Source organism: Gavia stellata, chromosome 16 (assembly GCF_030936135.1).
Source record: "Gavia stellata isolate bGavSte3 chromosome 16, bGavSte3.hap2, whole genome shotgun sequence".
In the NCBI taxonomy this organism is placed as follows: domain Eukaryota; kingdom Metazoa; phylum Chordata; class Aves; order Gaviiformes; family Gaviidae; genus Gavia; species Gavia stellata.
Genome location: NC_082609.1, coordinates 3,812,713 through 3,954,936, shown reverse-complemented (window position 1 = coordinate 3,954,936; position 142,224 = coordinate 3,812,713). Strand labels below are relative to the sequence as shown.

The 142,224-nt window shown below is 48.7% G+C and overlaps 5 protein-coding genes across 6 annotated transcripts; 1 reads left to right on the top strand and 4 right to left on the bottom strand.

Moving 5' to 3' along the window:
- The first annotated feature begins 42,701 nt into the window (after positions 1–42,701).
- On the top strand, positions 42,702–49,205 carry PITX1 (paired like homeodomain 1). Its single transcript, XM_059825436.1, has 3 exons — positions 42,702–42,864; positions 45,772–45,977; positions 48,666–49,205. The coding sequence occupies exons 1-3, from the start codon at positions 42,702–42,704 to the stop codon at positions 49,203–49,205; spliced, it is 909 nt and encodes a 302-aa protein (XP_059681419.1).
- Positions 49,206–60,767: 11,562 nt separating this feature from the next.
- On the bottom strand, positions 60,768–85,643 carry CATSPER3 (cation channel sperm associated 3). Its single transcript, XM_059825573.1, is given in 8 exon segments — positions 60,768–60,900; positions 78,027–78,217; positions 78,982–79,104; positions 79,769–79,909; positions 80,285–80,467; positions 83,844–84,083; positions 84,828–84,972; positions 85,594–85,643. Coding segments are annotated over 8 exon segments (1,206 nt in total).
- A 3,303-nt stretch (positions 85,644–88,946) lies between these two features.
- On the bottom strand, positions 88,947–114,069 carry PCBD2 (pterin-4 alpha-carbinolamine dehydratase 2). Its single transcript, XM_059825357.1, has 4 exons — positions 114,035–114,069; positions 111,192–111,323; positions 92,387–92,467; positions 88,947–90,936 (listed from the first exon to the last, which is right to left on the bottom strand). Exons 1-4 carry the CDS (start codon positions 114,035–114,037, stop codon positions 90,841–90,843), a joined length of 312 nt encoding a protein of 103 aa, XP_059681340.1. The 5' UTR covers positions 114,038–114,069; the 3' UTR covers positions 88,947–90,840.
- Positions 114,070–114,588: 519 nt separating this feature from the next.
- Positions 114,589–118,763, bottom strand: TXNDC15 (thioredoxin domain containing 15). The gene is made up of 5 exons (XM_059825398.1): positions 118,712–118,763; positions 118,153–118,592; positions 117,400–117,563; positions 117,060–117,190; positions 114,589–116,185 (listed from the first exon to the last, which is right to left on the bottom strand). Exons 1-5 carry the CDS (start codon positions 118,761–118,763, stop codon positions 115,989–115,991), a joined length of 984 nt encoding a protein of 327 aa, XP_059681381.1. The 3' UTR covers positions 114,589–115,988.
- A 4,951-nt stretch (positions 118,764–123,714) lies between these two features.
- C16H5orf24 (chromosome 16 C5orf24 homolog) lies at positions 123,715–136,964 on the bottom strand. Of its 2 annotated transcripts, XM_059825280.1 has the most exons (3): positions 136,915–136,964; positions 127,928–128,357; positions 123,715–126,083 (listed from the first exon to the last, which is right to left on the bottom strand). In XM_059825280.1, exons 2-3 carry the CDS (start codon positions 128,352–128,354, stop codon positions 126,043–126,045), a joined length of 468 nt encoding a protein of 155 aa, XP_059681263.1. In that variant the 5' UTR covers positions 128,355–128,357; positions 136,915–136,964; the 3' UTR covers positions 123,715–126,042. The 2 variants fall into 2 exon arrangements, with proteins under 2 accessions (XP_059681263.1, XP_059681262.1); XM_059825279.1 differs by lacking the exon at positions 123,715–126,083 and having other exon boundaries at positions 127,589–128,357.
- Between the last annotated feature and the right edge of the window lie 5,260 nt (positions 136,965–142,224).

The window sequence follows — 142,224 nt, the reverse complement described above, 5'->3', positions numbered from 1 at the left end:
TCTCTTTTCCCCAGAAAAAAAAGGTTTTATTTGGCCCTATATGCTCTCGTCAAAGTCAGTGACCACGAGAGTTACCCATTACCTGACAAATTAGTTGGCTGGAAAGCAGTCCTAAGCCCCAGCCTGTCTCCTTACTCTGCACCAGAATGGAGGGGCTTCTCTCGTCCCATCAGCAATCAGCAGGTTCAATATGATACCACACAGTATTTTGTAAAAGAAAAAAAAATCACACTATATAAAGTTATTTTTGCTTTGGAACTTTTATTGGCCTGTAAAATATTTTTACATTTATTACACTTTTAATGAGAACTCCTAGAATCAAGGCTGGTGTAAATAATGAAAACAACACTAGTAAATGTCCCCATAAACCTCGCACCAACCCTTTGATGCTAATTTGCAGGCCTGGCGTTCCTTCCCTCCTCCCCACCACCTTCTGCAGCTGGGGCAATGGCCCGACTCAAAATGCGAGATATCTAACAGGAAAGGCATCCCGCAGGTTTGCTGCTCCCCGCCCCGGTGCTGCCATGGCTCTGGGCGAGAAGAACAGCCCAGGCTCAACGGGGACCAACGCTGCCATCTCGGCATCCCTCGGCCACATCAGCCGCAGCATCGCTCCATCCCAGGTGGCTCCGGAGACGCGGACCGCTGGTCCCTGGGGTGGTGGACACAGGGCTCTCAGCATTCTGGAAAGTCGCGTGTCGCTTGCTGAGTCATTTAACTAAGATCCTTAGACAAGTCAGAATCTTGGAAGCAATTCCCAGAACCTTGGCAGCAGCCGAGTGCCTTTACAAATCCCAATACTTCTGGCTTCGGTGAACTTCACCCCACAGGGTGAAATCTCCCAGTGCCTAAGCACAACACAGGTGGGGATGCGGTGGGATTGGTCCCCAATTCCCACCCTCCCTCAGACACCCCGGGTTCTTTATGCAGGTGGGACCTGGAGACACCACCACAACCCTTCAAAGATCCATTTTTGTAGCATCATCCAAACTCAGAGTTAGTGCACATGCAAAAGGCGATCATTCTGCACCACCTTCCATCTCAGATTGCAGGCATTCCTCAAAAACACCTGTAAATTAGCTGAGTACCACCATGCTCCAAGATCATGATGACACAGAACGAGAGCATGGTCAAATTATGGACTGAGCCCAGAAAACACCTTGAATTACCAGGATACAGGACTGGACCCTGAACTGATTTCAAGTCCTGTGCTCAAACCCCCAGACCGTATTATCTCCTTTATTCTCTCCTGGAAGCCTGACCACAACATTGCTGTATTTTGGTTTAATTCCAATAGCAAAAAGTGCAAGAAGCGTCTCAAACCCTGCTGATGAAACACAGATCAGCGTTACATGGCAGCACACGATACACAGCGTGTTGTTGCACTCGGGGCAGGAGCGTGGGCTGCATCGCTGCAGAGAGCTTTTTATGATTTGTTTCTTGCCTTCTGCATTTTCCAGCTGGGCTTGACGTTGTGCTGTGGACCTTCCCTTCGGCACCTCCAAACCAGTACACGTGGATTAATTTTGCCAAGTAGACTAAATTGCCGCACGGATTAAATTTTGCCACATGGACTAAATATTGGCACATGGACTAATGGCTTCAAAAAATCTCTGTCCCCTTTCCCACTGTGGGGCATCCTTCCTGAAGCCATGAAGAAATCCAGGGCTGCCTCAGCTTATTTCTTCAGCCCTGACTCCCAGGCTGCCCCTGTGCACAGATGGTTGGAAATGGCTGGCTACAGGCAACTGTGACTCAAATTCCAGTTGCTACAAGAACTATCATTTCTGTGCGCTATCAGTTACAAATAGCGCGTTGGTTTTTCCTTTGCTATTTAATCCTCTCGATTCCAGGGCCAGATCCCATAAAAATTCCTTCCAGTATCTACATCACAGAAACTCACCCAAACCTTAACAAATCACTTTCTGCAGGGCTTACCAGCCCTGCCTGCTGCGGAAGGCTGCACTCACTCCAGGTTGGGTCAGTATATTTTGCCTTCCCGACTTTCCTATGACATTTCAATTGAACTTGTCTCTCCTCAATTCCCGTCCCAAAATACTGCGTGCCAGTACAATGCTCTTTTCATGAAAATCAATGCATCTCACCGGAGTCAGCTGGATTTCACTAGGAAGTGAAGATAAGGAGCTCTGGATCAACCTAATTTCATATTTCAGTTTTTCTTTGGATAGCCTCCTAGGCAGGAATGATCCCTTCAACAATCAGGTCTCTTAGCTGGAACTAATGACTATTCGTTCATGAACTTTGCAAAATGTCTTGCAATAAAGGAAATAGTGTAAAAAGCTATGATAATGCATCATGATATGTCATATTATGCTACGTTAATGACATAGATCTGAAAAAAAACAAACACAAAGAGGAGTTTCAAGTATGCAACTGTTGAATATGGTATTTTACACCCTCCGTGAGGTGAAGAAAAAGGAGAAATACCATCACTGTCCATGAGGATGACCCAGGACATAAGATGAGTGATGTGCAGCACTGTCATATTCCCCACATGCAAACTAGCGATGCCAGTGTGCTCCCAGGAGCTCTGCCCTCACAAAACATTTCACTGAGGTTCTTCATCATATAGACCTCAAACCTGACGCTGCCACCCTCACAACAGAGTACAGAAACCTCCTCCTACCAAGCTAAAAATCCTTGCTTTTTTTTTTTTTAATGCAAAAATGCCCTTCAGTATCATTTTCCCAAACTTCGATCATCAGGAAAGCAGCGTTCCCACAAACCAAGACATTAGGCATTGCAAAATGCAAACGGGTTTCACGTTGCCTGGCCCGAACCCAGCCGGAGCGGGCCAACGGCGAGGAGAGAGCCTTTCCCTCGCCAGATGTGTCCAATAAGGGGCAATGTAAAACTCAGCCTTGGTGGGATCCGGCTTTACCCTTAAGCAGTGGCAACGTTAACCATCGCGCTTGACTTCGACGATGGGAATGCCGCTGCTCTTGCCACATAAATCAAACCCGTCTGAGAGATCAAAAACTTCAGCAGAACCAGATGGCTGCATATGGGGCAGATAATGCAAGTGTTAACTGTGCATGCAGTCCTTCTGCCTCTCTTCCAGGAGTGGAGACAGGGGAAAGACCATTTCTTCCTGCAGCTTGCCCCATCTTGTGCTGTCTGTAGCAATGGGAAGGCTGCCACAGGGAAAAAATTGCATGCGGCAATAAGCTAGGTAAGGGCTTGCGGAGCGAGCATGGAGGGATGCTCATTGCACGCTCAGGACCTGTGAATATCTGCACAAACAGCCCAGAGATATCCTCTCCTTGCACGTTTCCAGCAGGAAAAATACTCAAGGAAAGCATTGGCACTGGATCCCGCAGCACCCCTCTTCCCATGGTGCTTTTAAGAAGTCTCTGGCTAATCATCCCAGTTATGTGAGACTGGGCAAAACTGGTATCTTCAAGGACTTTCAGATTGCTATTTCCCAGGGTTGGTGCTGGTCTCCTATAGTCTGGGTGTCTGTCCCACTCATGTCTAAGCCAAGAGCTGTGACATTGTGGGATGTGGAAAACTAATTAATATAAAAGCAATAAATAACAGCAAGACAGTCAGGTAACCTGAGCATGCGAACCAGCAGGTAACTTGTGGATGGCAAATTGACTGTATGATGTTTCCTCCACCTAGCAAGGGCCTTGGCATGCCAGTGGTACCCAATGGTACCAAGGAAGATGTCATCAGCTCAAGAGACCTGTCTGTGCTCTGTGCCCAGCACGCCTGGTGCTGTGCCACCCCTGTCCCCGCACAGTGTGGGTTGGGTGGGTGCTCACCGGGGCTCATGCACCCTGAAAAAAACACGTTTGAGAGTATGACACCAGGACACGTAGATATGTTCCTCCCTTCCTCCCTTCCTCCCTTCCCTGGATGTGTCTTGCTTTTGCTTCTGATCCATAGAAAGGAACAAGTGAGGGCTTGCTGCTGATGCGGTGATGGATCGCTTCGGGCAGAAGCTGCTGCGAGGGATGAGTGACAGCCTCCCAGGACAGAGAGCTGATGGCACATAGCCCAACTTGCCAAGCTCCACTGCTGAAGAGGTGGAGCCACAGTGCGCGGCATGGATCACTTACAGGCACTTTGATTTCAGCCGTCTCAGGCCACAGGAAGAGTATTTTCTGGGAAATGCATGATCTATGGAGAGCTTCTCCACCTACACTTCTCTCAGAGCAACCATCAGCAGGGACAGGAGTGCATCGCACAGCGTGACCGTGTAAGAGGGAGGCAATGCGCCAGCTGCCATAAGCAATGGTTGCTCTCTCAAAGGTGGGTTGCAGGAGCTCACGATCCTTTGTCATCGCTTTAAAGCACTGTTTGTGATTAATTCACTGCGTACCAAACACTGCCCAGCCTTTTTTTTCAAATAAATATGAGCATCATCTTTAAGAAACGGGTGAGTATCGCAAAGAGCGTGGGGATGGCATTGATTTACTAACAGTTGAAATTCCAATTCAGATTGATTTCCATTAAACATGCCAAAGGGGTTTTTTTTTTTTACTGTTTTTTTCCTGAAAAAATATCTCCTCCATGCCATGCGAGCTCTAAGAAATTCACCACTGAAACCAAGAACAAAGAATAACTATGCTTCAAAGTTATTTACTTCACGTTTCATTGCAGAGCTATTTAACTTGTTATACACAGGAAATTGCTTCAAACATTATTTCTTTTGTACCATTTTCTTCAGAAGACTGTTGAAGTCACATTAGCAAAGCAAAAAACACTGTCAGAATGAGGGATCTTCTCTAACTCTTAGGTGATACTACAAAGAAGCTAGAATAAATTGACCCATATTCTTTCCCTCGCCCCATGTGTAGACAAAGAAGCTGTACAGGGGCCCCGGCATCCAGACCGCCCAGCCTGTGTGCTGGCCTTCCTGGAAGAACATCTCACTTATTTGCCCCCTTTCTATCCTCCAACCACAGCAAAACAAAAACAGGATTTCAACCCAAAGCACTCTGCGGTCCTGGAGAGCTGGAGCCTGCGCAGAAAAAAAAAAAAAAGAAATTTAAAAAAAGAATTTTTTTAAGCACAGCCTGAAACTGCCACTTCCAGATGTCTTTGGTCTTGGTGAGTCATTCCCACGTTGCAAAGCCAAGTGTGACAAGCTGCAAAGTTTGGGACAGGGCCTGGGGTGGTGAAAACCGACAGCAGTTTCACTAAATGCAGTTGGGTACCAAGACTGAGGGATGAATTTTTGCCAGAGGAATGTCACCTCACCTACAAGGTGAGGCCATTCCTGTCCTCACCGCCAACCCAAGAGACCCAGGGAATGGCACCTGGAGTGGGGCAGCACCACCACCCTCCCTCGCTTCCCAGCAGAGCTGCACAGGAGGGAGGCTGGTCCTTGGGGCCACCCCAGCCTGGTTCTGGGCACTGATGGCTTTTTTCTGTCTGGGGAAGAGCAGTTTTGTTCTCGTTCTTGATTTTGGAGCAAGGAGCACATGCAATTTCCCACCCGTCACCAAAGGCAAGCCTGGAACATGGAACAGCCATGGTTTAACAGCTCTGGAAAATGCTCATTTAGAGGGAGAAGAAGAAGGTTTCTGGTATGGAAACCCTTCCCTATTTCTTACCTCACTATTCAACAAAGATTTCTGATTCATGCTTAATGCAACTCTGCTGGCACTCCCCAAAGCCATATTATCTTCAGGTCACACTCCTTAGTGCACTGTTGCAGCCTGAAAACCCGAAGCCCTGCCCCAGCAGCTTTTCTTCTCAGTTGCTTTGCAAACATTTGCCGTATATCATTCATAATGCTTATAACGAATGTGTGTGCTCCTTTCTTAAACCGCTGCCAAAGTCATCTGCAGGGGAACTCCAGGCAGGCAGGTACAGGAATACGTAGCTTCCTGCTTGCATGGAGTTTCCTCCGTGACTTTTCTCTACGAAGTCTCATCCATCGCATCTTGTCTTGAATTTTCAGGAACGCATTTTGCTCTGAGTCACGTGGCACGTCCATATGGTACAAATATACCCAGTGGAAAACAATAACACATCTTAATTACCATTGCCATCACTTCAGAAGAACACAGCCAACTTTATGGTACGATCCCATTACAACATTAAACACAGATAGCTCCTGTACAGCAGGAAAGGAAGAGAAAATGGGTAGAAACCAAGTCGTTTAATTGAAAATGCATTATCTGATTGAAAAAATATGTTTCTGCAGCAGCTCTTTGCACACAGGTTAAGTTAATGAAAAGAAGGTTCCCAGCGTACATGTGTGACTCTTTAGGCGACAGTAATCAAGCCGGGGTGCATTTCCTGGGGATTGGGAGCCAGCTGAGAGGAGCTGACGTGCCTCGGGTCATTAAGCGTAGCCAGCCAGTTATCGACTGCACCAGTGTCGTTACTGCTAATATCCCTGGGCAGAAAAAAACCTTGTCAAGCTCAAAGGGGGAGAGTCCCGGTGATTTTGCCCCTTACGTACCGTTTATGGAGCTCATGGGATGACAGGAACCTGCACGCAAACCCGGGTGACAGAGCAAACCATCTCAGTGATTCCAAACATGTCACGTAGTGACAACACAATTTGCAGAGCTGAGTGTTTCACCAAAATAAGCGGTTTGCCAAACTGAGGAATCCCTGGACATCATTTTTTTCCCCTGCGGCCACTGGAAAAGGGTGTTCGCTTTCACTGTCCCACGGCCAAAATGATGTGGTTTGTTCATCCCTCAGTTTGTTCCCTTAAAGAAGTCCTGTAAGAGCCTTCAGAAATGGCTTAGGAGAGGCAACGATTGCTAATTTAACTATGCTTTTTTAGTAAATACCAGAGTAAATAGACATAAATGTGCAGTGTTTAAATAGCAACAGCCCTAAGGCATAAGTAAATCATCTTTATCCTCTTTTAACTAAATGGTTTCTGAGGGGTAGGGAGGGTTTTGCACATAAATATGCATCTTAACAAATATTCAGCAGAACCCTTTGAATTTATGTCCTGCTTATGCAAAGAGAAAAAGGAGTCTTCCAATTCCCAAGGCTTTCAGAGACAAGAGGAAGGGCGAGCAGTGAGGCTGCACGGTAGGAAAACTGCACTTCACGCAGAAAATAAATGTGTTTGCTGGTCCCAGAGTGGCTCCCGCTGAGAGCAGGGAACCTGCCAGGGGTGAACCATAGCGGGAAGCCTCCTCGCCACGGCGTGCACCTCTGCGAGGCTGCTGCTGCCGCCAGTGAACTGTGCCCAATCTGCAGATGGTATCAGCACGTGTACTCCTCGGCTATCAGTGTGAAATCTAACGTGATTCACAGCCCAAACATCACTCCTCCGGCTATAATTAAGCAGAATTCTTCTTGCTTGTTTGCAATCTGATTTTAGGAAGGGGAATGGTGAGACTGGAGTTGGACTCTCAAAGCGGCTTTGATGGGAGCATTTTCACACCATGTAATCACATCCAGAAACTGCAGGAGCAGTTTCTTAAACATGCAAGGCCATTTACACCAGGCCTTATTCTTCTTTTTCCATGTTTGCATTTATCTTTAACGAAGTAAAATGATGATTCACAAATAAAATTATGATGACTCTTATTTAAGCAACCCATTTCATCCTGCAATCTCCCCGAGCTTTTTCCTCACTCCCACCACTCCCAGCCCAAACTCCCTATGCATGAAGAGGTGCAGGCACCTATTTCCATGCAGAGGGGTGCTGGTGCCGCCCCGCGACCTGGCCCCAGTTTTGGGCATCTCTAATGGAAGGATCTCTGCACATCTGCAGAAGGTTTTCACCAGCTCTTTTACACACAGAATCACACACAGAATCACTAAGGTTGGAAAGGACCTGTAAGATCACCAAGTCCAACCACCACCCCAACCCCACCATGACCACTAAACCATGTCCCGCAGTGCCACGTCCACACGGTCCTTGAACACCTCCAGGGATGGTGACTCCACCACCTCCCTGGGCAGCCTCTGCCAGTGCTTCACTGCTCTCTCCATAAAGAATTTTTCCTCATATCCAGCCTGAACCTCCCCTGGCACAACTTGAGGCCATTTCCTCTTGTCCTGTCACTTGTCACTTGGGAGAAGAGACCAACACCCACCTCCCCACAACCCCCTTTCAGGCAGTTGTAGAGAGCGATGAGGTCTCCCCTCACCTCCTCTTCTCCAGACGGAACAACCCCAGCTCCCTCAGCCGCTCCTCATCAGACTTGTGCTCCAGACCCCTCACCAGCTTGATAGCCCCAGCACTTGCCTGGGGAAGCTTCTTGGGGAGATGGTGAGGTTTTGGAGGAAGAAGTTCTTGGGGATTTTAGGAAGAGGACCCAGGTCCTCTAACACCGAGCCTTATTTCTGTCCTTCGGAGAAGTAGTTGCCACAGCTCTGTGGTTTCTCAGAAGGTGCACCATGGCTCACTTCTGCCAAAGGAAGTCCATTTCTTAAGGCTCTCTCTCCTCATGGTGGACGGAGACCTCTCCAGAGAGCCAACACACTGTTGCAGGATGCTCTGTCAGTCTGCAGCTGGAGGAGGACTGTCAGGGACTGAGCGTGATGAGCTGGAAGCTCACCTTTGCATGCATCCCGAGTCTAAGGAGACCGGTTTCTCTCGACTTAAATTAACAAGCAGTACTAATGGCTAGGGCTCAGGGCAGGGGCTTGTTAAACAGACGCTGAGCCCCCAATGAACTGTGGTGCAGTGTGAGGTCCTCAACTGCACACGGTGCCAAGAATAAATGAATGAAGAGTACGTCTCAACAGAAAGAGTGAAGCGATCTGAAGCCCCATCAAGTCTAAAACTCTTCACAAATGTGAAGGGCAGCCAGAGGTTTAAAAACGTGGGCGCAAGCAAAAAGAACGAGAGGTGGAAGGGCGCTTTGGCTCGGGCAGTCCCTGGCTCTGGAGCAGCGGGTGTTTACCAGGGCTGCAGGATGCAGCCTCTAACTTTGCACCTCGAAATCTGAGCGCAGCCCAGTGGCCCCTCGAAACTCCTGGCGTGAATTATCTGTCCTGTAGGAAAGCCTGCTGATAAATCAGTCACTGAAACCCATTTTCTTTCTGGAGTTCAGTAATTGTTACAGTTTCTCACTGTGCCCATGAGGGCTGGGTTTCTCATTAGCATCTCGGTGAGCCAAAAGATGTGTAAACAGGTGTAGCTACAGAATTTCCTACTGGGTACACATCTGAGGAGGCTCCAGAGCATAAATTACTCTTTCCAAAGTCAGTTTTAAATCATGCTCACTAACAGCCATCTCCTGCCCTTGATCATTGCTCCTAGGATGGCAATAGGAGTTTCACATATGGTTTGAGTGAAGCATGAGGCCTTCAATCGCTCCACATCCACCTGTTTCAGATTGTGTCATAGGTATGCGCTTAAGCATTTCATTAACATTTCCCTTTTCTAACGTTAACCCGAGCCGCGCTAACTCTATGCATGCGGCTAGAAGTTTGCAGCAGAAATGCAACGTGCATACAAACCTGTTGCATTTCGGAGGCGGCGGGGTGTGAAGCCTGTGGGTGAAATGTTTCTGCTGAGAACTGGACGTTTGGTCCCGTTCAGGTGAAACGGGAACTCTGTGGATGCGTGACCTGGGCAGCTTTGAAGATACAGCCCTAAATGTACAGCTTTTGGGTATCACAGCATTCCCCCGTGAAACACACGCTCAGCTGAAGGATCTCAGCTGCATTCAATCTTAATTTCTCCAAGGGCATATCCGCGTTACCGTCTCTTCCTCGTCAGAGCAGAGCTGCACTCCGCCTCCTTTATTCTGTAAGGTGGGAGGATCCTTGCTATTTTGCAATAGCTTTAGGAAAACCCATACAGTATCTGCGACTGAAAGAGCCACCCATCGCTACGCCTTTGTTTTACAAGCAGCAATGTGATCCAGCAGCACAGCTCCGGAGCCCGACTGGGAGCCGAACAGGTTTTAGCATGTTTTTTCATCTCATTCTTTCTGTCTCCTTTCAGTTGGAAGCTCAACTGTCAAGATTAAACCATCCACCTGTGTGGCATACTCCAGCGTGGCTGAACTTGATGGATCTGCACAGTTGGATTCTGCAGCAAAGATCATAGATCTAAGACATACACATTGAGAATAGTCTACTAATCTTTCCTCCCTCCACTACCCCCCACCAAAAAAACCCGAACATGTGTTTTTCCTTACGGTGCTTTCTTTTTAAGGTATCTCCTGTCAGCAATGTCATGATGGGAATTCTCAGTGGAAGTCTTTGCAAAACTGTATTTCTGTCATTACCTCGTGGCTTACGCACAGTGTGTCACAGCAGTTGAGGACAGAAATGTGTAAAAAATTACTTGCAAGGAAAAAAAAAAGAGAAAAGTCAGCTATGCAAGACAGGGGGTGTTCCAGGCCTGAAACTTCAGCACATCTTGGAGAGAGTGAACTCCTGTGCAGAAAAAGGAAAGGAAACGTAAGAATGGTGCAGGGTAAAGTGGGCACAAGCACCAGGTTGTTCTGCAGGGAAGCCTGGAGGTAAATGCATCTGCACAGAGGTTTTGGTGCTGATGTGTTTTAGAGCAAGACAAACATCTGCACACCACTGCCCTCCTTCCACAGGAAAACGTGAGAGAAATGACACAAACTACCCAAGGACGTTAAACCCTTCCTGAGGAAACCTTGACATTCAGTCTTCTCAGATGTGGGCTTGGAGTAAAGTGTATTTCTCAGCCATTTCCTACACGAGGTGTTTTTTCCCTGCTGTTTTCCAGTGTTGCTACCATACCACCTGCTATTTTATTTTCGTTGCAAAATCTGATGCATTCAAGTCTACCTTCAAACTTATGTTACAATGCTCCGTGGCATCCAGTTATGTATCCGATCTTCTTTCCATTCCTTAAACCAGGCTGTTGCCCCTTTATCTTTTATTCTTACCTCATCTGTTGAACAAATGTCACAGCCACAGTTATTAGAAATATTTGAACGTGACAGCTGCAAATACTCAAAGGCAACTATACGTGCACAGAACTATAATTAGGTGGAGCATTTAATTTTGTTTTTAAATCACTGAGATCCAGTATTGGAATCTCTGCAGGCACAGACAATCAATACAGACAGTGTGACTTAACAAGCTTTACGGTCATTTATTTTCCATGTATGTAAGGATAACTAATACACCCTGCCTACAATGACATATATTGTGTTGCACGAGAAGGGATTTTGCCTCACTAAAGCTCAGAGCATGATACATCCACTCATGCCAACTTTAGCAGCGATACCACACTGACTGCAGCAGTCAAAAACTACCCCTTAGTGAGCAGGGACCACAGGCTTGGGCTGAAAAAAAATTAGCGCATAACAATTACTCAGTGATTGCTGCAGGGTGCATTAAAAACATCGGCTGGAATCTCTGATGTTGCTTGAAGTAGGTATCTCTCATCACTTCTATCTTATGGAGGGAGGGCCAAGACACAGAAGACACCCAATTTGCTCAAGGCCAGTATCAGACATGGGGTTAGAGTCTACAAGCCCCAGCCTCGCATCTCATTATTCAAAGCAGTTAGGTTTTCCTCGGTATTTGCATAGGAAAAAATTCTAATTTGTTGCGCCTCCTGCAGTTTGCTTCTCTGATCAGATGCAACCTTCTCCAGAGCTTCAGACCACCAACCCACCACCATGCCCAATAAATCTGGGGAATGTTTTATATTCCCTTCTCCCGCTCTGCTCAGAGTAGAACCTATCCCAATAGCCCATCCTCAAACCATCCAGATCAAACATACCAGGAGTCCCCAGTTTCCTCTCCCAATTCAGCAGGTTCTTCTCTTTGCTGTTTTCCGAGGAATCCTTCTGGAGCTGGGACGTCACGAGTAAATATCTGGTCATCTCTGCTTCTACATTCCTGACTGATGTAGCTGCATGCATTGCGTAATGTTACTTTGGGTTTCTAATTGTGAGATTAATTAGTTTATTTGAAAAGAATACATTTGGAGTAATAAAAGAAAGAAGACGAAGAAGCAGCAGCCTATAAAATCATTATACCCTAGTAGTTTTATTGATATGGATTAGGAGAAATAGCTGGAAGACAGAGAAAGAATCATATTTAGCTCAGGTAATAAAATTATATGAGCTGCCATTTTCATAATGTTAAACAAGACCTGAGGGAAGCTTAACTTAAAAGATTACACAGGTGGATTCTTTTCCTTTGGAGAACATGAAAGATTATTGTAAATGTCTTTTTATGCAGCCCGCCTTTTCAAACACAGTCACAAGAAATTAGCCAAACGCTGATTTTTCACAAAGTGGCCTGACTCACACAGGAGTGTGGGGAAAGAACCCTTATTGCTGCCTCCGCTCGAAACAGGGCACGGGGATGCTATTTTTGCTCATCGTAAGTTTGAGCGCTGTGTTTTACCAGCTCCTTTCCGCGTGCTGCCGTCCTGCTTCCCGTTGCTTAGGCACCACAGAGCCTGGCATTCCCAGCTGCGGGAATCACGTGCCAATGGACAGAGTCAGGGGATAAATATGCAACATTTTATAGGGACATTAAGATATATCACGTGCCTACTGATCTGGGAACATCACCTGGGTTTTGCAAGCAGCCAGGTAATACCTGCAGGCAGGGGTCTGTCTTCTCCCAAAACCAGGAGCACCTACGAGCAAGGTGCAAACGAGGAGAAGGAGCAAGCAGTCCTCCATGTCCTCCCAACATGCTGCTGTTGCTGGTGACCGGTGGTTTTAATTCATTTAACAAAGCCAGGACAAAACCTTGGGTAAAAAGCACCTAAGCTTGGTTGAAGTGAGTGGTTTGCCCCCCCCAAAGACTTTGCTGCCGCGTAACCCACTTGTTTTGGGCCGTGTTGTGTTAAAAAGCTCCAGTTAAGCCCTTGGTTTAGGTATCCTAGTCCTTGATTTAGCAGAAGTTCAACTGTATACCAAGCTTGGAAAGCTGGCAAGTCTCACCTAATTGGAGAGATGAAGCTTACAATTAAAAAACCAAGGTGGAGAAAACAGCAACTTTTCTATTCCCCAAATGGTCAGTGCCCTGGGCTTGGGAATTTGTTTTGGTTTTTACCTTGATGTTCACTAGCTGAAAGCACGAAGATCCAAAGCCTATGATGAGAGCAATAACCATTCCAAGACGTTTATAAATGACCCTCTTAACTGTTTATGAGACATTATCTGAGGTAAAGCAGAGTAGGAGAAATAAACTTGAAGTAGGAAGAGCTGGCTCGCCTCCCAGATGGAGCATGATAAAGCACCAGTGTCAGTGTTTCTTCTCAGTTTTATGGCAGCCTTTAACTGCTTGGTGTTTAGGATTTTTTATCAGAAAACGGAAAGGAGAAGGAATGGATCCAAAGCAAAGAGGTTTTCACAAACAATATTCTCCAAATGACTTTATGTGAGCAGATACTGTGTTATCTGGTTATCAAGATAACACCATTTATTTTTTTACTTGCCACAACAGCCTGCTACTCAGATTCCCAGTCCTGGTATGTACGAGGAATTCCTGAGCACAGCAATAAATTTTCAAAGGGATCTGGGTGACCCTACTGCTTCTTTCCTATTAGAAGATTTCCTGAACAAAGTTAATCTCTGGCCAGATTTATCTCATTAAATAGATTTCTATTGTCTCTCTTAAACAGTGTGTTAGGTTTTGGTTCCCATATTTAGCAAAGCTCTCTGAATTTTGTTCGTCTCCCATGAAATATTAATGAATGGCCCCTCGTGGAACCATGGGAATGGGATACATTTGTTACACAGAAAGCTCTCCTGGAAGTTGAAATTACGTAAAAACTACCTTGTTTCTTACTTTTCCTTAATTCAAAGCATAAATCATCTTAAACCACAATTTTTCACCACCCCTTCAAATCATTTTCAACACTACTTTGAGAAAAAAGGGTAAACCTCAGTTGTTCCAATTTGTTCAAATTCTAAAATGCAAGATACAAATCAAAGAGTGTCCAAGCTGGACCTGGAGGAAAGGTAAACAGAAATGGAGAGCTCTCAGCAGAGATTTCTGCTTTTAACCACCTGCTTTAGGCATCTCCTCAGCTAGGCTGTGCCTAAAATGTGCAACAAGGCTCCAAAAAAAAGTGATATCAATGAATTGTTGTCATTCAGTTCTGAAAGCATCAACTAATTTGATATTAAAACAGAAGACAGTAAGCCATCGTATTTATAAAGCCGGTGGTTGGACCTTGACTGGTTTCTATCGCTTGATGATTCTGGCTTACTCCTTGGTTATGACTTAGCAAAGCCACCAGATTTACCCAACACCATTCTCCACAGAAGAGGCAATCAGTCAGGTCTAGGAGAAAGAAAAAATAAGTGAATACTCCTTATTGAGCAATAGCTCTTCATCCAGAGCAACCTATAAGGAAAATTTGCTCGTTGGATTGGACATATTTATATTGGATGAGAAGCTTCACTTTTCTCTATTCCAGTTTTCAAAATATTATGAAAACTTTCTTGAAATGGTTGTCAAATTCACAGAGTGAACAGAGTTTTGGTAAACTAAAATCTCTAGATCCATTTAAATAACGTTTTTCTCATGCTTTTGCAAGAAGTTGGAAATATGTCAAACGAAATTAATTAAAGAAATCTGGCAAACAGGGAAATTTTTTTTTTTAATATTTCAGAAATAGAAGATTTCAGATCATTCTTTGCACAAACAGAAGGTTTGACTTTCCCAGCCCACCAGCGCTCTCGGCACCTCCTCTGTCACATGCCGTGAAACGCCAGCAAGACCAAGGCATGGGTGCTGGGAGGAGCAGAGCTGGGGGAGGCACTGGAAATCCTCCGCGTCTTCTCGGACTGAAGCTGAAATTGGTTCATGAAGACAGAGCCAAAGAGCCAAGGAAGCTCCATGTCTCAGCACCCACGGAGCCAATTTTTGGTTGGATCCAGCATTGCAGGCTTCTGCCAAGTCCCGTGTAAATTTATCATCAGTTCTCTTGAAACCGATTTTCCTCTTATCCCTAGTTGATTGATTCCGTTTAACTCCCTCAGATCGAGCTACTGTCCACAGGCAAAAGGGGAAACCATTTCTCTTTGAGAATTAACTTGAGGATAAAGCACTTCGTGGGCCGTTACAACAAATTATGAGTTACGAGAATAAAAGACCCGGCCGTTCCCATGTCATTAACGCTCTCAGTTGCTTCGCTGCATGAGGCAGTGCCATGGCTGATGCTCGTCTTACTTTCCCACGGGTAAACTACATCCCTCGGAGCGGCATCGCTCCTGATTTTCACCGGGACAGCTGAGCTCAAGCTGCGACCGACGGCAACTTGTCTGCTGTGTTTCTGCGGGGCTGCCCAACGTGAGCTGTGTGTTTTGTAGCACGTGCTCCTGGCAAGCATCGGGTCAACCACACCAGCCGCCGTGGTGGCCGGGCACAGGCAGCCCGCCCGGTGATGCCGGAGGGACCGGGCTGTCCCGGGACCGCACAGCCATGCGGGAGCACTGGGAGTCCGTGTCAGCGATGGGCAGGCAGAGCTACTGCTCCAGCCAGGCACCAGATGCTGGAAATCCTGGATAAATATGTAAAATCCCCTAATTCCACTGGTATAAAATTTCCAGGCAGAAAAAGAGGACGTGTCCAGGGAAACCATGCAACAGCCTGAACTTCAAGCTTTCAGTTCCAGGGATTTCAGAAAGCCCTGCATCAAAATTTCCACTAACACTGTTTAAAAATATACCCTCCCCAGCCAGCAGGAACCCAAATGGAGAGCTAAGCATTACTCCAGTCCACGGCAAGCAAAAAAAGTCATAGCCAGGCCCTGAAGGACCAGAATGGTTTTGGGTATCAAGGAGAGAAAAGTGATCCCATCTCTGCGGTGGTGGGATTTCCCTGCAGAGCCGCCATCCTGCAGGACTTTGCGTCTTTCTCCCGCGCACAACCTCACTGGCACACCGCACATTTTAACTCACTTCAATTCCTCTCACATCGAACCAGAGCTGCTCTAAGTCATATTACAGCACTACCCTGGTTTATGCTTGCAGTGTGTTTGACCCCATTTTTCTTTTCTGTTTTCACCTTGTAATTGGGTTTTTCTCCAGGTAAGAATAAGGTTCGTGGAAATGTTTATGTACATTACCTCTTCAAACGAATAGAAATGACTAGAAATGCTCATTTCTATCACACTTTTTAGCTGCCTCAGCAAGGGAATAAGTTGCTCTTCCAAGATCAGCCATCCAGTAAGAAGTTAAGAACCAAATTTCTCTAAGAATTTAAATTGCAATTCTGCTGCCCTCATTATTTACTGGTAGAATAAAACATAGCATCCAAGTGCAAAGCAGGCAATAAATCCTTATACTTAGCACAATCCCCTGCCAAGTAAACCCCCAAGATCTACACCGCGTTTGAGTACAGCCTAACGGCTGCAAACATTATTCTAAGCATCTTAGCACGTCTCCACTGAAAAATGATGTACTTTGTTTGAGATCTGTGGTTTTGCTCCATGCAAGCTGATGCCTTTACAAAATATGTCACACCGCCCAAAGCCTGTCACTCGGGTACCAAAAGTGCGATGGCCCTGTTAATGCGGCACTGAGCCCAGGATAACTCATTTGGAGCAACCACAGATTGTCTGTCTCTGCTGCCTTTGAGTCGCTGTTAGCTTGTGTAGGTCTTGCTTGAAGCTATCTGCACCACAACCCTTTGCACAGACAAGACATCTTTCCCAATATGGCAAAGTTACCTTGGTAAAAAGGAAAAAAGATTTTTAAATCTCTTTCACAACATGGTGCAACTATACAGTTTTTGATCAAAGTCATCCAGCACAAGCAGAGGCAAGGATTTTTGGACATGGAAGTGTTATTCCCCATTTGTCACTTAGAGCAAGGTGAAAGGAGAGCCTATGATGCAGTGTGCTGGTCACAGATTAATGCGGAGAAGAGTAACTTGTAAAATAGAAATGGGGACTTAAAAATAAAATAGCTTGACAAGGAAATGCTTGAGCTGTCTAAAAGAGATTTATTTATACTTTTTGGCAAAGATCACATTTTAATTGGGGTTATTATTCACATGAGCCTGGAACTATATAATATTATCCAATAATACAGAGAATCTGACACCAAAACATGTCACAGCACACATTATATTTGCATTTGCCAGACAAGGAATCCCATAAATTGTTATGTCTGATAATGGTCCGCAGTTCAATGGACAAGACTTTAAACAATTTGCAGGGGATTATGGATTTCGACATACAACATCCAGTCACGGTTATTCGTAATCAGATGGTCTAGTGGGAAAGGGAATTAAGTCTCCAAAGCAGAGCCTGGCCTGAGGCTTTGTTGAACTTAAGAACAGCACCTTCAAAACCTGGACCGTCCTCCATAACGAGAGACTGACAGCCTCAGCTATTCAAACCTCCCGAGGAAGATAGATCTGATCTTGACGTCTAGGAAGAGAAGGCACAAATCGTATTACAGCTTTAAAGATGCAAAATCTAGGATAGGCAATTTACTGCACACATGATGCTCTTCAGGGACAAAGGAGATTGAGATTCTGTGGCAGTTGCTGATGTTTCCTGTAAAGTTCAAAGCTCATACGGGGAGACTCTCAGGAGGAAGCAAGGGGCAACCTATTTCCTCGGGGAACGGGGACCTGAACTGGAAAAAGGATTCATTGGAGCCATTGCAGAACCAAAGAGCAGCAACAGCAACAGGGATGGAAACGCTCCTCAGGGCATGAGCCCAAATACCCAGAACTCAAAAGATTTAGTGAGCTCTGATACAATAGTTACCATCACCGTGTTCCCTACCAGGACTGCAGTACATATGGGGCACGTTGGAAAATTTTCTGGTTGTTAAAAAAAGGGAAGGTTGAGTAATCCAGCACCGGCCCCTAACGCTGCAGGGTGGGAAATGGTCCCAGCCAACATGCCCTGGGCTCTGCCACATCCCTGGAAGAGGGATGCTCAGCCTCCCTGGGGCACCTTTTTTCCAGGTCGTGCAAGATACCTGGGGAAAAATATCAGGGAAGTCCCCATTCTTTTGTGATGCTTCACTTGGTTTAACCCAGCCTGGGTCTGGTGGACCTGGTGGCTCACCGGGGCACCAAGGGGGGGGTCATAGGAGAATGGGGAGCAGCCTCACCTTGGAGAAGCACAGACCCGCTTCCTTGGCCGCCACGCCTACTTGAAGGAGTCACGAAATCATGGTTTCAGGCAGGAAGACCAGCTCTGGGGCTCATGTTTTGAGTTCAGTTGTACTGAACCTCTGCTAACAATCATAATTAAGGCTTGCAGGCCATTGCCAGGGACATGTGCAAAGAACCCAGTAAAATCCAAGTGTGTCAAGGTTTGGAATCGTGCGGATATGGAGCACTTCAGGAAAGAATGCATCTAATGGAATGAAATGGTAGAAAAGGAGAAAAAGCAGGGGTTGCTTTTGCGCAGATCTCTGCACACACTGAGAGCAATAAGCAAAATACCGATGACAAGATGGGCCTGCATGTGGAGATGTACTTGGAAACGAGGACTTTAACTACCTTAGATTATCTTTGCCTTGGTCCATTTGCCTAGGAGCAGCACAAAAAAGCAACAAAGCACATAGCCTTGAAGCTCTTGAATGTCAGCCTGGACACCAAGGTTATGCTCAGTTCTTTCCAAAATCTCCACAGGATCATTATCCTTTCCCCTTTTTTCTATGAAGAGTGCTGGAAACCACTTAAAAGAGCGTGTGCTGAATGTGTGCGATCAGACCAAAGCTTTCCAAGTGAACTGAGCGCTGGCAACACAATCCAGGTTGAGAGCAATGGGAATTGCTTTGCTCCATTTAGTAAGAGTAGAAGAGCACCACATCAGTAGTACAAACAGCCCTGCGTCCTGCTGCCAGGAATCTCTGCAGGATAAGGAAGGAAAAGAAAGAGAGGCTCGAAAGAAGCCACGCACATGCTTTGCGCCCCACGCCACGGTAATATCTGCTTCAAGCCATTTTAATCTGTCCTTCATGAATTAGAAAGGATGGTACTTACGGGCTGATCTTCTTTCTCTCCTTGGGGTCTTGTTCACTCTTTGTCTTGAAAGCAAAGGGAGCCTTTGTCTTCAGAGCGACCCCGCAAGCTCTCATGCAGCACGGAACAGTGCAAGTATTTCCACAGAAGTCAGCAGGTAGAAAGCACCGAAGAGATTGCAAGTGAAGGGTGTTTAACCACACTCCGCACTTCCAAATGCTCAACGAGCCATACTAGCCAAGCTTTATAATTTTCATAAGTCTTCTGATTTAAGCGAAGGCAAAGTTTGGCTTCCTGTTCCTCAGAGCAGATCCAAAATATAGAGTTACGCTGAGTAGCTTCAAATTCATATGGAAGGGGAGCTCCTGGTTTTGTACCGCATGATGGCAAGAGCAAAGCAAGTGCCAAACAAAAGCCAGTGACCTGCGTTTTTCTAGCAACGGTAAAGTCATCTCACTTAACTTCTGCTACTCAGATTGCACCACACACGTATTTGAATCGTCTGGTACTGTTCACTGGGACAGCACAGATTTGGGTCACAGCAGGGTTTTCAACAAAGCAATAAGAAATTAAAGTATATCCTGAGAAATAAAAAACTGTATACTTCTATCATCTGAAAATGAAATTAGTCCAGTACGAGAGACGCCTGGGAATACTCTTGTAACACCAGCAACAGCTACTGCAGAGCATTTTGAAATGGGATACGGTGACAGCCATTTTACTGATGGGCTCCCGAGGCAAAAAAGGCAAGAAGTGACAGTCCACACTCACCCTGGAGAGCAACCAAATCCGGGGGCTTTGCAGGTGTAAAACCACGGCAGAAGATTGACACATCCTCCTTACCTTACCAGAGCTCCATGGAAGTTTTCTGGAGCAAAGCTGACGCCTGTGTAATTTCTATGGCATCAGCGATGGGAATGAGACTATCTCAGTATAAAATTAGTATTAGTGATAACAATTAATATTAAGCCTCGTAGGTAAAGGACTTGAAATTCTTGTCCCTGTTCCACCTGCCAGCATGAAAAACAAAATAGTCCAAATGCATGAAATCCAGCTTTTTAGTTACTTTTGGCTAAAAGTGTGAATTTTGAACAAGGAAAACTATATCTATTAAATGTTTAATGTAGGTCGTCCAAATAGTCATGAAGCTGGTGGCACTTTGGGATTTTTTGAATACCACTGGAGATTTTTCACTAGGATTTTAAGTTTTCCTGGCAAATGACTTAAACATTCATGAAATACTTCCATTCCACTGAAATGGCACTAAGGAGGAGGAGAGCCATCCACTCGCCTGGACGAGGGACAGGGCTGACCTCAGCCCTGCCTGGACCAGGGTCGGTCCCTGAGGGAGGGTGCCCGGGAGCTTTCCAATCCGTGATGCTTCCAGCCATCACCCGTCTCCTTACGTGACGCTCCCCGTTTTGGGCATGCATTCAGCCTGGGACACAGAGCTCGTTTCCAAATTGGCTTCAATACCTTATTTCTTTATTGGTGCCATAACAGCGAGGCATTCCTTACGGTGCACTATTCTTCTTTTTGTTTTTTTAACGTTATTAATTGTCCTCAGTGACAGTTCTAAAGGGCTGGTTGGTTTTTTTCCCTCTGATAAGACAAACATGTTTGAGTCGAACAAGCCTTGACAAATGCTGGAGATAGATACACAGTGCACCGAAATAATGAAGGAGCTCTTTAATACAACACCACAATATGTATGGGCAAGTTGTTGCACTGGAGCAGTATGAGCTTGTCAGATCACAGTGAAACGGTATTTGTTAAAAGAATAGGTACAAGGAAGCACAGCAGAAAGTATTCTGCTGTACAAACATGCAGCTGAGCAAAACCTTTGGAAATCAAGGACATATGCAACATCAACCCATTTTCTGTATAAAACTGCCTGATGTCAATAAAATTGCCCACAAGAAATTGAAAACTTTTCTTGCAAAAGAGAAAAATGCAAATTAAGTCTCAAAATTAGTCAGGTCCAGATGCGTAAAACAGAGAGAATCAATAGCTGTCAATAGGTGTTGATTTATTTGACTGCAAACTATAAACCTGAAACAAGCAAACAAAAAGGGCACAGAAGGATGTTTGTTAAAATAGACAGGGTCACAGCAAATTTAGACAGAAGTGTGCAAAGTTCCACTTCCCAAACCAATGAATCACTCACAATTAACTTATGTGCATTTCTAATAATATTAATTTGCTAAAATCAGGAAAAGGACAGAGTGACAGCAGCCCTTCACACCAGGCGTGTGTTTGAGCACATGTGTACGTAACATGGGCAACCGACTTCACAAAGCATACGGCAGCGTGCCTTGCGCTGTCAGTATAACTCCCCAACCTCATAGTTATAAGGAGGTGCCAGTTTCGTGCTATTCAAAGCATATTTTGAAGGGCAAAACGCTTTCTGGCCTGACAGCCGACCTGTCACTGGCCGGTCTGCGTGGAGCTGTGCGTGTGATGCTGAGCATTTCTGCTGGGGGCTGGCTGCATTACGGGGAGGAGCGATGCTCCACGTCCAGCCTCAAGCCTCCTCTTCTGCCACCCGTACCATGCAGGACCGAGCCCGTGAAGCCGTGCCCGCCTCGTGCCCCTGGCACTGCCCTCTCCCTGAGCGGCGGTGACAGCCCGTGATGCTGCGCACAGTCCTCGGAGGGCGTTTCGGTGTGAACAGGCTTGCAGGGAGCTCCAGCCCTTGCTGGAGGCGTTAGTGGTGGAAAGCGGTGAAACGGGGCTTTCCGAGGGCACGCCTTGTCTGGGGTTCACACAGATACTTAACGCAACAAGCTCCCGTCTATGTTGCCACCACCAAAATGAGAGCTGGGTGCTACGCGGGAAGGAAGGTTGGCCACTCCATTTCACAGCGCCTTGGCAAGGGAGCTACGTATTTGTAGCCACCCGCCTCAAGAGGAGGTGCTGGCAGGAGGGGGGGGTTGCCTGGAGGGAGGCTCCTTTCCAGCACACTGACCATCCCTTAGCGGTGTACAGGTGGTGGTTTGCAGTGAGTCCTGCCAGGTTGGTTTGGTTGGACCAGAGGACTCCAATGTGGCCTGATCCTGTTGGGTTTTTGCCTCCAGGAGGAAGATCTGTGCCCCGCAGTCATCACCAACGTGATGCTGAGTGTGAACTGACCACTACCGCTCTGAGCCAGGGCTTGATCTCCCCTCCCAGCCCAGCTCCCCACTGGCTTCATGCAAGACACAACAGTCTCACCTCCAGAGACACTTGCTGGAGGGCAGAGCATCATCCGTAGGTGACACAAGATGTGACCTTCCCCTTGGGCCTCTACCTGCCCCAGCACGACGTCCCTCCTGCCACCAACAAGGTACGTCTGGATCCTCCTCATGTGCTGAAGAAGGAGGAGGGCAAAAATCCCACTGCCGAGACTTACAGTCCCGCATTGGCATGGGAGTCCTGGAGGGAAAGGGCTTGCACGGAGCCAGCTGCCCCGCTCCCACCGCGCGGGGACTCCCAGTCACCTGCTTGTTCTCGCTCTTGTTGCTGCAGGCGCCGCAGCTCAGGGGAAGATAATAGCTGCAACGCAACACAGAAATAATTAACTGCAGTGCACCGAGGGGAAAATACCATGATGACTGCAATGAGCCTCAAGAGCCTGCAGCCTGAGGCAGCTCAGCGTGTCAGGAGAAGGGAGCAGCATCCCTGCGAGAGCTGCCACTCAGCGCTCTAATTTGCAGTGGCCGGGCAGCCTTCTCCCGGCCTGCCCTCCGCCCGCTGTCGGAAAACAGCTCCGGGTGTAAATTTACACTGGGAGGAATTAGCAGCCAGCCTGCCCTGGGCTGGAAGGAGGCGTTTCGGGTTTCATGGCTGCTGCTGGGTCAGCGGAGCTGAATGCTGGGGAAGAGGGACCCCGCACCTCGTAGCATCTTCCCGTGGCTGCAGCGCCCGTGGGCGATCCGCGGGAGCGCTCCCGAAAGAGCACTGCTGGGCAGGTGCTTCTCTAATTGCAGACATCCTGGGACTCTTCTCCAGCCACCAGCTTTGACACTAGTCAAATAGCCTATGGGGTTTAACTTCTCCTCTTGGTGAGAAAAAGACTCAGGAAAACAAAAGGCATGGCAAGACGGGACCACTGCAGCTGCTCGGCAAGTCCTGCTGCTCGGGGAAGGGGGAAAGAGGTGGCTCCTGGCTCCCTTTTCCCCGGGATGAAGGAGAGGAGCTGAGAAAGGGTCTGGAAGAAGAAAGGCAAAGCAGGTTGAAAACACAATTTTGTCCAAGCCTGGCTCCATCTTAAGAAGCTGCAGGAGACGGGAAAGGAGCACCATGAGGTGTGGGAGGGTGACAGCGTGGCGAGGGAATGGGGACCGGTGTGTGTCCCGAAGGACACCGCGCAGGGACAGCCCTGCAGGGAGCTGTGCAGAGAAGGCTGCATCCCGGTCAGAGCCCTTCACAGCGGAACGGTGGCGGGGAAGGGACTGGGAAGGGGTCTGGAGGAAAGCAGATGGCCATGGTAAAGAGGCCGGGATGGAGAGTGTGGGCTGAGTTCTAAGGAGAGGTTAAAAGAGCCAAATACGTATAGCTCAGCTAGGAGACAACTAAGGGGACATGATAACAGCCTACAAGTATTTGGAGGCTGTAAACATCAAGGAGGAGGAGGAATTATTTACAGTTCTACATGGGGCATAACCAAGAGTAATGGGATGAGATTAAGAAAGGAAGGGTTTAGGCTGAATATCAAGAAATATTTCCCAACGATGAAATGTGTTAGGCTGCAGAATAATCCTTCCAGGGAAGCCATGGGAGCACAGCAGTTTAGATGGTTACGACTACCCATGACTAAACCCTCGGCTATGTGCTGCCAGGCGTAATGGATAATGTAATTTCTGTCTCTGGCCTCCAAGGTTATTTCCTTTCCATCTCTACAGGAGGAATATCTTACCAAGTAATACATGCTTCTAACATGATGCTCCTTTTGTCAGGGACAAAAGAGACACCCCGTTCCCAGCCCTACCAGGAGTGTCACTGCAGTCAGCGGATTAGGGATGTACCCTGCTCTGCGAGTCACACCTCTTGCCTTTAGGGCACAGTCACTTCTCCCAAATTCCAATCAAAACAAATACAACCTGAACTTCAAGAAAAAAAAAAAAAGAGTGGAGCTGGATAATTTTGCACTGTTTTTAAATTTGCAGTTAGACAACATGAAATGGAGAAATGTAAAAGAAACTGATCCAAATGAAGTGCTGAAAAAAAAGGGAATGGGAGCATTGCAAGCTCATAGCTAATATTCTTGTTCTTTTGCTGCCTCTTTTGTCACAAGAGGGACCTGGACTGGCCTCAGTTCAGCATCAAAGTACTGCTTCAGTCAAATCTAGGAAGCTTTTGTACCACACAAAAGCTGTACCCCTCCAGAAAACAGGATTTCCAGTCATTTTCATGGGAGAGTTTCCATCCAGCCTTGATGAGGAAGAGTCAGAGTCAGAGTCACCCAACAAAGAGGAAGGCATCTGGGAAGAGCCATCCGTCCGGGATCTGACTCACTACATTTGCATTTGTAATTGGGGGATTGGAAACGCTCAGCAGCAGCATTAGGTGGTAACAGAACTGGAACAATATCACCTTTCATAGCTCTTGCGCAAAGCGTCAGGTCCAAGCCCTCGGCGGCAGCCGTGTCAGTGGGGTGGCAGGGCTGGGACACCTGGGGGCAGGGGACGAGGGGACAGAGCAACCACACACGCGTTTCCTGAGGGCAGGCGTGCTAAACCTTCACAGTGTACCGTGTTTCTCCCGTTTATTTAGAGCAGACAGCAGGAGAGCAGCACAGGTCTGAGCTCCAGCCTTAAATGGAGATCCCCAAGTGAGGAGGATCGGTGAAGAGGCAGTCAGGGAGAAGTGGCATTTCCGAGTCTTTCGGAGCCCCAAGGCTGGGAGATGGTGGGAGGAGGAGGACTAGGGAGCTATAATAAATAAACACTTTTTAACACTGGATCCCAGGGATACTAAGCCTAAAGGTTTGCCCTGAGCAGCTACCCAGTTAATGTACAGTGGGTTACTTCCTTTGCACAAAACCTTTCACGCATCCTTATTTCCCATTTACTGTTTCACCTCGTGTTATACCTTGCAATCTTGGCTTGTAACGCAGTTTGGAGTTATTGTATGTCACGTAAGGGCTGAAGTTTAAAAAAACCAAACTGCAGCTCAGCTCAGACACACCATAGCAATGGGAGGAGTGGTTATAAATGCTGAAGTAAACCTGGGGAATGCTTTTCCCACCTGCAGTCTTTAATGCCAGCAATTTCTAGATGTGTGAGCCGTGACCAAGGACCCCAGCACACCAGGGAGGGGCCACGCAGGGACATGCTGGTATGCAAGAGCAGAAACCACAGGAGGTTTCTCACGGCGGAGTGCCGGCATGGCCACGACACGGAAAAGACGGAGCAGACGCAGTTCTGCAGGTGCTATTGATGAAGACGATGAGGCTCTTTTGAAGAAGCATATCTAACATTTCATGGCGTTTTAAAACTAACAAAGATGTAACGATGTGAAACGTAAGGGTTTGGTGCCCAGGACGGGCAGGATTGGAGCGCGGTGCCCAGCCGGTCCCCGCCACCCAGCACACACACATCCCGGCTGCTTCTCCCGCTATCAGATGTGAGTCACTGCCAGAGGCAGGATACCAGACCTGATGAACCAGAGGTCTTATCCGGTGTGGAGGATCCGAACTTCCAGTGTTTACTTAAGCATGAAGCAGAATAAACTCTGGTCCTTAAAACTAAACATCTAAATGCACTGGCTAAGCTGGAGACGTACAGTAAGCAATTATACAAACACACCTTAGTTTTTTGGCAATTTTTGCAGTTCACCCAGAAAGACGCGTCATCTTTCAAAACGCAAAAATCCCACCTCCTCAAGTCAACGGGGAAGTGTTCTGCACTTCTCCTTTGCAGGTACCAAAAGGTGAAGCGAGAAAAGCCCCAGCCAGGTACATCTTCACACAAAGATGCTCAACCACTATGAGCAACACAGAGATGAAAACAGCTCTGTGTGCAGGACGTGCAGGTGGATTATCTCTGCAGGCTGGGGGAGACAGAGGAGGATTAAAATACCTGACACCCTCGTGCGCAGTGCTCAATTTTATGACCAGGAGCCTAAGCCTACAGTTTTCCCTCATAGCCATGTGTGATCCCTTTTTAAAAAGACTCTGCTCCAGCCACACCGTTGAAATGCTGTTCAAATACGTTCTGAAAGATTTTTTTTTCATTTATATTTTTCTTTCTCTGAAAACATGGGCAGTTGCTGAATTTAATGTTCTGTAGAGTAAAACCACAAGGTTTCACTCAGTCCTCATGTATAATTGTGGTAGACACTAAAAAATCCCTCGAGAGTCCCAGCACACACAGAGCCAGACCAGATCCTCCAAGTTCCCTCCACACACAAATCCTCCTGAATAACAAATATTAATATATAGTAAATAATAATTGTAATACTTAGCACTTCCCACCCATACCATCTCACAATATTTCATTGAGCTGGATGAATGCCTTTATTCTCTTGCTTATGGGCAAATGAGGACTTCTCTTCTGCAAACACTTTCCACTCAGGTGTTTAATTTTAACCTTATACCTGGTTTTGGTGAGTACGTTGTGGTCAGCCCAGTCATTGGGAGAGCTCCATGTTAGTTTTCTTCTGTAGATGTTCCCTTTGGGACAGCAAAAATTCTAAAGGTGTTTTTAATATACACACATGGACAATTCATCTGCTTTCTAAACACCAAGTATTTGCACCCAAACTCATTCACTTCTTGTTCTTTCATTGCTATGAGCATCTTCGGTTTAGTGTAGTGGTGTTTCAGCAGGAGAGAGCTCAGCCCTTTCATGCCTTTGGACAATATGTATTTACATCTTGCTCTGTATTTGCAGTGGCCAGAAATGCCTTCCCTCTCCTGATCCTGCTGGGTTTCCAGCCTGGGATGGTACCTCCTGGGGCCCGGCCCCGCAAACCATCCAGCTTTGCCCTCTGCAAACAGAGAATAAAAACTTGCCTGTGCCCCATGGCATGGACAAGCCGGTCTCTATGAAGGGTCTACCATCATTTTGTCTGCACTGTTAAAAGAGGCGTAAAAAATGCTTCTGCCTTTTGGTGAAAGGCACTGCTGGTTTTGAAAGCAGGCGGAGGGATAATGGTGAAAATCCTCATTCTGTGTTGTTTTGTCTTCAGAGGTACGTGCCCCTGAACTTTTGCTGCTGATCATGGTAAATCAGAGATGGGCACACAAAAAGACATCTGCCGTGGGCCAGAAAGTGGCAATCCAGCTTTGAAACAGCGGCCTAAAACATAGAGAGGTCTCGGGAGAGCGGAAGTGTGGTAGTCTGGGCATCTTTGGCAGGATGATGTCCTCCGGCCCACGGGGACAGCCAGGGCAGGATGGCAGGAGGAACACCATGGGTGCACAGGGAGCTCTTCGAGGAAGCTCATGCGGTGCAAAGCTTTTGGGAATAACAAGATCCAGCAGGTCTTTACACGTGCAACTTCCAAATCCACCTTGAGCATCCTCAGCCCGGCGCCTGGCTCTGCTGTAAAATGCACGAAGGCGTATAAAACGATGTCTTGTCATGTCAGCTCTGCCAGTTGCTCTCAGGCTCCCTCTGGAAGCCGCCTCTCCTTTCTGCCTCACCGAATTCAGCAGACCTCGGGGATAGGTTTGGCAATTAAAGAGGTCGTCTAAATACAGCTTTGTACAGTAGGTCCATGAGTAATGAGGTGCGTATTGAGAAACCAGCGCAGAGTTAGTTGCATCCTCTCGTGTCCCTGGAACCGCATAGAAAGTGCAGATTTCCTCGGAAATGCCACCCCTAGTGCAACGCCAGCCCCTGTTCGACCCCAGCTTCATCCACTGGTGGTGGGACGTGCCGGTGCCGAGCGCGGCCAGGGCAGAAAGTGGGAGCAGGAGGGGAGCCCCCCGGCCCCCGCTGCCCGGGTGACAGCTCAAGGCTAACACATGGCAGCCTCTCCCTGAACGAACACACTCTCCTCGGTTTAATCCATCCCTGCAATTAGGAGGTAATAACTCTGGTGGGAAAAATGTAACAGAATATTAAGCCATCAGTTTTCATTTGTATGAGGCCCTGTGTACACTGCCAGAAAGCGCTGTCCGATATATAGCGCCTGCCAAATAATATGTATTTCCCTCATTTCCACTCACAGGCCAGCATGGTCACCTGTAAAGATTAACGCTTTTGGGACCAGCGCACAGAATGGAGATGAGTTTCAGATGGATCATCAGGCACTTGAATAGTTTTAGAACAACTTTGGAAGTCATTAATCGTAATAGATACAGCAATAATAATACAAGACGGAGAAGGTCCCACAGGGCTGGAGAGGAGGCACTCCTGGCTCTAAGAAGGTCTTGCTCCACAGCACTGTTTAACATCAGGAATGGAGAATGGCCAGGCCAAAGTCCCCTCTCCTGCCTCTCACCATGGCCCAAAGCCAATCCCTGGGGAAGAGGGAGGGATAAAGTACATACGCAGTGACAGGTCCCCAGGACACTGCACATCTCTGCCCTCAGCCACCTCTCCATGTATGAGCACAAATTTTCCCTTAAATATATTCTTGGTCCCTGTTAAGGCCAAAGCCAAATGCTTCTCAACCGAAGGAAGGCTTGAGTACCTATATCTATATTATCTCTATATGGGGTTTTTTTCTGCCAAGGCCTATGAAGCTGGTTTAAGTAGATGCCAAGGTCTAATAGATGGCACATGAAGGTCTGGTATGACGTTCAGACGGTGCATGAGCTAAGACATGGCTGTGCTGTCAAAGCACAGATGAATAATCCCAAGCACAGCAGAGTATTTGGAGTCAGATGTAACGACTACCTTGTGAGGCCATAGGAGCTGCGTTTGAAAGTGTATGTGCCATTTATCACTTTCCCCCAAAATCTGTAATGCATGGAATAAACTGCAGTAGAGATACTTGGATCGATGTCTAGACCTTAAGTAACTTTTCGCTAATGTCCAAATCCCCAAGATCCTGTCCTTTGGCAGTAAGTCCTCGGACAGATCTCTAGAAAGTCGTTAAATGTGTTGTGATTTAACTGGCAAGTAAACAGCTGACCACAAGCTGCAGAATCAAAAATCCTGCTAGTACAAAGAAGAGAAATACATCAATATTTCATTGATTGAGATCTACTCCCATGAATGTCTACATTGTGTAAGGAAACATCTCCAAATGTCATTCTTGAAGAATAACAAGCAGTTTTATTGGCATAAATGTGGCCTTTCCAGTTGTCACAAACAGGGCTATAATTATTTTTAAAGGCCTAAGAGAATTAAACTAAGTATTACCACCCTCTACAAAACTTTGTTTGTTTGTTTTTGTTTGTTGTGGGTGATCCTTGGTTTGCAGCTTGTTAGCAGCATGTCACCAGGGAATAAACACAACCACACACACACACAAAAAACCTCTTTCCCAACATCTCCTTTCAGAGCATCTTGCACGCTCTGCACGCCGCTAATTGCCGATGTACACAATCGCTGCAGCTTTTTCTGTTGTTGCATAAATGTCACCATTAGCAGTTGGGGATGCATAAATATCGCATTTGTTTATTACTTAAAGATGACAGTGATGATAAATTCAGTGATTTAAAAGGAGTGAAGGGATTTCCTTGCCACAAGTATTTTCTGTGTTTCCATCTGACCACCAAGGCAAGCAATGCACCCCTCGTTTTGTCCACAAAGAAATCAGGTCTAGCATTATCGATCCAGTGCGGCTACAGCCGCCTTTCACAAGCGTGATCAAAATGCCAATAAACTCCGCTCTTTTATAGCTTCTTCCATTTGCCTAACACTTTTTCCTGCCTTAACCTGCCCACGCCCTGGGGGAAGGTCGGGGTAGTTGCTTGCAGGCATATAAACCTCATACGACTTGCTGGAGTCCCACCAGGAGGCTGGGCAGGGCTGGCAAGAGGACTTCTCCCGGTCCTCGTATTTAATTTTCCTTGCTCCAGTGTGCTTTTTTGCTTTTTGCAATTATCTGCGTAAACTTACAGATACGTTTTCTAAGTGACAGAGCTGCTCTGCCTTTTCCTTCGCTGTAGTTCATCTTCAGCGATGCCGGGTTGTGGATGAGGTTGGGAGGGACAGGGACAGCTCTGGGCCCCCATCCCATTGCTCTTCCCATAAATCTGAGGGGGACCCCCCAGTTCATTCCTATTCCCCACTTCTTTCAGTGGGGAATAGGAGTGAAGCAGGGAGGGGACTGAAGTACTGGAAATATTACCCTGAATGGATGGTCTTGCAGGTCTGACTCACATAAACCTCCCAACGGAGAGAATGGGAGGGCTGCTGGACTTGAATATAAAGGGAAAATTGCAGTATTGACGCTCTTCCCCCCATATGGTTAGGTCTGTTTTGGGAAGGACAATATTTTCCAAACAATTTGACTTTTTTTTTTTTTTCTGAGCTCTCCTTTCCATTTGGCTCCAAAACAAATGTGCGCGCACAGAAAGAAGCTTATTCCTTTACAATTTGCCTCTTCTGGGAAGATTAGAAACGTTACAATCCAGTCATGTTCCAAACATCCCCGTTTCTCCCAAAGAAGCAGCGTGGCCTCTTGGACACTATTCCAAGGATGCACTAAGAGGGAAGGCTGCAAATAAAGGAACGGGCGAGCTTGGAGAGTCATTTCTTCGCTATATTTGGAAATACGGAGAGACTTTCTTTTAATCAATGTTTGCAATGATTAAAAGGAGCAATTGCAAAGGGTTCTTCTGTTTGTGTAGGAACAATTTGTGCCACCACCATGCAGAATACGAGCGTGGCTGTGGAAACCATCCTTTTGGAAACTGGGTTGGGTTGGAGCTGATTTGATGCTGGTTTGGTTGGCAGCAGGAGGGTCACCTGGTGATGAGGTGCCCTTCCCTCTCGACCCCCATCAACGCTGTGTACTCCTCCGGGTCTATTGGGCACGAGCCCCTCTGTGCTGTCAGCATCTGAATCCATCTGATGCCTTCTCGGGGGAGAAGCTTTATGATGGCCATCTTTTAAACTGGAAGCTGAAGCGCAGACACTGCAACTAATTAATCCATCTTTGGATTGAGCGCAAAGGAAATAACAAGACCTAGGCGCCTACAGAAAGATTTACACTCACAGCTTCTGTTTCCACCTTGTTTTAGGCACCACATCTAGAAGTTCACTCCTATGTTTCGCCTCAAAGGCACGTTTATTTTTCTAGTACCTGGAGTTTGCTGTTAGTGCCTGGCCCAGCAGTGTCTCAGTCCAACTGACCTGTGTGAGCGAAGAGCTCGGACAGGCTTCCAGCCCAGTATGCACGTTCAGCAAGGACGGTCTCCTAGACTAGGAGGGATGGGGTCTGTATATAATCTGCCCTCGCAGCCCAAAGGCCCGTGGGCCAGCCCCAGCCCCGCCACTCCTTTGCTGTTGTGGTCTTTGACCAGCTCTTTGCCTCTCCAGAGCTCTTCTGATCCCCTGCTAAAAGGGAATCACAGAATCACAGAATCATCACTAAGGTTGGAAAAGACCTGTAAGATCATCAGGTCCAACCACCACCCCAACCCTACCATGACCACTAAACCATGTCCCGCAGTGCCACGGCCACACGGTCCTTGAACCCCTCCAGGGATGGTGACTCCACCACCTCCCTGGGCAGCCTCTGCCACTGCTTCACCGCTCTCTCAGCAAAGACATTTTTCCTCATATCCAGCCTGAACCTCCCCTGGCGCAACTTGAGGCCATTTCCTCTTGTCCTGTCGCTTGTCACTTGGGAGAAGAGACCAACACCCACCTCCCCACAACCCCCTCTCAGGCAGTTGTAGAGAGCGATGAGGTCTCCCCTCACCTCCTCTTCTCCAGACGGAACAACCCCAGCTCCCTCAGCCGCTCCTCATCAGACTTGTGCTCCAGACCCCTCACCAGCTCCGTCGCCCTTCTCTGGACACGCTCCAGCACCTCAATGTCCTTCTTGTAGTGAGGGGCCCAAAACTGAAGGGACATCGCTCAGAGCTTGTTCCTCCAGAAAGAGACTCCTGGGTAGGGGGATATTTCTGCACCCATATCTGATCTTTATGGGGGAAGGATCCTGGCAGCCCCGACCTGCGCTGAACACGGGCAGGATGTTCTCAACATTTGCTGTATTCACCCGATCATAGTCGCTACTTGAAAACCTTGCACCAATTCAGCATCCTTGAGGAGTTCCCTCAGCACCCACAAGAAGACCTGGGCAAAGCCTTTCCCGGCGCCAGCCCTCAGCCCAGCCCGGTGCCGAGCGAGCTGTGCCCCCGTGCTGGGGACATCAGGGCCATCTGCGAGACTGGTGGGACACGGGGGCATCTCCCCCGCTCCTCAGGCAGGCAGACAGCCTGGGAAGCTCCCCTCCATCCTCAGCATGTAAACATCTGCTGGAGGAAGACTTTTCTCCTAATAACACATCATTAAACATTGATTTAAAGACAATCATCTTCCCTCTCTTTAATTTCACAGCACCTTTAAAACAGCTGTTGGGCTGCAGCGGGGACGATCAGCCGAACAGGAAACGCATTGTTAGCTCCTAGCATTAAAACAGTAGAATGCATTAATTTATGAGCTCCTACTCCCTCTCCAAACATTTTATTATGTTAATATCACCTTGATGTGCTGGTAGGCCCCGGTGCCAAAGCCTCTTTCACACAGTATGTGCCATCCTAAATTACAGGCTGGGCGCCTCCTGGAACTGCCTTTGGAAAACTGGAGTAAACCAGCAAGCACTAAAGTTAATATTATCTTACAGACTAACAACCAGCTAATGCTCGACATGTGAATCCCATTTACTTCTTCTCTCTATAACAAATGGCAAGTGTGGGACTGGACTGTTCCTGATTTTATGCTATTTATCTTTCTGATCCATTCCATATTCGTTGTCCTTGGTTTTCAGCTAGTTATAGCCTCTGTCTGTGTGTGTGTGTGTCTGAGACCCACTCTACTCAGGAAAGCACAAGGCATGTTCCCTCCACGGCATTCGCTCGCTCACCGCATGACTTGTGCGTTTTTCTCTTGGGAGGAGACCTTCCAGGGGGGTAGGTATGAGAAGTGAGGTGTCTGAAACTCCAGAAGCATCCCTGGAAAATTAAACTGGACAAAGGGCCTGGGGACGGGTGTTTGGCCAGCACAGTGTGCCTGGGCCCACCTAAGCATCCTCGCCCCGAGCTCGGTGTCCTCCCGCCGCGGCCGCAGCCCGGGCAGCCCCGGGCGCTGTCTGCTGCCTCCCTCGGGGTGCTCGGCGCTGCGCACCCACCTCCACGCTGAAATCCTGAACCAGGAGCGTATTTCAGGGGAAGAAAAAAAAAAAAAAAACCAAAACAGAAAAAAAAAAAGTGGCCCTTCCTTGTCCCTGCCCCCTCGGACAGGAACACCGGCCGGGAGGAAATGAAGAGGGCAGGGGCCGGGTAACCGGGAGCACGAAACCGCCCCGGGGGCCGGCCCGGGGCCCGGGGCCGCTCAGCGAGGGCCGGCGGCGGCAGGGGGGCTCGGCCGGGCGGGAGCCGCCGGACGGGGCGGGGGGCCGGGCCCGGGGATGCCTTCGGCGGCAGGACGGAGGTGCGGGCGCGGGGCGGCCGGCGCCGCCGGTCTCCCGGTGCGGCCGGCCCTGCCCCCGGCCCTCCCCCGTGTGCGGCACCCTGGGACGGGGCTGACGTCAGGAGGAGACGGGGAAATCTCCCAAGAAAAGCCTGGAGCGGCGGCCGGGGCGCGCACAGCGCCCGCCGGGCCCGGCACCCCGCCGCCGCCGAGCGCACCGCCCGGTAAGTGCCCGGGGACTGCCCCACGCGTGTCCGCCTGCGCCCGGCCCGCCCCACGCGTGGGGCCGCCTGTCCCTCGCGGGCGGCCCCGCGCGCCCCGGCCCGCCCCCCACGCGTGCGCCCGGCGCTCCGGCCCGCCCCACGCGCCCCCGCCGGGTCTCCCCACGCGTGTCCCGCGGGGCCGTCCCACCCCCGTCCCCCCTCCCGCCTCCTCCAGGCCCGCCCGGCAGCCGCGGGGACGCGGGCGGCGGCCGGAGGTGCGCAGCGTTTCGGGGCTGGAAAACAAAGCCGAGACGGGACGTGCGCCGGCGGGGGGGAGCGCCCCTCACCGCGGCCTCGCCTCGCCTCCCGCCCCGGAGCTGGGCGGCCGCTCCGCGCCCGCGGAGGCCGGGGCGCGACGGGCAGCCCGCTCCGCGCTCCGCTCTCCGCGCAGTCCTTGACATCTTTATACCGTGTATAAATTCTTTCGGGGCCTCTGCGCTTCGTCAGCTCTGACAAATGCGCTGGGAAATGCAATTCCAGAGGGGTTACCTCATTTTATATTATCTTATGTATATATTTAATTTTTTTCCTAACGCGCCGCACCGTTTTCAGCCTCCAGCGCTTCTGCTCGGGGCGCTCCGCGGCGCGGAGCCAACCGCGGCTCGCACCCGGGGCCCTCGGCGGGGGCCGGCCGCGGGCAGCAGCGCTGGGTGCGGCGGCGATGCGCGGAGGCGCGGGTGGGGCGGGGGTTCCCCGGGACGAGCGGGGGGTACAGGTGGTGCGGGCCGGGGGTGCGCGGTGCCCCCGCGGTGCTGGGCCGGGGCTGCGCGGCCGCGGAGGAGAGGCGGCCGCTCCCGGCGGGGAGAGTCTGGGCCGTCGGTGAATTCCCTTTTCGGAAAAATAATATTCTACAGCCCCTCTGCTTTGCTTTTCTCCACACACCACCACCCCCCCCCCCTTTTTTCTTATTTAAAAAATAGGCACCAACTTTAGGAACTCCGCACGGTGCGAGTGTCTCGCAGCACCGCTCCGGGATAACGGGAGCGGGAGTGAAATTCTCGGAGTGGGGGGAAAAAAGGCTTTTTCTCCGCCTGTTAACCCCGCTTAAATGGACGTGAGGGCTCCCCACCGACCGTACGTTTCGGAGATTTTTTAGGTCTCGCCTTAAAAAACTTGTCCCTAGGCGAGTTTTCTGGTATTTCGTCCCTTTTCCCTAAATTTTGCCAACCGCACTGCAGGCGAACACAAAGTCCGAGGCACGAATTGAACATAAAACAATACTCTTGTGCCTGGCTCGAGGACCGAGACGCCGTTTCCTTTTTTTATAACGATTTAAAAATATATAATTTCCGCTTAACAGACCAAGGTCCATGTTCTCCGGGTTATTCCCTGCGCCAACTCCAGCCGCTGATCTAAAAACTGACTTCCAAATAATCCCTGAAAACTACTTCACTGACAGAACCTCCCCAAAATCCTTCGTTTGCCTGAAATCCCGACCAAGTCCCTGGAAATCCGGCGCTGGAGCGGTGGCAAGGCTTCCCTGGGAAAGCTTTAGCCGAGTTCAAGGCGGCCGGGAGCGAGGCAGAGATTTCCCAGCGAAACCCACCGCCGAACAATAACCTGGCGGGCTCCGCAGCCTGTCCTTTACAGTCGGTTTTATTGTTCACGCAGGTTTTATTATGAATTCGTGGCTTTCCAGGAGGATCTATCCTTCTTGTCTTAGAGAAGGGAGCGCCTTTCTCCGAGAAAATGACCGCAGATGGAACGATGCATTATTTCCCTCCCGTGATGAGCAGCTCGGATATATGTTGCTTTTAAATAACAAAAGGGGAGGAGAAAACATTCTCTAGTAAAGCCGAATTCCTTCCTTAGACCGCCTCCTAAACGTGCTAATAAAACTAATTCGTTTTATTTGCCCTGAACTTTTATATCTAACCCGGCGTGCTGATTAGCACAGCCCTCTGGAAGGCAGTACGTTCCTATCTCTCCCCGAGATGTGCCCGTTAAGATACGGCCGTTCCCACGATGGAACTGGGAAGAAAAGTGGCCCGTGCCTTTCTCTCGGCGGTGTTTGCTCCCGGGGCAGCGGAGGCGAGCGGGGGCTGCGGCGGAGCCGCGCCGGGAACAGCGCGGTGCCGCCGGCAGCGGGGCGGAATCAGCCTTTCGGGGGGAAATAAAAAAAAAAAGAGGGAGGAAAAAGGAAAAAAAAAAGAGAGAAAAAAAAAGAAAAGGGGGGGGAGAGAGAGAGGGAAAAAAGATAGGGGAAAAAAAAGAAAGAAAAGAAGAGAAAAATGTATAAGAAAAAATAAAAGGGGAAAAAAGGGGGGAAAAAGGAAATAAAATTATATAGAAGAGAAGGAGCTGAACGCACACAAAGGTTAATTGTTTCTCTGATTTTGCATTTTAAAGCAGGAAATGTGCGGCTCTGCAGAGTTTCGCTGCTGTTCTGAGAACATTAAAGAGCCCAGCGCGTTATTAGAATATTTCAGCCTTTCAGGAAATGTCCTGTTTCAGGGAAATGTGTTTCCCCCATCCAAATGCTGGAGCAATTAAGAGGTTGCTCGCCCGAAACAAGGTGGGGGAAACCCACATGGAAACATAATATCGGTGGTTCCAAACGCAACCTCTTTTTTCTGCTGAAAAAGGGTCTTCAGCAAATGCCAACGGAGTGCCCGGGCCTTTGATTACCCTGCTTCAGAGGCATCTTTTTTAGTCCCCAAAAGAGACACATTTCGGGATCTAAAGATGCACGGAGTAACATGAGCAGGCTGCCTAGCAAGCTCCGGCGCCCCTTCCTCCATCAATTAATAAGAAAAGCATGTTCCCTCTGCTCGGAGAGGGACTTGTGGGGCTACAGTGTATTTTTCCCCCTCTCCCCCCCGTCCCGGGGAGCAGTCCCCCGTATTCCTGAGCTGCCCGTCCTCCGTGGCCGGGCGCCGACGCTCTCCCGCTCACACCAGGCTGCGACCGGGCGGAGGTGAACCTCAGCCGCTGCTAACGGAGAGCTCCGCTGTTCCCGGAGCAGAGCTCCCCGCGGGCTGAGGGGTGCGGAGCGGGCTGGGGAGCAGCTCTGGCCCGGGGAGGCACTGTGCCCCCAGGCTTTGGGGGGGGGGGAAGGCTTGTCCCAGCTCGGCGGCGGACCCCCGGGAGATGGTTTGATTTTCGGGGTGAGGGTAGGGGAAGGAGGGTCGAGGGGAACAGCCCCCCCCGCCCCGTCTGCTTCCAGCTGCAGAAACCCCGATTGGAAAACCGTTTCTCCGGCCGCCACTCGCTGCATTTCAAGAAAGCCTTGGGGTATCATTTGTATCTGTCAGAAAATATTAAGCCTTCAACTGTTTCATCTCGAGTTTTTTTGCCAGCGCTGCCGCTGGCCACCGGCGCCCGGGGCGGGATGGGGATGGCGGGGAGCGGGGGGCCGGGACGAGCCCCAGCCCCGGCTGCCCCAGGTGTCCCCGGGGGGTGTCACGGACCAAACGCCCCCAGAAAATTCCGTTTCCCCCATCGGGTTGCAATGGCGGGGGAGAGCCGAGGTGCGGGGCCGCCGGGCCGCGGGGAGCGGGACGGGGCAGGGAGCTCCCGGGCGGGTCGGGAGGCTGGGGGGGGCCGGGGGAGCCGGGGGCGGCGGCTGGAAACGCGCCCGCCGAGCATCCGCGGCGCAGCGCTGCGCGGAGGGGCCCTGCGCGCCCGCGGAAGGCGGAGGCTTGGCCGGCACGCGGAGCGAGGAGGGCTGCGGATCCAAAAGGGGCCGATTTCGTTTTGCTCAACTTCTTAGGAAAATTGCTCTCCTGGCTGCGCAGAGGAGGACAGGCCGGCGGGAGCCAGCGTAATTTTCCACCTTCCTCTCCTGAGCGATTTAACACGCTCTCCGGGCTGCGTTTCTTCCCCCTCTCTGCTTCCCGCTGCCCGCTCCGCCCGGCCCGGGGGGGACCCGGCCCCGGCCCCGGCTCCGGTGGGAGTTCGGGGGGTGCCGGGGCTCTTTGCGCGGCCGCCGTTGCTTGGGCTTTGCTCCGTTTTACCTTCGGGCCGGACCCGTGCAGGGGCTACGGTCGCGGCGGAGAGTGCTGAGCGTTGCCTTGCGCGGGGGCGTACACGCGGGTCTCCACCTTGCGCGCAAGGCGCCGTTTGGGGCGATGCTGTTTTGGGGCAGGACACCCCCGGGACACTGCCCCGACGGACACCATCCCCCGGTACACTGCAACAACAAACATCCCCCCCGCCCCCAGTGCCGTCCGTGCTGCGCGGGGCACCGCGCTGGCCTGCGCACACGCCTGCGCGCATCCCCGGCCTCTGCTTCTTCCCAAGCCGCCTGGGCATCCCGTGGGTCAGAGCCACGCACCAGCAAAGGCCGGGAGCGGGGGCTGGAGGCCGAAAACCGCTCATCCACCCGTGCGGGGGACATTTTCATAGAGAGAAGCTTTAAAAATGCCCCTGCGCGCTGTCGCGGCGCTGCCGGCGCTGGGCAGAGGGGACCTGCGCCCTTCCAGCCGCTCTCCCCGCCCCGGCGATGCCCCTTCACCGCCCGCTCGGCACTTTTAGGATGGTTTCGTTATTAAAAGATGTTTTCCTGAAGCAGCTCCCGGCTGCGGGGCTGCACGAAGGGGGCACCAGGTAGAGGTTGGCTGGCTTGGCTTGGCTTGGCTTGGCTGGGCTGGGCTTGGTTTGGCTAGGGTTGCTTTGCTTGGGTTGGGCTTAGTTTGTTTCTGTTGCGTTGGTTGCGGTTTCGTTTGGTTTGGTTTGGTTTGTTTTGGTTTGTCTTGGTTGAGTTGGGTTGGGTTGGCTGGGCTTGGGTTTGGTTTGTCTTGGTTGAGTTGGGTTGGGTTGGCTGGGCTTGGGTTTGGTTGGGCTGGGTTTGGCTGGGCTGGGTTTGGTTGTGTTGGGTTTGGTTGCGCTGGGTTTGGTTGGGCTGGGTTTGGTTGGGTTGGGGAGCCTCTCCCTCCTCTCTTGCCTCACCTCTATTTTTCAGAGGGCTTCCCCCTCCTCTCGGGCAGAGGTGCGCTTGGGAGGAGATGCTTTCATTTTTGTAACAATTCTCAATAATTTATAGACTGAATCTGAGTCTATACAACGCTAATAAATCTGAAGAGGAAAAGCTGGCAGAGACTGAGCTTCGCCGCCTGATATACGGCCCAGGTGGTTTTGCGTTGGCTACAACTGCCGCAGCCCGTCGGGGGTGGGAGCCCCTCTCCGAAAGCAGAGACCCCCTCCCCGGCACCCGGGGGGGGGACACGGCCCCGTCCCCCGCGCCCTCGGCGGGGTCAGTGGGAGTCCTGCTCTCCTTCCGACGCGTCTCGTCCTCTCCTTCACGGGGGTGTCGCCGGCGTGGCCAGCGCTGATTTATTTATAAGCGCCGTCCCTCGTTCTCGGGTTATTTATAGCAGGAGGAAGCGGAGCGGTTTATTTGCGGGCTTCCAGCCTTTTACAGATCCCTGAGGCAGCCCCCGCCCGGGGGGAGCCTCGGGGTGCGGTGGCTGCGCGGGCGCGGAGCGGCCGTGCTCCGCCGCCAGCCCCACGCGGCGCTGCGCCCGGGGTTCCCACGCAAAGCCCTCCCGCGACCCGCGCACAGCCGCCGCCTCCCGGCCGGGGCTCGCGGGCCCCGCGCGGCCCCTCGGCCCAACCCCTCCCTCCGCCCCCCCGGCCCTTCCCACGCCCACGCAGGTCGCGGCTCCCCGGGGGCGTCCCGGCGGGGCCGGGCGGGCGGCCGGGGCCCCCGCGGCCGGGCTGCTGGCGCCTGCTGCGGCCTCTCCTCCCGCCCCGCAGCGCCCTCCGGCCCGCAGAGAGCCCGGGGAGGCGGCGGGGGAGAGGGCGAGCCCCAGCCCGGGGCCACCGTCCTGCCCGGCCCGGGGGGCCGCCGTCCCGCCTTCACGTCGCGGGAAGAGCAGCCGGCTGCGAGCGGGGCATCAAGGCTTGCCTTGGGTCCTGGCCTGCCTGAAAGGCGCGGCGTGACGTCAGGGAAGCCGGGCGTGACGTCACACGAGCGGGCCCGTGACGTGCGTCTGCTGGAGGGGGTTGCCGGAGGAGAAGCGTCCCCAAGCATCCCCAAAGGCAGCGGGCCCGGCGGGGGGAAAGCGCCAATCTGGGGGCGTTCGCCCTGCGGGTGCGCTCTGTTGTCGCGACACGTGTTGTCGCGACCCGCCACGGGAAGCGGCGGGTGGATTCGGCTCTGCGCGGTAGGAGTGCGCCCGCTCCCCGAAGCGCGGAGCGACGGGGTGCCCTGAAATCCGCCTGAGACACATACGAGACATACACGAGGCATATACGCATCCGCCCGCCTGAGACGGCCGACCCGCGCGCAGGTGTGCGGTAAATGCCTGACCCGCGCCACGGCCCGCCTCGGACACGCGTGGGGGAGGTCAGGAGGGAGCCGGGCGCTGCTCCGCCTCCCGAGGGCCGGGAGCGGCAGGGCCGGCCCGTTACTCTCTATTTAATACCGGTACCGGGGGTTGTCTGCCCCGGGGACCCCCCAGAAGGAGCCGGGGGGGCCGTCGCCCTGGGAGGCAGCCGGACCCCGCGTTATCGCGGTCACGAAATCACGCCGGTGCCCGGGGCTGAGCCTTTCCCCGCGCCCGGCCGGGCGGAATTGAGCCTAGAACGAATTTTTAAAAAATAGATTTTGTAGAGCAGAACAAACCCCGTAAATTAGGCGCATAAAAAATAATATTTTTTTTTTTAAATAAAGCGAGAAAAAGGAAGAAAAACCCCGCCTGGGGGGTTGAGGCCGCTGTGAGCCGCAGGTCCAGGGCGGCCGGGCCGTGGGCAGGCTCCCTCCAGCACCGCCCGCCGCGCTCCCACCCGCTCCCGCTGCCAGCGGGGAGCCCCCGCAGACCTGCCCCGGGGCTGCCGCCGCTCCCGGCCCGCGGAGGGAGGGAGAGCAGAAAAAGGGACTGTGAGGGGTCTCAGGCACGGCGCACCTTCCTCCTCCTCGGGGGAAAGGCCATCCCCACCTCTCGCCTCTCCCCCGGGAGGAGGTCTCCATCCTCCCCGCGCCGTGGGCTCCTGCACCAGCGGAGCCCCTCCAAGCCCGGAGGCCCCGGCAAATATTTGCATTTTAAACCACGTCCAGCTTCAGCAGCCCCGAGATTGCCTGGTTCACCTCGGGTGCCCGAAACTCCCCGTCGTTTGCAGACTGCTGAGCGAAGTTCAGCCGGGAGCGGCGGACAGACGGACGGACGTCAATATGCCCCTCAAAAAAGGATTCAAGAAAAAAAAAAAGGAAGAGGGAGCTAGGGAGTCCTGACCCTGACAGCACCCACCTGTACATCCCCTCAGCTGCAAAAGGCGCTGGAGAGCAGAGGTGGTTGGGGCTGGGAGCTTTGGGCTCTCCCCGCCTGGTGTCCCCGGGCCCACGGGCGGCGGTCCCGGGCCCTGCGGGGGGCTGCCGGGGGGCGCGGGGCGGGCCCGGCTGCACCACCCCGGCGGTGGAGGGAGAAGGCTGCGCGGCTGGAACGCTGCTTCCCTCCACTTTTCCAGAAACCAGTTCAAAAGTTCTCTCCCACATCTTTACTTGATTTGAAAGCAAAATAGAGTGTCAGGATGGATCACTTAAAGGGAGCCGAGAAAATAAAGAGGGGAGAAGGAAGGTCCTTTCCCCGGGCAGAGCCAGGGTCCTTCTCCCCCTTCCCCGGTGCAGCCAGCCCCGGGCCGCCCGCCGCGCCGGTACCCCCGGTTCCCACCCGCCCCCCGAGGCTGAGGGCTTCACCGGGGGGGTTTCCACCTCCCCCAAGACCGGGGTGTTATCCGGGAGGGCTCGAGGCCGTGTCCCGGCCTGCGCGGGCGGCACCGGGGACCGGCCCCGCTCCACCGGCCCCGGCCCTGCACCGGGACAGGGCGCACCGGTACCCGCTGCGGGACGGGGGTGGGGGGGGTCTCCCGCCCCCTCCCCGCCGGCTGCCCCGGCCCCCGGGGCTGGCAGAGCCGCAGACACCCCTCCGGAGGGTCACGGCGAGTTCGGCTGCGGGAGGAAAATTATTTGTTATTAATCATGTGTTGAAAGATGGTGTGATGGGAGCGTCCGCGCTGCCGCCGTTCCCCGGGCTGCGGTCCCCCGGCAGCGTCCGAGCCGCCTTGGGATAAACCCGCAGCCAGAAAAAAAAGAAAAACGCTACAAAAGGCTGAACCCGCTCCAGACACAGCCCCCCCCGGAGGCCGTCGTCCCCCCAAAGAAATCCCCTCCAGCCCGGAGGAACGTGCGCCCCGCGGGACCGAACCACGCGGTGGGCTCGCTTCGCGCCGGGCCGGGCCGCGCAGCCCCGCGCAAGGATGCTGAGGGGTGCGCAGGGTGCGCGTCCACCGCGGGGCGTGGGGGCGGAGGTTCCGCGGGCCGGGGAGGGGCCCAGCCGGGCCGGGTGCGGGGGTACCCGCGGAGATGCCGTGCTGCGCGGGGGCGCAACCTGCGCGCTGCCGGCTGGCAGGACGCTGCGGAGGAGGGCGGGCTGGCGGGGCGCTGGGGGCGGGCAGGGGGTCCCGAGCCGCCCCCCGCGCGGCTGGGAGTGATTTTCCACCTTCCCATTCGTTTCTGAAATATTTTTAATACCTCGCCGAGGTGGGGGGAGGCTGCGGGGGAGGGGGAGGAGGGGGGGGGCGCCCCGCAGCCGGGCGGCGGGGGCCGCGCAGGGGCCCGCAGGGGGGCCGCGGGCCTGGCCGCGGCCGCGCAAGGCGCGCACCATCGGCGGGGAGCGCGGAGGCAGGTCCGCCCGCGCGGCCGGGCTGGGCGAGCGCTAGATGGAGTGATGCATTAGCGAGACGGGGAGGTTTTAACCTTCAGGGGGAGGAGCCCCGTTTAACTACAGGCATTTGTTCTAGGGCAGGTCACTTTAATCTCTTTAGCTTTAAACTGTCCAACTCGCAACTCGCGTTTCTCTATAAGGGATCTTTACCACTTCCCTGCCTATGCGGCCGGACTGCCGTGCCTCTCCCCCAGCAGAGACAACCGGCTCCCAGGCACTGCCCAGACCTCTTCTGCCGACACCCTTAAAATAACACTGTTAGTAATAAGTGGATTTGCTTTTGGTTTTGTCGTTTGTTGTTTTTTTTTTTCTTAAAAAAAAAAAAAAAGCTCCTTGTTCCTTTCTGTGTGGAATAAACACCTGCAAACTCCCCCAGGCAGCCCGGCGCCCCTGCCATGGATTCCTTTAAAGGTGGAATGAATTTGGAGAGACTGCCCGAGAGCTTGAGACCCCAACCCTCCCATGACATGGCTTCCAGCTTCCATTTGCAAAGATCCTCGGAACCCAGAGACCCGATCGAGAACTCAGCCAGTGAATCCTCCGACACGGAGGTGCCAGGTAACCCCCCCCCGCCCCGCGGCCCCGGCCCGCTCCCCCCCGCGCCGCCTCCCCCTCCCCACCGCGCCTTCCCTTCGCGGGGCGGTCGGTGGTGCTTTGCCCGCACCCCCCGCACAAGCAGAGGCGATTGGGGGGGCTGGGGCGGGGGGGAAGACGGGCACGGGGAGGCGGGGGGGGGCAAGAGCTGCCGGTGAGCCCGGCGGCTCCATCCCGAGCGAGCCCCGGGAAGCGGAGCGGGGGGCAGGGAGCTGCCGCCCCCGCCGTGCCCGGCGCTGACAGCCCGCCCGGCGGGCACAGACGGCTCCCCTGCCCCGTCCCAGGAGCCGCTCTTTTTTATCAAAAACACAGTTATTAATTGACGGGGTCGAAGGGAAGGGGGGGCTCTTCGGGGAGTGCGGTTTTGCCGGATGTTTCCGAAATAATGTCAGCTTTTGCCCGGGTTTATTTTCCAGCTGGGGTGGTGCGGAGATGGAAAAAGATCTCTCTGTCAAAGCAGGCGGGGGGGGGGGGGGGGGGGAGAAAAAAAAAATTAAAAAATAAACCAAAGTCCCGCAGAGCAGGAGAGGCGGCGCGGGGCCGAGCGCAGGCAGCGCGGGCCGGCGCGGAGGGGATGTGCGCGGCCGCGGAGAGGTTTCGCGCGGAGGCTGAGCGCTTTCCCCGCTGGAAAGGGTCCCCGCGCCCTGACCACCGTGGGCAAAGGCTGCGGGGAAAGCTGCGGTTTCCCAGTTTGTATTTAATTAAAGCAGCAACATTTCTAGAATGACAAGGGAAGGTAGGAGAAGGAAACAAAAGCTGCAGGAAGGAGCCTGCCACCCCTTCTCCAGCGAGACCCTTTCAGGGGAGTTTCTCTCTCATTTCATGGCAAATTTTTTCATAGCTGTTGTTGCTCTTCGGGCTTTTAGCAGGTCCTGTAACCCAGAGAGCGGCCGCGGACCGTGGGTCGGTCCCGAAGTGGCAGCCGGTGATAAACAGGGTTTGGGTTGTGCCTCCCAGCCTGATTCGCAAACAAAGTTAGGGACCGGCGTCTGGAAGGGACTCCGAGATTAGAGGGGATTATTTGAGATTAGAGAGGGAGATTTGCTCCATTTTGCCCTACCCCTGTGTGTGACCCCTCGGTGCTGGAGGAGGGCTGAGGACCCGCCTGCTTTTCTTCCCCGAGAAGCTGCAAAATACCTTTCACATTTTATTTTTTTTTTTAATGGGGGAAAAAAAAAAAAGGTACAAAAGCCAATTAAAGCGAATATGCCTTCTGATTTGAAATTGCATCACCGCCCGGCGCGGAGGCCGGGTTTTTAAGGAAATCCTGGCGGGGTTCAAGCCGGAGCGGGGCGAGGAGCCGCCGGGACGGATCCCCCCGCGGCCGCGTTCCTCTCGCCCCCCCGGCTCCCTCCCGGCCCGGTTTCTCCGTGCTCTTCCCAGCCGAAAGCGAGAGGATTTGTCTTTGCCGGGGTTATTTTGCTTTCTGTTTCCCCGCCCGCCGCCGGGCCCTGCGGCTCGGCCGGTCCAGCGGCCGCAGGGCCCGGGGGGGGCCGGGGGGGCCGGTGGCGATGGGCTCTGCGCCGCAGAGGCCTTGTTTGCTCTGCAAAGCTCCTCCAGCAGAGAGAGGCCCGGCGGGCTGCAGTCGGCCCCTTTTGGGGTTCCGTTGGGCCGTTGGAGCTCGCTCGCCCCCCCCGTTTGCTGCGGAGGGTGCCCAGGCGAGGAGCGGCGGAGGGGTGACTTTGCAAGGACGAGCCCCCCCGGGCCTCGGGTGCAGCCCGCGATTATTTTTAGACTCCCGCTTACCTCGCAGAGGTCGGGGCTGTAGAAATGCCCCCGGGCCCGCTGCCGCCGGGGGATAAACCCTCTAAAAGGGGAGGGGGAGAACCCCCTAAAAGAGAAAACTCCCCGCCGAGCTGCCCTTAGGCAGCAGCAGGACCGAGGCCGGGGGGATGGCCGCGGCCCCCGGCCCTGCAGCCTCCCGCGCCCGCCGCCCGGCCGCACCTTTCCCCGCTCCCGCCGGGGCCAGGCCGGGAGCGCATTTCGTTCAGGCCTTCGAGTCCCTTTCCCAGCGCTTCAGCCGGGCCAAACCCGGCCCAAAGCGGGGCCGGGGCAGCCGGAAAGGCCGTTGCGAAGAGGGCGCGGGGGTCCGTCCTGCCGTGGCGGCGGGGCCGGGGCTGGACTCCGGCTTCCAGTCCGCGCAAATCCCCACCGCGAAAACGCTCCTGGTTGTGGGGTGTTGTGGGTTGGTTGGTTTTTTTTTTTTTCGCTTTGCTTCTTTCGATATGATTTTTGCAGAGGTCTTCGCTCAGCCTCGGGTTAAAATAAACACTAAAATCCTAAAAGCGGCAAAAAAGAGAAAATAAATAAAGAGAAATAAGGGAGGGAGCGTAGAGGCGAAGAGAGAGGGTGCCTTTTGCCATGAGTTGCTGTTAGGTTTTACACCCCTGCCCTTCCAAAGTTTCCTGTCGCGGCCGAGCACAACAAAGACAATGGAGCAAAGATCGCGCCTTAGGTTGAAGGGAGCGAAAAGGTGCCGTGGAAAGGCAGAGCGGCCGATGCCGCGGGGAACCCGCTCCCCCCCCCCCCCCCCCGTGCTCTCACCCCTCGGGCCCGCTTCGAGCCGGGCCGCCCCGGGGGTCCCGCTGCCTCCGGGCAGCGCTCCCTGCTCCCTCCCCAGCCGCCCCGGGGAAGGCTGGGTTTGGCTGCGGGTTTGGGTGCAGGGCCCAGCAAGGACCCGCGTGGGTGCCCCCACGCGTCCCTCCGGCGGGGCGGGCAGGGCTGGGTGCGGGGGGGGGGGCGGCGTGGCCGCCTTTGTGTGCCTGTATTTGTTTGCAAAAAAAAAAAAAAAAAAAAAAATTCAACCAAACCCAACCAAACAACAACAAAAAAACACCCCCCCCCTCCCCAAACCCCGACACCCCACCGCAGAAAAGGAGCGCAGCGGCGAGCAGAAAAACGAGGACGGGGCCGCCGACGACCCGGCGAAGAAGAAGAAGCAGCGGCGGCAGCGGACCCACTTCACCAGCCAGCAGCTGCAGGAGCTGGAGGCCACTTTCCAGCGGAACCGCTACCCCGACATGAGCATGCGGGAGGAGATCGCCGTCTGGACCAACCTCACCGAGCCCCGAGTGCGGGTAAGAGGGGCGCTCAGCCCCGCGGGGCTCTGCTCCGGGGCGGGGGGGGCTCGGGGAAACTGCCCCTCTCGGGAGCCGCTGCGGGGGTTTGCGAGCAGCGCCCGGCTGCCGTCGGGCTTCATTTTAACGGCTGAAGTCGGGATCCAGGCCGGAGAGGAGACGTTCAGCTGCCGGCCGCGGAGAGGTGCCGCCCGGAGCGGGCCGCCACCGCCGGCCACGGGCCCGGGAAGTGGGGGGCGAGCAGGGCAGGGGGCGGCGGGGCGGCCGGGCCCTGGGGTGGGGGGAAGAGCCCCCTAAACCCGGCACGGAGCAACCCCGCAGCCGAGCAGCTCCCGCGGCCCTTCCCCTTGCTCTGCTCGTTCCCAGGAATCCCAGCAATCGTGACCGTCTCCCAGCACACCGCCGCTTGATGCCGATGCGGCGGCGGGATGGCGGCTCAGCCCCCGCGCCCGCCAACACCCCCCCGCCCCGTGCGGGCTCTCGGTGCCAGCTCCTCCCGGCCGCGCATCTTCCGCGGCCGCGGGCGGGCGGAGCGGCTGTTTGCAGAGGCCTACGCCGGTAGGCAAAGTGAAGGACGAGGGCTGGGGAGCGGTTGCCCTCCAAAGTCAATAAGCGCTGTAGACACGTACTCGTAGGGCGAAGGCGCCTGGGCTTTACCCGCCTGGGAGCCGATGCCACCATAGGAATATCTATACGTCTGTATCTACAGCCTCGGCGGCTCCTTGGAGGGATTCACGGGGGAAACACCCCGGCAAAGAACGACCAGAGCGGAGCGGCGCGGGCTGTCCTCAGCCGCAGACTTTCTGCCCGCCGTGCCTGGGCTGTCAGGGTCTCTCCAACCTCCCCTTTGCTTTTCCCCGCGGGACATTTCCCCGCGCGGTTTCGGCCGCGGCCGCCCCCCCCAGCCGAGCCCGCCGCCCCCCGGGGCCGTGGGCTGAGCCCGCTGCCGCGAAGGGGAGAAAGCGGGGAGAACCCGGGACCCGCGGAGGGCAGCCCCGCCGTCCCGAAAAGCCACTTTTCGGGGTTTGTTTTGTTTTGTTTTGTTTTGTTTTGTTGTTTCGTTGGTTCCCCCCCCCCCCCTTGGCAATTAAACGGCGAGTGACCAAATCGGATTACAGCGATTCTGCTTTAAACCTTTCAAGAGTAAACACCCATCTGCAACGGGGGAAACGCATCTGAAAGCGTTGTCTTAACTGAGTTTAAAACAAAACAATGCCGGAGCGGAGACTACACTGCGTGAATAACGCTGGAATATTTCAGGAAGCAAATAAAACTCATATATGAGTTGCCAGTAACGTAATTTCGTTCTCCCTCTGTGCGGAGATGTTTTGGGTTGCTGTTCCGAGATGGCAGATTGCAAATCTAACCTCAATTTGCTATGAGGGCCTTCCTTTAAAATGTCTAGGAGCCATAATTAAAACTATTACCCTCATTTTCAGGAAATTCCTGTCTGGAAGCACCTTCCGAGGAGTATATTACAGGTTTTGAACATGTTGGCTTTCGTTTCCTATTTATACGGGATTCTTTTTTATTATTGTTATTTTTTAAAATAGACTCCGCCATCCATTCCCCCCCGAAGTTTTCCATTCTCGAGACCGGTGTTTAATAATAGTTGCGCCGTTCCTGCGCCGGGAGGGGGAGGACCGAATAGTTCCTCCCCCGCCCCGGCTCCTGCGGCCGTGCGGAGGGAGCGCAGCCTCCGCGGGGCCGGGCGCACGGAGCCGCGCAGCGCCGGCCGGGGCCCCCGGTGTCCGCAGGGAGCCCGGGGGCCCCGGCTCGGTGGGAGAAAGGCGGGCGGGCGGGGGGATGCCGCCGGGGAGGCTCGCAAGCCGGGCGCAGCGGGCAGGCAGGCCGATGCGGGTTTTGAAGCTGGGAGAAGGAGTCGGGGGCTGCCCGGCTTCCATCGCGGGGGGCTCGGAGGCTTTCCGAGGGCTAAAAAAAAAAAAAAAATCAGAAAAAATAAGAGAGAGCCTGGATCAGGATTTTGCATCAAACACCGGGAGCGGCCCCCGCTTCTCCGTTCCCTAGGCAGGGCTGTAAATTCTCATTAGATATAAAGGCAGAGGCTACATCCATCCAAGGGCGATGCGGGGACGGATTTTTTTTTTTTTTTTAAACCTAAACATACTAATCCAATCCCCTTTTTTATGATCTGTAACAGGGGGCTTTTATTACACAGCATTAGCGTTCGGAAACGCGGCGGAGCCGGGGCGAGCCGGCCCTAATCAGAGCGGGCCGTGCCTCGCCCCATGCCCGGCTCCGGGGAGCGGGGCGGCGGGGGGACCGGCCGGGGGGGGACACGCGGCCCGGGCCGTGGCGCGGACACCCGCGCAGGACCCCTTCGCGGCGAGGCGGCTGCGCGCATCCCGGCCTCCACATCCCGCCCAGCAGCGAGGGATGCGCGCAGAGGCCGGTGTGGGCGCAGGCACCCCGCGGAGCGCGACTCCCGGGGCGGGGGGGGGGGGGGGGGGGGGGTGCAGCCTGCGGGAGGAGGAGGGGGGGTGTTGTTCGGCGGCCCCCGCCTCCCCCCCGCATCCCGGTGCGGCTGGGCAGGGCGGGGGCGCCGCGCTCGGCCGCGGGCTGCCTGCGCTCCCTGCGGAAGGCGCGCGCGGAGGGCGGGGGGGGCGCGGTGGTGCCGCAACTCACCGCGCCGTCTCGGTCCCGTGCCCCCCCCCCCCCGCCCCGCAGGTCTGGTTCAAGAACCGCCGAGCCAAGTGGAGAAAGCGGGAGCGGAATCAGCAGATGGACCTGTGCAAGAACGGCTACGTGCCGCAGTTCAGCGGGCTGATGCAGCCCTACGACGACATGTACGCCGGCTACCCCTACAACAACTGGGCCACCAAAAGCCTCACCCCGGCGCCGCTTTCCACCAAGAGCTTCACCTTCTTCAACTCCATGAGCCCCCTCTCCTCGCAGTCCATGTTCTCGGCGCCCAGCAGCATCTCCTCCATGAACATGCCCTCCAGTATGGGCCACTCGGCCGTGCCGGGCATGGCCAACTCCGGCCTCAACAACATCAACAACATCAGCGGCTCCTCGCTGAACTCGGCCATGTCCTCGCCCGCCTGTCCCTACGGGCCACCGGGCTCGCCCTACAGCGTCTACCGGGACACTTGCAACTCCAGCTTAGCCAGTCTCAGACTGAAATCAAAGCAGCACTCCAGTTTCGGCTACAGCAGTTTGCAAAGCCCCGGCTCCAGTCTAAACGCCTGTCAGTACAACAGTTGACGGACTTGACACAAACCACCTCCGACAAAACCCCGCCGACAAGGCGAAGCAGAAGCAAAGCGACGTTTAAGGGAAAAGAAAAAAAAAAGAAAAAAAAATGACCCCCCCGAGGATGATCCAAAGCAAAACCCGAGCAAGTGAGAGAGGAAACAAACAAGCAAACAGGCAACAGCAAAACAAAACACCGCCAAACAAAAAAAACAACAAACCCCAAAAGCTCCGCGGACTTCGACTGTCTCGAAAAAAAAAATATTCACGCAAACCAACGGCGCAACCAAGAAAACAGCGCTTTGGGAAGAAAAAAAAATTAAAAATTAAAACTAAACCATCAAAAAAAAAAAAAAACGTAAACGGACCAGAAAACTTTTGCAAAAGACACCGAAATCCGGTACATGGATGAGTTGCAATTTTTCTCTGGATTATGCGGGTTGTATGTGTTTACTTGAACTTGCACAGGAGTCGGTAAGGCGGCCGCTTCCCCGCGGGGGGGGCGGCGGGGGGGACGCCTCGGTGGTAAGAGCTGGTGGGACGGTTCTTGGCCGCTTGTCGCACGGGAAGAGTTTGGTTAATGTTTACCACTGGGAAACAGAATCACGCTCGAAAAAAAAAAAAACCACAACAAAAAAAACCCCAAAACCACCCAAAAAAAGGGGGGGAAAGAAAAAAAGTATAATTCGCAGAGAAGTTTCTGCGGGAGAAATGGTTAAAATATTAGGTATGAAACTATTAAAAATAATAATGACAAGGGTCAACCACTTATATAAGGTTATATTTATATCTACCGTTGCATTGTGCCGGATCATTGTCCTTGGCCGTTGAATAAACTGTTTTTAAAATGCATGATTCTTGATGTTTTTTCTTTAGTTGGAAGCTATAATCCAGTCATTCCTGATAGTAAGCAGCTCAAGGTTCCTACCTCTTCATCCTTTCCAAAAGACTGCAGTATCCCCGGTTGTGAGAGAGCACAGAAACCCTCCAGCGATGCGAAAACTGTTCAGCATTCTCCCCATCCAAAGTTTTATCCTGATAATGAAATTATCATTCATCTTTATTTAAATGCAGGGGTTTTTTTTTTCTCTTAAAAAAAAAAAAACCGAAAAAACAAAAGCCAAACCCCTTTTAGAGAGTCTTAAAAAAAAAAAAAAAGACGAAAAATGGTCTGTTATGAAGTGAATCCAGATACTGCATCTCTGCTAGAGAAAGAGCGAGCCTCGGCGTCCGGAAAGGTTGCTTAGCAAAGCTGAAAGCGTTCCTTGCTTTTCTAAACTGTGAAGGAAAAACAAGGAACCAAAAAAAAAAAAAAAACCAAAAAAACCCGATCTTAAGGTGTTATTATCTTAAGGTGTTACTATGTAAATGTAGATACTTTAACAAGTGCTTGTTGGCAAAAAAAAAAAAAAAAAAAAAAAACCATGGAAATGATAAATATGATCTTTATTAATACGCATACAAAACGCATATGAAGTTTAATTGCAGGCATATTTGTTGCTTATTTTTGTCGATACTTATTACCTGTAGATGACAAAGAAACATAATATAAAATGCACACGGTACTTCTTTCCCAGTGTATTTCACACCTGTGGTAAACGTTACGCTGGATGTTTCAATTATGCTGTTGTGGATAAGGATGCAGTATATATATTGTTTTATAAGTTATGTTTTGTGATTTTTTTTTTTTTTTCAAAATTAAGAGCATGGGAATAAAAAAAAAAAAAACCAAAAAACCAAAACGGAAACGAAATCTAGAAATGCCTTTAATGTTCTTTTCTGGCTGCGTTCAAGAGAGCGACTAAATAAGAAGAAAAGCAGCTTTCTCCCCCCCTCCGCCCCCCGGCATTTTGGGGAGGGCCCCTCCGCGTCCCCCCGCTTCATTGCGCCGTCGCCCCGCGTCCCCCCCCCCCCCCCCCCCCCCCGCCCCGGGGAGCCGCCGGCCGCGGGGGGGGAAGGCACCCTTGGGGGGCAGCCCTGCGCCCCGAGGGGCACCCCCGCCCGCGGGAATCCTCCCACCTCCACTTCGAGGGCAGCGTTCGGGCGGGGGGGCGGGCGGGGGCGGCCCGTCCTGCCGCCGGCCCTTCGGCTCCCACCGAACAATAAGGCTTCGAGCCGCGGCTTGGGGGGTTTGTCCCCCCAGAACAGTCGCTCCTCGCACCCCGAAGCCCCCCCCCCCGTGGGGCAGCCCTGGGACCGCTCCTTCCCGCTGAGCCCTTTTGCCTTTTCCTCTCGCTCCTCCAAATTCCCCCATATCCTGAATTTTAACGGTTATTCGATTTATTTCTTTTATTTTCCCCCGAGCCGTTGCAAGCGCAAAAGACTCTGCTTCCACTGCTACTGCGATTGCTATTAATATTTTGTGGAAAATGCCACTATTCAGCCAACGAAACAATAAATTACCTGCGGCGAGGCCGGATCGGCGGCAGCCGCCTTCCTCCGCGCCGGCAAAAGCCATTCCCGGGGCTGCCCCCCCCTCCCCGCCGCCCAAACGCGCTATTTGCGCGCCCGCGGATGTCCCCCTCCCCCGGCGGGCTTCGCAGCTCTCTGCGCGGAGCCGCTTGAGCCCCGGGGGGGGTGGTGGTGGGGGGTGTGTGTGTGTTCCGCGGCCGCGGAAGGCAGCCCGGCCCCGCGGAGCCCCGGAGCCGCTCCCTGGCAGCGGAGGGGGGGTTCGTGCCCGCGGCCCCCCCGGCCCGGGGCTGCGCGGTGGCTTTGCACCTAACGCGGGGGCTCAGCAGAGAGGAGCTGAGTCTCCTCGGCTGCTTTATCCTTATTACAGCTACGGGAGCGTGCACCAGACGGGGAAAACCACCCATTTTCCCCTCCAGTTCCCGTCCGGGAGGGCACCCGCAAACCCTCAGCTGTAATTTCGGGTATTTGGGTGTTCATTTTCTCCTGTTCCTGGAGGTAGCACTGTTAGTCCTAAATCAGAGCGGCGACTGCAAGGCTCACGTTTAGCCAAACCCTGCCGCACGTTTCAGTTGTTGTCGGAGTCCTGAACCCCCCTAAAACTCAGTTTGCGGGAAGGAGCCGGGGACCAGGGACACAGCCTGCTTGGGTTTCTGTGCCGGTGGCCGTCACCGGTGGCCCTCTGCCCTGTGAGGGTACCGACCGGGGAGAGCTGATCTGCTGCTGCTGGGTGAAATTTGGGCATCCTGACACATTTATGGCTCAGGGAAAGGAAAATTCCGAGGAGAGGGTGAGCAGAGAGCGGCTCCTACACCTTCCCCGTGCGCTTTTAGGGATGCCCTGCTTCCAGCAGTCTTTAGGTCTCCCTCAAAAAGGTTAGAGCTTGAATTATTTGGGGGTTTGGCGTGTTTGAAACATGGCTTGGGACCGCCTTGCCCAAGCACAGCTTCCTTAGGGATACGCCCTTGGAGGCGCCCAGGTGTGTGCCCGCGCTGGGGGCAGCCGAGCTGTCGTCTGACGGTCCCTTAGCCCCCAAAGTCCCCAAGGAGGGGTCCCACGTGTAAAATGGCTCTCCCCACTGCTCTTCGCACTTTGGTTTTCGAACTCCCTTTGCCAGCGTCTGGCCGGTGGGTGTTTCCACACACCGGAGGCGACAGTTTTCCATCCCTCACCCTGCTCGTTCCTCCAAAGTGGTTTCCAGTGCACGAAGCTCAAGCAGGGATTTCGGAAGCTGCATCGCTTCCACCCAGCTTGGCTCAAGCCTGGTGGGATTCTGCCTTGCGGCGGGGGCTGCAGAGAGCCCCCAGCCCCCTGCCCACTGACTGCAGCCTTGCCTTTGTCAAGGCGAGCAGATACTTGGAGCCAGAGAAATAGCTGAATCAAGTTTTCCATTTGTTCTGGGTGTGCTGGCTTACCTATTAGCATTTCCAAGGCAAGGCTGCCTGGGGAGCACTTTGCATACCTACCTGGGCTAGGGGTTTGCTTGGGAACGCTATACGGTCCCGAGAGGTCCCAGACGACCAACCCAGAAGTTGCTGCACGGTGGAGGCTCCTATTGCACCGGCCCAGATGAAGTTCACAAAGCCTTTATGCCTCAGACTGCCCTGTTCGTTCGAGATTAAATGTCTTCTCATAAAAAGCTGTGGTCAGTTTAACTCCAAATTGCATACTTTTCTTTATCTGTGGCCTGGAACTCGGCAAACTATGCAAAGTCCCATTTAAATTAATGGGATGCTTCAGTACTGATTTTAATGGGACTTTGTATAATAAAAATAACACTTCGAAATGCCCTAACATTTTGCTGCAAACTTGCAACAAAAGTCGCTGGAACTGGGATAATAAAAATACAGGCTTTATATGAAACCTATGAAGGGTTCGTCATTAACTTCAATGGCACGGTTTCAGGCCTTATTATTTTAGTTTACCCTTGTATAAGTAAAAACTACTTTATCAATTAAACAAGAATCTGTGACAACTTTTCTGTTCCAGTCTGGCAGCTAGTATGTGAAAATTTAGTTTGATATTATCAAAACAGCCAAGATATTCAGACTCATAAACCAGCCTGTATACAAGGACTGAGAACAAATAAAAATGAGAAACTACACATTGTTTTTGCTAAGAGTTTGCCCATCAAACAAAGTTAAGTTGTTACTTCTAAAAAAAATACTTCATACCCCTCCTTTAATCTATCCAGGGGAACAGTTTTCTGCTCACCCTCGTAGAAAACAGTAAAAACCTCCTTCAAAGTAAAATATGTTTTAATTAACAGAGCTGCAAAATAAAATCCACAGCTATGCAACAAGCCTCCTCTGCAGCTCACCATTGTGCGAACCGCTCGGGCAAGCTGCTCTTATTAACAAGCTACAGGCTACGCTCTGCTCCAAACTGATTAAGCGGTAGGGCTGCAGGCAGATTTTCTATCAAAAATGTTGCAATGGCAGCCAGCCTTTTCTTTTGCGGCATGATTTTTTTGGTTTTACAGGAAAAAATAATTTGTTTATCCCCAACTCCAATTTCTCTAATGAAGAGAGCGTAGGCACAAAATTTTTATTTACCAAAAAACCTCCCAACAAATAAAAATTCCCATAGGAAATAAAAAAAGAAAAACGAAAGAACATATGTATTTGATTTTTTTTCCCTTCTTCACCCAAGTCATTTCTTGCAAAAGCCCAGGTAACGCTGTTCAGTCCCTGCTAGAGGCGAGCAAATTTGCTCACAAATCTTCCCAGGAGATCAGTGGAGCTGCGCGAAGGCTTGTGCCCACGGGCGAACCCCACCGATGTAAATGAGCAGCCCAGAACCAGCTCCTCCCCGCACCTCTGCTGATGCAGACCTACAACCCACGGCAGCGTGCAATGCCTCCCCAGAATAACGTGTAAAGCAGCACCGGGTCCGGGTTGCTAATTCAAGTCTTGCATAGCAGCTTCAGAGCTTCCCCCAAAAAGATCTATGTGTTAATATGCAAGAAACAAAAATCTGACTTAGTACGAGCAGGGACGAAGTAGCTGCTGTCCCCCAGGAGTGCAAAGCAATTTATTTTACAGGCTTCAAAGTGATACATGCCTGGGTATAGGAGATTAGCAGTGGGATTTTCAAAAGCCCTATGTGAGTGAGGACCAGATTTAAAAAAATGGTGCAGTGAATCAGCCCTGGTGTGAGATTTTCCTAGAAGTGAGTTAGGCACCTGGGATTTAGACACTAAGAGTGAGACTTTTAGAGGGATTTAGATCTCTGAAGATACAGCTAAGTACACAGTGGGATCTTTAAAAGCACCCAGTGCCTGTGTCTATCAGAGGTATCTGCTCTGGCTCTTTCCGAGGCTCCTCTAACTGCCTGGGTGAAACTGTGAGAACGCAAATCCCTTCCAAGGACTGGCTCTCGGCGTTTGGGCGCCCTCAAAAACTCCCATTCGCCCTCCGCTCCCTCCACACCCTTCTCTTCTTTTTCCCAGAAAGTCTAGAAGGAGGCTTCACTCATTTAAGAGCTAATTCAGGGAAGTACTTCAGCACACGAGGAAACTACGAAGCAAAATGCTGCTAGGCAGGAGGTGAAGCCCTGGTCCCAGGGAGGCCAGTCGGAGAGCTGCCGCTGTGCCCCGGGGATAACCGTAGCGCTGCTCGCACCCCGCTGCCCGCACTCTACTAAAGTCAGCAAACTAAAGTTGCTTAAAGTTGAGCGTAACGTTAAGCAAGGTGAAGGAAGCATTTTGGAGAGTCGTGCTCTCCCAAGTCCGTGTTTGAAGGCAGGTCCTAAATTTAATCTTACGCTCCCACAAAGCAAGACCCCACTCTTTAAACATTTACAGGGGCAGGTTTTGAACCTTTGAAAGCAAACCTGGAAAGGCGGGTGAGAAGGCTGAGGGCCAGTCCGCTCTCCCCTCCCCGGGAACCGGCTAACACAGGCAGCAGCCCCCCCCTCCCCGCCCGTATTCCGCAGAAACCAGCAGCTTTTGGGAGCATCCCCTCCGAGGCGGGTTCGGCAGCGGAGACCGGGGCTGAGACATCCCGCACGGGTCTCTGCCCACATCGCCAGCTTCTTCCCTGCAGCGAGGAGAATAAAATACTGTGAGTCAGTGCAAGTATTTGGAGCTGGAGGAAAGCTCGTTATTGTTTATGGCGGGGAAGCATGCTTACACCTCCCGCGCTGCGCTCACAGAGCCTGCTGAGACGGGTCTCGGCCCCTCTGCTGACCCACCTCTGCGGTGCCATGGACCGATGCGGCGGCACGAACTGCGTTCAACACAGGACCTGTGTAACCCTTCTGCCTGGCATGGTAGCAAAAAGGGCTGGATCCTGTCCTCTGAAAGCTCATCCTCTTGCCTTAGGTGGCTTTGCATCTTTTACCTCTCAGCGCATCAGCCTACGGTCCCTTCCCACCTGCCTGTACCACCCCCCAGACTGGCCCGTCTGCCCCATACACCTACCCCAGCCATGCCCCCCCGTGTGATGAACGCGGGACCACTCTCCTCGCTGGCCCCCGTCTCATTTCCAGGGCTTCAGGGAGAGCGGTAAGCAGCGTTCGCCTGCGCTCCACGGGCTAAAGCTCCCCGGGCAGGGGCTGGCACCTCCACTGGTCACATTTGCAGGGGTCGTAATTTGAAAAAGGCAGAAACTGCCAATCTACAGTCCTGTCCGCTTTCCTGACCTGAACCCACCCCGTTAGCTGTCCGCTCCACACATTTCAACAAGCCCTGACAACATACATAGCTATTCATTCCACAGCTCCCCCGCTCTGTGTGTGCTCACCTGCCTTACATTTCCTCCTCCCTCATTCCTTACCTGTCCATCCCATACAAATGCCTGTCTACCTCGAGCCTTCCTGGATGTGTGATTTAACCACTGGTTGTGTGTATCACTCTGTTCTTCATCTATCCGTTCTCTGATCTGAGATCATAACTATGAATTTCTTATTTACTTGCACACTCCGAGCTCTCTAGTATGACTGGTCTACACAGACATGTTTAATTTGTTCATCTCTACCTTGCACCCACACATTTAGCCAACCCTCCTACCTGCCCCTAGCCAACGAACACCACATAACTTTATAATACATAAAACTGACAACTCCATCTCTGACATATTTACCTAATCTTCTTTCTTTGTTTTTTAACACAGCTTAGTATCAGCTAAATACAAATGGATCACATATTTCTACCTGTTCCTCTAAGGTGAAAGGTTAAGATTAAGTTAGAGATAGGGTTAAGACTTACTGCTTAGAGTTAAGGTTAGGGTTGGGTTGAGATTGGTTTAGAGTTAGGGATAGGGTTGGTTCAGCATTTAGGATTATGTTTGGGTTATGGCTGGGTTCGGGTGAGGCACGGGTTAGGTTTAGGATAGGATTATGGTTAGTATCAGGGTCAGTGGTAGGTCTCAGCCTGTGTTAAGATTAGGTGTTGGGTGCAGAATTTTAGGTAAGGTTAGGGTTATGGGTTAGTGCTATGTTCAGATACTGTTAGGGGTTAGGCTTGGCTTAGTGGTGTGTTAAGATAAGCTTTAAGCTTAGGGTTGGGTTTGTGTCAGGATTTAGAATTAGGGTTAGTTTTAGGATTGGTTTGGGAGTCACATCTCAACCTTGATCATGTAATTTCTCTATGTTTATTTCTTGTGCAAACAGATCTGTTCTCTTTTTGTCTCTCTTATGACTGCAGATCACGCAATTTTCTCTCCCACACATCCCTGTCAGTGTTTATAGTTGAGTTTCACAACGCTTAGCAATCCATTTTCCCCACGTATTCTCATTTACCTGACCTCTTTGCCTATTTTGCATACATTCATTTCTCACACATCTAGTCTATCTCACATCTACTAGTCGCTCTTGTCCTTTCTTATGGCACTAATGTATTCACCACTTCTGCTTTTGCCTGTCATGCCTAAGACATCAATTAACGATCTTTTTTCAGTCTCTTTCATACATACTCTCTTTTATACGTACTCTCCTTCATATGGACTCTTTTATACATACTCTCTTTTATACATACTCTCCTTTATACATACTCTCCTTTATATGTAATCTTTTATACATACAGCTAATGCCTGTGACTACTTACATATCTGATCAATCTGATGCAAATTTTAATTAATCTCTCTGTATTTCCATAGCACATAGCAAACTAGGTATTTTCATCTCCCTCCTTGTTCCATCCATATTCATCTCTCTGCTCACTCGTACCCGCTCTGATGGGCTTCCTGGCACCCACTCATCTGTATGTGCACCCACATCCTTCTTCAGCAGTCATCCTGTCCAGGAGTTACTCCCCCATTTAACATCCCTCTAATTCGTACCTGATCATCAGGCTAATTTCTCAACAATCCCAGCTCATGAATACTCCTCTGTCTCTTTATCTACCCAATACCTAGTCCAACCTGTTAGCTCGCTAATTGTTCCAAGCTTGTTTTTTTCAGCATAATCTCTTTATTCTGTATGAATTTTATATGGAATCTATTTACTCCATGCCTATGTTATCTGACTCTTCCTTAGAGTGCTTTTTCACCTTTTCCCATACTTACTCTTCTCTCATGTCTGTCCACTTTATCTTTTTTTTGATGCGTCTACCCAATACTTCCTTCGCTCATCTATGTCTTGTACATCACCTTTTTCACACTTCTCCGTCTTTGTATTTGCAGGGAGTCTCGATGACTAGATACCCTCTCTATGGGTGTCACTCATCTATTACTCTATTAACTACTCATCTATTAAGTCTGTTACTGTTCTTCTTTTATCTGTTCCTCCCTCTATCCACATTCCCCATAATCAATGCCCTACTCACCCTATCAGCCCATATTTTCTGCCTGTATTAGTCATATATTTATTCCATCCTACCAGCTATCTTTCCATCCCTTTACCCAGACAACACATGTTCTGTCTGCTGTAAACCTGTCCATCTCAATCTAATCTCTTTCTCTTTTGGCCTTTAATTTATTAATCTGCTCTCTACAGGTTTATCTAGTGAATCTTTCTAGCTAATACAAGCTCAGTTAATAATCTCTTCAGTCGGTAAATACACCCATCTCTTCATCCACCCATCCATCCGATTTCTACTCAGCTGACCTAACCCCAGAATATTTGCAGCATTTCTAGTGGATAGCCTCTTCCTCATGTCTGTTTTCCCATTTTAGATCTGCTACTGCCACTCCTGCTCATGTCACTTTTATTTAATTTATGTAGCCCAGAATATCTCTACATTATCTCTTTACCTAAGCATGTCAATCGATACAGATATCAGTTCATCTCTCCATTTATTCCATATGTCCTGCTGAGTTTTCTATTATATCTGTACTTACCTACTTGCTACCTATTGTAGCTACACACTTACAATACCTACTTGCGATAGTCCACATTTCCATATTTTAATCTATCCACATTACATGTACTCTGCTTAAATTCCCAGCCACTCAGCACTTACTTTACCTACCCAATCCAGCTTTCTCTCTTCTGTATTTATCTGTTCCACACCCATTCAACAAACCGATATGTGATAGACAGACACCTATTTGCTCATTTTAACATGGCTATCATGGCTAAATACGCAATCCACCCCATGCATATTTATCTGTCTAGCTAATTTCAGGCTTATTCTAAGCTGTCTGTGTTCATTCATTCTTTCTCTCTTTCTTTCTCTCTTTCTCTCTTTCTTTCTCTTTCTCTCTCTTCTTTCTCTTTCTTTCTCTCTTTCTTTCTCTTTCTTTCCCTTCCTTCCTTCCTTCCTTCCTTCCTTCCTTCCTTCCTTTCTTTCTTTCTTTCTTTCTTTCTTTCTTTTCTTTCTTTCTTTGTTTCTTTCTTTCCCCTATAGTTCTCCCATACCTAGCTCTACACTTTTAAATATTTCTATTTCATGGTAAATCCAGCCAGCACCTCTTCTGTCTACATATTTATCCCATGGGTTCACTACGCAGCCCATCAGCCACCTCATCCCTAGCTCCACTGCCCAGCTATCCAGGCAGCTCCTACATACACTTTCTGCCCACCCAAATGGGACTTGCTCTAACACAACACATCCCACATCTATTCTACTTATCATGAGGTGCACCAAGACCACACTTACCATATCAAACCCCTGGCCAGGCTGTCTAGTCCATGTCAAATACACATACTTCCCCTCCATCATCACTTCTTCCGTATTAATATTAAATTACCCATCCTCTGCACAGACCCTGCATATGTCTATGTAATGATGCCAATTATTCTAATCCATCCATCCCCCATGTATCTGTATGTCTCTACCCATTTATTTCTGTATGTTTATCTAAACTGTCCATGAGTTTACACCGTAAAATCCAGCAACCAACACATGTGGCCATTCGATCTGGGTGCCCAACGTGCCGTCCCTTGTTATACAGGAGGGAATTCAGTTCAAAGTAACTTCAGTAATAATGCTTTTACCACTCTCGGTGACCCAGCCTTGCATCAGACTGATGGGTACAGGGATACAGAGAGCAAGAATCATATTGTCTGAGTATATGTCATGTAACCCCATGTGACTCAAAGCAGAAATAACACCCAGTTGCAAACAAGTAGAAGTTTGCTCCTGACATGGCAGGGGGGTCAAGCCCATATGCCAACAAGATGAAGAAAAGTGGACATTGGGAACAGACAAAATAATCATCTCTGCATCTGTGAAATGTGTGATTTTCATGGTATGGGACCAATTTCCAACTTCAAATACCCGCATGGGTGTGGCAGCTGCAGTGGTGTTATGTAGTTACGTCTTTTGTCATCATATATATCAGGGCAAAAGAAGTGCTATCAAGGGTTTCCACCTGAGCTTTCCGCTCTCTCCTTTTAAGTTTGACTTGCTATTCTTTTTTCGGTAATCCAAATCTTTCCCTGCCCAGGCAAATGTACACCTGCCTGCAGCAGTTCCTAGGGGAATTTCGATACTATAAAGTATACCCTCCCTCTTCTCGCCCTTAGCCATCTTTTTTTTTCTGCTCAGATTCCAGACCCTGACCTGGGTTCAGACAAGAGCCTCGCAGGGCCAGCCTGCGTGGCTGAAGAGGGGAAAACCTCTGAAGCCCTGAGTTTGGAATTGTTTAGACCCAGGAGTCTGGATTATCAAGATGCAGAGCCGTGGGATTTGGTTTTGAATGCTTTGCTCTTATTTTATCTAGTGTCAATTACTCTCCAAAACCAAACCAGTATCATTTGATGCCAAAAAAAATTTTGGGATCAGTGAACCATCAGGTGGCAGAGACTGACAAGGCGAGTCTGGAAGTGCATGGAGTTATGCTCCCAGGAGACGAGGACCGGGATGCCCCGGGAGCCTTTGCCGAGTCCTTGCAAGTCGCGCAGGCGGCAGGAGCTGGGGGAGAGGAGGGCAGGAGTCGGGAAACTCTTGGGAAAGTGTCATAAATACCTCTCGATATTCCCTGAGATAGCAGACCCTGTACATGCACTGCTGGCCACAGTCACCAGCCTCTGTGAGAAATTGTTTGTCTTGGTCTTTGCGTTAGGTAAATGCCCAACCCAAATTCACTGATAAAAGCAGACACTGAAAAAAAGCAAAAAAAAAAAAAAAAGAAAGAAAAAACAACCCAGAGACAAGGTCTCCTTGGGCCCCAATCAACAACAAAAAAGGCAGCAACCAGACAGCCATTTAGTGAGCATCTCAAAGCTATCTACCGTCTGCTGGAGGGGCTTTAAAGGCATCAGATTTGTGTGTTTGGCTCAAGCCAAGCGAATTGTAGTCTAAAGCTTTTCCTTGAATTCAAGGCTGTGTTTACTGCAGCCAGGGCGAGGGGAAGGAGGCAACCCCAAAGCCCTCCCTCCTCCTCTTCCCCCACCCTGCAAGCCCCAGGCTTGAAACTTGATTTAAAAAAAAAAATACAAGATTGAATTTCAGTTTGCAGGATTAGGGAGACGACTTTTAGGGGCTGCTTGTTGGAAAAAAAGCAAAGCAAAGCAGCTGGGAGGGATTAGGCTGAGCTGGCGTCTGCACTTTCAACTGATTCAATTTTGCTCCACAAGACATTGTATCTGAGCCTTTCTGGAGACTATTCAAAGCAAATCATTTTCATTTTACCATTTGGTAAGTGATCAGAGTCTATTTTTAGTGTCTTGGAAGCGTCGGGTTTTTTCTCTCTCTCCTTTTCTTTTCTTTTCTTTTTTTTTCTTTCTCTATTTTCTTTCACAATTGACTATCTGCATTTGGGGTATCAAGAACAGGCATGTTTGGAGGGAATGTTTACCACAGCCAGCAGCTTCAATTTATTTTATGCCTCACTTCAAGAAGAAAAGGCACCAGAGAGAGGTTGGAGCTGGCAGGGCTCTCCAGCCACTCTCTCAGAAAGCCTCCCAGAGCCCAGGCTCTGCACCAGTTTGGGTTTTTTCAGGTGATTCCTTACGATTTTGGCAAAACCAGCCGGTTGCATGCGGGTCCCTGCAGCCTGCGAAGCTGTTCGCAGAGGTGAGGGTCCCCGTGCCCAGCGGGCATCAGGCAGGGAGGGCAGGGGGGGACTGGGATGCAGCCGAGGGTCCAAGCTGATGTTTTTCCAGTTGATCCTTTCCCCTTCCTCACCCCAAGGGTTAATTTGGGAACTCGGTGATGTTTTGCAAATCTTTGGTGCCTTCACTGCATTTTTCATTGGAAAAAACCCAGAAATCAGAAAACCTTTCTGAAAATAAGAAAAGGAAGAAAAAAAGTCTTACCACTTGGGGGGGGGGGGGGAATGCTTTTCCTTCCAGTTTAAATCTATTCTTCTACATTTTGGTCTTTCTTCATTTCACTTTACTGAAAACAGAAGGGTTTGGAGGGTGTTATTTTTTTTTCTTTCTTTTTCTTTTCATTCTTGGAGCTGTTTGATCTGGTACATTGCTCCACAAACTGCAACCCCTCTACAAAAGGGGGCACAGGCTGTGTGAGGGTCCCACAGCATCATCCTCTGGTCCTCCACAGCCGCAGCAGTTTCCTTAGACGTTGGGGAGGACAAGGGGCTGCGATCCCCTCACCGACAGCACTGCTGGAGCAAGGCTCTTGCAAGCAATGGTTAAAAGCATTTCTCTTGCTGGCCTTGCCACAGATTCATTGCATACCTTTAGGGCAAGTTATTTATTCTCTTTGCATCTTCCCTTACATAAAATGCCTGTAGCAGGGAACAGAAAATGATAAACGTTAGGGCGTTTTCCTCCCCAGACTGTATTGCAAAATAGGAGTTTGCTTCGGGAGCACTAATGCCTTCCTCTGTTCCCTAACCGAGAGATGACATAACCGATGCAATATCAAACACTGCATTTCCAAATCAAAAAGCCGACCTCTGGATGAGAGTCCTCGAGGATGAATGTTTTCCCTTCTTTATTATATTCTTCAGGAGGTGTTTTTCCTATTAGTGATGTCCGTACAGACCTTGCTTTGTGTAACAGGGTGCAGATTGCATCCCAAATCAAGTGGGTGAGTTTATTCAGTTTAGTTTGTCTGTAAAATGGGGGTAAGGCATCGTCAGTCCCTGGTGGGCATCCCTGTGGCGGTGCGAGGTGTTTCGGAGCGGTGCTGGCAGCAGCCCCCTTGGGACCGCCAGCCCCTGGAGAAGCACAGGGCCGCTCACGGTGAGCACTTACACTGGCAAGATGCAGCTCGAAAGGCCGGAGTAAAGCACCAAGGAGGAATGTAATAAAACACTACCTCTGTGCTGGGGGGAGGACAGCGTGGGAAGTCCTAATGGCAGCAGATCCGAAAACGAAGCCACGGGCGAAGCAGGGACACTGGCAGGGAGACAACCCCCTGCAATGAGAAGGACCCTTAGGAAGTTTTGGTGAGATGTCTAGGATTAGCTATTCCTTAAAAACAAAGAAAAAGCCTCCCCTGCCTTGTCCTTGCTGTCCTGGGCTGAGCCTGTAGCCTGGCCGGGTGTTTCAGCCAAAGCAATCCCCCACCCCGCAGAGCCAGGCAGCAAGAGCTGCTAGCTATTGTAATAGCAACAATTATTTATTCACAAGCTGGAGGAAAAAGGAATCTGCAAGGAGGGGGAGAGAAGGGGGAGCAAAACACAACCTGATCTTGTAAAAGAGAGCCTTAAAAAATACCGTACATGAAGGTCCTTGTACAAGCTTTTTATTTATCAGTCTGCAGTCAGAAGAGGAGAATGCAATAAGCGCGTGGCACACAGGGAACTGGGGGTAGGAGGGTCTCTTCTAATAAAAAAGAATGGGTCTGAACAAAGAAAAAGGTTCTGCTAAACTGATGGTGGCAGATGGCATCAGCCCCACCATGTTCCCCTTCAATTGCGGGAAAATATAGTAAAGCAATTTAATGAAAACGCTTAAATAAGCAAACAGTGCAGTTAATTGAACCCATATGCATTAGGAAGGAAATCTAAAGTATACTGATTCATTAAGTTTTATATAACTGTAAACCCCCAGAACCTAAGACAGAGCAAGAAACCATGATGAAGTGCCAACTAGAAGGAGACCTTCTACCCAGCTTCACTTCGATCTGTTTTGTTATGACAAGAACAAGTGGTTTTAACAAGTACACCATAAATCAGGAGTGTGCACTCCAGCCTGGAGTCTTCCAGGTACCAAACTGTGCTGCAAACACACATTCCTTTTCTTCTGGTAGGGTTTTTTATTTTCTAAGACAAAAATAACTGGAACTTGGATGCTGCCATCTGCAGAGGAAATAAGCAGTGAAGAGCTGGTCCTTGAGGTCTTTATTGATTTTTGTTATTCAAGAAAACTTAGCACGGTATTTAGACGATACTTCATGAGTCACGTCTAACTGAAGGCCACAGGTTCATCACACTTGGCTTTGACGGGTGAAACAAAATCCTCTCTTTCGCAGCAAGCATGCCTCTCCAGCCATGACCGTTTGGGCAGAGAGGAGCCTTAGACAGAAAGCTGGGGCTGGAAAAGGCAGCAGGTTTGCTGTCCAACAGGCTCCTCTGCTCCAGAGAGCTTCTGCCATACCCCCAGTTTAAAATCTGTCCAGAAGGAAAATCCTGGGGAGAAAGTAGCTCTGGCCCCATTGAAGCAAGTGCAGAAGTTCCCTTTGATTGCAAGAAGGGCAGAACTTCACCTACAAACCAAGAAAGCTTTGGGGATGCTTGGTTAAGGATTTGCCTTGTGTGATTCGGGTCTGGAGGTACCAACTTGGGTTTCCACTTCCCCTGAGCTCCCCCCGGCTCATGAAACAAGATCTGTTCAGTTTTCAGAGAAATCTGGTTCACTGCAAATAAAAGCCAACAAATTATGATGATTTGATCCCAAGCCGTGGAAAAGACTGACAGATGGGCTTTGGGGTTTCCAGTGACGCTGATTCAAAGTGACATTACAGTGACTAGAATGGGAAGACCTTCACTTCAGTAACTTTGGTCTGAAATGAAGGTGACCTACAGCCAAGAAGAAGAGTCTCAAGCTAACTGGAAGAGCATCTCAGAGCATGCAGGCTGGTTCAGGAGGTCATCAGTAACCCATGAAGACACCAAGGCCTTTCCCATTCATGTTCCTCTGTTGATACGCACAACTCAGTGGATGGGGATGTAACAGGAGAAAAAGCTGCAAAAGGAAAAAAATTGCAAAATTAACTTTGCGTGCATAAAGGTTGGCCAGGGAGGCTAAATCATTGCACCGTGCAATTCTTGGTGCTCAGGACTAAAAAAAACCAACCAGCTGAAAATAAGCACAAAGAAAGCAAGCATCTTTCATGAACACACAAAATGTTATGGAAAAATATCTTGATTTAAAAATCAATAAAAATAAAGGCACAAAAGACTTCCTGGTGGGGTCTTCATAGAGACTTACAAGTGTGACCGTTTCTCTAGCTCTCCACAGGTGACCCCACGGGCACTGTGGCGTGGGGCTCCCAAGGGATGGGGAGTGATGAGAGAGCTTTGGCCGTGCTGCAAAATAGATGCAGCCACTATCTGAAGGGAAAAGAAATGCTGGTAGGTGACTACAGCAGCTCCTGTTTGAATTTCCTGGATGTCAGGCACGGTTAATGTTAGGGAGACAGAGGGAGAGCTGAAGTATTGGCCCCAATTCAACAAAGCACTTAAGCACAAGCTTAACTGTAAGTACGTACTTAAGTCCCTCCTTATGTAGCAGAACATATGTTAACGCCCGGCTGAAGCCTGTGTTAAGTGCATGCTTAAAGTTAAGTGTCTGCTTAAGAGATTTGTTGAATCAGGGCTGTTGTTTACTTCTAACAGTTGATGTCTCCTGGAACATCCACATTTCTGGTGGCAAACCTGATGCATCTGTTTTCTCTTAACCTTATTAATAGAGTCATTCTTTAAAAAATACACGGCGACACGATCCTGGAAAATCTGCGATCACTGCATTCGGGAGAGCAAGTGACCAACAAGTCCTGAGCGTTTCCATAGAGATCCCCCATGTTTTCCGGTACTTCCATTTTATCCTAGGGAGTTTAAGGGGAACCGACAGGGTTACAAAACAATGTGAAGTCACCAAAAATGCAAATAATCTGAATCTAGCTTGATCAGAAAAAAGATGTGCTACCAGTGTTAAGAAATCTTGAACCATCAGAGATTGCTGGAATATAAACTTGTAAATGACAGTTCAATTATTAATGTAAATGTGTGTCAAATTAGTATATATACCTGTAAATAGCATAAATAGAAAAATCATTCCTATAAATAGAATAGCTCTCTCAGGAAATCCTGAACTATGGAAGATTATTGGAATACGGCTTAACTCCACCATCAGATAGCAGGAGGGACATCTTAGGGAAACGAAGATAATTCACAATTTGGGTTCTTTTCAAAGATACACACTCCCAAGGGGATCAGCCCCCATAGAAATTACGCTCCTTGTTAAAATTCACAGTGGTGTGTCTGGGAAAGCACTATCGGGAGGCTCTCAGGGGCTACCAGGACAGGTAAGGCACAGAGCAACATTTTGTGCCTCTCCTCATCATTTTTTTTTTCATTTATTTTTGCTTGGTTATTGGGCATCTCTCCTGCACCTTGCTTCCCTTCCGAAACAAGGCTGTTCACTCCATCGCTCCGGGCGCGTGCCGGCATCCCCAGCTGGGGGTCCCAGAGCGGATTTGGGGACCTGCCGAGGCCCCGCGGTGTCCCAGGAGCGGTGGGCAGCCGTCCCGGCTGCGGTTTCGCTGCCCGGGGCTCAGGTCCGCTGCCAGCCCTCCTGGCCCTGCCGGGCGGTTTCCCAGCGATGCTGGAGACTTAGACCACAATAGAAGGAAATCACTAAAGCTGAATTGCTCCAAGTAAGTCCTCAGCAGGGTCTGACTGGTAAATATTTAACAAGGAGAACTCCCTATCCTCTCCTGGTACGTATTAAACTAATACATTTATTTTAACAAGGGAAATGGTTTCCCCAAGCTCCTGCTCAATTTGAGCCCTTGACTTCTACAAAAGCCTCAGTAAGGTAGGCTTCCTGGGGCTCGGTAATTCGCTGGGACTAAACGAGAGATGGCTCCGAGCCATGAACTTGGAGTCTGGAGGCGACAGGACCTCCCCAAGGGTGGGGAGAGCTTGGTACCAGGGTTTCCATTCCCACCTGCCTCCAGACTGGTCCCATACCCACCTCAGGATGTCCCTGCTGCCACCAGGTTCTGACCACTCCAGCCATCCCGTGGAGCCAGGTTGACTGTAACCCATCAGGGTTTCCATGTGCTGGAAGTGGTTGACATGACAATTCCTTCCCACAGAGGCTCTGTGAAGCGCCGGCTCCATCAGCACCCATCCCGCACTCCCTCGGGCCCCCAGCCCTTCCTGCTGCCTCTCTCCACATCCTCAGATGGAGCTGGGTGTCACGGGTAAGGACGTGATGCTGGGAGAGCGAGCAGCTCCTAACCCTTCTCCCCGGGCTGGTGATGCTGAGTTTTTTTCCTCCCTCGGCTCTGCTCTTTGCTCCGTTGTGTAGCCCAGAGGGGGACTGGCAAACCCCCAAGAGCAAAAGTGCTTTCACTACAGAAGATCCTCTGGGATGCCCAAAGCCAGTTGTCCTCAGAAAACCCCGCTGAGCCACCTCCTGATGCTTTCTGACCTACATACGTACATATACGTACATACGTACCTATACCTACATACATACCTACCACTCACATATGTAGCCCCACACATGGGGGCTCAGCGCTCCCCAAGACCTTCCCACACGAGCCGGGGCTCTGTCCCACTGCCAGGACTGGCTGCGTCCCCCTGCTCTCCGAGCAGGATGGTGGCTGCCAGGCAAACGCCGCCTCTGCTAGACATGCCCCGAATGGCTCACGGGACACGTCACCGGTGCCAGGGCTCACCCACTTCACCCATGGGTGCCAACAAACTGCATGGCTGCTTTCCCTGCTGCAGCATCGCTGCTGCTGGGGGCCCCGGGGATGGTCCCATCCCTGGTACTGCCTGCAGTCCCAGCTGGCAGAGGCTGGCGCTGCCTTTGGGGGCTGCAGGCAGGATCTGAGGCTGCTGGAGTCTCTCTTGCTCCCTCACTAATGTTTTTCAGACTTGCCCTCAAGGAAATAAAAAGCTCTGAAAGCAGCTCCCAGCTTTGCATCTTTGCTCCGAGCTATCCCATGACTCCAGCACTTCCACTCTGACTCACGGGCGAGAGGGCAGGTTCGAACAACTGTGGCCACCTCTGCCAAGGCAATTATGACTCCTGGCGTCACGGCCCAAAAGTCTCTGGGAAACTTTCCCTGCTCAGCTTACCCTGGTTGCAGTGTGCATGAGCAGCCGGGGGTGATGTGCAGTGTTCCCAGGAGAGATGCAGACGCTTGTAGGTGGAAATGTCCTGTACTCGGCGCTGGTGAGGCTGCACCTCGAATGCTGTGTTCAGGTTTGGGCCCCTCACTCCAAGAAGGACATTGAGGTGCTGGAGTGTGTCCAGAGAAGGGCGACGGAGCTGGTGAGGGGTCTGGAGCACAAGTCTGATGAGGAGCGGCTGAGGGAGCTGGGGTTGTTCCGTCTGGAGAAGAGGAGGTGAGGGGAGACCTCATCGCTCTCTACAACTGCCTGAGAGGGGGTTGTGGTGAGGTGGGTGCTGGTCTCTTCTCCCAAGTGATAAGCGACAGGACAAGAGGAAATGGCCTCAAGTTGCACCAGGGGAGGTTCAGGCTGGATATGAGGGAAAATGTCTTTCCTGAGAGAGCGGTGAAGCACTGGCAGAGGCTGCCCAGGGAGGTGGTGGAGTCACCATCCCTGGAGGGGTTCAAGGACCGTGTGGCCATGGCACTGCGGGACATGGTTTAGTGGGCATGGTGGGGTTGGGGTGGTGATCTTACAGGTCTTTTCCAACCTTAGTGATTCTGTGATTCTGTGAAATGGCAGATGCAAGACCTTGTTGTGTTGGGAAGAGTTCCCCGGTACCACAAAATATCTGCTCTGCAGCCTGCAGAGGAGACACTGCCTTGGCATCTCCCTCGGTGCCTCACAGTTAGGTAGTGCTGGGAGATCCTTTCAGATGATGCCATGAGTATGGACACATCCAGCAAAACCCCACTTCGGCCTGAGCATCTGATGCTTTTTCTCCTGCCGTCATGATCTGACATCATGTTTACCCTTCATCACCACCAAAAACTAAGCTGTGAAGTGTCTCTCCAAGTATCCCTTCTTCAAGCCTGCCTTCAGTTCTTCACAATATTTAATAAACCTCTTTCTCAGAAGGGTTTCCTCTTCTCAGAAGGAGAAACAAGGAACATTTGCAAATGTTTTCCTCACAAGCAAGCAGAAAGCCCGTCCCTGTCCCCACCTGTCCCAGCCCACAGCAGGCGGCGAGGTCTCTCCCACCGCCAGTAATATCAGCAGAAAAACCCTTTCCACTGTTTTTCTGGGACTGTGATTCCAGCAAGTCTTACAGCAGCTTGGCAGTACAGTAAATAAGAAACAGATTTCCAAATGTTTTGTTTTACCATTTTCTTCTTTGTAGCATCTAAGCCTCGAGGCCGAGGACCTGACTCCCGAAGGTCTCCATCTGGATCCCCGACCTGTACCCGCAGGCAGTAGCCCCGCGGTGAAGCAGGCACCAGGCGTGGGCACAGCCTGCCAGGAAACTATCTCCCAGGAGAGCGTGCCATGTGGACCGGCAGCTAATCAGGACAACCAACCTGCATGGGCAACTGCTCAGAAGTGCCCGATTTCGATGCAAAATGGAAAAGTGGATGGAAAACAAGGTCCCTGGGGTACACCCCGTGCCGGGGCTGGTAAGCAATGAAACATCCGTTGCAATCGCTTGGACGTTTCTACAGCCAGCTTCTGTGCTGGTTTGAGATTTCGTGTTGCTTCCTATCGCGGTTGTCCCCGGTTGCATTTTTCCCATGTGCTGCCTCACGTCTGTGAGTATTGATGTCAGACTTGAAATCTCTGGGACTGATCCTCTTCTCACACCAGCATCAGTCCAGAATAACTTCATCAATTGGAATTAGCCCTGGTGCACGGGCATGCAAGAGAAGCATGAACTGAAGGATTCAGGTAATTATCCCTATTATGACAGAAAGCCCATTTGCAAGACTTTTCTTAATCTCCTTCTAACTGGACTCTTCACTCCTTGAGCTCGGGGAAGTCCCCACTGAGTTCAAACCCTCCCCTACAATATTTCTTGCTGCTGGGGCAGGCAGCGGGGATGGTTCTGGGTCTCATGACTTTTATGTATCAGAGCATGATGCCACCTATGAGGCTCATATCAAATACAGCATCCATCTGAAGATTACCTCTTGTGCAGGGAAAGGCTGGACTCCACTCAGTAGCACATTTTTCAACAAATTTTGAGCCTTTTTCAAGGCAAATCCCTCTGGGATGGGGTCATCTCACAGTATAAAGGCTGTTTTCCCTGCCTGATTCACACAGGTGATGGCTAAGCATATGAAACATTCCTCAGCCCGTGTGTTACTTACAGATCTTTCATCCAACGCCTTCTCCCAGCACAGGCAAAAACCATACTGCAACCCAACGATTGCAGAGGGAAGCCCCTTCTCTATCCGTGTCTCACTGTCATATAACTACGTTGTTCAGGGTCTGCAGCCTTGGAGAAATATAAGTCATGACACGTCGAGGGATTCCTCTAGTAAAGACCGGTCTCTGGTCTATATGCAAAAGCCTCCAAACTTCTTTATCCTCATAAATGAATTATTCTCTTTGAAATACAATGTTTCACACATTGCAAGTTTGTTTTTAGAATACATCAGAGTCAGTTAATGAGGTCAGATTAGTCCTACACTTGTTTCAGCTAGAGCCAGGGTGGCAGTAATAGCAGTGATCCAGCCTCTAACATGAACATGCCTTTAAGCATCCCCATAAGCTGTTATGCAAGGTTGACTTGCAAAGTAGGCAGATAAATTGCGTGCTTAAGCATTTTGTAATATTGGCACTCAGATGAGTACCACAGTGCAGGGTAATCCCCAGGGATCACAGAGGTAGTATTTTGAGTGGGGAGCTTCAAAGCGGAGCCTAGATGCTGCAGGAACTGATGCTAGCATGGGCTTAGTTCCCAACTATCATTTTCTCTACTATTTTCTTTGCTACTACAGCCATTGCTTCAAACTCAGCTGGCAAAGCAGAGTGAAAGCAGATCAGAGGCAGTCAGTGCCATGGCTATAGGGGACGATCCCTCCTCCCTGTGCAGGTGTGAGCTGGCCACACTGGGAGGGAGGACCAGGAGCTTGTCACCCTCCAGACCAGGCTCCCAGGGACTCCCTGGGCTGTGTTACCCCTCGTGCAGGCGCCTGCCAACCCGCTAGAGCCCCACAGCATCATCACAGCTCTGCATGTGGAGGTGCTGCAGCGTGGTGGGCACAGGCTGGAAAGCAAAAATGGCACGGGCAGCTTTGGAGAGCAGGTCAATGGGTGTCCAAAAACCAGCCGCAGACACGTGCACGCAGTGTATGATCATACACCAATATACATAGACAAGAAAGTTATGGTGGGCAGGGGTTTATACTAAATAGACAAAGTCCTGTTGGGTTGTAAGACAAAATCAGCATCACCCTGCTTAGTAACTTGGGAAGTAATTAAGAGTAGTTTTATAGGTGCAAGATCCCGCTGTGCGATAGACCAGTAAAACCGTGTCTGAGTCTTCTGATGGAAGCGTGCAAGGATGCGTGTAACACGCTGGCCGGGCTCGTGCCGCAGGTGTGCCTGTGCCTGCTCATCCCCACCTCCTCCGCCGGACAGAAGGAGATGGGGGCACTTTACATGGGACCCGATTCCTCTCTCACGTCGAGCCAGTGCGCATTCGGGCATGACTCCACCTGCTTTGGAGGAGCACAGTCTGATTCACACAATGTCCAAAACAAAAACAAAGGGCCATGCTCCCAAAAAGCTGGACCAAATTTACAAAATTAAATTACATGGAGGCTTTGCAGGTCAGCTTTGAGACAGCAGTGAAGGAGCGGTGCTCCGAGCGTGGGTACGCCCCACTTTCCTATCGTCTGCCCACCCAACACCCCCAAGCTGGGCATCCAGAAATGAAGGCAACTCTCAAGAGCCAGGTGTTTCTCCAGATCCAGGCGCTGGATTTTAACAGTTCAACATCAGCAGAATGGGCTTGTTTCCAAGACGTTGAAATGAACCACAACGGTGGGACCCACCGAGCCATTAGGTCCTCCCTCCCCGGCTCCCCCGGCGCAGCCCGCGGGGCCAGTGCTCGGCTAAACCAGCGCCGGGGGCTGGAGAGCCAGCTCGTGTTCCCAGACCAAGGCAACATTTTTACCATGCCAGTTTAAACCATTAATAATCATCTCTACAAACCCTCACAAGCTTCCAATGCTATGTAAACTGAAATGAATTAAAATAATTTTTCTCCATCACTGTTTAAAATGTGCGATGCTTTTTCTAAACGGCCCCACGAGCGAAAGAGAGAGGGGGGAGTCTGAAACGCTTCCCTGGACTCCGGCCAGGTCCCAGCGAGTACTTTATATTTCACTTCAAGATGGTCAGAGCAGAGGTTTAACACAAACAGCGTTAGGTTAGTTAAGTCCTGCTTTGACCAGCAACGAGTGTTGGAGACATAAACAGATTTCATTTGAACCGGGCTTAATGTAGCTGGGTTTACAGAGTCACAGCTGATTTCGACATACATCAGAAGTGGTGTATATTTAGGGAGGCAGCGTGGTCCGACGGGGAGGGCAGCGATGCGTATAGGTGCCCCAGCGCCGGCCCTGACCCCCCGTGCACCCCTCGGCAATCCCCACCGCTCCTTTATCTGCAAAATGGAAAGAGCTGACCTACTTCACAGAGCAAACCTGGAATCAATTAATGTCTAGCCTGCATTTAGGAGAGGCAAAACACTATATAAACATTATGTATCATTTAGCTTCTGAGGAAAAGCCATCGCCTGACAAAAGGGGCCTCTCCTTTTTATTTTACGAAGTCCCGTTTACACTGACTTCTTTGGCCTGCTCCTGATTTACACCAACCCAAAGTGCAGGAGAAACCAACTCACGAAGTACATTAATTTCCCTCATTAATACGTGGGGGTCTCTTTGCTGAGAACCCCCATTTCATATTTGGTTGCTCTCTGAGTCTCCCCGGGACAAAGCCGAGGGACAGCATCACGCTGCGTGTCGGGCACCAAAAAGGCTGCTGGCACCTCCCAAAACCAAAGACAGCGGCCAGAGGGCTGCTTCACACCGCCCAGCCTGGCCAAAGCAGTTGAGCAACATCCCGACATACTCAGAGCGTTTCTCAAAGTGTTTCAGCAGTTCTTGGTCCAAGTCAGCCCAGTCAAAGGTGCACAGAGGTACGGGGAAAATGAAGTAGCAAGAAAAAGCTTTCTTGGGAGTAAGGTGAAGCTGAAGGTGGGAAATGCACAGAAGTGTCCAAGGATGGGTTCCCCCATGGAAAGTCAAAGCAAAGGCTTTCGTGGGAAAAAACAAACCCCAAATCCCCCCCGACAGCAGAGCCCTGCCCCGCAGCGAGGAAGCAGAGGTGGGAAGCTGCCCCCAGCCAACTTCTCCAGCACCCCCAGTCGCTGCCTGTCTCCCAGCAAGCTCCCTCCTCCCGGCACGTTAATTTTCGTATTTTACAGGCTGCTCTGCCCACGTGCCGTAAGTCCCCAGGCTCCATTACCGCAGCCTGTCCTCTCCTCGTCCCAGCAGTGAGGCTTTTTGCACCCAAAATGCTGCCCACAGTCCTCCGCAGCTCCTGGGCTCATACCTCCAAAACAAATTCTGCACCACAACGAGAGGCAGAGAGGCTTCTTCCAAAGCACCAAGGTTTCTGGTGATCAAGCAAGGCCACAATATTTTGAGGAATCTGAAAAACTGGAGAGCGCTTTGCCACTTCCAGCTGGAAACTGGAAATCCGTCGGCAGGGTTAGAGGATTTTATCACTCTCCACCTTTTTGGTTGCTGCCTGTGATTGCTGCCCTCTCCGTTCATCCTGAATTACTCACCAACGTCACTGTTGCACTTCCCTGGCACTAGATTTTTTTTTTAATTAAAAGACATCCCCAGACCACTTATGACCGGTGTCCTTTCACCCTGGTTGCGGTCCTGCGGTCTCCGGCTCTTGCACACCATTTTTTCAGCCTGTCTGAGCCCTTCCTATAAACACAGGGAGGCTTCGGATTGTTTTTCACACTACACAAAAGTTTCATCTTACCATTAAAATAATGAAAACCAGGATTACCGACAGCCCGCATCCCGAGCCGGGGTGCTGCTGGTGTGAGCCAGCCCTGCGTTTTCGGGGACCCTCTGCACCCACCGCTGCGGGGAAGGGGACGCCAGTGGTCCTGGCTGATGGGCAAGGTGACCCTCGTCATTCACCCAAACACAAGTACTGCAGGAATTGTCCCAGTTCAGTGACACCTACTGCAGTGCGGCTCAAATACAGCCAGTGACGCTGATGCCATCATGTCCCCACCTAGCAGAGGGATTTGCTAATTCAAATAAGCAAAGGCCCTTTAACCTTGGCATTATTAGCTTTGAAGCCTGCAGAAACCATTTCTAGGATAGGTATTTGCTTCGCCCAGTTTGGCTCTGTCCTCAAAGTGAGCACAGGAGCAAACCTGCGTGTCAGATAAAATCCCAAGTGATGCTTTCTGTGTCACCCGGGGGTGACGCACGGACATGCATGGGCACAGAGCTGGGTTACCCCTAGAAAAACAAAAAAAGGAGGAGAAAAAGTTTAAATAATGAATTAGCAAGACAATCCACCTGGAAATTGTGCATGCAAAGATATGCAGGCAGTATTTCTGGAGGGGTGAACAGTGTGGGCATGGCTGGGGAAGGTTGGATACCCCATGCCCCTCCGCTTGTCCGGCTCGCTGGACCGTATCATGTGTAGCTGTCAGAGAAAAGCAGGTTTTCATCCCGTCTCTCCACCAAAAGGGTCACATCACGTATTATAGCACCACATGTGTTTCCATCATGTTGGGGAAGTTTTAGGAAGTATCCCTCATAAAACACAAAATTATTACAAACGAGAACATGAAAAACAAATTGAGCAGGAGCTCGTGTCATTGGTTTCTCCCTAGCCCTTTTACGAGGAGCTGCTGTTAGCAGCTCTCAGCCCCATCGCGCTGGCCGGCTCGGGCGAAGGCTTTGGGGTGCAAACCCGCTGCAAACGGCAGCTCCAGGGCTGGTATCAAAAATGCATTTTAAAGAACCCCAGAGATGAGCTCTGTGGGTTTGGTGAGAGGCAGGCAGGGCCACGGCAGCAGTGGAGAGAGCTCTGCAAAATCAACCCACCCATCTCCATAGGGATGTGTCAAAAATTTTGTCTTAGATATTGTTCATGTCTGGCTTTCATTTATTTTGCTGCTGGAAGCCATAACATAGCAGTGAAGAGGATATGTTCTAGATGTTCCTCTGGTAATACTGAACTTCCATTGATTATGGACAATCGCAAGGAATGGTCATATGAAAACTATTGAGATTGAGAAAAACTCAACTCTTGATGTTATACCAGCGCTGCCATCAAAGGCAAGACCTGCAGCAGCCTCATGTCAGAGTCTTCAGGAGCTTGAGCTTGCCCTCTCGCCGCGGGATCCAAGGAGCAGCCGCGAGCCCCCTGCGTCACCGTCACGAGGCGCCCACCCCTCTCCCCACATCAGCAACGTAATCCAGCCCGGAGAGAGCCAAACCCCCAAACCCAGCATGCCCTGGGCACTTTCCTCTTTCGTCATCCCCCAAGACTCATTTCTCGGTTCCTGCCGCAGCGTGCTAACGGGGGACCGCGTCGAGGTGAAGCGGAGCCGTGCTGTGCAGCCCCGCTTTGCTAATCCCTGTTGCCTGCACGAGCGGGAGGGGGTCAGGGTGGCTCGTTCCTTGTCACCTCAGCCAGATCGACCGCCGCCGTCACAGCCATCGTGCCAGGGTTTTGGGGCTGTGGCTCCATACCGGTACCCCCCATGCCGTGCGGAGGAACGGCTGCTGCTCCGCAGGTCTCCTCTTTCCTTCTCCGATTACCCAAAGCCGTGTGGGTGTGTTTGCATTAACACTGCCAGACGAACCCAAGCGGGTTATTCCAAGATGCTAATCAGCGTCAGAGCACAGAAACGAGCTGCCTCCTTCAGAGATCTCACGATCCATTTCCTTAGCGCGGTTGGTTTGCTCTGGCTCAGAGCAGCCCCTTCGCTATGCCGAGGCTGCTTGAGCTTAGAAGGAGGGAGCTGGCAGGGAGAGCACCAGAGGCCTGGGCTCTAGTCCCAGCCTTGCCATAAGGTTTCCAGGAAAAGGGCCCGGGCTGTGATCCTTTCCCAGCCCACGGCTTCTCCAGCTCTCAACGGTGACGTGCCCCCCTCCATCAGTGGCTGCCTGCAGCGCAGGGCCAGCGCCGGCGGCTGCGCTTCCACCCGGTCAGCAAGCAGAAAGGAAAGCAGATATTTTCTGAATTATTTTTAATCATAAATGTTTCTGGCTTATTTTAATGAAGGTTTGAAGAGGAGGTTGCAGGCAGAGCCCTGACAGCCACCAAGGATCGTGTTCCACCTAAAGAGCTTTTAACTTGTCATCTTCTCATGAGCTGGCAAAGATTTTTCTTCCATGACTTCTATAATCTCTCCCAGTATGCCAGTACGTTTGTAATAGTGATGTTGCAACCTGCAGTGAGAGAAGAGCATGGTAAAGAGATCCCCAAATACCGTGCAAAATGGGAAGGGCCATGCCTAGGGCATATGGAGAACTGCACCCTCTGCAAGCACCCTCCACTGATGTGGCAGGGCAAGGAGCAATGGAAAGATCCCAAGTATTTTGCATGATGTTGAGCCCCCTGGCTCTGCAGATTTTCTTTAACATACTTGTAAATATTTCTCTCCCAAAAGATCAGAGGAGAATGGCAGAAGTGCAACCCAGGACTGGCTCCACCTGTGCCATGTGCACAGCAAAACATTTTCAGAAGCATTAGTCCTGATCAGTGCATTCAAAGTACGGTGGAAAAATAATAGAGAGACTCCTGACAGTAACCGCAGTCACCTGGGGAATGGGACAAAAGGAAATTTTTGATATCCAGGGAATATCTTCTGGACTCCAGGCCAGACCGTGGGATTTTTAAGCAATAGCTACCAAGCTGTGATCATAGGTTTGTATCACATTAAGGTTAACCTAAGACATGTAAAACTCAGCAGTCTCCATTTGGGGGATTTGTGGGAGGTTTTTCTGGTTACATAGTTTAGACTCACTGCCTGGGGTTAGTCGTTCCCCAGACAAGATCCACAGAAGTCCATTGCTGAGGCAAAGCACAGGTCAGCCTGGACTACTGCTGTAAGAAGAAGGCAAGTCCTCCTCACCTCCCAGACTTGACAGGACAAGAGGAAATGGCCTCAAGTTACACCAGGGGAGGTTCAGGCTGGATATGAGGAAAAATGTCTTTCCTGAGAGAGCGGTGAAGCAGTGGCAGAGGCTGCCCAGGGAGGTGGTGGAGTCACCATCCCTGGAGGGGTTCAAGGACCGTGTGGCCGTGGCACTGCGGGACATGGTTTAGTGGGCATGGTGGGGTTGGGGTGGTGGTTGGACTTGATGGTCTTACAGGTCTTTTCCAACCTCTGTGATTCTGTGATTCTGTGAAACTTGGGTGCAAGCACATCCTCCCACCCCACTGCCACCATAAATCTGGGATGTGCTCTCGCCTCTCTCCCAGGCATGCTGAGGGGTGGAACATGGGAGCCAGACCACGAGGATGGAGCCTTGCTCGGGGCCGTGCACCCAGGGGACACCCGGGGCTCTGTGAACCCCAGGACGTGCCAGAGCTGGGGTGCAATGAAGAACAGTGAAGAACCGTGAATTTTCCAGCAGGAAATTGAGCATACTTGTGATGTACACCAATCCCACACCGACACTGCATGGTGCTGGGAAACAATGTTAGCCCTCCTGATGGGGACGAAACCCAGCCCCATTTCTAGCATGTGCGGTTTGTTGGTACCTTCCTGGACTCTCAGGAAGGTCTGACACCAGTAGCATTTTCCCTAGGGAAAACAGCCTCAAAATGTCCATTCATTCCAAGGAAATAATTCAGTACGTCAAAAAGGCATCTGGTTTTGTAACTTGGAGTCTCTCTGGTACCCACTAGCTCCACTGTTACTGACCTGTTCAGTGTGTCACCCTGGAGGTCCAGGAATGGCAAATACAGATCAATAAATGGGATGATGAAGCAAAACCCCTCCATAATGATGACATGGGAGTGGCGCAAAGTCTTTTTGATGTCATCCAGCAGCTCACTGAAATCTTCACCTTGAGTGTTATTGTGCTCCCCAGCACCCACCCAGGCAGGCAGGTCCTGCCGTTCTGCAGGGACCCCCACCCCTGCCCTTGGGGTGGGACCCAAACCACTGACCCAAATAGGTCACTCAGCCGAATACTCGAACCAGTGATTTTCTGGCCCAAAGGCAAGAACACTCTCAACCGAGCCATCCTGAACTGATTATTTTTAAATTACATTTGCTAAAAGCAAGAATGAGCAGAAGAGTGGGGAGAAACAGGGAGTCACGTTGCTCTAATCACTTACATTTCAGTGACAGCTTTACTGCATTTATTTCAAGTCAGCTTTGCAAATGCCCTTTATCAAGCAGTGCACAGCTCTCCTACAGATGCTGCAGCATGAGTTTCAAGCCCGTAGTAGCATTTTGGATATGTCGCATCAACGGGCTGCGAGAGCGTGGGAAGGAGCACAACCCTCCCTCCAGCGCTCGCAGAAAGCGAGTCCAAGCTGCTTCTGGACAGGGCTCTTGGCTTGACATGACCTAAAAGGATTTCTTTTTAAACTTCTATTCAAAGTTAAACGAACTCAGACAAAACACGCCAAAACTGATTAAGAGTTTTTCTCCACCTTTACAATACTTCAACCGTTATGTGCCGTCATAATACTTTTAGCTGCAGGTGTGATGAGCCTACTAAACTACAGCCTGGATTGTTATAAAAAAGGGCAAGGAAAGAAAAGGAAATTTTCCCTCCACTGAAAGCAGTTCATCCACATCTTGCCCTGTTAAACAGCATCTGACATTTGCAGACAGTGCTATCTGCCCACGGCTGACCACAGCCCACCTGCTCCAGCGTGACTTGGATGCCCACGTTCTTCCTCTGCTTTGTCAGGATCTTCCGTTTCTTGGCCCAAACAGCAGCCGCCTTCGCTGCTTTGCAGTCCTGTTTGTACTTCTGAGTCAAGTCCTGCCAATGCCAAACCGCAGGGATGCGAGTGAGTCCCCAAGCACCGCTCACAGCTGGTGGGTCAAGAGGTTGGTCAAGGAGACTTGGGCTTCAAAAAACCCCTGGTCCAGCCCTGCGCAGCAGCGAGAGGTGTTTAGCGGGACCACCTCAGGGCTGGCAGCCGATAGCTGCCGGGGAGCTCTTGCATAGGATTTACCATATTCCCCACACGCAGCTGACCCCAGCCCTGGCTCCACGCTGGGGCTCGTTGCAGAAGGGCCAGAGGCAGCTACAAGACCACGAGAGCAGCCCTGGGTTAAAGGGAGGCAGAAACGGGTCATGGCTAAGAGGACCTGGGTGCAAAGAGTGCACCCAGGGGACCTGGGGCTGGCTGTGCTGGAGGAGTGGGAGCTTTCGGCAGCTATGGAAAAATAGTGGAAGGAGAAGTGTAGAGACAACCCAAAATGGGGACCGCCTGGAAAGATACACTTATTCTGCTGAGGGACTGGGGAATTCCGCATCCAGAATGTTTCTAGCTGCACCAGGAGCCAGCTTCTGCAAGCAGCCAAGCACCCGCTTTCCAACCAGAGCCTGTTAGCTGGTAGCACACAGACTCAGGCACAGCCACACACGCTCACACGTGCTCCCGCACACACGCACACTCAATGCACAGAGCTCGCACGACCTGGGTTTTGGTAATCACAAGTGCAATCAACATATTGAAGAAGATGAAGTTGCCCAGCAAGACAAACACGGCCATGAACACGTGGCTGCTCGTAAACCTGTAACGATCCATCTCGCGCTGTAAGTCGGTCCAACCATCAACCTGCAAATGTATTTAAGCAGACCAGAGAGTTAGTTCCAAACCACAGCATAACTCACAAGCCATATGAAATCTTCCTCTTCTTTTTCTTTCTTTTTTAACGCTGAACAGTTTCTCTGTTCCTCAGAGGTCCAGGTTTAAATCAGTTAGTACGGATCTCTTTGCTGTCAGCTTCGGAGATTTTCTTCCCTGAATTTGCAATACTGGGCAGGGAATTTGTCTGTCAAAGCAAATTTTCTCAGGGATCTGGAAGACAAGTTCACTGTTGAGCAGTTCTTGCTCTCCCTAATGCAGTCACAGGTTAATTAAAGGGCTTCTTCGGCAGCGCTCCAAAATCCGCAGTTTGTCATTTGGCTGAGACAGACTGGAAAACGCTGCTGTAACTAAACTGAAGAGCGTGAAGAGGGCAGCCTTCAAGCTGCCCCAGTTTTCAGCATCTCCAGTTTTGGGATCTCCATACCATCCATGCCCCAAAATGGCAAACACAAACATCAGCAGGAACAGCAGGATGAGGGCATACATCACTGCCTGCACTGTCTGGCCAAGAGTCTCTGTGAAAACCTGCAAAAGGAAGAGCAACCGTGTGCTCCGTAGGTGAGGGAGATGCTCGGCAGGGATGAAGGCTGGGAAGCGGGGCTGGGGATGTGGGAGGTGAGAGTGTCCCTGGACCACCTCTGAACCAGCTCCCTTGCATGCATCCACAGGGCTGTACTGGGAATTAAGAAGAGGGAAGGGGCAACCGCCACGATGCATGGGAGCATGACACAATCCAGATGCTGCGGCCGTGCATCAGCCTCTTGGACTGGGAAATGGCCCTTGTAGGGCTCAGCGTTAAGTGTTGCACAGTGGTAAGACCAAGGGCTGCTTGGTCCCTGAAGCATCACACCTAGCAGACAGGGGCTTCTCACCGCCTTTGGAAAGGGATAAGGGGTAAGGGATTCCTGTTGATAAAGGATACAGCTCTTCCAAAGCTTCTGCATTAATTAATCAGCTGAATAAAACCAAGCAGTGCTATTAACCCTCGTGCCTTGGGGTCTGAGCACAAACTGGAGGTAGAAGGATGTCTCTGCTGCCCTCGCTGTCCAGCTTCTCCTCCCCTGCCATGCGGGACGGGCCAGGATGGGAGACAGGAGTCTGCAGTGGTCTCTTATCCCTCCGTGGCTGCTCAGCTTGGGAAAGCCCCGTGCAAAGCCTGGGGTCACCGGGGAGGGACATGATAATGCTTGTGAGATCATCTCGCTTCGTATAAAGACCCACATATGACACCAACATACACAAAAGACACTCAGGGGAGTTGATGGGAGTGCTGGTTTGGTGCACTGAGCTTATCGTTGGTAATGACTTTTAGGCAAATGCAAACTTTCCCATTAATTCCAAATCACAGACGACTACATGCAGTCTCTTGCATCCGTGCCACATTCCCCTGGAAAGCAGCGGCAGCACGGGCCGGCTGCTCCCCCGGTAACGCTGTGCCTGCTTGTGCCTGGGGGGTCTTAAACAGTGCACCCATTCAAGGACTGTCCATCCGTCACCTCTGACTGTCAACAGCATCGCAGGTTAAAGCTCCGAATCGCACCCGGCTGAGCTGCTCGGATGGTACCTCCTGAAGGGTTGTTTGTGCAGAGCTAGAGCAAGGGGCTCTTCCCGGTCTCCTCCGGCTGCCAACACCCCGAGCTTGTTCACATGGGTTAAGGACTCCTGCAGCAGTTCCCTACTTTTGCAAGTCTTGCCTGCTCCGGCTAATGGTCCTGCCACGCTACGCGTGGGGCAGCATCCAACGCAGAGACAGCGCATCAGCTGCCCTGTCTGCAGAACCATCTCAGAAAGCCCAAACTAGACCAGCCCTAAACCCACCGAGTTTGGTACAGATCCCTGCAGGAACCGGCGGAGGGGTTTCCCACCTCCCTGCACACGTAGGTCTCTCCGGCAGGCGCAGCCCGGGACTGGCAGGGGAACAAAAGCCATTCAACCCCCAAAATCAGGTGACATTTTTGCCAAGTTATGTCATGGCGTTGGGCAGGTTTGGGCTGTGGCAAGTGGCCATAAAGAAAACCAGCCACCCGGAGCTGGGGGTGACAGGAGGGCCGTAAAACGCTCCCAGCAACTGCAGGCTGGCGAGTGCCTCCCGTGCAGGACCGTCACCTCGTTTTCGATTGCCAAGGCTTCTCCGGCGGCTTCAGCAACCGCTGTGGAGCCCTATGAGCTTTTATTAAGAAGGAGCTTTGTGGTTCGCAGTCTGCACAGGTAGTAAACTACATCGGAATTAATCCCAAATATATTTTTAAAAAAGCAGAAAAGTCGATTTTTTTTTCCCCCCTTTTTTTTTTTTTTTACAGAACAACCTGGCGTTTTTAAAGTTTATTTTGAAATTGAAATAAGGATGAATGGGGCCTACACTAAAACAGGGATTGCAGCTAACAGAACGTCTCTGTATGGAATACAACAAGGAAATTATTTCCTCAAGGTGGAAATTTATTGCTCCAAGGTGGAAGGCAGAGTGTTTTAAAGAGGTTTTTAATTAATAAAGGGAAACGTGCCAAGAATGTGTTGCATGTTTGAGCTCTCTGCATTAAATACTGCTAACCTGTTGAGGGCTAATTTAGGCTTCAATTAATAAATTACAATACACACAGAGGCATAAACAGCCTCTCGCACCTTCAGCAAAATGCATTTCGACAGCCCCATCACATTTTAAAACAAATTTTAAGCGAGTAAGTGTTGTCCTTTGGGATGCCAAGCGGCTCAGGGCACTTGTCCCTTCAGGTCGGGACGCAAAGGGGAGTACCAAACGCCCCCGGAGCTGGAAAGCAGGGCTTTGCAGGATATTTATAGCATCCCTGGAACAGGAAGGGACTGTGGGAGCAGAAAGAATTTTCCTCTTTGGTATTTTTTTCCCCCAGTAATGCCATTCTAGGCATTCTCACCCAAAGCCAGGATGCAATTTCCCAGTGGCCCCAGTCCCTTAGGTGTTAAGTCCCACCGACATCCATCAAAACCTAGTGTTGCATGGCCCAGATTTTCAAAGGCATTTAGGCTCTTAAACTTGCAGATTTGTGCCGAGTGGGATTTTTTTCAAAGCACCTCAACATTTTAAGCGTCTCAGGGGGGAACGGTGCCAAATCTTATCCTACCGGTTTTCTGCCTCGTGGTGCCCAGACGAGGCATCTCCTGGCAGGGAGTTCCACAAGTGCATAGCGTGAGGCTCAAACCACCAAACACACGCTTACCCTGATTTAAATGTCTCCACATTTTGCCACGCATCCATTTGCTCTCTTATAATCAGCCAGACCAAACTGGAGCATCTGACCCCCCCATGCCTAAACCATTCATTATGTCATGCGCTTCTACATGTCCTCCCTTCTCCCAGCGACACAGAATAATTAACATATAAAAGTCTGGTGATAAGTGAAGTTTACGATCCAAACTAGAGGAACGAAGGCTCAGAAGTGAACATTATAAGAGCCCTGTGCCCATAAACATCCCACTTCTGGTGGGCTACCCAGCCAATTAATTACACGCAGAAATGCTGGCTGAGCATTCATTGCCCACATAAGCTCCTTGCTGAAAAACAAACCTCCAGAGTCATCAGGAGAAAACTAAGTAGGAGATGGTGTGCTGGAGAGAAAAATACACACAGACCAAGAATAGGACGTGACCTGTGGTTTATAGGGGTTTTTTTTTTTTGCGTCTACTCTGCTGTAGTAAAAAAGAAAATCTCTCCTCTCCTTGGGGGAAGGAGAAACAGGGGAAAAAAACAACAGCCAAGCCATGGGCTTCTTGAAAATTCAGGAATTATTACTTTTTGCCTTTGCTCATGAGGTACCACAAGTATCAGCCCCTCTCAGGCCAGACACCTGGGTACAGCAAAGCCTCCCCTCGCTCCTGGGCTTGGGATCCCCCCTCTCTGCTGTGACCTAACCAGGGAGCAGTGCTGTACCCTCATCCCACCGCTGTACTTGATGAGCTTGAGTACGCGGAGGGTCTGGAGACCTTTGGTGGTCCCCTCCAGGTGGGTGCACATGGCAGTGTCCATGGACAAGATGTGCGGGAGGAAGGCAACGAGGAGGATGGAGGTGTCCAAGATGTTGTAGCGGCTCTTCCAGTAGGCAACGGGATCCACGTACAGCTTCAGCAAAAGCTCGGTGGTTTAAACAGCGATGAAGAAGGCATCTGTGACCTGGAGAGAGGAGCAAGCAAGACCGAGCAGCTGCCCCTGCGGCTGCCAGACCCCAAGCACTGAGCTGGCGCTTCCCCGACTTTCATATTAAATGTCCCCAACAATGTCCCTCTGTCCACAGGGACCATTTCCAACATGAGCCAAGCTCACCCCGCCGTAGTCATCATCACGAGTCACTGCCCAGCCGGGAGGGTTCTGGCCACATCCCAATGCATCACGCACCCCGTCGGCCCCTGGCAGCCGGGCACATGCCACTCGCTTCCCCGCCCGGAGCCTGGTCCTGCAGCCAGAGCTCTCGGAAACCTCTGACGCTCGTGACTGGGTTTCTTGACATTAGCCAGGCCTGGCTGTACATTACTGGGATATATAATTAAGGCTCAGAGGTTTGCGTACAGTAGCTGGCTTGTGTAAGACAAGGAAATCGAGGAGCGTGACCAAGAGGGATTTTTCAATGTGAAAATTGAGTATTAAAAGAGTGCTTAAAACTAGCTGTGCTAAAACCACGAGGGGGGAAAGGGCTGCCATGGAAAGGACCGAACAATTGCATTGTAAGAACGATAATTATTGAATAAGTGAAGGGATCTGAAGCTGAAATGCATTTCATCCAGGCCTTGGGCTGGTGCAGGCAATGGCACGGGGGAGGACAGCGGGCTGGCAGCCACCCCGAGTGGCCATGGGGGCTGGACCCCCATCCCCTCCATCCCTCCCCTCCTGGCCACGGCACGTGGGAGAGTGTCCTCGTGCCTCACCCCAGCACAACCGGCAGCGGTAGTTGGTCTCCTCGGCCAGGGAGACGGCATTGATGGAGATGACGCAGGTCATGAGCGTCGTGAATTTGCGGCTGCCCAGCAGCCTGCGCAGGGAGGCACAGAACTTGGTGTCCTTTCTCCTGTCGGAAACAACTGAGCTGGAGGGAGCTCTTGCAGTTTGCTGTCTTTTTTTGTCGGTTTTCCCATGACCCAGCCCAGCAGCCAGACCTGGCCAGAGATCCTGCTCGTGTCCGAGTCCTCCCTTCACCCAGGAACCGGACCTGAACCAGCGGGTCCTGCAGCACAGGCATCACCTGGGGGTAGCTCCACACCAAAAGGGCTTTGCTCCTTGTGTACCTGAGCTGGCAAAAGGGACCGTGGCTTGCAACAGCCTCCAACAGATGTTGGAAGGATCTAGTAAGAAAATTGGAGGTGACTTGTCCGTTCTCGAAGGTGAAATTGGAGGTGACTCGAAGGGTCGGGGTGCTCCACGTGCCGCTTCCCTGATGGCTCCATGAAACAGCCGGGTGCTCCTTAGCTTCCCCAAGTGATCCTCGGCACAGGCAGGAGGGCAGAACTTGCTGTTTGAAGTCACCACCTTATGAGGTCACTTCCAGAAGAAGAAACCACATGGGCAAGTGCTGGGGCCAAGCCTTGGATAGAAAAAAATTCTGCATTAGCAGCATAACAAGCGGACGCTGATTATTCTTTATTTACTGGGTTTGCATTGCTGAGCGGTTTAGGCATAGACCTGCTCCTACCTGGGGGAGGAGATGAGCCGGGATGATGCTGCACAGGCGCCGGGCCCCATCCCTCCCGGCACCCCGGGGAACAGCCTGTCTCCGTGCCGAGGTGGTAGCAGCGGGCGGTGAAACGCTGCCGGCCCCGCAGAGGAGCATCGCGCCATCATGTCACCCTGGCACTAGTGTCAAACAGCAAAAAAATGCCGAACGCTCCTACGATGAGATGTGCATTTGAGCTTTGGGGGGGCAACCCTCCTTCGCGCACCCACCGCTGCTCTGGAAACGGTGCAGGAGCCCAAGCACAGACCTCTGCTCTTTCTGGGGACCCTTCCCGGGCTCCGGCATCCCCGCAGCCCACGTGGGCTGGCCTGGCTCTAACCAGAGGACCGCTGGCAGCCGCGCCTGGACTCTTTCCAAAGTTCAGTTGCAAACGAGTTGTCAGTTCCTCACCAAAGGGTTCAACTCTGCAACAGATCTGCAGCGCTTACGTAAACACAACCTTTGATGTCAGCAGGATAACTCACATCCATGCTTGCTTCTTGCCTTGGTTCTTCGGGATAAAGAGTATTAACAATTGCTAATTGATTTCAATTAGTCAGCGTCCCTGTGCTTGCTAGTCTGGACGCTCCGCGAGCACTTATTCCAGGACACACACACGTTTGGCTAATCCCAAGGTGCAGCTTTGTGTAAGCCACAAATATTTGTTTCTTGGAGCAAACAGTTGTGAAAAACTGAAACTAGCTCATGCATTAGCTTCAGTTAATTGGCAATCCCTTCACTAACCTGAGGCCGAAAAGGCCAGAGGAGATGCACACACCTATCAGAAGCTGCAGAAAGCTCGAGACTTTCAAAATTGTGTTTTGCATGATTGAAAAGCACTCGCGGATGAGGGAAAGGCGGAGCGGGGCTGAGGACCTGGCAGGTGGCGCGGCTGAGCGTGAAGGCAGTGCTGGAGCAGGGATCAGGCAAACCCAGAAATTGTGCTCATCGCCGAAAACTGGGGATGCTGCAAGCATCCCTGACCCAGGGCCGAGCCATCTGCGGGACACCAACCAGCAGAAAACTCCAGTCCAACGGGATCCACCCTGTGGTTTCACTCCCCAGGGCTCCAGGTGGGGCCGATCCAGAGCCAGCGGCCACCAGCAGCATCCCGGTCACGTCCCAGGGGATGCTGTGATCCCTCCAGCCCCATCCTGGTGCCGGGGATGTGTCACGGACAACGGGGAAGCGTCTGAAAAATAACCACGTCAGTCTGTCCTTCCAGCCTCGAGAAGCAGCTGGGTGAGGACACGTCCTCGTTAGCCTTTTAGGGTCTTCTTCAGCCGCTCCACCACCGCGCCTCACCGCCGGTCTGGGCAGTGGGGAGGAGGAGGAAGGGCAGGAGGAACCGCACCGCGGTCGGACAGAGCCATAACTCACAAACCAAGACAGAGACGTTTGTTTTCTAACACATTCCTGCAGAGCTGCCTGTGGGACGCCATCCCCAGAGCCCCGGAGCACATCCGATGCCGCCGCTGCCCCTTTCAATATGATTTTTGCAGTTTACTAGACCTGAGCTCCCATTTTGGGGAAAGACAAGGATTATTCGCTGGCCCTGTTTCAGAGACGGTCCTGTGAAGGTGCGATCTCCAGCCTCGCAGGACTCAAGCAGCGATCCCAACCACGTAGCATGCTGCCGGCATCTTTCCTACTCTGCTCTCTCAGCCTCAAGTTTTTGCTTTTTAATTTCCTGTGGCCATGGAGCACCATCGGAGGCTCTCCCAGGGACAGCGTTTCCCACACGCCGTGGGCTCGGTTGGTGCGGGGGACACACCGAGTTAAATCAATCTTGACGTAGGGAAGTTACCTGCAAGGAGAAGGCTGTTCCGTGATGGAATATCCAAATATTTCAAGCCACAATCAGCCTGAAAGCAAAAAAACCCCAACCCCCCCAGGGGAATATTTAAGCTGGTGGCTGCCAGCCGTGAGCCGAACCTCGCTGTCAACAGGGAAATGTGATTAGTTTGCCGGAGCGGCACCGTCCCGCGTTGGGATGCGACCCCGCAAGCGCACGAGGAGCAGGCACCAAACCAACCCCGAGGAGAAGCCGGCACAGGGGATGAAGCCGTATTTTGGGCAGCTGCTCGATCCGTAACGTCACGGAGCAGCACAGCCCCGGCGAGGCCGTCACCTGGAAAAGACCCAAACCCTGCGCTCTGGCTACTTCTGTTCAGAGCGGAGCCGATGATGCTCTTCACAGGAGAAGGCGCCTTAGGCTGAGTTTCCTGGCCCCAGTCCAGCGCCTGTCATTAAATCCTTGCTGCATAAATTTCCCGTGAAGTTCTAGCTCGGTCAGGGAGACTGTGCATCCCCTCCCCGTGCCCCTCAGCATCCCGCCCTTGCCATCCCGCACCAGCAGCACACGTGCAGGCAGAGAAGAGTTGGGGAAATGCAGGAGCACGGAGCGGGGCTGGGTGGCCGCGAGCTGGCTGGCGTGGATTTAGGGAGCTACGTGAAGGGGAGTCAGGGCTCCTCGGCATCGCGGGGCTGCCCTGCCCGGCTCTGTGGAGAGCAGCGAGTTGGGGATGCTGCTGACACGGGGCGGGAGGTGGAGTTCAATGGGGGTTCACCGCAGATTCGGGATGCGTTTCGGAAATGCTGGGAATCCTGTCCAAAAAAACCCAACCCCAAAATAAAAGGTGCTTTTATAAGGAAAGAAATCCCTGCTTGCCTGCGAGGCGAAGCAGAGCCCAGGAGAGTGCCATTGCTTCCTGACCCGCGCAGGGAGCGGCCAGCGGCAGGCGAACAAAACAAAGCGGGGCCGGAGGCAAAGGCATCGCCTGGGAGCCCCGAGGGACCCGTGGCGTGAGCGGCACGATGGCAGACCTCTTCACGGCATCAGCGGAGCCAGGATTTCACTTCTGAGACTGCCTCTGAACTCAGCACTCGCTGGAAAAGAAAGCGGAAGCCGTTTATTCACTATTTTTATTTTATTATTAGTAGTGTTGCACAGCAACGCTCACGAAAGGCACTCGCAGGTCTGTGGGATGCCCCAGAATTTAACAAGAAATCGTGGCTAAACAAGCACCGACCTAGAAACGACAAGCGTTTCAAAGCCGTCCTCCTCTTTCCCGAGTATTCTTGCCTCTTTGCCAGTCAGGGATCCTCAAACCACCACGGCTGCACGGCTCTACACCATAGCTGGACAACACAGCTCTCCGAGCTAAATTAGTTGGTAGGGATTTTTTTCCTCGGAGTATGTAAATAAATATCAATATTCTAAACCAAAGACCTCCCAGCAACTAAATATTATTTATCTTAAATTTATCTCAAAACTAAACAGCTTTGTCACATATGTACAATAATAAAGAAACAAATTACAAAGGGGGAATTTGATTTTATTGGTTTTATTCAAAGTGCACACGTTATATATCAATTTCTAACAACAGAGTTTTCACAGTTCATTAGAGACATTGTCAAAACTTCGGGTGAAGCTCATTTCACTTCCCCACCAGTAACAGGAGACATCACAGCCTGGTTGTTTGTTTTAGTTTTACTCATTCCTCACAACAGTGACCATTTTCAAACCGTATCGGGGAAATCCACCGCTTCACTGGGAAAAGGCACTTGTAAGCAAAGGACATTTGAGCACATAGTCTGAATTTGGGTCTTTTTAGGTATTAACTTGATATCCCAAGCAGGGTTACTGACAATAAACCCCAACATCTTATGTCTTGCTTCCTGCAACCAATTAGCACATGACAGCGCACTTGCTCAGGATTAACAAAAAATACCTTTCTTATTTTATTGACATGAATGCTTGCGTGGCAGCTAGTGGCATTTTGCATCCCGAATATCTGAGAGACCACACACATCGCACATACACCCGATATAGATTTTGGCACTCATGTATCTCACTTCTCGGTAGCCGGTAGCCGTGCCGCCGGTGCCATTCGAGCAATGCGTTCAGGCATTTCGGAGGTGTCAATCTCCCGGGAGCTCCGCACCCAGAGCTGCTTGCAGGACGTGACGGTGCACGTTAGGGACACTCGGCAGCGGGATTGCAGAGCGAGAGGCCCTTCTGCACGCCTTAAGCAGGTTGAAATCTCCCTGCCGGCAGTGGAAATCTGTCTCGGTGAGGATCATAGGATAAAAACAAAGACTTTGAAACAACAGAAGAAATTATTTTAAAGCTCGTCAGTGAAATCTGCAGCTCTTGGAACAATGTTCGCAATGAGTAATTGTAGATACAAAAAAAAAAAAAAAAAAAAGGGTGAGCATAGCTTCAGCCGAGCCCAGCTTAGCAAGAATCCTGCTAATGCTGCTTCCTTCACTGCCGGCAGCTCCGGCTGATGCTCCGGGCACCCAGCCAAGCTCCCCCCCCGCCCCGATCCAGCAGGTACCGGAGCATTACAACACAAATAACAGCTCAATCCTGCAAGGTGCTGAGCGCTGACCCAGCCCGGTAAAGCACTTAAGCACATGCTTCATTTAATGATGTGAGTGCCGGGAGCTCGCTGGGATTGTTTTGTATTTGCTGGACAAGAGCTGAAGTTTTCAGCAAGTGGAGGACCCAGCCCTGCATCTCGGACGGGGAACGGTTCTCAAGCACGCAGCAAGACTTTTATTGGATGTAGCGGCTAGGTTGGGGGTGCCAAAAGGGCAGATGGGTTCGAAGAGCCATCGGACAAGCACAGAATAAACACCGAAATGCAAAGCTGTGACCGCTGGTTGAGCTGCAACTTCAAGGAAAGATCATCAGCCGCTTGCGCTGCTCTCGCCAGCGTCGCTTGCGCTCGCCACCGGTCACCGGCAGAGAAGGAGGTACCAAGCCAGAGGGGACTGACCCGGCCTGGCTGCTCTTACGCTGTTTGAAGGGCAGAGATGTACAAATCTATAGGAGGGAAGCGGCCGGGCACGGGGCAGGCTCGCGTGGCAGCTGCCGCCAGCCTCGGCTCCCACGGGCTTGGGGAACACCAACAAGTGCGGGTGGGCTCCTGCTTTCATTCCAGCTTGTTTTAGTTTTCTAGAAAAGGATTGTTCAAAACTGAACTCGTTGCTGGTTTATCTGCTACATCCTCATGCAGAGCTGGCGATGGCAAAGGACAAGCGCAAGCATCCAGAGGGGGCTCAGACTAAGGGCTTAAAGGCCAATGAAGCTAAGCCACTCTTTTTACAAAATATCTTGTCTCAGAGGTTTTGTGAAATCAGAGCTACAAGGAATGAGGGGTACCATTTAACTACAAAATATTGGTGGACGCTGTATTAAAGCGTTTTACATCTTGGTTACACCGAGGCAGCAGCTTTGTCAATAAACTGAGCCAGCTTCACATCTCTCTTGGTCAGTCCACCGCAGTCGTGGGAAATCAGAGTTATCTGAACCTGTCAAAAAGGACAAGAAAGGGGTTACAAAGTCATTTCAATCTCTGCCACGCAGGCTGAGCAGCAAGTCACCAGGAACGTTGTGTGCCTCTGTAGTGAACTGGTTTTACACAATGCTCCCTGCAAGCAGGGAGCTGGATGCTCACTGCTCCCGTAAACCAGGAGACGTTGTAGGTGAGGAGCCTTAACAGAGCCTGAAGTCTAACCGAAGCGAGCCCCTTCGCAGAATAAAACAGGCTTTGCATTCTTGGGATTCATCCAAGAAGAGGTGTCCGATTAAATAACTCATTCTTTACGTTTAAATTCCACAGATCGGTTTCACGAAGAACCTGGGCCAGTGACCAAACTGCCAACAGCGGAGTCAGGGGCTCAGGCGTTTTGTTAAAAACCAGCACCCTGAAGGTGAAAAAATTGTTAAGCTTGTTGCAGATTAATTTCAAAAAGAAAAACAAACGGACTGGTGCGTTTTGCTATGACGCAGCTGCCTGCATGGGTTTGTTTAGACTAAGCCAGATGACAAGTTGGGCGTTACTTTGTCTCGCCTTTGACGGAGATTTTGGGAAGAGAGATGAGGGAAAAAAAAAAGAAAAAAAAAGATAAATTCTGACTATTCTGGAAAGCCAAGAAAATCATGAAGAGTACGTGATGAGGCCTTTGTCCAGTGATCGTTTGATGTCCCCTTAAACAGGGTGACCTAAAGGGCTGATGAGGAGGAGCCTGTGCTGGGGTGCCTCTGTCAGGGGGGAGACCTGGGGATATCCTGCTAGTGTATTTTTAGTGGGATTGCCATATATTCGCCAAATGCTAAAACAAACAACTCGCTACAATGCAGTGAGAAGTATTAGAAAATAAAAATAAAGGCAGAGCATTAATTTCCCCCTTCACACAGCACCTTTCATTCGAGGGTTGCAGTATACCTTGTAACCCTTGTAAACACGAGACCACCATCAGTTAGGTAATATTATAAAGAAATTTTATAAGCTGCTATGTTGAGACATAGGAGCCTACAATTTTTTAAAAAATCAAATCTAAATCCAGACTGCCAGGCTGCCATTTGGGTACCTACACATCGATGGTCTGCTACGCTACGCCGCTGGGCTCCCGACTTGTTGCACAGAAAGGAATGAGAATTGGTGAGTAGTTTCAAAACAGTCATTTATTCAGGTTGGCCAAATAAGAGTTTAAAGGCTTCTATTTTATTTTTAGACCTCAGCCAGAGAGGTCAAGCGACAGGTCCAAACCATGGGGCTGGTAGCAATCGCAAAGAGCTTGATTCCTGATTCCTCACCACTACAAATATCTCAGCATCAATTTAAAAATCTCCCATCTCTTTAAAATGACACCTCTTTCCATTCCCTTACCAAGCTACAAAAAAAGGCAGAGAGAATGGGCCAGCGGTTTGGTCTCCTTAACTTGCCATGCCTGTAAGTAGGGCTGGTGAACACGTTACCTTGCTGTAGACATTAAACCATTCCGGGTGGTGATTCATCTTCTCTGCTTGCAGAGCAACGCGCGTCATAAATCCGAAAGCCTAAGGAGAGAGAGAGAGCGAGCGAGCAAGCAAAGAGGAAAATACTTCTCCACCTGCCAGGAGTGGCGGTGGATCTGCAAGATTCACTCCAAAATCTCAAAAACTCCTGGAGACGCTCCAGGTTGCTGCACCTCGGGTTTGCGCGCGTTGAAGGAGCATTTCACCTTCTCGCGCCACCGATGCATTTCCTGAGACTGCTGAAATCATTCCCTTTGGACCCCAGTAAATCACTCTGCTCCATGTTACTTACTCCAGGATTCAAAGCCATTGCATGAGAGCAATGACTCTACCTTTGGCACCCAACGGCAATTTTAAACGTCCATCCCAAACCCCTCATCCCTTACCGCATCTTAGAAACGTGCCATTTCTAATTAAGCATCATGCCACAGTATTCCCATATTAGACAGATACCACTTCTAGAAACGCATCCTTTCACATAATTATTTTGCTATTTATTTTACTGGGGGGAGAAAGGCGGCAGGTGGGTTCGCCCCTCTGCTTTATGAGAAAATGTTTTCCCTTAAAATAAGTTAAAATAGGTTTCCCAATCCTCTGCCCCTATATTCTGCACGGCACGCTCCCCCAGGACGCAGGTTTTATCACAGGCTCAGGAAGAAAATAATAGCAGGCCCTTGCCAAAATACTTAGGAGCAAATCACTGCATTATAAAGAAAATTAGAATGTCCATGTAAATCAAGAATGCAATTACGCAGCGGGGCCCGAAGGGCCTTTGTGCGTGAGCAGAACGCCTCTAAGTCAGCGGGCTTTGTTCATACCGAGCTCCATCCATCGGGGTTCAGGACCTGAATTAACATGCAAAGCAAAAGTAACATCCACGTTATAGTCTGGTTCGTATTATAATACAACAAGCTCAACAAAACCCTACCTGATTTAGGTAGTTTTTTAGTGCTAATTTATGGAAGAGCATGTATATAACCCGCATTCCACCAAGCGATGGCCGTTTCAAACAAACATGTGGTCAATGAATAACATATAATGGTTGATAATAGTTTCAGTCTTTTTTTCCTCTCACAAATTACAAAAACCTTTAAGTAAAAAAAAGAATCGGTGCCTGGATGAAGTATGACTTTGTTAGTTGCTTTGCCAGTCAAATGAATGCAAACGTTATAATCAGAGGAAATCATTCCAATGAGGTTTGTCATTTGGAAATCACCAAACTGTCAGCAATTAAAAAGCTTTTTTCTTTGACCCAAGAGCATTCCAAAATTCGGGAAAATCTAACTCCCCTTGAAGCTCTTGCTTGGTTTAGTTTTACTTCGAGTGAACAATTACTTCTAAAAATTTGCAAATGTTTCAGCAGCCCACTTTGAAGCAGAAAGCTGCAAGTTGTGCATTAGATGTTAGCAATGATTTGGAAAACTTCTGCATTAATAGTGCTGACTGATACTTGATTTAAATGTTTCGAGTGTCCGTGGGCTTAACAGGAACGCTGTTTCCAACACAGCAATCTATACACAGCAATGTCCCCAAAAGTTTAAAACAGCAATTGCATCTGCAACTAGATTGCCTTTGTGCAAACAAAGAGCAAGGGGAAAAAAAATAGATTAAATTTATGAAAACCCCTACCAGGTTCACGTACGCTCTACCAGTGTCTGTCTGTCCATCCCAGGAACTCACCCACCCATGTATATACACACAGGTTACACTACACAAACACAATTCATTGACCGTGTGACAATAACCATCGCTCCAACGGAAGGCGGATAGAGCGAACTACGCAAGCAAACGAGTCTACTAAATTAATCTGCTCTGCAGACCTTCCTTCACGCTTTGTGATGACAAATCCTCCCGATCGGTGGACCACCAAATCCTCTCCGATCAGCGGACCACCATGCCAACCCACTGCCTCTTCCCCCCAGGGAGTAAAAAGTCTCCAGCTGGATAAAACAGCCGTTGGTCTTAGCACTGTTCATCTTCCCGAAGAGTCCTCAACTTGGGGCTGTCCGAGTCACGAAAAGGGATTAATTCCGGCGCGGAGGACCCTCCCCAGGACAGGTCCTGCTGCTCGTTGCTCCAGCTGACCACGACGGTCCCAGCCAGGGCGATCTGGGGTTACAGCGAAGGATGAAGCACGTCCTCCCGTCTTTCGGCATGCCCCGCTCGGCTCAGAGACGTTCTCCCTCATTGCACGTTACCCAAAGCAACTTACTTCTTGCATTTTAGTTTATTTTAAATTATACGCAAAAAGCATCACCCACTAAGAAAATGAGCTACGGTTCTACCGAGCAATTTCACCAGCGCAATCTCCATTAAGGTCCTAAATACTTCCTTTGCTAATTAAATGAATTGGAACGCTATTGTTTATGAATCACCTTTATATTTGTAGAGCCGTAACCTTTCTTTGGGAAAATACAATTGGCTCTGGGAGGAAAAGATATTTAGGTTTGATTAGATATGAAAACACTATTACATAAAATCAGTTTGGACATTTCTTCACGTCTTGAAACTTGATCAGTAATTTGGTCTAATTGGTGATCAAGGAAACTATCTTGTGATCAATTAAAGTAATTACCACATTCCGGCAACACAACCAACCTTAATTTGAGCAGGAGTCTGCACTTCTTCAACTTTAATTAAAAATAATGAAAATTATTAAGCAGTCTGCAGTACAAGATCATTGTCAAGACTGCATTGGTGGGCAGGGTTTATCAGACCATCACACATTTCTTGATGAAAAGTGGGACAAGCACTTTCCTCATGACAGTAAGACCCAACACAATCTTGGCTTTCGCTACACTAATAAGAGATCTGCAGCCCCTCAGCCCCTAATGCGAACTTTTTCCGATTTTTCCTTGAAAAATGAAAAGAGAGGAGAAAGAAAGGAGTTAAGCATTTTCTAGAAGCCATTACAGAGTATTAGAAGAGACTTCGATGTACTAAATATTATAAAGTATTCTGATATTTCAGTAACAGGCACATTAGGCAGACATTTTCAACCTAATCCTTTTAGGACATTTGGGCTAAAATAACACCCAAACATACAGGTTATTCTAAATAAATTCATCACATCACCCAATTCACGGCCGACTGCAAAATCCCTGTAATGAACCACCAACAGCACCAGAACAAACAATGAGCGAAGCAATTTTGCACAAGACGAGGAGATGCCTTGGGTGTGCCAGTACGTCTCTTCCCTTCATGTCTTTTAAGATCATGAAAGAAGGAACTAAAAACTAGTGGCGTTTCCGTCGTAACATCACTTCTAAAATGATTTTTAAATACTACCAGCCACAGCACGTCTCCATGAGATAAAAATCAGGGCTACTTTTGGAGGAACAAGTTAACCTAAGTAAAAAAAAGAAAACAAAACACAAAACTTAAAAAAATTCAGCTATCACATAATGTTTCGGGGCTGGCCAAACTGCTTTTGAAAGTGACAAAATACGCTATCACAAAATAAAATTTAATGCGACTTTTGTTGCCTGAGAATGGGAAAACCAGGGCCAGACACTTTGCTGTCAGAAGTGGGAGGAAAGATGAAATTCCATCCGCCCCTCTGCACCGCACAACCCTTCACAGCTCCGGGAGAACCGCGGGATCCGCGAGCTAATCTGCTATTATTCTTCCTTTCACACTTCTTAAGCAAGGAATCAATTCATCTTAATACTTTTTAAACATGCTGCTTTTGTACAATGCTTGCCAACATTATCTTGATGAGTTATACATCAAAGCAACACAGGTCGATATGTCACGCTAATACATCACCCACCCGCGAGTCCCCAGTGATGGATTACTCCAGTGCATCTCCAGAACAAAGCAGCTGACAGTACTTCACTCAAAAGTGGAGATATTCAAGAAAAACAGCTGAAAGGCTCAACAATATAACCATACACACTTCTTATTTATTTGTTTTAAAATGCGTACGCTATGAAGAGCGTACCCGGGCTTCTCAAATCCTTCGGACGCTCAGCCAAGGAAACCATATGCTAATCACAAGTACATTAAGGTTTCTGTCTCCCATCTGTCATTATAACGCTGGAGGTAGCATTAACCTCGACCTTCTGCGGTGCGAGGGCTACCTGTCTTCCCTTCCCCACCCACCCCGGCTGCATCTGTATCATTTATCAGTGGGAAATGAATAAATAAAACAAGTTATAGTGAGATTGTCGTACGAGGCAAGAGATTTGCTTTCACACATTTGCTTTCCATTCACCCAAGCAAAAAAACACCCTTGCACGCAGGATACAGCACGTGTTCTCCTGAGCGGTTTGACACTTACAACAACAATAAACTCAAATCATTAAGGTTCACTTCCAAACTGCAGAAGCTTTCACATATCCAGCTGACGTTACCACCTAACACTGAGCTACGGGCCAGCAGATAAAAGGAAAAAGCTCTTTAATGTCGAGCTATTTTAAGTTAGGTTTAGCTAGTCACGAGGGTCTGACTTCATCTCATGATGTTTTCTGTTGTGGTCTCTAGAAAAATCCAGGGTTTATTTTATGTGAATTCTATTTACCCCATTAAGAAAGACTTCTACCTTACAAATAGACAAAAATCATCTCACAAGGCCACACGCTTCATCTGAAAGTGACAACAGGGTTAAAACACAAAAAAAGAGGAATCCAACTGGTATTTAGGAAGGTGATGGCAGCGCGGGAGGACAGGTATTCATTCTCAAAACCATGTGCCCATTTTAGGGTTCTTCCCTGTTGGCATCACCATCCTGCCTGAACCATCCCCAGGGATGCTGGAACCACATGGCATGAGATATTTTCCTCTTCTTTTTTTTTTTTTTGGCTCTGTCTGGATTCATCCACGATATAAACCAGGGGAACACCTTCCCATTGCTCTTCCCCTTTTTAATACCATTCCAAGAACAGCGGGACAGTCCTTAAGAACCCAACTAAATCATGTCCCAAACAAGACCTAAACTCCGGTTATTCACGTCCCCATCTCTCCGGTGAGAGCACAAGCAATGGAGAAGCCGGCTCAGGTGCTGTGCCCGTGTTGCCCTGCTCCCCCCATCCCACCCCATCCAGGCACGGGCAGCCAGCGGGGTCTGAAGGTGAACATCACCTAACACATCACAGGTAGATAATTTTTTTTTCTCCTCTTTAAATAGCTTAAGCAGCAAAATATGGTGAATGCAGCCAAGCTTCCCATTCCCCAAGCATCGCTCGGGACTGGGGAAAACAATACTCCGAACTCTGAAAGACACTAATAAAGGGAAAGGATGGAAGAGGAATACTACAGACATACTGGCACGTACTGAGGTGCCATTTCCATCTTCAAAACAAAATGTGAAACTAAAAAAACCCCACAACTACCATTCCCAATGTAATTGTCTATGCTCTTCTGTGTTTACAACATCCTTTTAACATCCAGAGTGGACTGCTCGCGTCCCCCATACTTATCCGCACACATCATTTATACAAAAGTGAAATGCTGCTTTGCGCTCTAAAAAAAGTTACCTATTTATATTCATATTATAGCCGTAAACACTCCTTTCCATGTTAGATCTGCAGCGGCGTATGTGAAAACCTTTACACCATGTTCTACAAAGAACGCTGTTTCTGTCTCCCAACACTTGTTTACAATTATGTCGGTGAAGAAACTAGCCCGCCAGCTCTATATCAAACATTTTTGACAGCAAAAGCACAAACACTGATCTATTCTAAGTAGTTTGCCACTCTGTGTAATCTTGGAAAAGGCATTCTTGCCTTTGATTCTAAAAATGTTTATACTTCATACATTATGCAAATAGTTTTTATATATTAAGAAATAATGCAAGCAAAGCTCAAGTTAAATTAAATTCTTCAACAATAACCTTGCCAAAGCACTGATTTTCCTATAAAAAAAATTATTCCAATTTGTTGATCTTACATTGGATGAAACATACTGTAACAATCTTCGTAATTTATGTCCTGTTGGGACACTATGATTTAAAGTAACATAATACAGACCAGCATCACCGCTAATTTAAACCACCTGACCAGATAAACAACAGTTTCCCCTTCCCTCTTCACTGAGGGTATTTCTGTTTATTGTCATATGATTTACCAATTTGAAGAACATGAAGAATAAATGGAGGCAAAGAGAAGCGGAGCTCGGAGGCATGGCCTCTCCTCAACGGGGACGTTGCTCACACAGGTACCGGTACAATGTCAAGAGCCGCGGAAGATGACAGAAGGCAATTTCAGGAATGCTGTCCCAGGAAAAGCCCAAGCCGCTCGCGGCGGAGGGAAGTTTACACTCGCTCGGCACAATCTAGACCAGGTGCAGCACTAGACGCGACACCGTCCTGACGATGCTCAAGATGCAGCTCTCCAAAAGAGGTCCGAGTCAAAGGCTTCGTCTCCCAAGCTCAACAGTGACCTAAGCTATGACATCACTTTGTCATAAAGCAGGTGCAAGCGTAACTTGCCCCATCTGAGCTTCAACTGGTCTCAAAAACAAATACAAATTCTCTGCTACGGCCAAGGGGATCAGTGCAAGAAAAGGGACTAAGAGGAAGGTAGAGAGCACTGACCTGCTCCTAAAGCCTTCTCCTTGCTTTGCTTTCCCCTTCCACTCGAGCTCGCCAAGGGCGTGAAATACCCTCGTGTGCAATCTGCGTGAAAAACCTCAACTTTATCTTTTCCAAGCCTGTTTATATCAGGATTTTCATAACTGCTGAATTTAGACCTATTTTTCTCCTATTGGCGATAATACGATACAAAATGTTACATCTATTACCGTCTTCCTCATCACATCTTGACTTTTCCAGCAGCCTCGGTGCTGAGGATCATTTTTCCTATTCTCATTTTTATTACAGTAAGTGATTGCACCTGGATTTCATGAACAGAAAGCAGATAATATTCTCGGTGATTCAATGAACAGACTTCACACCAAAACTAATCATCTATCCCACCAAAACGATTTATAGACTTGATGGAGTAGAAGTGAGACAACATGGAGATGTCTTAAGGCAGCATAAAAACGTCTTTCTGGGAATGATAAAAGTTTCAAGCCTAGACTCCACTGGGTCAATACAACCGTACTACAAAATACATTTATTTGCTTATAGGTGGATCAAAATAATTATAGTTGCCCATGAAGACTACTGCAAAATAAGTAGACATCCTAAATCCCAACCAAACCTGGAACAAGGTCACATGGTATTTGTGATATATCACTTCATATAGAAATATTAAAAACAAATGCTTTTTTTGGTCTTGTTTTCCCAGTTCCAATTCCTTAGCACTCTAGGTAAACATAGACTCATAAATATTATTTTATTTATTAAAAAATGTAGATCTCTAATTTAGATTTTCAAGAAAAAGAAGGAAAATAATCCCAGGTTTCAGGACTGGACTTGAACATGGAAGAAATCCTCCAGCCACATAGTCAGCGAAATGTGGCTCTCCACACCTCCCAAGCCATTTCTGCGTGCTTTGTGCTCAAAAATGGAATATAAAGGTTGCACTTAGGAGGTTTACACCAAATAAAATAGCTATTTCAAGAAACATGACTTTTTTTAAATGAGCTTTTTGCACCCTACCTAAAAACATGAAATAATACAGCGAAGCCCCCATTAACTGAGCACCTGCTAAAGCAATCAGCCACTTAAAATAATAAACTCTCTTGGCTGCGCAACTGAAAGAACAATGATAATTTTACTTGTTAAAGCAAATGTTTGGCCCAGCAAATCAAACCCCTGGCTGTACTGTAATAAAGCCATCACACAAACCACTATAAAAATAAACCAGTAACAAGGTGCAGTTAGTTCCCAGTTCCAACCTTTTGAATTCAGGCACCTGAACCCTTCGCTAAGGCACTCTGCTCACCGACGTGCTTCGTGCTGCGCAAGGACGCTGCCGCTCGGGCAATGAACCACCCTCGATCGCACGGTGCCAGCCCGCAACATGAAGCCATTGTAAAACAGACCAAATGAGAATTAATTTATGTGAACGCTCCGCTTCAAAAAGTTGCTCAAATCCTCTGACTTTTATAGAGCTCAGGTATGACGTAGAAGAACAGAGAAGTTCATTATCCCATCGCAGCACGTTTTGGATGGAACAGATCTGGCTACAGCAGAACAAAACGCTACTACTTCCCCCAGTGTTTTCTTTTTACTCATATGCAAAGGAATGATTTCATTCTGCAGACATGAAAATGAAGTTCACATGCCATACATGCTGTTGATAACATAGGGAGCGCTCAGACAAAATTCTCCTTGGTCTTTTGGCCAAGATTACACATACTACCAGTTCGATATCCAAGATCTTCCCTGCTGAGTATCCAAGGGCAATGATAGCCTGCCTCTGATAATCCTCTAAATCTCTGCCATTTACGATCCTAAGAAAACATCAAAGAGTAGTAAGAAAGGCAAGGCTTTATGATGGATCAAGAGAAGAAGTGGCTAGTCTCATGGCCATTTCATCTTCCACTATCCTCCTACCCACTACACTGTCAGCTTTTTTGTTTCGGTTTGGTTTTTTAAAGACAAGGTCAACAATTCAAACACGCAACAGAGAAATCGCGATGGAGGAGTGAGGAATTTGGAGAGGTCTTCCTATCTTCCTCTTGGCCAAGACAGAATCTAAAAAGACCTAAAGCTGTGAAATAAAGCAAACTGAGGAACATTTACTGCAGATCCAGTCAGGGAATCATTTCACTCAACCGAGCTGCTGAAAGCATCTTACTGTGTTGTCAGAATGGGTCTTCATGTTTGGAAGCCTCTTATAGTAGAAGAGAGTAGATGATACATGGGGGCAGCGAACTCAGCAGGAGACTTACCTAGGCCAGCACTGGCAGGCTTTTAATTTATATTGCACTATGAAACTCAACTACTATTTTGCAGACAGACATTTCAAGTCTAGAAGTGACAGATCCTTTGGAAAAAAAAGAGTAGGACAGAGCAAGCATCTTCCCAGACAATGTGTTTCTCCTCGGGGCATCCTTCAACCTCCGAGCAGTTGGGTTCCTTGCCTGGTTTGCCATGCCCACTATTCCCTATGTCATCTGGAGGTCACCTAGACCTGTGCTTCATCTCCTGTCTCTGGTATTCGGAAGAATGGCTGGAGCAGGGCATGGACAAATGGACAAACGCAGCTGCATTAAGTTACATTCTTAAGAACCAGGCTCACTTAACTGCCAACAATTTAGATAGACAACCTATACTTAGCACTTTCAACTGTCTTCAGACCCCTCCATGTGCTCCAAGCACATGCCTGGAAGCCGCAGAGCACATTCAATGTGCAATATCTTGAGAGGTTCCACGGTTTTTTTGGTTGGTTGGCTTTTTTGCTAAGACACAAGGGTTCCTCTGGGTAATCCACACCATTTGTACATCGGTACATCTGGGAACAGAGAGACGGGCTCACAAGGGGAGACAAAGACTAATTCCGAGTCCTTCAGTGAACATTAAATTTCTTTTAGAAATTGATATGAGCACGCCACGAAGGGAAACCCTTTCTGCACCTCTGGTTTTTATTAGATTGGGCATTACAAGACGCGTGCATAAATGCAACGTCCTGGGCTCGTACAGCTAACACTATTTGTGCTCGCTACAAGCACACACCCACTGTACCATGGAATAAAGATTTTCCCAACCAGGGACACCTTGGTCATACACAAACTCATTTAACTGCCTACTGTTATTCTCATCACAGCATAAGGAAAATCACACTAGATCGTGAAATCAGGACTTTCCCCTCGGATCCTAGGAATAAAAAACATTTTCCTATGAAGCACCCTTAGCAATAAATAAGCCCAGCGGCGCGGTGCTGACTCAGCACGGGGCTCCCCACTCATCAGCGCGTTCCTCACCAAACCCCTCCAGGACATCACAGCCAGCTTTATGTTTGTCCAAAGCAACTTTTCATCTCAGCCCAACAAAATTAAAGGAAGAAAAGGGCAAGGGGAGGAGGAAGAAGGGAAGCTCTCCCCTAAAAACCTACGTGAAGTGGATCTGCAGCTTTATAAAAGAGGAATGAAAAAAATTACACTCGCCTCACCCCGATAAACTGCGGGCCTGCCAGTGGCTTTTCAGAGCAGATGTAACGTTTTAGCCAAACGTGATTGTTTGTGAAAGAAATAATTCTGATCAAAACCCGAAATTGCAGCCAGCAGAAGCGCTGCACTTCGTCACGTTAATCCGCCCTGACGGGGAGCGGCGAGCGGAGATTCCTACTGCGAGAGGAGCAGATGCGAAAGGTCAGCGCTGGCCCGCGACTTCAAAACCCTTAACGTGTAAAACAGTGTGCATTAAAGCCTGAAACAGCTCACCGCGGGATTAACGGATGTCCGCTAAGTGGGTTTGATGTGCTTTTGGTGAGTAATGGTTAATTTTTAAATAGGGGAGTTGTAGTTTTATTTTAGTTTATTCTGCCAGTCAGAGTCCATTTTTAATTACAATTGCAGAGGATAATATCCCAAAGCGTGTCTCTCCTTCATGGGAGTACAAGAAAGTGAGAGCTGCTGGTGTAAAAGGCAATTAATGGTCTCAAAACATAGTCGGGCATTATTCCAAAAGCAAGGGGACGCAAAAGGTTTAACAACCAAGACAGAGAGATGTGCTGTTTGCATTTAATCAGCATCTTTCCAGCACCCCCATAAAAACAAATTTTAACGCATAGAGTTGCAAGACACCAGGCTTCTTTAACTGAAAAGGTAAAAAATTATTCTGAGCGACCACCTTCTTCAGAAAAAGCAACATTGGCCTTATTTGCACTTTCCCAAATGAAGGTGTCCAACTGAATTCAAACCCACTGAATTTTCCATTCCTTTTCCAAAGGTGGTTTAACGAGGAAAGAGCCTGAACTGTAGTTAAAATGAAGTTGACCTGCTCGCATTTGCTCTCTTTCGGTACGAACGGACGGCAGCCCTGCCCGCATGGCTGATATAAAGTTTGTTCTGTTTAATTCAAACAGAGTGAACAATCAGTTTGTACAGCTGAAAAAAAGGAGAAACGTTTCTTCTACTCCAAATCTACAAGACAGCTTGTGAAAGCCAAAAGGCATTTTGACAAATAATTTCTTTTGCACTTTCAGATCAATGCCTGCAACAAGCGTAAGGCAAATGCTGTAATAATTTTTACTCGTGTGATAATAAATCCATCTTTTACAGAAAGCATTTGTATTGGAGCCAACTGGAGAGCAGCCCAGAGGTCAGCTGGGCAGATTTAAGCAGCGGCCTGTTTAAATGGAGATACAACAGGTCTACTCGGTGGGGCAAACCCAGCAATTAGAAACACCACCGCCCCCAGTAATTATGAACAATAAAATAGTGGTTTGTTCTAAGGAGAAATATGACTTAGCTCATCAAGAAAATGGGCATTCCTAATTACAGTTAAGTCACGAGAAAAATTAAACTGATGCAACTTCTACGACACCTGGGATGGGACATCTTGCATGATGAAGGACATGAAGGACGCCTGCCCACTCTGAGTCTTCAATTTAAACATGATCAATTTTATTTAAAAAAAAAAATAATGTTGTGACATTTTAAATAACCCTGGCAGCCCAACACTGGTGGTACTGCCATGATGATGGCATAACGGTGACACCGGTACTGTAACTTGCCACAAGCAGATGGGACACGAGGGCACTGGGATCTGTACCCACAGACCCTGGCCAAAGAGGAGACGAGATACCCCGCAGTACGAAGAGGAGCAATCACTGCTCATCGCCTGCCGGACCTTTATCAGGCATGAATTTCTCATACGCATTACAACCGTGAAGTTGTAATGAAGGGACTGAAGGACAAAATGACGGTTCCCAGACATACAAGGAAAGGCTAATTGTCAAGGACTTTAGAAGATGTAAGAGGCTGCTGATGCACTAAGGCAACTCTAAGACAGAAAAACGTTGCCAAGTACAAAACATCGGTCTGAAAAATATTCTGGAGCACTGGCTGACTTTACGCATGGTTTTGTGCCCCACCAGCCATGCTGGCCATAAGAAGAAAATAAAGCCTGTATTTCCCAACTCCCAATACCAAGGATTTAACCTCTGCCTAGACGCAACCCAACTGCGTATTTCCACCACTACAGACTTCCTAGCTCTGCAGAATTTCCCACCTGTAGCAAACCCTGGCTCCCAGGTAACTGGAAGCATCAGTGGAAAGGGGACACGCTGACCAGGGCACCAGCATCATCTCCTCCTCCTTGAAGCCCAGGGAAGGAGACTCATAAGCTTTCAAAGGAGCCTTCTCCCCAGAACCTCTCCTTTCATTTCACCCAGACCCGGAGCTCCCTGCCTTCCCCGGGCAGTGCCAGGCAGCGGTGCGGGCAGGTGGACCGCGTCCAGGTCCTGCAGCTGCGCCTTGACCCACCGACTCAGAGGCAAGAGTGTTATTTACTCAGTTGATCACAAGAATAAACTCAAGGAAGGTGTGACCATCCAGGAATCATATATCCTTACTGTGTGCCACTCCGAGATGCTTGAGCCAGTTCATTCACTCCGTTTCAGCCTGCAGGTTAACCTCTGCCAGTCCCGAAAGCTTCACTATCAGTTTCTAATAAAGGAGAATGTCAACAGGCAGATATGCCAGAAATTCATTATTTTCAAGATACAAAGATTTTCTCAACTCTGTAAATCCACCCATAAATAAGTCTGATTTATTGTAAATCGGTTATTGTATTCATAAACGCAGGGAAGTTAGTGAACAACATAACCACCAAAAGAAATACTTTCATAACTTTGCAGGTGCACAAATCACAGCATATGGGAGGGGACTCAAAGGATAACGGAAAATGAAGCAGTTTAGGAAAGCCTATATGAAAACCAGCACCTACCTAGGCGGGTAAAAAAATTAAATTATTTTCATTCAACAGGCAATCTAACACAAAACTCTAGCAGGGGGAGCAAGCAGACCGATACTACGTTAAAAATAGCAATTCCCCCCCAAAACGCATGAAAACAGGTTTGTCTTTTGATGAGCACAAGTGACAGTCAGGGGCTGAGGCTGCTCAGGCTTTGAGGTTAAACACAACTGACATAAGCTGCACCTGAATCCAATCAGTCCCCGGGCTCTGAGAAGATTCACACGCGAGGACTAAATTTGTCACAAATGGGTTGGTTTCCGATCCTCCTGTAGCCAACTTGCTTTATTCTGACCCCCATTTAACAAATCAACTTAATGGGCACTGGGAGTGCTATAAAACTTAACAATGGAGTGATTTTAACTTTTAAAATATAGTTATGAAGCAAAATGTTGGAGAGCTCCTTCAATACTGGAAATCAAATTAAATCTAGACATTTTTTAACAGTCTTGACAGATATAATCCTAGTTACCATGTAAATTTATGGTAAGCTGCTGTGATATTAGCCACAGGTGCTACTTTTAATATATGGCCCGCATCTGGCTGGGAATAAAATTTCTCAGAGGACTGAAAATGACCTCACTATCAGACAATGGAGAAGAAAAAAACCCCACAAGGCCACTGTGGCATATAAAAAGCTGGAGATGTGGTCCACAACCGAATATTTAACATAAAATTCATTTTAGCTCTGCAGATTGTAGGTTAAAGGATATTATGTTTTCAATACGTAAAAGGCGTGGACGTATTTCAGCCAAACAGGCAAAAGATTAAGTACATAAAGCGGCAATGAAATACACTGCCCATGTATATAAAAACAAATTTTCCAATCTTTGATCAAGGCTGAAGACAAAGCAACGTGCCGGGAGCAGAAAAAGGACGTATCAACACAGACTACTTTGCGGGGACTGGCACCAAGTACCACTCTCAAACCAAATAAAGAGTATTCACCGCATATCCTACCAACTTTGTTTGGATGTGTAATTGTGATATTACGACAAGGATAATCCATTTAGAGGGGCAAATATGAGTATGTCTCCCTACAGCTAACGGTAAATAATTGGCGTTTCAATGAGGGGAAAACAAAGCATCCGCTGTAACATGCTCTGTCTCATTTTTCTTTCCTGGATTTCAAGCAAGAGATCTAGAAAATTTGGAAAGGAAATGCAAAGTGAGAATAATAATTTATTTAATGGTTCTAGATTTTTTGCACATCTTTAAACAAGTTCTCAAAAAACCCAGAGTCCACAATCACAACGAAACACATATGCTTCTACTCTCACTGCACAGCGTCCTCCAAAGCGTCTCCTTACTGTCCCCTCCACTGAGGCTCATCTTTCGCCTGTGTCCTGTAGCCCCAAAACACATTTAAAATAGCTTTTAAAACTCTTAGAGCATTTGATTTCCTGTCATTTTATAAAATGATGTTAGAGCTCTTATGGAGACTTCCTACATGATTTTTGTTTTTTTTTAAAAAAACAACCTTAATTAAAAACTTACCCTATAAAAGAAAGCAGCTGTAAATGCTGAACCTGACCATCAGCAAACATGCCCACCTTTGTAATTTCCTAACTGCATTTTCTGCCTTCGCGTGATTACCTAAGGAAATGCAATCACACAGGCAGTTGCCCCTTAAACCCTCTGGTCAAATCCAACCAACTTTGACAAGAGACATGGAAGTCTCAAAGTTAAGACGTTCCTGCAAATTTGGGGAAAATGAGCAGCTGGGTAAAGGACCCAAACAGAGCACTCAGCACCCCACACCCAGAGCCCTTTGCAGCCACCCACCACCTGCCCAGCCGGGACTGGGCTCGAGACGAACCCGGGGGAAATTCAGATTTTGAAGCTAGGTCTGTCCCCCTTGCAGGATCCTGAGGTGTACTGACCTGAAACACCAAGGAAATCCCAGGAAATTCCTGAGATACAGGCCAGGACATCGAGGTCCTCAGCAACCCTTCCCTCCCTTGATGACCAACTTTTAGCAATAGCCTCCACGTTTCTGCAGCTTCTTTTCTGAGTTTGCAGAACGATAATTGGGAGAAGTTACCGGCATGGTCTGGAGGCGTAAATTAATTTTCTATCCTGATTCCGAATTTTGCGTGCACAGACTGGAAGCTGAGGGCTTGCTCCACAGCTGGAAGAGAAATGTTTTGTTTCAGTAGCACAGAGACATGAACGGACAAGAGTGTGCCTTCTTGATGCTACACAGTGGCCCGAAAGCCTTGCTGGCTGCCTTTCTCTTCCCTGCAGTCAGGGAAAGAGGACCTGAATAAGCTCCCTGATGTGGCTGTGAGGTTTACAGAGGCCCACCAGCACCCAGACGCGTGGCAGGGCTCAAGACCTGCCGTGGAGTGGTCCAAGCCCACCCGCTCTCCAGGACCTCGCTCACGGCCAGAGGTTTCCACCAAGCGCATGTTCAACGGGGAAAGCGACTCAACCAGGGGGATCTTGAGCCAGCGCACCCAAGCGAGGGTCCTGGAGGTAAAAGATTCCAATTTAAACTCATTGCTGCCTACCTGCTGCGGCAATAACATGCAGCACTTGCAAGGCGTAAGGAGGAATGGACGCACTGGTGTGATCAGCACAGCTCTTCCAGACAAGGTGCTCTCCTCTACAGTTGAGTTGCATTTGCATTTTTTCCCCCACCGTTGGTGTATTTTATATCTTATACAAGATTCAGAACACCCACCCACCAGGAGCCTGTCTCACGCTAAAAGCAAAGGGAAGACGGGACAGCACCCACCACCCAGCACTGCCCAGTCCAGGACACCGGGACCGGTGCGTGGTGGGCACCCACAGCAACAAAACTAACAAAGGGCTTCCAGCTGGGACCCCAGGCTGCTTTCCAGCTTGCTTCAGAGAATTGTACCTCCAAAGCCCATTTTCATGAAAGTGTATCTTCAGAGTACCAAACAGCACCGGCACTTTCAAGTTCTGGGTTACAAACTAATTCCCTAAGCCAGAAGTGTCATTAGCTTGTCAGCCTTACAAAGGCAGCCCATTGCTGATCGCTTTTAACCGAGCTAATCTCAGCCTGAAAGCTTCAGGAATCTAAATAACTCTTGTTTCACAGAAGTTTCATTTCATTCTCATGCTGAAAATAATATACATAAACCAAGCTCATGTCTACACATTTGCACGACTTTATAATAAAAGTTGTGTTTATATTCTTAACATCTGTTGACATACACAGACTTTGTAAACCTGGCATAGATTTTAAAGCCACAGAATTTTCCATGCATCATGAACATTATCTGCGAGAAGCAATAAAAAAAAAAGCAATGAATACATTAATCATACCGATATCATCTGCAAAACGTAAATCTGAAATACCTTTCATGTCAGCTCAACTACGCTTTTATTTCTTTTTTTTTCTTTTAACACACCTGATTTTACACCATCTGTAAAAAGGCAGCAGGAAGATCACCGAGGAAATGATATTTCTCAGTGCTCTGACTTCTACTAAATACTCTCACTTTAAATAATGTAAACAGAGTATTTATTACATGAAATGAAAGAAGTTTTACCTACAAGCTCAATTTTTTTTCATTGCAGGACTAAATTCTCCCAAAGTACAACGCAGGTATAGCTCCGCTTTTGTCATTTGTTCCCTAGGTCATAATAAACACAGTATTTACTAACAGTTATTCTAAACATAAGCGTCAGTAAGTATACATCCATAATTTTAATTTACTTTCAGCTTCAACTTATCGAAAGGCAAATACGCACTCTCTGAGACCAGCTCGGGATCTGCACATTGAGCCTTTTCCCAGACTACGATAACAGGAATGGCTTCTGCCCTCCGCAACTGCCAAACGGGGACACTGCAGCTAGTTCCTACAAATCAGCAGGCGAAATTCTGCCTTCAGATATTCGCATATAACCCTGATCCCACCAGAGCTGCACGGAGGACCCACCCGCCCACCTTGTTCTCCCAGCTGGGTGCAGAAAGTCCAGTTTTGAAACCAATTCCCAGCCTTCGCTCTTGTTTCTGCCTTACCCAACATCCATGAAGGGCAACCAAGCATGAAAGAGACTGTACCAATACCTCCCAAACAATTCAAGTGGCAATTTTTTTTGAGTACCCTTTCTAAGATGATGCGTACTAGAAGTATAAATTTATACTTAGTCATTTACTAATGAGCATATTTAAATATACTCAACTTCCTATACTGGTATGTGCTTCATCAATCTTCAAATGAGGAAGACATATGGATCTACCTATGTTGTAAGGTAAATCTATGCAGTCAACAAAATGACAACTTTGTGAATTTTCGCCAAAGCAATGGGTTTTCTAGATACCTGCTGGTGCAGCACACTGATTTGTCTCTTGACCAATCTGTTGGCACACTGCCCGAGTCCACCTGATCAAGCTGACTTATTTAAAGTGCGCAAAACCACTTTTTTATTAACTTCGGGGGAAAAAAAAAAGTACTTTCTAGTTGAGCTGAACCAAAAAAGACTTTGACCAAGCCCCAGCAGAGATGCCATGTCATGAATAGTCAAAGCACAAAGGCTGAAAATCTCAACTCTTCCAAGAGTTACTTTATCTCATCGGTGTCAAACGTGCTGGTCTCTCCCAGTTGCTCCAGCTCTCCAAGGAGCTGCCTGCACATCTCACCAAGGTTTCATGTGAGCTCCCTCTCACGGGCTTCCCTCCTTCGTTGCCCTCTGAATAATCTGATACGGTTCTGTTTGTTCTGTATTAACGTTCAGGTTTGAAGTGCAATCCAGGAAAAAATGTACCCAGGGCTCTGGACGTGCTCCCTGGACCAGCACCGTCCTGCTCGTGAGCTGGATTATTCTGCAGTTGTTTTCTCTTTTGCTTTCGCCCAGCTCAGAGGAGCTGGGAGCATCTCACCCACCTTCTCTCTACTGCCCGGGCTTTCCTTACTGTGACAACTACTGTCTGAAATGGCAAAAGAAAAAAAGCCAGCCTCACAAATTGTCGTTCACATAGCTCACTGTGATTTCCTGAAAAAAAAAAATATCTCGGTCTGGGTTTAGGCACAGCCCCGTAAATACGCATCTCACAGCACAGCTCTCGGTCCCTACACACACCAACAAAGCCTGGAGCTCACTGAGTCCCTCCCATAGCGGGGAAAAGAACCAGCTCAGCGAGAGCCATCGCCCGAACAAAACCCTGGGTTTCCTCTTCCACCCAAGAAAGCCCTCACCTCTCCTTCGGGAATGAAACAGAAGGGAAACGCGTGCTCTTGGAATGTGACTTCTTTTTTCAAGCAATGTCATAATTCCTCAGAAGGCAATTTTTTAGGGGAACATAGCCGACCACAAATCTCAAGAGAAATTCAGTATTTCCAAAGCAAGTTCAAAACATGTTCTTGAGAGTTTGAGACATGGCTCAGGATCCTAACTCCAAATAAAAACCCAACGACGTCTAACCAGCAGTCTGCTGTGCTGAAGACACTGCGAGATCAGCTACCACGATTCATTCAAGAACATAAGAAAACTCTGCCTTCCTGCTTAGAAGGTGAAACATATCGTATTTTCCCCACCTTATTTCCCAAACGTTTCTGTTACGTTTACCCATTTTTCAAGTTTTTCCCAGACAAAAATGAACTGTCCATCAGTTACGTATTTCCAGCATTCATTTACAAGTGCTAGTAATAAAAAAAAAAAAAAGTCAGGATCAAGTATTGTTTGTCTAATCCCATAGCACCAACTCTGACCTTGACCCTAACATTAAAATCAAGGAATTACAACAAATATTTAATACTATTAGAACAAATCTACGTAACAACTACAAAACGGAATTAATTTACTCCACCTAACGAGATCAGAATCAGACAGCAATCCGTTGACGCAAACCCAAGAGGGTTTGGCCCCACAAGGATACTCCCAAATTTCTGAATATAAATATTTTCCCATCAGGATCGTATGGAAATTAAAACAATTACATTTCCTTTTTTATTAAGAGTGGTATATAACAATAATTACCTGATTAAAATTTTTGAAATTGAACTCTTTGTAGATGGCGTCTCTTTCGCCTAACTCAGACCAGCCTGAAGCTTTGAGATCAAGCAAGACTTGGCTCCTCTCCTCTGTCGTCAACCAGTGAGACTGCGAAGACTATTGAGGGAAAAAAAAAACCAAACATGACACGAGTGAGGCTGAGGTTCTCCTTTGTACAACAATAAGAAAACCACACAGTGAAATTGTGGTTATGTACTGTAGAAAGTTAAAGAGGTGGAAAATTCACTGTCCAGTTTCTTCCTGCTTATAATTTCACAGAGCAGCATAACTTAAAACAGCCAAGAAACAGCGCTTCTGTTTGGTCAATTAAGTTCAGCTAAATGCTTTTGTACAAAACCAGCAAAGAGCGACAGGCTCTTTCACGTGGTCACCAGCATCCATGTACCCATCCCTCCTCCATCTGAATTACCCAGATGCTGTAACAATTGAATTAATTTCCAAACATTCCACTCTGCCATATAAATAAAAGATTATCTACATTATACGCTAAATATACAAGGCTAAAAGGGGTGTCAGGGTAATACCTGTAATTTAAAAGACAGAAGCAAACTAGGAGATTGTGTTCTACGTAACTTGTATGTTGCTATTCCTAAGAAAGCAGGAATCCATTTAAAGACAGCAAGCAACAAAGAGCTTTTTAACGAACAATGAAAAGAAAAAAAATCGACAATACAGACACAATTATGAGACGTTACAAGTTACCGGTATAAGCACGAGAGTCTGCAAAGCACATATGCTTAAATATGTTTTATTTTAAGCAAAAGGAGTCCTCCGAAGGCACTGGGAGCACAGATTACACCCTCTGCTTAAATATCTGCGTCAGTGCCTGATCCGTGTGTGAAGTCGGAGCCAGACCCGGAGAGGGAGGAAAGCTCTACGGGGCGTTTGGAAGAGGTTTGATATTTTTCCTAGAAGCAGAGACTAAGGGCACGAGTGATTACTTAGGCGAGATATTCTAACGGCTGGGTCTCAACCTCATATTATAACCGCAATGCTTTAATGGGAAGAACTTTTCTCCCTAGCAAAGCAAAATTCAGATTGCTTTACTCTTTATCTCAGCAGCTAGCACAGCTTTGTGAGAACTTCCAGCAAGGGGCTGAGCAATTTTCCTCCAGAGCTTCAGTAAGGCATTGGAGGTCTGCGGGTACACGCCGCCGGCTCAGAGGGTTTTTTGCCTTTGATTTTTTCCCTATGAATTGTCACTTGGCGCTGGCAGCTCTGCTCCAGAGCCCGGCAGCAGCCCCAGTGCCACCAGATGGGGCTGCGAGCCCGAGCAGAGCAGGAATTAACCCAATTAGTGTGACCTAAGATGCAGGACGGCCAAGGAGCAACATTTTCACCAATAATAAGGGACCAAAAAAACCCCCAAACCGCGTAAATCAATCTAACAGCATCACTGCCACTGCTTGCGGATACATCCAATCCAAGAGATGAGGTTTACAGGTCCCAAAATGAACTAATTTAAGGTCTTTAGGCTTCAAACGCAGCTTCGGACTTGCAACAATACAAATATCGGGTTTGTTGTTGCTATAACCGCAGTTGCAAGCATCAATCTCTCACATTCTTCTGTTTTCCAAGCATGTATAAAAATTGCCAAAGCTAACAGCCATCCTGACATGAATTACTTTATCTGGGACGAGAGGAAATTAGTAGGCTAATTTCCAAAAAATCACGGGGGTGGGTTTTTTTGAGATGGCAAAGTCCAGGACTGCGACCGGGAGGCAGGACAAAGCTCTCTGCTGCCAGCACGGGAGATGTTCTCCGTCGGTTTTAGGGACATTGCAGAGGCCTGGCCTGGCCGTGCAGGCGTTGATGAGACAATGCCGTGACTTGAAATGAAATCGTACAGTTTTTAATAGACCGAGTTTGATGCGGGCCCTGGAGCACACCGACCGCAGCATTTTGCGTGGGAATCGGGTGGGAAGGCCACGTCCCGCGTTAGCCCCTCCGACACATCACGGTGACATTCAGAAACGTAGCAGAAAGCAGCAGGAACTTGTTCGTAAAAGGCAAAGGAGAAGGCGGGAGATGCCGTTTGCGTTTTCACAATCACGCGCCCACAGCACCACGCCACGGGACACAGCGCGGCCCCCCCCGAAAGGCAGGAAGGTGCAGCGCGGGCACCGACCTGCAAATATTGACTTAGTGCACGCAATGGCTGCACCTGGGCCGCGACAGGCGGACGACACGCTGTCGTATGGCGGGTTGAACCTCGGTAATGGGTAACGTCGTTTGGGAGAAGCTCAGGGGAAGAGTCATTAATTACATAAAACATTAGGACGAGATATTTCATGCTTGAGGGGTGAGGGTCTAAACCTGCGCGTGCAATTAGTTATTCACAGGATCACAGAGGTTGGAAAAGACCTGTAAGACCATCAGGTCCAACCACCACCCCAACCCCACCATGCCCACTAAACCATGTCCCGCAGTGCCACGGCCACACGGTCCTTGAACACCTCCAGGGATGGTGACTCCACCACCTCCCTGGGCAGCCTCTGCCACTGCTTCACCGCTCCCTCAGCAAAGATTTTTCCTCATATCGCTTCATGTAAAAAACCACAATCAATCACGGGGTGGGACGGCCGTGGGAAGCGCGGGAGGAGGTGGGGGGGGTGGCTGCGCCCCGACCACGCGGGTCCGTGACCGGCTCCGGGGGCGGCCCCTCCGCTCCGGCCCGGCCCGGCCCGGCCCGCGTCCCCCCCCCACGGCCCGCAGGCCCCGGCCCCGCAGACCGCCCGCCCCGGGCTGGGGCCCAGCGCGGCCCCGGGCGGCCGCTGCCCTCCCGCCCGCCCCGCCGCGCCCCTCACCATGGCAGCGCGGCTCCCGCCGGCGGCTCCCCGGGACGCCGCGCCCGCCGCCCGCCGCGCTCCCTGCAGCGCCAGCCGCAGGCCGGCCCCGCCGCCTGGCATGGCTCCGCGCCGGCCTGCCCCGGGCCCCGCCCCGCCTCCGCCGCCCGGGCAGCGGGAGGAGCCGCCGTTCCCCCGGCGGGGTCCGCGGCTGGAGGGGGGGCAGCTGCGCACCCCCCGCAACGGCCTTCTGGCGCAGCGGGCGGTGAGGGTGACGGAGCCGGCGGGCAGGAACGGGGCCTGTGCCGGCGGAGGGCGGGAGGACGGGAGGCCCCCGGCGCGGAGCTGGCCGCCGCCTCAGGCCCAGGCCCTGGCGCTCCTTCGTCCGTGGGCGGCTTCGGCTTCAGCCCCAGCGAGGACGTTTGGTTTTCAGTCCCTGAAAGAGGCCCTGTCCGGCGCAGAGGACGCGCTGTTTTCACGGACATCGCTCCTCAGAGGTACGGAGATCATCGCGGGGGAGAAGCCAGCCCTGGATGGTACGAGGGGCGGCAGAGGCAAGAACGCTCCAATTTATTGCTCAAAATCTTCAATCTTTATTAATAAAATACTTCCTAGCTTTACCTTCGGCAATACGAAAGTTTTACCAGTGCAGTTTCCTTTTAATACACAGAAATACAGGTTTTCCAAAGGGGAAAGATGTGGCCGCCAGAAAAATACCTGAAGAATTATGGTGCAGGGATATGAGCTCTTCGTCCAGCAACGAATCTTACGCCTGTCTTTGTTTCTTCTCAGCTTAATTTGCACTCTAAAGCCTCCTATCAGGGTACTATAGCAAGCCTCCACCATGTATAGATGCTATACAGTGAAACAATGAAAAAAACATACATCGTACCAGTCCATACCTTATTCAAAGTATTCCATACTAATTATAACTAAACCCCATATCAATTCTTTATGTCGTCTCAGCTGCGGACCAGCAAACATGGCAGTAGAAATTTAAATAAATCTCAAGACTGGTTTTGCCAATTTAGGCAGGTGATCCGTACTTCCAAAGTTGCATGCTTTAATCCTGTAAAAAAGTGACTTAAAAGGTTACACTAAAAACCTGATTTATTTAAAAAAGAATGACAATGAATGCGATTTGATTCTGCAGGAACGTGGTAAATAAGTTGTGTGTACACACACACACAAGATGAGGTGAGCTTTAGAAGTTATTCTAAATCTTACAAAGAACTGCCACTAAGTCAAAACGGATAGAGCACAGTGAGCAAGGAAACCAGCACCTAACCCCAGCACCAAAGGTGGGAAATAGTCACCCTGTCAAGCGCTGTGTAACACGCGTTTGAATTGTTGTTATTGCTGGTATACACACTGCCAATATTAAAATATTTTCAACAATGAAATAACTTATTTGAAGTACACAATTTTTAAAAACATTTTTTTCTTCACCGTTCATTTTACTGACAATCAAACCAATTTAGTAACATCACCATTCACCAGCGTGAATGATTCCCTTTACAAGCTTTAGTTCATCTGTCTGTAGGATCTGTAAAAGACAACCCACAGATTCCACCAGAGCAGAAGCAGCTCTGCTGCTGTGCCAAGCAGTGCCACGCACGCAGGCCCACGGGCTGGGAAGATCCTATTTGATATACAAAGCTCAGGGACCTCTTCAGAAGAGCAAAGTAGAACTGAATCACATATTTACATTAAGGTCCATGAAAAATAAGCCGGTCAGAGCAGCTTAACAAATGCTTTTTTAGTTCATGTTTTTTCATATTTGTTTACTTACCCCATTAATCGCCACAAATTTGCTTTTTACAGATTCAGTAGTTGATAAATAAAGCCGATTTTTAGTCAAGGTTATAAATTACAACCAACAAATTCAACAGTTCATTCTTACGTACTTCTAGTTCATACAAATTCCCACTTTACCAACAAGCGGGAAATTCTGTCCCTATTTCAGCATCTCAGATTATTCCTGATGCTCATGCTCCTGTCCCGGGATCAGCCACCGAATACTCTCCGTTCGAACGGTAGCATACATGATGAAGCTAGCCAGAAAGAGCAAAGAAAAGAGAAGCAGCCAGTCTATGCCTTTTGTCAGAACGCTAGGCAGGGGGCCTTCCCAGTCTTCCTCTGTCACAGCCACGTCGCTTTCAGCTTCTATACCTAAAAAAGAAAGCATTTGATCGACACCAGTAATAATAATTAAATACAGAGAAGTTGGCTGTATTTGGAGCTTTGTTCCTCTTCTCAGACTAAGGTGCAGGTACAGTTAGACTTAAAATTTTGGCGAGATGGTCCTTGTATGTTAACGTATATCTAGCATGCAGTTTACTTACGTAAAAACGTATTGATTTTATGTATATTTTCATAATAGGAGAAGGCTTGTTCTGTCCTTCCACAGCACAGCCTTGTGTAAGTTGCAGAGGGGGGAGTGTGTTTGTTGAAGATTTTTTTTTTGTTTCTTTTGAGTATTTCTGCTGTATTAGCAAATATAACAATTTCTGGCCTCTAGCGAAGGCCCTCGTAGGCTTATGCGTGGGGTTTTTTGTTTCTGTCCAGAAGAACACGCTGCTGAATAACCAGAGGGCTGGCTGGTGCTGAGCTCACAACGTGGACAGCCAGATCATGAAAACTGGAATCCTTTTGTCTCCTCCAGCACAAGAACTGAAACCATCTTATCCCACAGCTGCTCTCAGCCTTACATGACTCTGGCAGTGATCCTAAGGTTCATCTGCCTTTATTCCCAAATTAAATATTTGGGCAGGAAGACATGCTCGATCCTTCTAGCACCCTCTCTAGCTAAACCCCACTGTTTCCCCCTACTCTGTGACAGCAGCCCAGTGAGTTGAGTCTCTGCTTTCAGCATGCCCTGAAATCCAGCTCACTACAGTAACTGATTATATAAACCTCTGCTGGCTCCTCTCAGGGTCTTCGTGAAATTCACTTTAAAGAACAAACAGCGGGGAGAGGAAAGCCGAGTTCGGAGCTAAAAGCCAGCCTATTCTTCCTACTAACACATCAGAGCTGATTTACATACCTGTTTGATTAAAAATGAAGTCTTTTAGTGTTTCCAGTGTTCTGTCTGTATGATTAAATCTAGCCATAGGTTTAGCACCTTGGAAAAGGAGGATATTGGGTACAGCCACAGTTCCAAATCTAGTTGATAAACTGGTGGACACAAAGCAAATACAAAGCATGAAGGAAAAGAAACCCACTGGAGGAATAAACAAAGACGGTCACAATACAGGAAGTGTCAGTTTTACTAAATTAAATTGTCACTTTATAAGAAAATTAAAAAAAAAACACACTCCTGTTTTTAAAACACACAACTTGCTAACGGAAATAAACTGATGCTAGAGCACAGGAGTGTAAATTACCTGCTGTGCTGAGATGCATCCAGAGCCAGGAAGCGAAGAGTTGGAAACGCTCGAGGTAAAGAATTAAAATGAGGTGCCAGACTGGCAGAAAAGCGGCACCACGGCGTATAGAACAAGACTAACGTACAGTCGCTGCTGTTTGGGTTTAAGAACTCCATAAGGTCCTTCAAGAAAGCAGAAGAAAACCAAACATGGACAATTACATATTTAACAGAGTTAAATTCTACGCAGGAATGCGTCATTCAGTAATCGATTAGACACCTGACAATATTTATCAAGTAGCTGCACATTTGTGTAACCTTTTTGGAACAGACGGAGAAGTGTATTTAACCTTTTTTAAAGGTTGTTTTAAAAGTTTCTTACTTAAAAAAATATATATATAGACATAACCATTGCAGGAAACAAGCTGGAAATAGGCACTAGTACTGGCAGTAAGTGCCATTAACAATTTCAGAGAGAGACACTAATCCATGGAGCACAAAAGCTGACAGTTCAGTGCAGGCACACAGATCGACACAGGCACGCGGACTGAGCTGTATCTCCATTTAATTCTGCTCAGAATGACACGAAAAGCCTCCTTGCCCAGACATTTCCTCTTTTCAATAGCACAGAGGATGTTATGCAAGGAAATCCACTCAAACATTGAAATTTCAGTCAAACACTCGAAACACGCACACGGTGCTGACGGGGCATCTTCCACCAGCCTCACGCGTTCAAAATAATACGAAGCAGCGAACCAGGCAATCCGCTCACCTGAGACACGTTCAGGATCTGCAGCGTGAAGCGGTCGATGCCAGTGATGTTTCTCTCCTCGCAGTTCACTTTGGGAGCTTTGGCGCTGTCGGTGCTATTCGGCTCCTCGGCGGGCGCGGGCAGCACCGTCTCCAGCACGGCCTGGTCCCGGCCCTGGCTGCCCGCCTGGCCGAGGGGAGCCGCAGGGCTGCTCCCCGCGCCGCACGCATCGCCTCCGGCCGCCGCATCGCAAGCCCCCTTGGCGACGGCGGACGCCTGGCCGTCCCTCGCCTCCCCCGGCACCACCGAGAGCACCACGGGCTGCTGCGCGGGGAGCTCGCTGCCCAGCATCGCGTCCGCCATCTCCGCAGTTCGGTAGCGCACCGGCTCGCCGCCGCCCTGCGCGGAGCCGCCCCCGGGGGAGCGGGGCTGCCCGCCGGCGCTCTGCTCCGTCACCGCCCCTGCGCCGGGAGGGAGAGGTCAGCTCCACGGTCCGGCCGAGCCGCGGCCTCTCCACGCACCGCCCGCCCCGGGCAGGCCCCGCACACGCCGCCCGGCCCCTAGAGCCCGCCGGCCTCACCTGCAGGGAGGGCCCTACCGAGCCAGGCCAGCGCCAGCAGCAGCCGCCACATCCTCGGCAAGGCCCCGGCCCCGGCCCCGGCCCCGGCCCCGGCCGCCTCCGCAGCGCGGCGTCTCCCCGGACAACGGCCGCTTCCGCCGGAACTCTGGCCCGCTTCCGCTTCCGGCGCGTCACCGCCGTGCGTAACGCCGCGAGGGCGGCGTGCCGCCATCTTGTCTTGGCTGGGGCGGGCCGCGGCGGGGCCGCCCCGGGAGCGGGGCTGCGCCGGGCCTGCGCGCTTCCCTCCCCGGCCGCTCGCCCTGTTTGTACTTCTGTGTCGGGAGGCCTCGGGGCCGGCGGGGAGGCGCCCGCCACAGCCGCGTTCGTCTGCGAGCTCCAAAATCACCGTGCCGTGTTCCTGATCCTCAAATGAGGGGACAGAAGTCTGCTGGAGCTGAGGGAGCAGTACAAGACAACAGTTCAGCTCAGATCCCAGCCTCTGCCGCTATTAAATACAAATAGCGGGGTTTTTTAACCGAGTTTCCTGATGTCAGCCCGGCCAAACCCCGCTGTACGGCAGTGACACGGGTTCCTTCGCGCCATCCTCCAGCCCAGGGCCTAGTCCACCGACAACGCGGCGTAAACAGGACGCGCTGCACGGGCAAAGCTGACGCAGCTGGAGGTCGGCAGGCATTTAGTTCACTGTGGATTTAAATTAGTTCAGGTCAAAAATTCTTGCAACGAGGGAAATGTCGTCCAGAGGACCTGACAGGATGTTATGATTGAAGGGTAATTGAGAGGGCACACAAACGCACCCTGTAATTCGTTCCAAAAGCGTGTTTTGTTATAACCTGGTATCGCAGCCCTAAGGGCCTGCTGGGACCAGGAGTTCCAAACATCTGCCTGCCGAAGGATTTGCCTACTTCCACCCGCTATAGAGAAGTACAGATTCAGTTTGGAATGTGTTTGCACACGAAAACAAGATTCTAACCTACACCCAGGCTGGGGTAAGGGTAAAAGCCTGTGAACTAAAGGCATGTTTTTTAAGGCTAAAAAGAAAATATGAGTTCTCGTCCATCAGCATACCACCAAAGCTCCCAAGCTGAAAGGCAAGATGAATGTTCTGGCATTTCTTTTTAGGAAATAAAATAATACTCCTCTTGCCACAGAATTAGTTCTTGCTTTCAGTTTAATAGTGAAGCTTCAGGACTACTTGGGGCATGTTGAAAATGAACATAGTACTTCAAGCGCCAACATCCCCTTTTTTACCATGTTTCTTCAAACTGCCAGCACCACACAATGAGATTTTGCCAAAACTTTGCACCTGTCAAAAAGTGAGTGAGAATGATGACCTAGGAGAGTATGAACCATACACACACACTGGAAAAAAGCAAGGAAAACACTGTATGTGCATATAAATGAAGATGGGTGTCAGCTTTATTACAGAAATGGGATTTTTGTCTTTGTTTTTGCTTAGGGGACACTTCAATTCTGTCCTTTCTTATAGTGCACGTTCTCTTGCTTGGAAATTTTTTTCTTTCAAAGTCCAACTTGCATAAACATTCAGGACATAAAAGTGTAGAGATCTAAAACGTGAGGTTTGCACATAGAGGGAAAATACTTAACTAGACCAGCTGATACAGACCAAGCAAGCAAGCTTGAAAGCAAAAGCACATAAGGAATACAAGCTGGTGCAGACAGGTCAGGAAAAAGCTGCCCCATTCCCAGCTGTCCGTATCTTTGAGTTTGGACAAAGCGGCATTTCCAACTCGAAAACAAGCAGCCTTCTCCTGGCCGAGGACTGCACGCGGTTCCCAGTTCTCGGCTCTGTGCCATCAGGGTCTAGCGTCTCACCTACTGCAGCCCCGGGTGGTGGCAAGTCTCAAACACAGATGACGATATTCCAAACCTTTAAAATACAGATAGCTTTCTGGCAGCATACCTCCATCTGAGACATTTCTGTGGATTTCATCCTAACATAATATTCTTCCTACCATAACACAAATCAAAAGGTTTGTGCAAAATTGCATTCTTTTTTATGGTGACTATATGTAATCTATCAATGGAACACAAATGAACTCCCAAGAATGATATAGTCAGGCTTTATCATACCCAACTCCCAACAGTGCTTACGTATTACAGAGAAGGCACGTTTCTTACAATGCCTGCCAGTTTTGTTGCAAAACTCTTTTCAGTGGCTTATATTTTTCTGATTTTTAATGCCAAATGTCTGTTTTCAGGAAAAAGTCTAGTAAAAAACCACATTGTTTTGCATCTATTCAAAACTCTTGGATACATTAGAAAAGGTTTCTTTGTTAGCAAAGGAGCTGAAATTTAGCAAAGAGGAGGATTTGCAAAACGTGAGCCTCTTGTACCCATGAATAAACACCAAAACTTGGTGGTCATTTTGTGCATCTTAGATTTCAGCAGCTGGACTTCTCCCCTCCCCAGATTTCCGTCACACTGGGCAAGCCTCTTCACAGCAAGAGAAAGAGCAAAAGAGGACACGGACTGGCACAAAGAGGCAACACCAGGACCTTCACCAAGACCAAGGTTTCCACTTATGTATGATCCTGACGTCCTCACAGCCATGACATTCTGTGTATTCAGTACTGCAAAGATGAGGTAGAAGAGAACATAACAGGCATTCAAGTCAGGAGCACAGGCTGAGGTCGCACAGGCAACTTAAACCTACACCTAAATTTGGGATGTGTGACTTTGTCATCTTTGTTTTCTCAATGTGGCTGCAGCTGATTTTTTTTATTTAAAAATATGACCACTTGAAGCAGTAAATACACATTTTAGTATTATGCATATCTCACAGGCCTACTCTGAGTAATCAAACTTGTGCTAATTGTTGCTGTGATTTTTTTCCCGCTAATTAGAACAAGCTTTTGTGGTATGAAAAAAACAACATGAAAGGCAAGAAGATTTATCTGTCTCAGATAATTTAAAACAACACTTAAGAATTCCACAACATTTTTCAGCTTCAAAGTAGTTAAAAGTTGTTAACTAATGACTCCTTCCAGCAACCCTGGAAGATAAGCAGATATTTTTTGCTGTGTTTTTACCGATGGGGAAAAGGAGACATTGCCATCCCTAGGCCATGCAGGGAATCTGGGCGAGAGCCAGCTCCAGAACGTGGTAGCTTTTGGGCTGCCAATTCTGTATGGTCAGGCCACACCTCTCTCTTAAATGTTAGACAATAAACACAGAGCCACAGGCAGAACCTGGATAAAAATAGCATGCAATGCAAGACAGAGAGTCAGTCCTTTACTTTTAGGCGTTACAGCTTTAAATGATTAGCTGTCAAGAGCAATCTTCATTTGTCCTCGTCCAAAAAGACACTCTGTTGAGCCGGTATATTTAATAGGTACAATATCACTAATTCACACTGTACTAGTTGTGCTACTTTAAGAGATCACACCGAGGAGGTACAAAAGCATAAAAATGCCAGCCCAGCCCCAAAGCCAGCCTTGGTGTCTCATTATACACATAAATGAAATTATTAAAAGATATAACCATCTTAAAGACTTCAAGATGTCCAGCTTGCATAGCTGACACCCCAACACTGCTTGCCTGTCAGCATGAATAAATCGTAAACTGGTCCTGTCATCAGAAACTGCAGCTGGACTCGCACACCAACTGCGTCTCGAGGGAACAGGCTGCGTTGCAACTTTTATCATTCAGTTCATTACATGGCAGAGAACACAACAGCCACAGAAGGTGCCAAGCAACTTCCAACACAGCTGAAAAGCCCGTATTCTTGTACAATATAATTTATGACTGACTTTAATACTTAAGGTTTCATTACAACAAAGAAAATAATCCATTTTGCTCAAGGAATCACATCCAGGAGCTGATTTTTAGACCGTGACGCAGCAGACTGTAGTCGAACTCTGTTCTAAACACATCCAGTCACCTTGAAAGCCAAATATTTAGAATGGCCAACAACAACAACAAAAAAGGCATCAGATGTCTTTTTCAGGTAAAAGCGACTTAAAAGTCTGCAAAATAACTGCATTTAAAACATTTCAACCCTAGATGCATTCAAGGCCTTTGAAAGTACATGGAAGAGAAAACAGAGGGTGCTGGAGAGCAAGGGGAGAGTGCAGACCTAGCAGTCTAGAGTGCAGCTTCTGGTAGGCAGGGCTGCCCATCTTGCTCCAAAGTTACTGAAAAATTTAAGAAATGAAAAAAAAAAAAAAAAAAGAGGGGTTGGGTGGTATGCAGAGCACATCTTACCAACAAAGATAAACTGGAATATTGCTAGAACACGGATAAATACATGTTATTCATCACAGAATAATGAATAATGACCACCATTCCATGAAAAGTTTAGTTTATGAGTACTCTCAAATTGATTTCCATGTGCAACAGAAGGGAAAAAAGTTAGCAGCTTACTATTTATACATACATAGCTATATCTCCTTTCCTTCCCTGTTCTCATATTTGAGTGAAAGGATAAGAACAATTAAGTTACTGTAGCAGCATTTTCAATTCATTAAAAAATAAGCAACATTCTTCTATTTTCTGATACCTTACAATTCATACAGACTTTTTGCTTTAATTCAAACATACAGGACTTGCCTGTAACAAGCAGTACACATCTCACGTACAAATTCAGAAAGCAGAGTATACTGAAAGGGTGAGCTTCTTTATCCAATTTAAAAATCACACAATACAGTGGCCTCCCAACTCTCACAAATCCTGTGTGCATTTTGAAGTCCACAGTGGCATGAACACACTCAATCTGTTGTAGCCAGACTCAATTACATTTCAGGGAGGCAAGGGACAAACACAACAAGCTGCCGGATTTTAAGGGAAACCTGTACAAGGTGTACCAAAACATTTCAGCGCTGGTGCCAGTCACTTAACTATGACGGAGACGTCAGGAGAACAAACAGCATTTCCATTCCCAAGAGAGAAGGGCTAAGGCTATCGGTCTGGTAACGCTGTTAATAGGCATCTTCAGCCAGAATTTAAAAGATACTAAAAAAAGCCCAGAGAAAAAACTGTTAAGTTTTAAAGTATTAACTTTATTAATAAATATACATCCATATGATGATGTAAATACAGATCATGAACACTACTCCATTCCCATACACATAATTGCACACGAGTAGCTCAAGTTCATGGACATAAAAACATACACAGTATCTAATCAGGCTTTTTACAGCAGAGGACGGGGTGCCGATACTAGTTATTTAACAGATTACTGTTTCCCCCAAAGTAAACCTGTGGAAAAGCAAATGATGAAAGATTAAAGTATCAGAAAGTGGTTCAAATTTCGGAATACAGGTTTTTCTATTTGAAAAAAAAAAAAAAATCACAAGGAGAAAGGTCTAGTCTCTACAGTAAAGTCATAAATATATTTAAGCAGTGTTAAAATATACGCATTAAAATAGAGAAGAATAAACTTCTTTTGTGGTCAGAAGTGAAGTCTGCAGTTCAAAGTATTTATGATTGTTATCAACTGTTTTAACTGTCAACTCTAAGGATAGCGTGAAACATTATTATACATACAACAAAGAATAGCAGAGTCACAGCTAATGAAACCATCGGACAAATGACTTCACATTGCTCTGCCTTTTAAAGCTCTTCAAAAATGGGGGAGGGAGTTAAATTCTCATCAGAATTACTCTGTGTATTGTAGTTCCAAGTAATTCTTTTCACAGACACATCACTTTTCACTGACAAGGCCTGGTTTTGTCCTGACTGAACTCTAAGATCTTTCAGACAAAGTGAAAATATATTCATTCAGAACAGAGATCTTTAATGGCTCTTGATACGTAGTTATTTTGATTAGTTTAAACTAAATCCGAGATATAAAGAACATTGCTCTAATGACAAAGCTAACTGCTGATTTTAAAAATACTATCTTTGATATCGAAGTCAGCCACTTCTGATGGTATCTGTTTTTTTTCTGCCAAAATATGGTGCAAGCGTCTTGAATATGTCCAGTGCAAGACTTTATAGTAGCAAAATTATTTGGTTTTAAAGTTTAAGTAAATTTAATCACAAACTCAATAGTAGTTACTATATGTATATTAAACAGTGAACTTGTATAGCATCATTAAGGAATAATAGCAAGCTAATACATTTCATTTATGTATAAATAAGACGTTAGAAACTTGGTAATTAAAAGAAATTATTAAAAAACAAACTTGACATGTAGATCTTCTGAACAGTGTTAACACACAACAGTGATCCTAGCTTATGAATAGCTGAATTATGATATATAAAATAAGCAATTTACCTTACAAGTAATGTTTTCATACTATGGGGGGAAAAGGCCAGTTTTCCCATTGGTACTAATAAAGTTTAGGCATTAACATGCTGTTTCAGTGTTTCTCATGGAAAGAAAAGTGTTGAAAAAAGCACAATGTATTCTGCAGATTATACATAGGAAAAGCAGAAGTATTTGAAAATTCCATTTCTAGTTCACTTTGAATCTCTTAACTTTCCCCTCACTGCACGGCACCAGTAAACTATAGTTAGATATAAAATATACCAGGATTAGGAAATGCCCAGCAGTGCACTTCTAGGGTGCCATGCAGCCCATTATAGACTCTTTGAGACTCTCTGAACGCTTTTCTACTTTATGCTCATCATTTCACAATTGACAACGTTAATTGCTTTTTACCGGGACTATATTCCATCTGATATAATTAAACAACACTGTAATGAACAGAAATGGCTTAGATGATTTCATTATTTCATCAGCATACTTGAATACAAAATTCATTATACTAGCAGAATAGCAGTACATCTGCATCGTCTCCTGACACACGGCACAGCACCACTGCGTGGATGCACAAGTGAGAAACGGAACGGGAGCAAACAGGATGAACAGGAGGAGGTAAGAAGTGGAGTTTCTCCAAGGTACAGCGGTGACATGCAACGCATTCCTTGCCAGCGAGGCGTGACACTCTGGCGGTTATTACATTCAGCTGAAGAGGACTGCTTTCCCAGCTGAGTTCAGGAAAGGACTTAAAGCAGTCTTTTGTTGAAAAATCATCTGATTAAAAACAGCCAATACAACACAGATCCTGAGGGTGAATTAACTCACGTTAGCATTTCGCATGTGTCAGAAGTCACATCGTTCTGAGAAAGATTGCTAAATTTCAGACTTGCGAGTTCGTTGAGGAACAGAACGTATAACTGGATTTCATAGCTTCAGCATGAAGAAACTTAGTAGCAGTTTAGCTGCCGTTAGTTCGTCTATCGACTAAGGAGCCATCCAGTATAGTTGAGGTTCATTGTCTTAGTTGCCAGTGCATACACAGTTCCCCCAAAACAATTCAACACACCTATTGTAAAGTACAGCATAAAGTCCAGCTCAATATGTGTTAGGCATCACTGGAACACCTGAAGGCTTGCTGCTTTTTTCCTGATAAAAAAGGTATGAAACATGACATCTGTTTCTTAAGTTGTCATCACTGCAATCAAGAGTTCTCATCTAAATGACAGCAGGCCAGATAGCATTTATGTTAACAAAAATTATCAGCATCATTACTCATTCAGCGCAAGCTCAATTAACCCAAAGTTTTCTGTTCCCCGCAATCTGCAAACTCTATGTGTTCTCCCCCCCGATATCTGAAGCTACAAACTTATCATAATGTCATATTATATGTGAAACAACTTAAACGTAAACTTTCTTCCAGATGAAAAAAAAAAGCTTTCATTCCAGTAAAATAAATTTAGAACAAACAATATGCAACATTGAGGACTGATTTTTTTTGAAGTCTAGATTAAAGGATTTTATACACACACTCACACACTCTCTCACACTTAAAAAAAAAATTTAAACACACCCAGCTGAAAAATGGAACATTTCTTTTGGAAGGAGGCAAGGTTTTAGTTTGAGTCAAGAAAGGTATTTATAGTTAACCAACAACATTTTTTTTCAGCTTGCATGCATAGATGAATTACTTTATATCTGGGGTCTAGCAGTGCAGTAAACTGCATCCTGTTTGCATCAGCTATACAGTTTGCTTTTATAAATCATGAAAATGGTGTCCTTTGGTAGATATATACGCTTCCATAACTTAAATATAGTATAAGTGTCAAACAACGAAATAACTGTATTCCCAGGAATATCTGGCAAAACTAAGTCTGAAAACTTGGCAACAGTGTCTATTTAAAAAGTTTAATTTGTAAACATTATAGATTAATACTTTAAAAGCTATTAAACTGTCGCCACCTAAGCACAGATTTTAAAGGCAAAAAACAGTGTAAATAGCTATTTACAGATTTAAGAACATACTGTTTAATATCAACCAAGTGCGTAACTAGAATGAACAGTACTTAATTTCTTATAAAATATTTCAAATCTCAAAGAATTATTTGTGGTTTGGTATATGTACTATTAGGCATTTCAAACCTGTAACAGCATAACTAAAAGAACAGCTATCACCTAAAGGCAAATGAGCTTGTATTAATAAAGCTGTAACGTACTGTACAAATGCTCAGTTTTTTTTAATATTTTCAAAAATATTTTTGAGGCATTAGTTGAAATTGTCTTACTGCTACAACTCCAGCAACAAAAGCCACCTGAAATCAGCACTTTAAAAAAAGGTTGAGTTTTTTTGTTTCAGTATCTATTTGAGGTCTGTAGAAGCTCCTGCAGAAGTGGAAAATGTAGCTTGCTGCTTTCTGTATCAGTTTTTCTTATCAAGCAAGAACTCATCCGGCTAAGTTCCTTCTTGTGGGATAGGCCACATCATGAACTGACAGCCAGCTAATTCTGTCCTCCTTATTTCAATTATTTAATGCATAACCACACAACTAGATTTACCAGAAACTGAATGTAAAGCCAGGGACACGGGCATTACTTAAGTATCGACACCAAAGCATATGCACCCCTTCAGACTTTCTTATAAATTATGATTTAAAACCAAGAAAACTCCCTTTAAACCAGTGCCTTCTCAACATTGCTTTAGAAGTGACTGAATTGCACCTGTAGGCTATGGCATTATTTGAATAAAAATAAAATATAGAAATTCAGACTTAGGCAAACACTACAACAAAATGCAAGAAACATGCCAAAATTCAGAGTAAAGCGGATTAGTAAGGAGTTACTAATTCCCTCCTTTCATTCATTAGGCTGTTTCATTTTGCTACTAGTTTCACCAGCAGCATGTACTCCTCTGTTATGCACCATAGGATAGGGAAAAGCTGCACTGCCACAAGTATAATTTAGATTTGCAAGCCGTGATAGAGCTTTAATGCTACCTGGAGGTCTGCCTGGGCTGACTTTGTATCCTGCTGCTTTAGTTGTACCCAAGGGTCTGCCTGGACTTGTCTTAAATCCCGCTGCTTTGGTGGTCCCCAGGGGTCGACCTGTGCTGGTTCGGTACCCTGCTGATTTTGTGGTCCCTGATGGCCTTCCACGTTTACCAGATCGGTTGAGGCTTTTCTTTTTCTTGAGTTCGTCTTTTGTCTCTATATTCCTGCCGCTTGTGGTCTGCAAGTGCGATTCGTTCAACGCATCTTGTCTCTGGCATGCAATCGGTTTGTGGCTGACTGCGTGGCTGTATTTACTTTGCTGCGTGGCATACAAGTCAAACTGATCGGCAGATCTCACATTGTCTTCGTTAAGGCAAGAACTCTTGCCGGTCCCACAGAAAGCTGTATTGCCGCTGGCAACAGGGTGCATCATTTTCTACCAAAAATAAGAGAGATAAATATGTATCAATAAATAATAATACCGCAGTGTTCCACAAGAAAGAACCTTTCAAAAGCTACCTCTATTTCTTAAAATTAGTCCAAACTGCTTTGTCTATTTTTCTGAACAGTATTGATGTCAGTAAATTACTTTTTTAAACAAAAAGTTTTATCAATCTTTCTCTTGAGGTTTTGCACGGTAACCTTTACACTTAGATAAAAATGACAATTTAAACTACATATTATTCAGACAGCTATAATTAGGGAAGAAGAACATCAATGAACTGAACAAGACCATTTCAGCAACCAAGGTATACAATATCCGCTCACCCACCGCAATTTCAAAACCTTTCTCACTGAATCTCATCTAAATTCTAGGCGTTCTAGTTGCAAGATTAACCTATCACCTGTGAGCCAAGGAAAAATATGGTATCGCTGTCTTGATTTAGTAGATATAGACTTCTAAAGATTGTTTTTGTTTTAACTGCAGCAAATTAGTAAAACACTGATCAATTTTGTCATTTCTTGTCACGATTAATGTGAAAGAAAGAAAGAAACAAGTAAGACATTCAGCAAAGACAACGGTGCCATAGCTGGGAAAGCAGAGGTACAAAATAAATCTATTACAAAGTACAAGATGCTAGATTGCAGAAATGCCACTGCTGTCCTAGTCTGAAGAGCAGGTACAAATCGCTGGTAACTCCAACCCCGAGATAACACCTCTGGGAAAAACAACGCAACTCCTGTTACAGACGTGCATGCTGTCACACATCTCCAAATATTCCAGAAAACAAATGTGGCCCATCGAGGTCAACAACTGCTTTATATAGCCTGCTCTTTTTGTTAGACAAAACCAACTTGAGCTGTGCTCTGTTTACAGAGGTTTACTTCTTTAAGCAAGAATCAAAGCCCTATCGTCAGGATGGCAGAAGGGTGACTCTCACTTGAACGTTAATCCCCGTTCCAATGGACAAACTGACTTCCAGCTGCTAAAAACCACGTATGGTCACTGTCACACTTACAAACAACAATTTCTAAATACATTAGTTATGCTTCTATCCATCATATCAAATCCCTGCAGCATATGTACTGGGGCAGAATCACAACAATTAACAGTATTACTTGTATTCTAAAACTTATTTACTATTAATGCTTCTGAATACCAACTGCACAGATACTGCCTCAGATTTCTTAATAGTGGAGATACCGTAAGAAGCCAGCAAGCGCCTCAAGGAGCAACAGGATGATATTTTCACCCATTCAACTATATTGGATCTACCACTTAAATAAGCTGCAAATACTCAGTTTAAGATAATATTTAGCCATGCTGAAGACAAGATTAAGCCAATCAGTATCTGGCACATCAGAGTATTTCTGCGCCCTACAGTCATGCTTAGGACACCCAATATTTCTTCCTGCAGTAAATTTCTCTAGTAGATAAGATCTGGAAGAATTACTGTATTTTCCCTGCAGTAGCTCTGGAATATCACCTACAGCAACCCAATTTAAATTCTACCATTGATTACTGAATTTATTTGGCAGTTATGAATGTGTCCTCCCAGCCAGAAAGAAAGCATACAGCAGAGAGGGTTTATTTACCCAGGAGTAAATCCCTGTGCCCTTTTCCTTCTGATTACAATGGGTACATGCCCTGCTTTAACACCCAATTTACCTTGGCTCGTCAAATGCGCATTACGGTGTATGCGTTACTCTTGTGCAAATATAGGAATATGGGTTTATGTCAAATAGTGAAATTACGATACTAATACAGTTTAAATATTAGATGGTTCTAGCAGAGATTACCTGGGTGCTACAATTCTGGTGTGTTGAATGGGGTACAGCGGAACAAACATGAAACCACTGTTATTGCAGCTGTCGACTAGCAAACGAAACAACTAACAGTAATTAGCAAGCCTGCGCTTAGCAAAGAGCAAGGGAAGTAAGCTACAGGTCAAGAGACCAGACAGACTTTTCTGTGCAGCAAGAAAAAGGAAGCTTAAGGTTTTTTACAATTAGCAGTCAAAAAAAATGTTACCTTCCTTTAACCCCACTAGAATAGGGCCTACAATATCACAAAAAATACCTGAGATTTTTCATGATACGTAATTGCAAACATAAGGGTTCTGATAATGTACTTCTGCTGCCAAGAGAGTAAGCCCAGCGGCTCTGAAAGGTTGTTCATCTGTTTGTTGATACACTGGAGGACACTTGGAGCAGTTAGCAGCATTCCTGTCTCAGTACTCACTCTGGACGCAGGAATACGGGTTTCAGCCCCAAAAAGCTACTCCGAGCTTGACTACCACAAAGAAGGGTCAGTTCAGCTGCCCAGTATCTGAGGAACACACCAGACCAGGGAGAAGGCACTGAATAAAGTGAGGGCCCCTGTTATTTCTCAGGAGACTGACCACCACTCAGACTCGTTCCTGCCTATGTTACGTTCTTACTCTCCACTTTTTCTCCTCATTACAGTCAGGGGGATTTTTTTCTAGACATCATCCATTTTTCCTGGGGAGAACCATCGCAGGTACTCCTAGACGGTGAATATATCCTGCTGTAACTGGCAAACGTTGGGGCTTCATCACCATATGTATGCGTTTTGTGTGTACTGTGTGTACTGTGTACTGTAATATCCCTGAGAGCTCTCGACGAACACTAACTTTATGTACAAAACCTGGCTGATGCTAGTTTACCTTCCACCTGGCAACAGCTAGTATCACTGTAATTGATGAAAGAAGAAAGATGCACAAATGAGTATCCGTTTAAAATTTCTTACAAGAGGAAGCTTAAAAAACCCCCACAATCTTGGTGGAAGACTGCCAACGGGGGTTTTTTTAATGCTTTTTCTTTTTCCCCTCTCTGCACCATGTTTCGTCAAACCATGAAGATTTCAAGAAACAGCCAAGGTTCATATTCTGGTTTTTGATTCAAGACTTTTTTTGAAAAGTTTTAAAAAGGAAATGTGTAATCGAGCTGAATTACCCTAACATGGACATCTCCAGCATAATTTTACTTCGTTCACATTACAGCAGGGAATAAAAGAATGTAGTGAGTCTATCTGTAGAGTGGAAGCAGGTTTCTTGGCAGGGAGATATACAGTATAAATAAGAATTGGTATAAAATGCAAAGCTATGCCAATTTAAAAATCACACTCTAGCTAAATTGTATAGCCAAACACACACAACTTTGTGTGCAAGCATTCTTAAATAAAACTAGTCAGAAAAGTTTCCAGTTAAATAGAACTTACTTGTTTTAAACCTGTAAATAGACACATAAAAGATACTTGCAACAGTTTACTTAAATCAGTTTTTAAAAACTGATTCAACTGACTGGCTGAATGTCTCTGTGTAAACAAATAGTTAAGATGAGAAACTGTAGTAACGAAATTTAGTCATATTTCAAAAAGATTTTTACTGCAAAGTGGCCGTAGAGGATTTTCTGTATGGATCCTTATTCTATCTGGTAATTTATTTCTATGGAAATGCTGGGGAAGGGAGGAGACAACTGGATAAGCTAGCTTTGGGAAAAGAGAGGCAGCATTAGAGCTTCCCGTGCAACGAAGCACAGACGCTCCACTGCTGCTAGAAATAAAGAAACAAACAGGAGCATCCATCCGGGACCCACAAAGCTTTGCTGCGGGGGGATTTCTGGACATGGTAACGACCCCTCCTTTTAAAGCACAGCTGCACTGCCACCCTCCTGAGTACCTGCAAAGTTAACCTGCTTTGGTACTAGCAAGGTGAGTTTGAAGCTTTGTTTTGCTCAGATGACAGCCAGGCTACTGATCGATCAATACATGATGTATGAGGCTGTCATTAAGATGTTTTGTATTTCACAGTCAAGCTTGATATCGTTTGTTTTTTTCTGCTGGGAGATGAAACAGAAACCATATTATAGGCAATACAGACGCAGCACAAAACTTAGGAAATTTCACCTAATTCCAGTGATATTACAGGTTTTGGACAGACAGAGAGATCGTATACCCTTGTATCCCTAAATACAGGTTAACATACCACACAGTTCTAGCTTAAAACTGCTAAGGCTTCTGTTACTGGTGTGGCCCATCTCCCTCTAGGCTTGAAACTATGCAGAAAATCCCCATTCATGTCTTGTTCACTACACAAAATTTTGACATCAAAGCTACTCAAATCACATTACATAAAAACACCATCTTGGGTTGTGACACGATGCTGCCTTTAGCTTTCAAACGTCATGCCCTTTGCTTTCTTCATGGGCAGAATTTAGCTGCCAGCGTAGATAAGATGAAAACTTTCACGAGCAGAGGAAGTATGCAAGCCCACTGGTACAGGCACTTGCTCATTAAATACTTTATACTGAGTACTGGACCTGTGACCCATTATCTGCGTTAAGCAGAAGAATCAATTCCAACGTAAGAAGCGGGCAACCGCTCTGGTCTCACGCACCCCAGCCTGCTTTCTGTAACGACAGCCTGGTTAGCACCAGAACAGACCTGACGCAGCAAGTGCTTCTGACTTCTGGTAAAACATGCTTGAATCAGAGCAAGACTGAACAAAACTGGAAGCACATCTGTATTATAGCTTTTCAAATGACATATACCAGGAAAGGTAAACTGCTATTGCCAACAGGACAATTTTGCTTTTAATGAGGGTTAGTTTATAAAACCCACTCATTTTTCTGAAGTTTTCCACCGCTGAGCTTGCAGTAGTTTCAACGATATTGACGGAGCTGTAGGAGGTTGTAGCAGTACATTTTCATCATCATCTAACACATAGAAAGTGTATGACATACTACTTGAACACACAAGCAGCTACAAGTATTATTTCTGCACTAGTACTCCGAACGTCAGTTCTACCATTTAAAGCCACTGGAGTAGAGCACAGGACCAGCTCTGTTCAAGGTCTCTGCATAAAGAACGCTCTGTGCCCCGTACGACAGCGCAGGGGCTGCAGGCCCTGGGGAATACCAAAGGGCTCATTTTCTTTGCAGGGGGGGAGTTTAAACAGCAGCAGCACAGCTATTTTGCCTTTCAAGACTGCAACAGAGATATGGTATCGGTTCTGCTCTTCCCTCTTAGGATAGCGGGTGTGAGAAATACTTTCATCACTCAGTGAAGACAATGAATTATATCAATTTAAATGCTTTTCAAGCATCCCTTTTATTGTCAGCTCCGTTTCTACATGTTAACTCTTGCTAAAGTAGGGCCTTACCCAGTTTTTAAAAACCTGTAACTGCTTGTTTTCACAATGTTGCACCTTACCTTGAGTGTTCCCATAAATGTAAATATTTTAAAAATACTAAGTATGAAATCCTATCAGTGGCACAACATACACCATAGCACCTGAACCTACATTTGAAATCTAACCTACTTCTGAGGCTAGATAACCAGTTCCTCCAAAATGTGCTTATGAAGCACATTCCACAGCTGATTGCATAATAGGATTTTTCTCATCATTTGACACTAGGCAAAATATATTAAAAACAGCCAAAATAAAAGAAACTATTTCTTTACAGCAGTGACTCGGTAGAGCTACTACATCACAACACGAGACTGCAAATTGAAGAGATAACATTATTTTGAAAACAGTTTTTCTCTCAATTATTCTTAGTGCAAAACCACTAAGAAATTAAGAGTTTCCCAAGCAATACAAGAACTTAAAAGTACAGTCCTTCCCCCGGTGACCCAGGGTCATTTTCTTATGTGACGGAAGTTAAGGGAAGAGTTATTTGGAGCAGATCTACCCACCCCCTTCAAATTCCTCTTCCCCAGACATGCCAGGCAGAGGGGCAGCCTTCCCTTGCAAAGGGGCTGCGACTCCTGCTCCTTAACAGAGAGCTGCAGCCTGGGTGCATCTCTGTGCCTCCGGGAGTTCAAGGCTTTTGACTCAGACACCCCTGGAGAAACACTGCTCTCCAAAGCCTAAGCACCAGCTTTGTATTGGAAACACAGATAGGCGCTGCTTTCACAAAGATTAGATATTGTCAGGCACTAGCTAGGCTAAGTGTCAAGTAAACTGTGAACTTCCAGGGATCCTTCATGATTTGATTGCAAAACCAGGCTAACAAGTAATTGTTAACGCTCGCTAACCTTAAAAACCAAGTAAGTCATATCTAAGGGCAGTTTCACTCGATGCCAACATCAGCAAGAATGTCACCCAACTTCTTCCCACCCCAAAATTAAGATCATATAACCACATGATGAGAATCAGGACACTTGAAAGGGGTAAGACAGCTTCACAAAAATTAAGGAAGATCACGTCAATGATCTAATTAACTGTGCACCTCCAGTTACACAGACAGAATTGACAGTTTGGTTTCATAATCAATAGAAACCACTCTGAATCCGCATTTTTTTCTGCATGGGACAATCTTGCCCTTTCCTCTTCTCCCACATTCCCGCTCCTTGTGCCAACACTAACTATTGTGCAAGAGCAGGACAAACCAACACCAGGGATCTGACCCAGGTGAAAACTAATCCAACAAGAAAGAAAAAGCAACAGTTGGCTGGCATTGAGGCAAGAGAGGAACAGAAACACACATTTCCATTACAAGTACAGAGACAGATTGAGGTCCCAGGTCAGCCTAAGCTGCACTGCCCACTGGCTGCCACTGACCCACTCCCCCCTGGTCCCAGTTACTTAAAAAACTAACCAGACCTCAAAAAAAGATTACTTTTCAACAACGTAATGGACTCAGAAGACCTGAATGAAGGGTATGACAAGTCCCAAACACAGCACAGGGAATGCAGGTTGGGGAAAAACCCCCACAGCTGGGGATGGGGCAGCGCAGAATCAAGGCAGCCATCAGGCCAGACAGACTGGCTTAGAAAGTACGGTTGCGAAACTGCACCCTGATTATTCTGTGGTTCTGTAATTACCAAACTTCAAGGCAATCTAAATATGCATATGAATGACAGAGCAGGTAGAGGTAGATCTTTATAAAGAAAGGATTATTAGTGTTTGTGAAATTGTCCATTAACCTCAAGGAGGTATTCCCAGGTAAGCAGGAGCAGACCTTGCCACAGCCTAGAACAACGGCTTTGGGGAGGTGGAGATGTTTCTTCATCTCCGTGGGTGTTCTCGCCCACCCGCTCTTCTCCCCAGGGAACAGACCTCTAGAACAATAGCTCGGAGAGGTAAGAGGTGCTCATTCATCTCAGTGGGTGTTCTCACCTACCCTCTCCTCTTTCCCTAGCCTCCTCCCACAAAAGGATTTTGAAGATTAAGAGATGGATTGATCATCTCCATCCTGATGTGCACTTCCACAGTGTTTCCCTGCAACAGGACTCGTGCGAAAGGCTCCGGACACCTGTCAGCACACCCAAACGCAGCCACTGCAGCATACTTATGCTAGACTGCAGAAAGACAAAGTCCACTTGTTGAGTCTGTTCAACAATGGCCAATGGACAAACATGTGAGACTTTTTTTGTTTAAGGTCTAAAACCTGAAGGATACGGATACAGACAAGACAAAAAGTTGTAAGAGAAACTGTGGCATCTGAAGACTGAAACAGAAATAAACCATCATTTAAGAAATACATTAACCAAGTGTTCTTCCTACTCTTTCATTTCACAAAAATAAAACCAAGTGGATCAAATTAACTGTTACTTTTCTTTTGATAAATATCCAGAGAGAAATGCATACAAATTAAAGGTGCGACTACTCACTAATTAATTACCCCAGAGAGGCTATGCACAAATAAGGATGTACTAAACTATCTGTAACTGTCGACAAGAACACACACCATTCACTTGCGTTGCGCTAGAAGGCAAAGAGGCACGGAAGGAACGTATCAGGGGCTATCCAGTCACCCTGACACGCAGGTGAATGAAGGCATGCACTACTTAGGTACGGCAAGGAAATACACCCACGGACTATACGCACACATTAAGATTCCACACGTTAACGGAAATATGTTCTAAGTAAAAAGCACTGCACATAGGCTATCCCCACGCACGACAGCCGTGGGTGCTGAAGGGAATCAGTGATTCCCGAGCACAGCGGCGAGGCCAGGCTGGGGAGCCGCAGGAGGCCCGGCTCCACCTGAAGAGGCCAAGGGCCAGAGGGGACAAAGGGGCGGCGCAGCTCCCTCCTGCCCCGGCCCACCGCCTCAGCTGCCACCACGGCCGGCGGGCACCGCGCCTGGGGTGACGGGAGTGGGGGGGAGGCTCGCCTCGCGTGTCACCTGTCCTGCGTGGTGACAGGAACCAGGGCCTGGCCCAAACCCCTCCTCGGCCCAGGGTGCGGCCTCCTCCCCCCGGCCCAGGGTATGGCCCGGCTCCCTCCCGCCCGGGCGAGGGGACAGCGGGACGGGACGGCGATGGCGCAGCTCCTCTGCCGCGGCCCTGCAGGGCCGGGCTCCCGCACCCCGGAACGGCGCGCAGGCGGGGCCCCCCGTGAGGAGACCGGCTGATCCCCCTCGGCGGCCGGGCCGGCCGCGGCCGGCGGGGGAGGGGAGCGGAGCGGAGCGGAGCGGAGCGGAGCTCCCCTCCCCCGCCGGCCGCGTCTCCATCTTGCCCGCCCGCCGCCTCCCACCGCGCGGAGAAGGGCCCGCGGGACGCAGGTCCGGCCCGCACCTACCTGAGGGGATCGGGGCGGCCTGCAGGGCGGCGGGCGGACGGGCTGGCGGGAGGGCGGGAGCGAGCGGCCGCCTCCCCCACACCCCGCCGGGCAGCTGCAGGGAGCGGCGCTGCGGCGGGCGCGGGCGGGAGGGCGGGGCGCGCTCCCGAGCGAGGCCGCGCCGCGGGGGCGCGCGGGGAGCGTGCGCGGGGCGGGGCCGGGCCGGCGGGGGGGGGCGGGGGGCGCCTCCCGCCTCTCAGGCGCTCAGTGTCGGGGACCCGCCGCCATTTTGTCCTGCGGCGGGAAGGTGGCGGGCGGGCAGGCGGCGGAGGTGCGAGGCACGCACGGAAACGTGAGGGTGAGGCCGGCCTGCCTGCCTGCCGGTGCCTTGCTTTCCCCCTTAGGGTGAGGCAGGGCCGCCAGGCAGGCGCGGGGCCTGGCCAGGACCGCACGCAGCAGCCTTGAGCCCGGGCGATCGCCATCGCCCTGCGCCTCTGCGACAGGGCAGGGGAGCAGAGGAGGGTTTGCTGAGCAGCAGGGCCAGCACTGGGCCGTCATTCCTGTTCTTCTCCGTCTCGTGAATAGCATTATTCATATTCGTTTATCACATCTGGCTCTGAAGGATAAATCACAGATTTATTGTTCAGTAAAATAAATCCTAGACCATGTCGGCTGTATTTGAAATACTCTAAAGGGTTAAGCACGTTCATGAAAACTCAGGATTCCTGGTGTTTCCATTACTTTAATTTGGATGGAGGAGCATGATACTTTCTGTCCCAAAAGTACATACGCTGCAATCCATTATAGAAGGATCAAGCTTTAGGACTGTATTAAAATAATGTATTAGGTTAGTTCTCTTTTCACTATTGACTTCGCAATGAAGACAGCAGCCATTTCCAATGTAACTCACACGCGGTTCAGTCCATGTACCATTAGACAGTTGTGTCTTACAGCAGCAGCTCCAATGAAGTACTGTTGATTATTAAAGATTTTGCCCTATGTCATCCATCTGCATTCTAAAGAGTTTAGTAGTGCAAGTATTGCAATGGCACTTTACTACAAAAAGGGCTTTGAGTGGGAACAGCAACTTCAAGAGATCCCATAGAAACAGGAATTTTAAGCGCCCGGCACTTTTCACAATCTACCCTTTGGTCAAGGTCTGTTTTAGTGACACAATGTGACAGCCCACTTTGTGGAAGGCCATGACCAACAGATTTTTTAATCCACATTTGTTAATGACTGTAACAGCACCAGTGTCACTGTATACTCCCCCAAACCTTCCTGCCCTCTGTTAGCACCCTTGGGTCATTGATAAATGGTAGCGTATACACCTTCAAATCACAGGGTCTAAATGAGCATCTAAGTCCTTAAATGACTGACACCTGAAAGAGTCTGAAAGATATTCCGCATTATTCACGTGAGGTCCTAGAAATGAAAGCAAGAAAGACGAGGCAAAAAAGAACCTGCAGCTTTTGCAAATGGCTAATTCTGTTTTTCTAAATATTTTCCTCTCCTGCTGTTGTTTGGGGAGCTGACTGCTGTACTCCAACCCTGTGATATTCCATTTCTACAATACTTGGAGCTCTTCAGGCCGAAAATTGCTGTGAAACATCCTGCCAAGACGATGGTTCGTTTTTTTGCCAGTGCTTCCTAATGCATGCAGGAATCCTCACTTGCAATATAAGAAAGCAGCAGGGAAAAGCAGCATTTATTTAGCTTAATTTAGCAAATGATTCAGTTTATTTATGAACCTCATCTTTCTGCTGTTTTTAACTCTTGTTGGAAATGCTGCCGCCAACCAAAAGCGGTAGAGTTCGATACCTCTTTGGTATCCTGTTATTCTCCTTTAAGTATCGTAGTCTGGAAGGTGGTGGAAGTCAGGCCAGGCTCAGGCTCCTGACTTATCTAGGAGAAATCGTGATCTCAACAGAACGCAGAAGTGGTCAGATAATACAGGAGTCAACTTGTAATGTGAAGCAGTGAAAGGTTCCATCCCAAGAAGCTGTGAAACCTGAATCAGGCTGTTGTTGAGGCTATTGCCGCAGACTGGCAGAGCGAGATATAAATGTTTGACCTCGGAGCTGGACGTTGCCTCCATGAGGGCGCTGGGTCTGCGTGACTGCTCTTCATCGTGCTCCAGGCAAACCCACACCAGATGAGCCAGCTCTGGTGCCTGCAGTGCTCAAATATTAATCTGGTAGCAACAAGGTCTGGTTTCCTCATCTGCACGCTGTGCTAATAATAAAAACAGGAAGCAAACAGTAGATAAATTGGTCTGTGACTGTCTTGTTTTGTGAAAGCTCCCCAGGGCCTGAAGCATGGCTGTTACTCAGGTTGTGAATCTGCTTCCCCCTTTTCTTTCGCTGAAGGACTGCTCTCGCTAGCAGTAGCAAATGATTACAATTAATTATCTGTAAGGTGAAAGATGGAATGAAATGCTGCACCTTCCTAGATCCCGACTGCCAAGTCCCATTCTCCTTCTCCCTCACTGGAGATCCCACCAGTGGATCCAAATTTTCAAGGAGAGGAAGGGCCTAAAAGCACAAGTCTCTCCTGCCAGCGCATGAGCTTCTCGCTGGTCCTCAGCTATACAGCATGCTGAGCAAGCCAGGAGAATTCAGCACCGTAACTGCCACGACCTCCTGTCTATTTCACTATGCATTATTGGAGCTGATAATTTCTACAAATTCACTTGCTTGCTAACATGCACAGGGAGAGGAAATGTAGGTTTTAGTTAAGGATCTTCGTTAAGTGTAACATTTTCCTTGCTTGGCAGTTAGTTTCAGAACAGTCACCCAGCAGTATTTGTTGTTCTGAGAAACATGTTTGTGATGATAAACTTTGTACTTAAAATGGCCAAAGTATAAAATAACTTAAGAATCATATGCTCACTCCACAGTAGGTTATTAATAATTTCTTAGCTCACTAGAACTACTTAATTCTGAGATACTAATTAATTTACCTCTGCTTATCCTCATCAGCTTGACAATTTTGTATCTCTCAGTTTGACTAAAGAAAAATATTTAAATCTGTTTCAGATGAGAAGTCTCAGAGAAGCAATGTTTGGGTGGCAATCACTCAGACTAATGGTCATTTATTTAAAAACAATTGTTTCCACTGTAGCTAAAATTATGAAAACAAATCTTCCTGCCTAGCACTGTATAAACATTTTACAAAATGTACATTTTGGGACAAATTCGAGTCCAGCTGTGCGCCTTTTATCTTTACATTTTTAGGTTGTTCTCCGCCTCCTCTCCCCCCATACAGCCACAGTTAGCTGGAAGCCAGAATTTCTTCTGCAAACGCCCAAGCTCTAAGAACACAAACTTGTTTAAGCTGAGACCATATTTGGAAGAGATCTGGGTCAAGAAAAATAATCAAAGGAAAGTGCATTCCTCAAGCGTCACGTGAGGAGGCCAGAACGCGCACACGGGCCCGGCGCTCACGCTCGGATACAGCGAAGGGGCTGCACATGACCTTCATGAGTAACTCGCTGTGAGTGGGCTCGTGGCAAGGGCTGGTCTTACACCAACATTCACACCGAGAAGAAACTCACCGGCCTATTTAAGGGCATTCGGGCAAACTTAGAAAAGGCTTTCTTAGTAGAGGTGTTCAGCAACATGCCATCGATAATGTGTGTCCAGGGCAGAAAATTAGAAACTAATTCTGGCAAGCTACACAGGCTCTATTCTGGCAGATACACATACCCATCTCTCTAACCCTGTCACTAGTTTTGCTGAAGTAACAGCCATTTCTTACAAATGTAAACATGTCTGAAGAACTGAAATATCAAAGTGTGCTTTCTCCCTCAGACTCCAGTATTCTTTTATTTTAGGAAGATCCCACATCTAGCCTTTGGTGTTTCATGTTCAGCTATTACAATGGCCGAGTTTTAGCAAAGCTTTGCTTAAAAATCTTAGGTTTTTTGTCTTCCACGTGGAAGACTTGAGTGAGAAAAGCTCCCACAGATGGCACTTCGAGCCTCAGAATCTTTTATTCAATTAGCAGCCAAATGCACGTTAAATAGACTGCACTGCTTTGATTGTACAAGTAAAATCTCAAGCAGCCAGGACAGGGAACAGCTACAGAACATGCTGGGCTATGATCTACATGTTACATTTTGGTTACAACTTTTACAGCATAAAGACTAACATGTAAAGTAGGCCTTAAGCTGCCTATTGAACGGAACAAGGGGTGGCAACAATGTGCAATATAGTTGGGGTAGTATAAAATTCTGAACCCTGATTGCACACATTTTTCATCTTGCTGTGAAATTTTTTTTTTCCCATCTAGAACATTGGATTTAGTCCTAATCTCCTGCTTTCCTGGCTAGGGCACAGAGCAAAACCTCTGCCCATTTGCCCACTCACGAGCATCCAGAGAGTAGATCGATGTGCTGATGCAGACCTGCTGGGGCCAGGACCTCAGGCCGTGGTGGAGGCTGCCGTGGAAAACAGCGGCACAAGGCTCCCCTTCTCTGCCTCCAGCCACTCCTGGTGTTCACTGTCTCTTCCAGATTCACAGATCTTCATCTACACAGCAGTTCTCTCGTACTTCACTGCCACCTAGAAGTGCCAGTGTCCTGTTCCTTGAGAAGAGCAACACCCCCGGAGTATCACCCCTCACCACTACCACTGCATGATGGCAACCCTGCATTACTTCGAAATGCAAGCAAACACTTGTTCATGATCCACTATCAAATACTTGTATCATTTATCCACCCAAAATACCACTCTTCACTCAAGCACTGAAAGCGTAAGGCAACCTAGAAAGCTGGCAGTGTATCACCTTTGGCAGATAACAACAAGCTCTGATTATGTGTATTAAAAAAAAAAAAAAGAAATACAGCATCCCTGTGCTCTTCCAACAACTGGTGACAGGAATCTGTGCAGGGCAGATTCCCTGGAAAGCAGCCAAACTGTGGTGCTTATAAAGAACTTGTCAAGAATCACAGAATCACTAAGGTTGGAAAAGACCTGTAAGATCATCAAGTCCAACCATCTATGTCCGTGGGCACACTTGGAAAGAACTAAATATAACATTTTTCATTACTTAATTGTGTCTTCTCCCAACTTTTATTCTCATCTTGCTTCCGCTTTTTTTCCCCTGTGTATTTGTTAAGTTGAGAGTTTCTTCTCCTCTGGCTTATATGCATTTTCGCTCCTGTTTTCATGTATCCAAATACCTTCACTGCAACTTTCTTAACTGAGTCTGAGCTGCACCTCGTTGCATTTCTAGCAGAAAAACACAAGCATTAGTTACTGTACACATCACCCTACTCCAAAAAGTAAGAGGTTAACCGTCACAGGAAAAAAACGCAGAAGCAATGTA

What these genes read in the sequence shown, in the direction of transcription:
- PITX1 (XM_059825436.1), top strand. Translation starts at nt 42,702, where the DNA reads ATGGATTCCTTTAAAGGTGGAATGAATTTGGAGAGACTGCCCGAGAGC. An exon ending in CTCCGACACGGAGGTGCCAG is followed by an intron (nt 42,865 to 45,771) that starts GTAACCCCCCCC and finishes ACCCCACCGCAG; the next exon opens with AAAAGGAGCGCAGCGGCGAG. An exon ending in TCACCGAGCCCCGAGTGCGG is followed by an intron (nt 45,978 to 48,665) that starts GTAAGAGGGGCG and finishes CCCGCCCCGCAG; the next exon opens with GTCTGGTTCAAGAACCGCCG.
- PCBD2 (XM_059825357.1), bottom strand. An exon ending in ATTTCAAAAATTTTAATCAG is followed by an intron (nt 92,468 to 111,191) that starts GTAATTATTGTT and finishes CTCTCTCCTTAG; the next exon opens with GCTTTCGGATTTATGACGCG. An exon ending in GGTTTAATGTCTACAGCAAG is followed by an intron (nt 90,937 to 92,386) that starts GTAACGTGTTCA and finishes CCTTTTTGACAG; the next exon opens with GTTCAGATAACTCTGATTTC.
- TXNDC15 (XM_059825398.1), bottom strand. Translation starts at nt 118,763, where the DNA reads ATGTGGCGGCTGCTGCTGGCGCTGGCCTGGCTCGGTAGGGCCCTCCCT. An exon ending in AGATCCTGAACGTGTCTCAG is followed by an intron (nt 117,564 to 118,152) that starts GTGAGCGGATTG and finishes GCTTTCTTGAAG; the next exon opens with GACCTTATGGAGTTCTTAAA. An exon ending in CTTCATTTTTAATCAAACAG is followed by an intron (nt 116,186 to 117,059) that starts GTATGTAAATCA and finishes TTTCTTTTTTAG; the next exon opens with GTATAGAAGCTGAAAGCGAC.
- C16H5orf24 (XM_059825279.1), bottom strand. Translation starts at nt 128,354, where the DNA reads ATGATGCACCCTGTTGCCAGCGGCAATACAGCTTTCTGTGGGACCGGC.